Source organism: Eulemur rufifrons, chromosome 2 (assembly GCF_041146395.1).
Source record: "Eulemur rufifrons isolate Redbay chromosome 2, OSU_ERuf_1, whole genome shotgun sequence".
Lineage (NCBI taxonomy): Eukaryota > Metazoa > Chordata > Mammalia > Primates > Lemuridae > Eulemur > Eulemur rufifrons.
The window spans coordinates 14511306-14650402 of NC_090984.1; the positions used below are offsets into that span (position 1 = coordinate 14511306).

At 51.3% G+C, this 139097-nt stretch overlaps 6 protein-coding genes across 23 annotated transcripts; 4 read left to right on the forward strand and 2 right to left on the reverse strand.

Annotated features, from left to right (window-relative positions):
- Positions 1-4031: 4031 nt before the first annotated feature.
- On the reverse strand, positions 4032-57757 carry VAV1 (vav guanine nucleotide exchange factor 1). 3 transcript variants are annotated; one of them, XM_069496680.1, is made up of 27 exons: positions 57472-57757; positions 27979-28095; positions 27426-27484; positions 27242-27310; positions 26977-27085; positions 26772-26867; positions 25504-25572; positions 25238-25341; positions 24602-24701; positions 23829-23924; positions 23512-23580; positions 23276-23362; positions 23087-23172; positions 22207-22339; positions 21184-21293; positions 20372-20473; positions 20060-20157; positions 19948-19970; positions 19738-19783; positions 18808-18944; positions 18403-18468; positions 14786-14817; positions 11336-11452; positions 9488-9575; positions 6621-6735; positions 5740-5891; positions 4032-4327 (listed from the first exon to the last, which is right to left on the reverse strand). In XM_069496680.1, exons 1-27 carry the CDS (start codon positions 57673-57675, stop codon positions 4274-4276), a joined length of 2538 nt encoding a protein of 845 aa, XP_069352781.1. In that variant the 5' UTR covers positions 57676-57757; the 3' UTR covers positions 4032-4273. The 3 variants fall into 3 exon arrangements, with proteins under 3 accessions (XP_069352781.1, XP_069352784.1, XP_069352783.1); XM_069496683.1 differs by lacking the exon at positions 26772-26867; XM_069496682.1 differs by lacking the exon at positions 18403-18468.
- A 5401-nt stretch (positions 57758-63158) lies between these two features.
- Positions 63159-70516, forward strand: SH2D3A (SH2 domain containing 3A). 4 transcript variants are annotated; one of them, XM_069496684.1, is made up of 9 exons: positions 63159-63227; positions 64684-65033; positions 65399-65475; positions 67293-67783; positions 67896-68011; positions 68200-68374; positions 68462-68573; positions 68990-69175; positions 69958-70516. In XM_069496684.1, exons 1-9 carry the CDS (start codon positions 63159-63161, stop codon positions 70116-70118), a joined length of 1737 nt encoding a protein of 578 aa, XP_069352785.1. In that variant the 3' UTR covers positions 70119-70516. The 4 variants fall into 4 exon arrangements, with proteins under 4 accessions (XP_069352785.1, XP_069352786.1, XP_069352788.1 ...); XM_069496685.1 differs by having other exon boundaries at positions 67296-67783; XM_069496687.1 differs by lacking the exon at positions 67293-67783 and having other exon boundaries at positions 68177-68374.
- A 197-nt stretch (positions 70517-70713) lies between these two features.
- On the reverse strand, positions 70714-79676 carry TRIP10 (thyroid hormone receptor interactor 10). Of its 3 annotated transcripts, XM_069496688.1 has the most exons (15): positions 79595-79676; positions 78233-78348; positions 78085-78141; positions 77099-77246; positions 76955-77017; positions 76710-76814; positions 76506-76634; positions 75765-75911; positions 75466-75660; positions 74236-74403; positions 73863-73972; positions 71859-71991; positions 71488-71630; positions 71285-71406; positions 70714-71150 (listed from the first exon to the last, which is right to left on the reverse strand). In XM_069496688.1, the coding sequence occupies exons 1-15, from the start codon at positions 79616-79618 to the stop codon at positions 71002-71004; spliced, it is 1809 nt and encodes a 602-aa protein (XP_069352789.1). In that variant the 5' UTR covers positions 79619-79676; the 3' UTR covers positions 70714-71001. The 3 variants fall into 3 exon arrangements, with proteins under 3 accessions (XP_069352789.1, XP_069352799.1, XP_069352809.1); XM_069496698.1 differs by lacking the exon at positions 74236-74403; XM_069496708.1 differs by lacking the exons at positions 74236-74403; positions 78085-78141; positions 78233-78348; positions 79595-79676 and adding an exon at positions 77389-77488 and having other exon boundaries at positions 70777-71150.
- Positions 79677-81378: 1702 nt separating this feature from the next.
- On the forward strand, positions 81379-88626 carry GPR108 (G protein-coupled receptor 108). 10 transcript variants are annotated; one of them, XM_069479498.1, is made up of 18 exons: positions 81379-81923; positions 82667-82786; positions 83884-83934; positions 84248-84330; positions 85081-85214; positions 85347-85393; positions 85496-85564; positions 85657-85761; positions 85993-86126; positions 86223-86298; positions 86435-86508; positions 86607-86724; positions 86817-86947; positions 87051-87094; positions 87359-87408; positions 87589-87672; positions 87772-87896; positions 88291-88626. In XM_069479498.1, exons 1-18 carry the CDS (start codon positions 81804-81806, stop codon positions 88487-88489), a joined length of 1764 nt encoding a protein of 587 aa, XP_069335599.1. In that variant the 5' UTR covers positions 81379-81803; the 3' UTR covers positions 88490-88626. The 10 variants fall into 10 exon arrangements, with proteins under 10 accessions (XP_069335599.1, XP_069335609.1, XP_069335638.1 ...); XM_069479508.1 differs by having other exon boundaries at positions 81380-81923; positions 88145-88365; XM_069479537.1 differs by having other exon boundaries at positions 81380-81923; positions 87829-87896; positions 88145-88365.
- A 5727-nt stretch (positions 88627-94353) lies between these two features.
- C3 (complement C3) lies at positions 94354-123300 on the forward strand. The gene is made up of 41 exons (XM_069479636.1): positions 94354-94487; positions 95440-95629; positions 96220-96382; positions 96482-96552; positions 98187-98281; positions 98385-98467; positions 98551-98641; positions 98828-98930; positions 99022-99148; positions 99411-99526; positions 99624-99773; positions 100390-100599; positions 100747-100953; positions 101078-101236; positions 101724-101853; positions 102033-102104; positions 102260-102457; positions 104858-104972; positions 105218-105303; positions 107898-108040; positions 108133-108345; positions 111529-111595; positions 111702-111788; positions 112462-112665; positions 112823-112898; positions 113253-113412; positions 114702-114800; positions 116119-116275; positions 116682-116845; positions 117870-118028; positions 118162-118221; positions 118358-118448; positions 118563-118614; positions 120112-120199; positions 120314-120403; positions 121439-121544; positions 121945-122034; positions 122233-122316; positions 122717-122800; positions 122901-123036; positions 123116-123300. Exons 1-41 carry the CDS (start codon positions 94414-94416, stop codon positions 123255-123257), a joined length of 4992 nt encoding a protein of 1663 aa, XP_069335737.1. The 5' UTR covers positions 94354-94413; the 3' UTR covers positions 123258-123300.
- Positions 123301-128908: 5608 nt separating this feature from the next.
- TNFSF14 (TNF superfamily member 14) lies at positions 128909-134806 on the forward strand. Of its 2 annotated transcripts, XM_069479699.1 has the most exons (5): positions 128909-129759; positions 130488-130577; positions 131191-131227; positions 131483-131524; positions 132806-134806. In XM_069479699.1, the coding sequence occupies exons 1-5, from the start codon at positions 129541-129543 to the stop codon at positions 133231-133233; spliced, it is 816 nt and encodes a 271-aa protein (XP_069335800.1). In that variant the 5' UTR covers positions 128909-129540; the 3' UTR covers positions 133234-134806. The 2 variants fall into 2 exon arrangements, with proteins under 2 accessions (XP_069335800.1, XP_069335807.1); XM_069479706.1 differs by lacking the exon at positions 130488-130577.
- The last annotated feature ends 4291 nt before the right edge of the window (positions 134807-139097 follow it).

A 139097-nucleotide genomic window follows, 5' to 3' on the forward strand; every position in this document is an offset into this window, starting at 1 on the left:
GTGTGTGCACGTGTGTATGTGTGCATGCACTCGGTACATGTGTGTGCGTGCATGTGTGCACGTATGTGTGTGTATGCGTGCATGCACTCGGTACATGTGTGTGCATGCGTGTGTGTATGTGTGCATGCACTCGGTACATGTGTGTGCACGTGCATGTGTGTATGCGTGCGTGCACTCAGTACATGTGTGTGCATGCGTGTGTGCACGTGCGTGTGTGTGCATGCACTCGGTACATGTGTGTGCGTGCATGTGTGCACGTGTGTGTGCATGCATGCACTCGGTACATGTGTGTGCATGCGTGTGTGTATGCATGCATGTGCACGCCCCCAGGCGGCCAGAAGTAACAGACAGCCGGCACGAGAGGACTCCGAGTTAGGGCCCTGTGAGGCTGCCCCGTGATCTTTGACCCTCTGTGCCAGCATATTGGGGTACCAGCTGTTCCCTCAACCCCAACTCCCAGCCATCAGCAGGACACTTCAGGGAACACCTGTGGCCCTCGGGGGTGACCAAGAGCCATCATCATCCTCCTCTCCACCACGAGCAAGGAGTAGCCTCCCCCATCGAGATATCTTGAGGAATCAGTTACCCCCCTCTGTCCCTAGTCCCTCCGGGGAACACATAAGTATGAGGGTCTCACATCAGGCATTACCTGGGCTTGATCCAAGTCCCAACAACTTTCCAGATGTCCCCAACCCCACTTCCCTCTCCCTCTGAGCAAAATAAGCCCCTTGAAGTTCCCACAACCTACCACAATCACCCTCATTTGCATCTCCCCATTTTACCTAGGCAACTCCACCCAGCTCATCACAGAGGTGGCACCTGGAGGAGGTCTCCTCCTCCAGGAAGCCCTCCCTGACTATCCTTCCCCAACCCAAGCCTGGGTGAGATATGTATTTGCTTCCACCACGTCCTTGGTTCTCTTATCTTGAAACTCATCACTGTGTCATAACTGCCTAGTTGGTTTTTAGAATCCCCCATTCAATTGGGCACACGTTGCAGACAGATCTGTGCCTGACTCACTCCTACCATCTGGGGCTGAGGTCAGTGACACTCGGGAGCTCCAAGAACAAGTCCATGACCTCAACCTCACCAACACCATGGAACTAGACAACCCAGGTGGCCACCTTAGGTCTTAGGTAAGTTCATGGCGTGACTCACCGGGGGAGTCGTGGGGAGGGACAGAAACCTCCCAGCATTGTCCCTGATCCCTTGTGACTCCATTGTCTCCCCCAACACCCTCTTCTCGGCTTCATGGCTCCTCGAACATGGCAAACGCTTTGCTCGGGGCTCCAGAGACTATATCCTGCACCTGGCCAGGTATTCGCAAGTGCCATCTGGGCATTGGCTTACCTGAGCTTGGGGAGGGAACTAGGACATGCCAAGGTCCCCACCAGCCACTAGAGGGATGGTTAAGAGGGTGGCTTCACACTTTGATACATACTATTGATACCTCTGCGACCTTCGGCAGGTGATTTCATCTTTCTCTGGTTGAGAGAAGTAAAGTCATTCCCAGAATTTTACAGCAGCTAAGTACAGTGGCTCTCGCCTATAATCCCAGCACTCTGGGAGGCCGAGGCGGAAGGCTTGCTTGAGCTCAAGAGTTCGAGACCAGCCTGAGCAAGAGCGAGACCCCGTCTCTACTAAAAATAGAAAGAAATTAGCCAAACAACTAAAAATAGAAAAAAATTAGCTGGGCAAGGTGGCACGTGCTTGTAGTCCCAGCTACCCGGGAGGCTGAGGCAGGAAGATCACTTGAGCTCAGGAGTTCGAGACCAGCCTGAGCAAGAGCGAGACCTCGTCTCTACTAAAAATAGAAAAATTAGCTGGGCTTGGTAGCACACGCCCGTAGTCCCAGCTACTCAGGAGGCTGAGACAGGAGGATCGGTTGAGCCCAGGAGTTTGAGGTTGCAGTGAGCTATGATGACGCCACTGCACTCTACCTGGGGTGACAGAGCAAGACTCTGTCTCAAAAAAAAAAAAAAAAAATTACAGCTAGTTTTACAGTGGCAGAGAGGACCTTAGAATCCTCCTGGAGCCTTAGCTACCATGCTCTTAAAGACCCTATTTCCAAATAAGGTCACATTCTGAGGTCCTAGGGGTTAGGACTGCAACATGTGAATTTGGGGCAGGGGGCGTGCCATTCAACCTGGAGACACACACACACACACACACACACACTGTATACAAAGGCCCTTATAAGATACACACACAACTGGCCAAAACAGGCACACAGATACTCATGGAGAAAACATCCCCAAAGGTACACACAAACACTGACTGCCACCAAGCTAGCTGTGACAGCAAATCAGCTAACGGGTCCGAAGCACCTACTGTCATGGCACCAGGCAGCGCTGAGTGCTTGACATAGTGCGCTGTTTCCATTCTTAGTGCGGTACGGTGGCATTTGAAAGTACTAACTTTTTCCCAAAATTAACCGAAAGCACATGGTCCCTCCTCAGGATTGGCTACTCGTGCCAGCCCATCTCTTTGCTTACTCAGGGTTATTCTGGCCGTGGTGGTGGCCAGGGGCTGGGGGCAGAGGGAAATGGGGAGTTGCCTTTTCATGGGTACAGAGTTTCAGCTTTGCACAACGACACAGTTCTGGGGGTGGGTGGTGCGTGATGGTTGCACAACGTTGCAAATAGACTTAACGCCACTGAACTGCACACTTAAAAATGGTTAGGCTGGTAAATTTTATGTGATGTGTATTTCACCACAATTTTAAAAATAAATAAAGGCTATTGAAGAAAAAAGAAATCTGGCCATAAATAATCTATGTAGAAGAACATTCAGCAGTCTGAATGTGCAGGCTATTGTGTTATAACAAGATAGAACAGGGTTCCTCATTGTAGATAAGAACAGTTAGACAGAAAATAGAGTTGAACTCTGAGGAGGTCCAGATATGGATGGACCCCTTTACCCTATCAGCCTACACAGATAGCTTCAGGGTGATATAAGAAAAGAGGGTTCCCTGGATCCCCCCAGAGTCCAGGCTTTTCGTTTGTTTAGAGACAGGGTCTTGCTCTGTCACCCTGGCTAGAGTGTAGTGGCATCATCATAGTTCACTGCAGCCTCGAACTCCTGGGCTCAAGACATCCTCCTGCCTCAGCCTCCTGAGTAGCTGGGACTACAGGTGTGTGCCACCATGCCTGGCTAATTTTTCTTAGTTTTCATAGAGATGGGGTCTCGCTATGTTGCCCAGGCTGATCTCGAACTCCTGGCCTCAAGTGATCCTCCCACCTCAGCCTCCCAAAATGCTAAGATTACAGGTGTGAGCCACTGCACCCAGCCTTCCTTCCCATCTTTCTTCCCCACTCCTTCCCAGATGCTTTTTGGAATCATCTCCCAGATAAAGTTTGCACACCCACATCTTGTCTTGAGGGTCTGCCTCAGAGCCAGGGGAGGGGCAAACCAACCTAAAACAGTGACCATGTAATATATCATCCAAACTAGGACACCTGGGTGAATGAAAAGTATCATGATTAATGACACCAGGAAAACAGCACCACCCCGGGCAAACCAGGATGTACCGCCTGTCGTCTCACCCAGCATTTAGGGGGAAACAGCCAGGTGTCTTGCGTGTGCCAACAGGGTGGGCTGAAGTTGCCAAGGACCCAAGGGCCAAGCAGAAAAAACAATGACATCTCAGCAGGTGGCAGTGTGATAAGAGACAACCACTGAGCTCCAGCAGTCTCAGCAAAGCCCCTGGAATTTAAACGGGATCTTACGGAGAACTGGCTGGGATGAAGTTCCCACCACTCAGCAAAACTGAGAGGGGAGGTGGACTCAAAATAATATAAGTTCTATTGTAGAAAAAAAACAAACGAGTTGTACCTAACTGTGATCCCGCATCTGCAAGTGTAGAACTCTTTCCTGCTACGGGGGAATCCCACTTCCTCCCTCCGAGTCCTATTGTAAACAAACAGCAATCAAGTTGGGAGACAGGGATTGTAAGTGGGTGTTTCATGATGCTCACTCCTCATTTTCCCTGTCTAGGTCCTCCTCAATGACACCTCCGTTCACTTTCGTTGTTTTATTAAAAGTAACCACTTGAGCCCTGCCTTCTTGAGGGGACCCAAGAGGAAATCAGTGTGTTATAAATTAACCACGGCAGGGCATCGTCCCGGGAGCAATGCCAGCTGGACGCTGGCCTCCTACAGTCCATCCCGAACTCTCCACCCGCCGGGGACCTGTCACAGCCCCTGGCCCCGCTGCCTGCTCGCCCTGGGCTCAGAGCCTGGAGTTTCTCATCTCTCTGCCAGCACTCCAGGGCTCAGCAGTATTCGGAATAGTCTTCCTCCACATAGTTGGAAGGGAACCAGCCCACCTGAAAAGAGATGAGAGATTCATCAGGACAACCTCCTTCCTGCTCCTCAACACACCACCTCAGGGCCTTTGCACCTGCTGTTCCTTTTTCTACTCCAGCAAAGCACATCACCCGCACATACACAAGGCTGACCTCCCTCCCCAATCACCTCCTCCAAGTCTCTGCTTGTGTGGCACCGTATTGGTAAGGCCTTTCTAACTACCCTATTTAAAATTGCAAGCCCCACCCACCCAACACTTCTTATCCACTTTCTTTGCTTGATTTTTCTCCGTAGCATTTATCCGCAACTGATTGATTATATATTTTGCTTATTTATAGGCTTGCTCACTGTACCCCTCCCCTCATTACAATGTGAGGTCTACAAAGCGGGGAGGTGTCTGTCTTATTCAGCGCTGAATCCCAAAGGCCTAGAACAGTTCCTGGCATGCAGCAGACACTTAATAAATATTAGTTAGATGGATGGATGCATGCATGGGTGGGGATTGGAAGGATGGATGCATGGATAAATGGATGGACGGATGGGTAAATTAATGGACAGATTAATGAATTGATGGGTAGGTGGATGGATGGATGGATGGATTCATGTATAGATTAATGGACTAATGAGTAACTGGTTGGATAAATAGATAGATTAATGGATGGATGGATTAATGAATGCATGGGTGGGTGGATGGGGATTGGATGGGTGCATGCATGGATAAATGGATGGATGGATGAATTAATGGACAGATTAATGGATTAATAGGTAGGTGAATCGATGGATGCATGCATAGATGGATGAATGAATGCACAGAGATGAATGAATGGATGGATGGATCCATGTTGGATAGATGAGTGGATTAATGGATGGATTAATGGATTAATGGGTAGGTGGATGGATTGATAGAAAAACAGATGAATGCATGGATGGATGGATGGAAGGATGGATGGGTGGACGGACAGACACATAGGTGGACATGAACAGATGCATGGATGAATGGATGATTTGTGGATGGATGGATGAATCCTTTACATCCCAGACCTTCCTCAACACTCCAAAAGGCTCCCTCAAACCCTAATTGCCCTCCACTGCTCACTAAACTTACCCTCCAATGTCCTTAACAAAACTGTTCATCTAAGCAATCATCTAGATCATTTTTTCACATGTGTTTCCCCCAGTAGAATATAAGCTCTAACCAGTGTCCCCGTCTTCATTCAACAAATATTTTTGAGAAATCATTATGAGCAAGGCTGAATTCTAGAGGCTGGGAATTCGTCAGTGGATAAAAAAAAAAGACGGTTCTCTGCCTTTGTGGAACAAAATTAAGAACTAGGTTTGAAGCCAGTTTGAAGAGTCCTGCAGACCATTCGACTCCCGACTGTCTGAATTCAAACAGGCAAATGCCCTGGTTACCCAGCCCTGTCTGCCTCACCCGGCCATAGATCTCCCCTCGCCACCAGCCTTGTTGTCCCTTCTTGTTGAGGATCTTGATGATGTCACCCTCCTTGAGGGACAGCTCCGACCGGTCCCGGGCACAGAAGTCATAGCGGGCTTTGGCTGTGCCAAAATATTTGGTGCTTCCTGCTGCAGAGAGAGAACGGAGGTTAGAAGAGGGTCCGTGGCAGATACCCACCCACCGTCTGGAGGCAGTGCGGGGGGACACACGCTCTCAGGAGCGCAACTCCGGGATGAAGGCTCCTCAGTGCTCCTTTGTGCAGAGTATTGGGTGCCCAGTACTCTGAGGGGACACCACTGTGCTCCCAGCATCATCCTCTCAGCCCAAGCAACAGCCAAACTTAGGAAATAAGACTGTTTTTGAACTTTTCATGACTCATATATATTTACAGGAAAAGAAATAAGAGGGAAAGCATGAAAAAGTCATCATAGACTGTTAATTTTAATTATTATTATTATTTTTTTTTTTTGAGACAGAGTCTTGCTCTGTCGCCCCCAAGTGATAACAATAATTATCACTTGAGCCTAGGAACTTCAGGCTGCAGTGAGCTATGATTGTGCCACTGCACTCCAGCCTGGGAGACAGAGCAAATCCGGTCTCCAAAAAAAAACGGTGCAGGTGGAGTCCCCTTCTGGTTCCTGGGATCCTCATCTTCCCTGCCCTGGCTTCCACTCAAGCCAATAAATATGCAAACCACTCAAGAGCAAAGGGACAGACAGGAGTAGGAAGGAGTTCCTGCTGTTGCACAGATACGATCCCTGCGTGACCATTGGAAGGGACGTCCATGGCATCCCCAGACCTTCCCTCCACAACGGGAAGGGGCCGGGGCTGCAAGCTCCCAGCCTGAGACCGCCTACCTGGTGGCTTGCTGATGGCTCTCCTCTCAGGCTCCTTGAAGGGGAACTGCAAGGTGGTGTCCAGAGACTTGAAGCAATCCTTTAGGGAGTTCTGCTGGTAAAACTCCACCAGCTCCTAGAAGGGAGACAACAAGACAGATGTTATCCCGGCTACACCAGCCCACAAGAGGGCAGAGCTGGGAAGAGCCATATCCAACTACTCCTATGAAACAGGATTCTGGTCTCCCTGGCAAGTGACTCCTTGAATGCTCCCCCTGATGGGGAGCTCATTACCTTCCTAAGCAGCCAGGACTATTTTATGGGGAAGAGACCATATTGCCTAAAGCCAGCTCTCCTAATAGCCAACTAATTCACTTCATGATAAATTTACCAAATAATCAGCTCATCTGATTCAAAGCCTTCTATGGGGGTACCAAGAGCCTTATTTTTACAATTAACACATTGAGTGCCACACTAGAAAAAAAGATTTTTTCCCCTGGGGCCATGGTGTTTTATTAAAACAAAACAACTCTTTCTAATTTGTTATTTTTTATTGTTTTCTGTGCGTGAGTTATGTGCAACCCAATCCACATTTTTAGAATTAGATTGTAATATTACTTGTAACAATAAGAACATCAACAAGTAAGATTTTTTCACCAACCCACTTCAGGATTTTGCTTCACGAGACCCTGGGCTCAAAACTAGCCTGAGTTAAATACAACTCACAGGGCAGTCCATGTGTTCATCATCATCATCACTGTTATTTAAGCACCTACTATGTGCTGGCCAGTGTGCACACCACACATCATCAAAATCTCCTAACAATCCTGAGAGGTGTATACATTCATGATTCTCCCATTTTGCAAATGGAGAAAGCAAGACATCGAAAAGCCAAGTTCTTTGTCCAGGGTCCCATAGCTGGAAAGAAAAAAACCTGGATTTAACCCCTAGGGGAGGCAGTCGAGTGTGGTAGCTAAGAGCCGGCCTCTGTAATGAGACTGATCTGAATTCAAGTCTCAGACTTGCTGCAGTTATAAATATTTCTTCCACAAATGTTTGGATGGATTCTAATAGTGAAAAAACAATCAGGTGAGTCAAAATTAAAGGAGGTTCTGCAAAACAAAATGCCCCGCGTTTGTAGTTATGGACTCCAAAAACACCAATATCATGAAAGACCCCCCCACACACACAAAAAAAGACTAAGGAGCTATTGCAAACTAGAAGGAGATTAAGGAGGTAAAAACTAAGTGCAACATATGATAACTAATTAGATCCTGGGGGTGGGGGAACAGCTTTTAAAAAGATATGGTAGTAAAATTCAACAGAAATCAAGCAGGTGGGAGAGGGGAGGAGGGGATGGGTAAATTCACACCTAACATGTGCAATGCATGCTACATGGGTGATGGACAAACATAACTTCGACTCAAACTGTACAAAAGCCAATTCACGTAACCGAAACGTTTGTACCCCTGTAATATTCTGAAATAAAAAAAATAGTTACTTTTGTAACATCCAAGTATTGGCAAGTATATATTTAAAGTAGATAATAAGATACAATAATTGAATATAAAAATATTGTATTGGAAAGAGCATAATGAACATTTTGATTTTTTCCTAACCCTTTTTGTGTGTGTCATATTAAACAAGATGACAAGGGTAACAGTATCATTTACAGTTATGTCGTATCTTTGTAAAGTCTTTTCAGTTTACCTCCCAGATATTGAGAAAATGTGGATCGTCATGACTGGGCCACAAATCAGTTTCCAAGTAAGGTGGTTTTTAATTCTTTGCTTTTGCCCATTTGAAGTGCAACTTCACGAAAAATGGCTCACAATAATTTTTGGTAACATATTACTGTGACTTTAGTCTTCCATGGTGTGTTAGTGAGTCTACAGTTAAAAATAATTTTTATGATAAAAAGATATAATTGGGGCCATTGGGGAGTTTGGAATATGGATGGCATATTAAATAATATTGTTGCATCAATGTTCAACTTCCTGAGTATAATGACATTATGGTGAAGTATGAGAATATCTTGGCTCTTAGGGTATTCATGCTAACATATTTATGGTTGAAGGATATTGATGCCTCCAACTTACTCTTAAAGGGCAAAGTAAGTGCATGGGTGTGACAGTAAGAGAGGCAGAATATTAACAATTAGTAGCCTAGGTGAAAGGTTCACAGGTGTTCAGGACACTATCCCAGCAACTTTTCTGAAATTTCTTGGAAATAAAAAATCGGGGGAGGGAAATGTTTCCGAATAAAAAGTTTGGGGGAGAAAAAAGATTTGTGGAATGAATTAATCTTCTGGGGAGTCAAGAATCCCTTAATCTAAGACACCCCCTCCAAAAAAAATTGCAGATACATGCCATATTCTGGATTTTCTTTCAGAGAACTCACAGCTCCTCAAGAACCCACAGACCACAGGTAAGAGCCATGTGCCTTAGACTAATAGGCTTAAAATGTCTAAAAGATGATCAAAAATTACAGGGCACGGAATAGAAGTGAGAACACCTGAAAGGCATTTGAATGCTCAGTGAAATGGTCGTTTGGCAGATTGGGCAGAGCTAAGCTATGGGCTGCTAGTCTGTGACACCAGATGAGAACGAAGCCTCAGTTTACCTATCTGTGAAATGGACATTCAGAGGGTGGGATGAGGAGATTAATCAGAGCCTGTCTGTAACGTGTCTGACCATAAATGCTCTGTAAGTACTCACTGCTCTTATTCACTATTACTCTCATTGTTGGTCATTAAGAGAATACGTTTAAGGCTAATTGCTCCATAGCACCTTGGAGGGAGGAGGGAGGAGGGAGTCCCCACAGAGAGGTGCAGGGAGGGTCCCACCTAGGTCCTGGGAGGCCAGGGTTTGGGGGACACTGGGCCTTACCGTGAGCCCCCGGAAAGCCTTTTTCTCTGTGATTCGGTATAGTCCTTCTGCCGTCATGATTTTAATGTGCTTGACCTCGACATTATACCTGGAAACGAGGGAGAAAGAGGACCAGGTGGTCATTGAACCCTGAGTCTGGGGACCAGGCCCATCCCCTGCCCAGCCCCAACTGTGGGAGAAGCAATCTTGGCTTCTCCAGGGAGGGGTGACCACGGGAACCCAAAGACGGAGGCTGTCCCAGCAGAACCCCTTCCCTGGAGGCTTTGCTCATCTAAGTCTTGCTGTCTTCCTCTCATAGAAGAGGAATCATATCCCCTGACTCACAGGTTGGTTGAGAAGCCAATCAGACCTTGTAAAGAAAGCGATGTTCTAGAATAGACAGGAAGGGATCTCCACTTCCGCCCATATAGATGACCATAGACTATAAAGGATATGGGAGGAGAGACCCGTTTATGGCAATACAAGGAACCTCAGAACAGAAGAAAATATATAGAAGAAGACATCCACTTCTGCCAACATGGTGGGCCAGGACATGGGAGAAAACATCAACTTCTGTCCATATGAAAAGCTAGATAACAACAGCAACAAAAAATCCTCCTACTCCAAAACCCCTTGAAATGCTGAGAAAAAAATGCTGAGCTCTCAAAAAAGTAAGGGAAATCCCCAGTAGCCAAAAATAAAGATGAAACAAGAGGTGAATGTTAAACACACACTGATGCTAGGGCTACGGAGTGGGTCTGCTGATCTTGGTAACCAAGGAGCTCACACCTTGATGATCACGTGGAAACATGAAATGCATTACTGGGCTAGTGTACAGTGGGGAGTTGGCACTGAGACCTGCTCATACCCTGTAATGCTGGACTGTCAAAGAGCCACATCTGGCTGGGCATGGTGGCTCATGCCTGTAACCACAGCACTTTGGGAGGCCAAGCTAGGAGGATCACTTGAGGCCAGGAGTGTGAGACCAGCCTGGGCAACATAGCAAGACCCCTCCTCTATAAAAATAAATAAAAAATTAGCCAGGTGTGGTGGTGCACACCTGTAGTCCCGGCTACTTGGGTGGCTGAGGTAGGAGGATCACTTGAGCCCAGAAGTTTGAGGTTGCAGTGAGCTGTGATGATGTCACTGCACACTAGTCCCAGCAACAGAGTGAGACCCTGTCTCAAAACAAAACAAAAAAAGAGCCACATCCTCAGGAAAAGGGGTGGGCTGGAAAAAACACCCATCAACATAAAAGAGATGATAAGAAAGCTTGCGTGTCTCAGACCCAAAGCACTCTTGAGAATTCATCACCTTCCACCATGTACATTTGGAGTTGGAACTTAAATCACCTGTGTAGGCTGGGAAGCTAAGAAATTAACCTTAAAAACAACTAACCTAAAAAATAAATTAGCCTGTTGTTGATCCCAGCAGAAGCAAATGCAAAATGTCTCTGGAGACCAAGGCAGCGTAAGACTCCCACAGGTAAAGCCCCATTTGAGATTGCAACAGAAAATTATAAAGCTGACAAGGAAACAAGTCACCATGAATGAGAAGCAGCACGCTACACTACACACAGAAAGGCAAGGGAGCCAGAATCTGTGATGCTTTGGTTCCAATTGTGTTTCAGCCTCTTCCTAGAGGATGCTAAAGGCCTTTTTCAGCCTCTGTGGGGATCCTATCTCCTTCTTGTGGGTTTTCAGTCAATTAAAAAAAATAAGACAGGTCAAAGCATTCAGGACCCAACAGGAGCTCAGAAAGGTGGCTGTTACTATGGTACACTCAAAAGTAAAGACTGAGTGCCCTGCTTCCCAGGCACCTGAAGGGCCCAGATCATGAACAGAGATGGGTCAGGGAGGGAGGAGTTACTTAATGCTGATGGCAAATTCTGCAGCGTCCTTCACCCTCTGCCGCACCAAGAACGTCCCGTCCGAGCGGTTGGTAAGGATGCTCTCTGCCCCTGCGCGCTCCATGGGGCCAGCGTACCTGCAGAGATACACCAAGGAGAGAGGTCACACAGTCCCCATACCTGGGCCCCAATATTGCCATATTGATGTTGCTTTCCCCCTACCCAACCTCGTGATTTTTTAAGTTGGTGACAGCCTGGGTCTCACAGCCCTTAAATATCAAGGTAGCCCCGTGCGTGGAGGAGTGGCCAGAGCCCAGAGGTGAGCCCAGACTTCTGTAAGTTACTCCCAAGGTTTGACACACAGATTGTGGGGGACAGCTCAGCCCTCTGGGGCTTGCTGGGTCTCTGGAATTTGGCCGCTGCTTCGATGGGCATTTTACTGAATGCCCACTGTATGCTGCTGGTCTCTGAGGTCACCAGGATGGAAGTCAGGTAAGGAGAGTAAGGCACGAGCCTCAGGTGCAAAATTTAAGTGGGAGACAAAAAAACACAGTCATCAAGATAAATAACAATAAATAGAACAAATAGTATTTTAATGCAATATTTTTAGAAGTCAAAATGAATGAAAAATCAGCCATAAAAACAAATGAAGCTCTGAAGCATGCTGCGACATGGATGGACCTTGAAGACATGCTCACTGAGAGACACCAGACACAAAAGGCCACCTGGTGTGTGATCCTGTTTACGTGAAATGTCCGGAACAGGCGAATTCGCAGAGATGGGGCGTGGATTCGTGGGTGCCAGGGGCAGGGGAAGGAAATGGGGAATGACTACGAGGGGATGAGGTTTCTTTTGGGGATGATGACAATATTTTGGAGCTAAATAGAGGTGATGGTTGCACACCAGTTTGAATGCACTAAATGGCACCGAATATAATGCAAACATGAATTAACGATGTGAACGTAAATATGCAATAGGAATCATAAACACTAACTATATGTAATATATGATTATATATAATATATAACATAAATGCAAGTATGTAATACAAATGGAAATATATATTCTAATATATAATATGATTTAAATGTTAATGTACAATATAAATGATAAATATTAATTATATATGAACTATAACATAAAGTAAATGTAAAAGTAAAAATACAAATATATTGGCCAGGCGCGGTGGCTCATGCCTGTAGTCCCAGCACTCTGGGAGGCCGAGGCAGGCGAATTGCTTGAGGTCAGGAGTTCGAGACCAGCCTGAGCAAGAGTGAGACCCCATCTCTACTAAAAATAGAAAGAAATGATCTGGACAGCTAAAAATATATATAGAAAAAAAATTAGCCAGGCATGGTGGCACATGCCTGTAGTCCCAGCCACTCGGGAGGCTGAGGCAGAAGAATTGATTGAACCCAGGAGTTTGAGGTTGCTGTGAGCTAGGCTGACGCCACGGCACTCTAGCCCGGGCAACAGAGTAAGACTCTGTCTCAAAATAAATAAATAAATAAATATTATTATATGGTATATAACAATATGACTTAAATGTAAATGCACAATATTAATAATAAATATTAATTATATGTGATAAAGACATAATGTAAATGTAAAAATATATATTATAGTATGACACATAATATGTTATCCACATAAATATGTAATATAAAATAAAAACAAAAATGTGTGTAATATATAATTATATATAATATATAATATGTAAATATGTAATATAAATGTAAATATATTATAATTTATAATATATAATAATATGATATAAATAAATATTAATAATATATCATATGTAATATAATGTAAATGCAAATATGAATATTAATGGAAATGTCATTAATATTTACATGATTAATTTATATTAAGTGAATTTCACCTCAATTTTTGAAAAAATAAATGCAAAAAACCTGTGATGAACAAAATGCCAAAATTTTAAACAAAGACAGAATCTGACTGTGCTGGGCTCCCCTCATTCCCCTCCTCCTCCTCCTAGGACCTTTTTGGATCCTGCTTTTATTTATTATTTTGATCTTTGCTCATTTTTTTGCCTGGTTTTATATTTTTTAAAATATTGCATTAAAATATTATGTGTCTTGATCGCTGAGTTTTTTTAGTGCTCCCTTACATCTTGCACCCAAGGTGACAGCCTCCCTCCTCTCACTGGGGTCTGCATCTCAGTGGGAAAGGGCAGAGCAAGCCCAGCCTCGAGAGACCACGGTTCAAATCCCGGCTCTACCCTTCACTCACTCTAAAACCTTAGGACTTGACTTTGCCAGTCAGAGCCCCCATTTCCTCTTGTAAAATGAAGAATTTGAAAATACCCACTGCTGAGGGATATTTTGATAAGAGCAGTAAAGCAGGTGAGGCACTACATGGGGAGATGGGAGCGTCATCACACTCAATCTGTTACTATTACTATTGGAGTGGGACAGTGTTGGGTTCGAATCCCATCCCCGTCACTTCCTCACTGTGTGACTTTGACCAATCATTTCCCCTCCCTGAAACTCCCTTGCAAAAAAAGGATTCCTCCTTGGCAAAAAAAAAAAAAAAAAAGAAAGGAAGGAAGACTAGCATTTATTTCAGAGGGTTTTGTGAAAATTAAAGGAACGCATTAAAGAGCCAACACATGGCCATAAAAACAATACCATATTGCAGCAAGTCCGAGCTGTCAGCCATGGTTAAATGCACCATTCTTTTACATGCCATTATGAAAGAAAAATTACTACCTACAAAATTTGGCAGGAGACTGAGCCTCCGTTGGTTGCAAGAGCCATTCCAATGTCAGAGATGTTAAAATGTACATTTTAGAGTGGATGAAATGTTATAATAACAACATCTGATGCTATATGAAGTCATGACTATGTGTCAGGACCAGGACTAAGCATTTAACAGGGTCATTTAAGCCTCCTAACAACACTATGAAGTAGATACTGTTATTAAGCTATTTTTCCAGAGAGGAAAACTGAGGCACAGAGAGGTTAAGTTATGGGCCCAAAATCACACAGCTAGGTAATATCAGAGTCAGGATTTGAACTAGGTTAGCAGGCTTCAAGAGCCACACTGTAAACTCCACCCCTAGCTGCCCAACATGCAATAGATGCTCAAAAACAAAACAATTGGGATTGCCATTACCATCACCACCACCACCACCACCACCGCCGCCGCCATCATCATTGTCATGTGACCATTATGCTTCCAACAAGACCATAATCTCCCAAGATCGGGACCTTCCTTTTTCTGTCCCCTCCCCAGCACCCGAGGAAAAATAGCCAGTGAGTGAGGAGCTTTTAAAGCACTTTTCTTGTGGGAGGGGCCCTGGGCTGGATTCAGAAGTCAATGCTCAGAGTTCAAAGAATAAGTAACTGATTGGTTCAGAGGCCCCTCCCAAGCCCAGCCTGAGTACCCACCCCAGAAACCTCTAGTTGGGAAAAAAAGGAAGAATGTGGTTCAGTTCTACTCACCAGAGATGAACAGATAGATCCTGTGGAGGGCCCTAGGAACACAGACAGAGACTCCAACTTAGGATAAAGACCCCAGCTTGACAACAGACTGTAGGGCACTTCATTCATTCATTCATTCATTCATCCCACTAGCATTTATTGAGTACCTACTATGTGCGAGGCACTGTGCTAGTCATTGGGGATACAGTCCCAAAATCTCAGGGGAGAGACTATCCCAGTATCATATATAATAAATCAGGCATTGTCCTCCCCCTTGTTTTATCACAGTCCTCAAGCTAAGAATGGTTTGTACATTCCTAAGTGGTTGGCAAAAATCAAAAAAGCATTTCCTGGCATGGGAAGATTATACGAAATTCACATGTCAGTGTCCATGAATTACATGCTATAGGAACACAGGCATGCCCACTCCTTTGCAGATCATCTATGGCTACTTTTTCACAACAGTGGCAGAGTTCATGAGTTGTGAAATTTGTGACTCACAGTGTTGGACATATTTGCTATTTGGCTCTTTACAGAAAACATTTGCCAACCACTGGTCTAAATACATATGAAAGTGCTCACTTCCATGACTTCACACGCTTTAGGATGGTTACTATCAGGAAAACAAAACAAAACAAAAAAAAACCCAGAAAATAACTAGGGGAGGGGATGTGGAAAAGTTGGAACCCTTGTGCACTTTTGGTGGGAATGTAAAATGGTGCAGCCACTGTGGAAAACAGCATGAAATTAAATATTAGAATTCAAAAAATTAAATATTAGAATTCAAAAAAATTAAATATGAGAATTACTGCATGATCCAGCAATCCCCCTTTGGGTACATGCCCAAAGGAATTGAAAGCAGGGTCTGGAAGAGATATTTATTTGTACACCCATACTCATAGCAGCATTTTCCATAAGAGGCAAAGGCTGAAGCAACCCAAGTGTTCATTGATGGAAGAATAGATCTTTTAAAATGTGGTCTATGCATACAATGGAGTACTTTTCAGCCTTAAAAATGAAAAGCAATTTATGTAACCAAAATGTTTGTATCCCCGTAATATTCTGAAATAAAAATAAATAAATAAAATGAAAAAAAAAAGGAAGGAAATTCTGATACAGGCTACAACATGGATGAACCTTGAATACACTACACTCAATGAAATAAGCCAAACACAAAAGGACAAACACTGCATTATTCTACTTATATGGGGACTCTAGGATAGTCAGATTCATAAAGACAGGAGAAAGTAGTATGGTGGATGCCAGGGGCTGGGGAGGGGGAAATGGGGAGTTGTTGTTTAATGGGCACAGAATTTCAGTTTTGCAAGATGGAAAGAATTCTAGAGATGGATGGTGGTGATGTTCATATCAGAAAGAGAATATCTAGTTCCAAAATATTTTTATCTCCCCAAAAGAAAATCCCATACCCATTACCCATTAAGTCGTCAGTACCTTGTCCTACTCCCCACACCTAGCTCTGACAACCATCAATTTGCCTTCTGTCTCTATAGATTTACCTATTCTAGATATTTCATAGAAATGGAATATGCTAAATGCAAATGTACTAAATACTTCTGAGGTTTTTACTTGAAATGGATAGTGTTATGTTTTGCAAATTTCACCTCAATTGTTTTAAAAAGAAAAAAAATGAGATGTTCCACAAATAGTGATATGGCAAGATCCCAAGATATATTAAGTGGAAAAAATAAACAGGCTGCAGAATAGTGAGTATCAAACCTTTTGAATAAACCATGGGAGAACTGAGAATCCATATTTGTATCTATTTATATTTGCATTAACAAATGCCAGATTGCCAAAGTAAAAAATAATAGCAGTTGTTATCTTGTGAGGTGGGTGGTACTGGAAGGATGGGAACTTGAATGAGGTGGAGAACTGTCATTTTTGGTATATTATTGGAGCCTTCGTTATAATGGGAGAGGAGGAGCTACTTTAAGTAGGCAGCTACATTTAGGGGCAGACATTGAAAAGACGCCCAGATCTTGGTTTCTGAACACCATGCCCCACTGAAAGGACCAGAGCTCCTTGGAGAAAAATGGTTGATTCCAAGACTGGGGCAGGGAAAGCACGAGATAAATCTGGCATCGTGTCAGAAAATAAGGAAATACTAAAAGAATGATGGGGACATGCTAAAAGGACAGAGAAACCAGGCTGAAGGAGCTCCTTCTGGCCAAAGCTGGGCCAATTTTAAAATAAGAATCGGTGAGCTGTTCCTGACAGAAGACAGATGGATAAATAGGTAGATAGGGTAGACAGATGATAGATGGATAAATAAATGATAGATAGGTAGAAGAATAAATGGCGGATAGAATAAATAGATGATATATGGACAAATAGATAGCTAGATGATAGGTAAATCAATAGATAATTGATAAATAGATGACACACGATGGATGGATAGATGATGATTGATTTATAGATGGATAGATGATGGATGGATGAATGGATGGTTGGATGGATGGATGGATGGATGGTAGATGGATGTATGGATGGATGGATAGATGGTAGACGGATGGATGGATGGATGGTGGATGGATGGATGGACGGACGGACGGATGGATGATGGATGGATGGATGATGGATGGATGGATGGATGGATAGACAGACAGATAGGGTATAAGGGATAGCTCTTCCTTACAACAGAATACCAGCTAATAAATTTGAAAGGAGTGATGGCATTGGAAACTCATAATTTAAATTGACAGTGGTGAATCCATAGAACCAAAAAAAAATCTCTAAGTGACATTTTTGGGGAAATTGGAAAAATTTAAATGTAGACTATGAATTAAATAATAGTATAACGACAATGTTGAGTTTTATGTTTTTTTTAAATCATGCTATGGTTATATACAAGAAGGTTCTCATTCTTAGGAAGTACTCAGGGGCAAAGGGGAATGATGTCTGCGAACTCACTTTTAACTGTTTCAGGGAAAAATAAATCTGTGTGTGTAAAGAGAGCAAACAATAAAGCAAAGGGAAGGAAATGTTAACAACTGGTGAATCTAGGTCAAGGCTCTATGGGAGTTCATTGCTAGAGTCTGAAAGGACGTAAAGTTGATCTTAAAAGAAACACGGGAGAGAGTTCCTCTCTGTAGGTTCCATTTGGGCTGTGAGGTTGGACAGTGGGATCCATGGGTGTGAATGAGGGAGGAATCAGGCACCTGAGGTTTGGGGAGAGTGGGAAAGATCTGAAGTCATGGGAAAGAGTGAGGGATTAGCGGAGCAGAGAACAGGTGAAGAACAGTTGAGGCCAGGGTAGACAGGTGTGTCCATCGGGAGGTGGACAAGGAGGTAGAGGTGGCATGATGCCTTGACAGGACTCAATTCAGTGTCTCTGAAGGAAGCCAGGGACTGGCCCACTTTCTGGACCCCTGCATCTTCCCCTACCACACCCACGTAGGAAGGAGGACTTTCAGACCAAAAGAATCAAGGGGGAACATTCCCAGCATGGCCCCACTCTGGGCTCAGGTGGTTGGACAGGTAAAGCCGTGAGTTGGGGAATGACCTGCCAGGATGGGCGCCCCTCCCCAGCTCTAGGGTTGTCCTCCTAAGTCTGCCCACCCTCCTGGCATCATCTCTGGACCCCTTGCCCTTGCTCCACCCAGACTTGTGGCACTCACGTGGACGTAGGGCTTCACCCTGTTACAGGGAAACCAGCCAACTTCATTGGTAGCTGTATTCCTGCCCTGAAAACCCAGGAGACAAAAACAGGGACAGAGAGGTTATCCAAGTGTGTATGTGTACGTGTGTGTGTCCACCTCTTTGTTCAGTGGCCACTCTGCTTATCTATTTGCCTCTGGATGGTCTGGAGGACCCACAGAGGTACCAACTAGTGTCAACTTCCCAGGAAGATGGCCAGCTCAGAAGAGCCGCCAAGCCAAACCCCAAAATCCCAGTCTATAGCATCATTCCCCAGACACCACCTCCAGAGCCCAGTGGGACTGTGACCCCACTCCTTGAGGTCACCTGAACCCCTAACCTCACACTGGAGTCCTGGCCAGCAGTACCATGGCCCCAGTGCATACCTCCCACCAGTTCTGCTCAGCCTCTGCCTTGGTGAGCTCCACGATGTCTCCAGGATTGAGCCGCAGAAAAGGCCCAAAGGCACCAGGGGGTGGAGGAAGTCCATAGTATTCCTGAAACACCTCCATCTTGGGTAGACCTGGAGGACAGGGAGGGTGGTGTACAAGGTGGTTAGTAGTCAAGGACATTCAAATCTGAGCCTTGCCACCCCCAGAATGGCTAAACTTTAAGACTGGTGATACCAATCAAGTGTCGGCAAGGATGCAGAGCAACTGGAACTCTAATACATTGCCGGTGGGGGATTCCCTTTGGAAACCTGTTTAGCAGTTATCTACTGAAGCTAAACATATGCCTACCCTGCAACCCAGTAACCTAAGAAAAATGAGAATACGTCCTCCAAAAGTCATGGGCAAAAATGTCCACAACAGCTTTATTCTCAATAACCAAAAACTGGCAGCAAACCAAATGTCCTCAGCAGGTTTAACCATCAATAGCAAATGGTGATCCAATCACATAATGGAATACTATGCGGCAATGAAAAAGGAAGAGCTACTGCTACAGGCAGCTGCACCCATGCATCTCACTAGCCACTGTGAGATGGCTCACTAGCCATCTCACTAGCCACTGTGCCTACACAGCTAAGACTACGGAAGTGGGGGGAGATTGTGAAAATAAAATTGGATGGAAGTCAAGCAGGATGTTAACCAGTATTTCTACACTCCATGCATTCCCTTCACAGTGTTTGAGCAAATGAGTAATGGATTTGAGTTAGTTATGTTTAAACTGCTTTCGGGTTTCTGGTCCCGGGACACATGAATCGCAGCGTTACAAGCGGGACATTATGTGGGCATTAATATGATGATGGAGATCTGTCCCTGGAGGAGATCAGTTTCCCCGCTCCCTGCCCCACACAGTGCCCCCTGCTGACTCACCCAGGTCATTCCTCTTTTTGTCCTGAGCCCTGCGGTGTGGTTTGTCCTGGAAAGAGAGACCAAGAAAGCATCATGGCTACCTACGCTCCATCACTGTCCTCATCCAACAAAGGACCACGCCCACTGCTGGGGCCTCCTGGGGCCTCCCCTCCTGGCCTTCCAGATTCACCATGCACAGAAATGTGCGTGGGGATGAGGTGGAGGTCTTACCTTCTTCATAGTTCCTGAGAAATCTATGGGAGGGAAAAGGGAATAGTTAGGTTGGGAAATTCTCCATGGAGAACCAAGCCCACCTCCCAACCTCCCTCCCTCCCTGTGGTACCTTGTCCATGTCGGCCACACGGAGGGACCCTCCCCAGACACTCCTTGTGTGCAGGTGCCCGGCACCGATGACAGCGGTAGCCCTGGTAGAAGGTGCCTCTGGGATGCAGGGGAGAGAGAAAGAAAAGTCATCTTTATAGACATGGACAGCCATGCTGTTCCCTTGGGTTCTCTTTAGAGCCAGAGAGCAATGGAGAAAATCAAAGTAGGGCTCCCCATCTCCCAATTTAGGGGACCAATTACTGGGGGAGCTTCTCTGGAGAGGAAGAGCTGACCATGCCCAGGACCCAGGCCCATCCTCCCCGCCACCCACCTCAGCAGCATCTGGCAAGCCTTGCAGGACGTGGTCTCCTCGAAGGAGAACATCTGGAAGTCATGCCCGTTGGCGGCGGCGTTCTCAGGGTAGATGTTGGAACTGGCGAGTGGAAATGAAAGAAGAGATGGCCAATACTTCATACCTTTTTATAACTGAATACTATTCCATGGGCTGATAGAGCACATTTTGATGGTCCATTCATCCACTGATCAACATTTGGGTTGCTTCCACCCTGTGTCTATTGTGAATAACGCTGCTCTGAGCATTGGCCAAGAGAGAAAGATTAGCGTTAGTAGTGTCCAGGGGCTGGGACAGGGGGAAATGGAGAGTGACTGTTTAATAGGTGTAGTTTCCTTTGGGGGTGACGAAAAGGTTTTGGAACTAGACAGAGGTGGTGGTTGCACAACAATGTAAATGTAGAAATGCCACAAAACCGTACACTTTGATATGGTTGATTTTTTGTTATGTGAATTTCACCTCAATATAAAAAGATGGAGATGGAGGAGGAGGAGGAAGGAAGGGAAGGAGGAGGGAGGAGAAGAAGGAGGAGGAGGAAGAGGAGGAGGAAGAAGAGAAAATTCCAGGCTGGTGGCTGACGTTTGCACAAAACCTCAGGATTCCACAGTTGCAGACAGCCTTGAGCCTGACCCTCCCATTTCTTCAGATGAGGAAACAGGTTCAGAGTGGTCCCGTGGCATGTCAGGGCAGACAGGCTCCAGGGAGACTAAAGCACTGTCCTATCTCCTAGCCCCTATCCTCACGAGATAGAGCCCTCTGAGGATAGAGAGAGGGAGGGAGGGAGGACTCACATGGCCATCTCAAACTGCTCCATCCACTTCTTCTTCAGTTCTCGTGTCTTGAAGAACAGCTCATAGCCCTGGGCACCTTGGTCCTCGATCAGGAGAAACATGTGGCTCCACTGCAGGGAAGCAGAGCTCAGACCGAGGGCCACGCCCTGTGCAGAGGGTGGGAGAACACACCCACCAACCCCTCCCCCTGCAGGGAGCCCAGGGTCCGGCCTTTAACAGTCTCTCTGCCCCTAGCACCACGCAAGAGTGTCCTTGTAAGTGGCAGCCTAGGATATCCAAATACACATCCACAAACCCCAAAACCATACACACACACACACACACACGCACACACACACCCCTTTGCAGAACGCACAATAGACACAGCATGTCATTCATCCATTTGTCTATTCAACAAGCATTTGCTGAGCGCCTGCTGAGAGACAGATACCTTGCTAGGAGCTGGGGACAGAGCCGTGAACACTGTCCCCAGGGCTGCAGCCTGGTAGCAGAGACACACCCACAAACAGGCAATTATAAGAAAGCAATTAGCACCCCCATGTGGGGGACACAGGGGCTGAGAAACAGGGAAGCAGCAGACCAGGACACAGGGGGGACCTCCAGGAGGAGGACTACAGGGACAGGAAAAGAGTAAGGAGAAAGAGTCGAAGGAAGTGGGGAATGCCAAGAGGGAGAGAGGCCTCAGCTCACAGAGAACATTCCTGGCCAGTGGAGGTAAGATAGCTCCCACCCTCGCACCCTCACTCACCAGGGTCACACCCCCTGTTTTATGTTCTTTGTAGAACGCATCCCATAAGAATGTAAGTACCATACAAGAGGGACCCATGTCTGTTTTGTTTTCCATTTTTCTCCTAGTGCCTAGAAAAGTGCCCAGGATAAAGTAGCTGCTCGATTAAAAAACTGTGAGTGGCTTAATTAACACACACGTCCATGTACTCTCACAAACACACCCATGCGTCCAAGTGGAGAGCCCCAAGCTGCCCCTGCTCGCTCCCACCCCCAGTCCTAGCATCAGACCCCCACCTTCTTGTTGTCCTTCTCTCCGGAGGAGTCATCGCGAACCTGGAAACTGTGCAGGTTCACAAAGTCCTTGAGGTCGTAGGAGTCCCCCCGGCGCTTACAGATGAGCAGAGCTTTGTCGAGCAGGAAGGCGTACCTGGGAGAGGATGGGTAAGGTGCCCCTGTCTGGCTCCTCCCAACTGTCCCCATCATCTCTCTGCCTGGTTCCCTCCACCTTCCTGGCCCCACCTTGCCCTTCTCCTCCTTGGCCAACTTGGCCATGCCCACTTGTCCGTCGTGACCTCACCCACGTGGATCGGTGTTGTCCCCACCACCTACCGGTCTTGGCTCCACCCTACACATCCACACTGGCCCTGCCCAGCCTGTCCAGCAAGGCTCCACCCCCTTGTTTGGATGGGCCCACCCACCTATTTAAAAATCTGGCCCTACTCACACCAAGGGTCCTCCCCAAATCCATGTTGACTCTGCCCATAAGTCTATCTAGGAACCAGGCCCGATTCTACCCATCTTACACCCACGCTGTGTTGGCTCCACCCACCTGCCTATCTAGGACCCTGGCCCTGCCCCTGCCCAGGCTCTAACCCGGGTTTGTCTTGGCTCCACCCACCTGTCCATCTAGGAGCTTGGCCCCACCCCTGACTAGGCTCCGCCCCAGGTTTATGTTGGCCCCACCCACCTGTCCATCTAGGAGCTTGGCCCCGCCCCACCCAGGCTCCAACCTGGATCTGTGTTGGCCTAACCCATCTGTCCATCTAGAAGCTTGGCCCCACCCCTGACTAGGCTCCACCCCAGGTTCATGTTGGCCCCACCCACCCGTCCATCTAGGAGCCTGGCCCCACCCCTGCCCAGGCTCCACCCCCAGACCCATGTTGACTCCACCCACCTGTCCATCTTAGAGCGCCGTTCCACCGAGGTGATCTTGAGCTCCCCGTCGATCTTGGGCCGGCCGTAGTGTGCCAGAGACTGGTCCTAGACAGCATGCAGAGGGTCTGGCAAGGAGTTGCCAAAAGGGGACCAGACACACCCTCCCCGCGTGGCCACACCCCTGGCCCAGCCAGCCGCCCCACCTCACCAGGTTCTCAATGGACAGCTGGAAGTTGGTGATCTGCCGCAACGTCTCGTTGTCTCTCTTGACCTCGTTCACGCACTGTGCCAGGTCCTGGGGGTGGGACAGAGGTGAGCCTGGCCCCATCCCCAACACCTGGCCCAGCCTTCTACCTGGACCCGGGATAGAAGGTCAGCCCCCACCAGGAGGCTTAGAGAAGGTGTCTGCAGCATGTGCGTGACTGTCACCCACACCCCACTCACCCTCATGGCATCCAGGGACAACCGCAGGTTCTCCTTCTCCATCGCGTCCTGCGTGTGTTTCACCAGCTCCTGTGACCCGAAGGAGTCAGATGTCACCTGGGCTTGCCCCCTTCTCCTGGGGAGCCTTCCAAGCAATGCTAGCTTCCCCTAACCCTAACCCTCATCCTGCTGTCTCCGGAAGCTGGGACATGACCCAAATGACCCCTCCTGGAGAGTCCTAGATCCCCAACCCCCAGCAGCCAGCCATACCCACCCCTACTCTAAAAGACACCAGAGAGTGGACAGCCCAAGCCCATGCCTGGGGGCGTGCCCAGCACCTGGAGAAGGAGGTGGTACTTGAGGACCCGCTGCATGGGTACCATTAGCAGATCGCGCAAGGTGAACCTCCCGTTGTTCGCTCGCTGAGAACATTCCTGGGGGTTCAGAGAACACAGGTATCAAGACCAGGTGGAAGCAGGTGCCCGGGATGAGGCGGTAGCGGGGCAGATCTGAATAAATATATGGGCAGCTCTCCACCCGCAGAGCTGTGTGGATTTTTCTAGAGCTCCCAAAAGATAAGGAAAAAAGGATGCCATGAGGTGAGGGACAGTTTAAAAACTACTGGGAGGCTGGCAAATGCTGCCGGGGTAGAGGCCCCACATTCTGCCAGCTGAGTGTGGCTGGAAAGACAGAGAGAGGGACGATCTGGAGACTCCTCATCCTCCTCGGCCAAGCCCTGTCTGTGTTTCCTCTGGACACATGGATCCAAGGTTCAGGATCAGGGTTCAGCCTGGGATGAGAGGTTGGTGGTGGGATCGGGGCTCAGTATGAAGTTGGAGTTCAGTCCAGCTTGGGCCACAGTCAGTGTCAGGGCTCAGCCTGGGGCCGGGGTTCAGTTTGGGGGTCAGAGCTCTGTTTAGGGTCAGACTCGGGGCCAGCCCAGCTCTGTTCTGTCCCATTTCCTCCACTCGGCTGGCCAGTACCTCCCTCCCCAGTCCTTGGGCCGATCCCTGGCAGAAAGTGGAGCCCTCTGCAACCTGGTCACCTCCCTGCTGTCTCTAGGGCCTGGGAAGGAGCGGAAGAGCCCCCCCAGAGTTGGCCGGGTCCCCACCTCCAGCTTCATCTGCACGTCCTCCCGGGCTGCAGCAACGTGGTCCAGGTGTTTGCTGGCCGACTCCACCTGGCTGCAGTAGCGGCCGTAGATGAGGAACCTATAGGAAGAGGACAGGCCACCAGGTAAGGGTGGCCAGCACCAAGGTCAGGTGATCTAGATGTTGGTCCTGACCTCAATCTTCCCATCTAGATGACCCTGAGTCTCACTCTCCGCATCTGTGAAATGGTCATAACAATAGCACTTCCCACAAGAGATTATCGTACCATTAAATGAGATAATGCATAAGTTCTTGCCACAGTGTCTGGCATATCATACCATCTTTCCCACTGCTCATTTATTTAACATACATTTATTGAGCACCTACTGTATGCCAGGCCCTGTGCTAAGCACTATATGCATCAATTGATTCAGCCCTCACCACAACCCTAGGAGATACATTCCTGTACCACACTAAAGCACAGAGAGGTTAAGTGGCTACCTGGTGCCACACAGCAGAGCTGGGAATTGAACCAGAGATGGGCAGCCCCTTTGGCCATGAGCACACAGCCAAAAGTCCTCCCTGTCCAGTGGTCTCTGAGGGTAAGGTCTCCCAAATGACCAGCCCAGGAAAGGCAGTGACCCCCCACGGCTCACCTCTCCTTGTATTTGATGAAGACTTGGTAGAGGGTGGATGCGCCGGGGGTGGCCAGGGCTTCCTTCATCTCCTTTAGGAAGTGCGTATGTACACGAAGCAGGTCCTACTCGCAGGGAAGGGCAAGGGCTGGGGTCAGAGCCTGGGGCTCTGGGAGCTGTGCTGGGGAGGGTCCTCCACCCACCCCATGCTGCTCAACTCCCAATTTCCATACCCCAGGGACAGGAGGGGCCAGCAAATTATCCCCTCTGGACAAAGGCCGGCTCACCTCAATGTTGATAAAGATAATCTCAATGTCTTGGGGTTTGAGGAACCGTTGCAGGGGCTTCAGAAAGTGCTGTGAGACCAGACAGAGGAGGAAGGAACATGAGACCCCCCTCTCTTCATCCTGGTCCCAGAGAGACAGGGACAAGGAGACAGAGACAAAAAGAGACAACCAAAAACAGAGAGAAAGACAGAGACAAGGAAGACAAGGAAACAGAGACAGAGAAAGAGACAGAGAGATGGAAAGAGATGTCCCCATAAAAACTTGTACAGGAGGCTGGGCAGAGTGGCTCATGCCTGTAATCCCAGCACTTTGGGAGGACAAGGCAGGAGGATTGCTTGAGCCCAGGAGTTCAAGACCAGCGTGGGCAACATAGCAAGACCCTGTTTCTACAAAAAAAAAATTAAAAATTAGCCTGGCACAGTGGCATGCACCTGTAGTCCCAGCTACTCAGAAGACTGAGGGGGGTGGAGGCTGCAGGGAGCTATGGGCACACCCCAGCCTGGGTGACAGAGTGAGACCCCATCTCTTTAAAAAAAAAAAAAACTTGTAGAGAATGTTCATAGCATAATTATTTATAATAGCCCAAAAGTGGAAACAACCCAAATGTCCATCAATGGGTGAATGGATAAATCAAATGTGGTTCATCTGTATCATGGAATATTACATGGCCATGGAAAGGAACGAGGCTGTGACACAGGCCACAGCATGGATGGACCTTGAGGACATCGTGCTCAGTGAGAGAAGCTGAACACAGAAGGCCACTGAGTGTGTGACCCCATTTATATGAAATGTCCAGAACAGGCAGATCCACAGAGATGGACAGTGGATTTGTGGGTGCCAGGGGCTGGGGGAGGATGAGACATTGGGGGGTGACAGGTAAGCAGTGTGCGGGTTCTTTGGCGGATGTTGAAAGTGTTGTCAAATCAGAAAGTGGTGACGGTTGCACAACCTCGTGAATATGCCGAAACCACTGAATTGGATACTGTAAATGGGTGGGTTGTATGGCACGTTAATTAAACCTTCATAAGGCTATTTTTAAAAGAAACAGACGAAGGAATGTGATTCAATAGGGAGAACGGAAGAGAGGCAATAGCAGAGGCAGACAGACAGACAGACGGGAGGAAAAGTCAGAGAAACACAAAACAACAGGGACAAGGAAAAGCCTTGGCGCGTCCCAGAGGCGGCCAGACAGGTGGGCGCGCACCTGCCGGCCCAGCGCCCGCGCATGCGCCGTGCAGGGCGGGGGGGCGGGGCGCGGAGGCTCGCACCTGCTGGATGGAGCCCAGCGTGTCCGTGTACTTCTCCTCCGTCTGCTGGATCTCCCGCAGGCAGCAACATCGCTTGTCATACTCTGTCATCTTGGGCTGAGAGCGGAAAGGACGGGCTGGTGTTGGAGGAGGGGTGCCCAGGGCTGGGCCCCCTCAACTCTGCACCCACCCACCTGTCCGGGCCCGGCCCCTCCGCCCCACACACCGGCATGGGCACTGGCTCCGAGCGCATGAGGTCCTCGTAGATCTCGTCGCCTTCGGCCTCCTCATTCTCCACGCAGTCGTACAGGTCCTCATCGTCCTCCACCGTGTCACTGCAGGACGTGGTGTCAGGCAGGGTCACCAGATCGCCCCGACCCCTCCCGGATCAAGGCTGTGTCCCCTCAGACCCCAGGGAAGGGCCATGTGCCCCCCACATGGCCCCCCCAAGACCGTGCTCCAGTGAGTCCTGCAGACCCCCCAACACTCACTCGATCTGGTCGGACAGGCCACTGTAGATGTCCTCGTCACCCACATTGTCCTCCTCAGTGGGGAAGGGCCTAGGGGACGGGTGCCAGGAAGGTGTGAGCCAGGGGCCTCGGAACTGGGTGGAAGGGGGCTTCAAGGAGGCAGAGGATTGGGGCTGAACGTCTCAAAGCCCAGATGGTTACTTACATGATCCCCTTGTTTTGGGCAATCGGTGTCCAGGACAGAGCGGACAGGGTGTAGATGACCTGTGACAAGGGCCACGGCTGCTCAGCAAGCCTCTTACCCACCCCCAAGACAGAATTTAGCCTTGACTCCAAGGGTCTGAGGCTAGGCCTTGAGGCTAGACCTCATGCCTCTTGGGACCCTAACTCAGGATTTGCTGTACCTGCCCGTCCCCCATGCCACATCCCCTTAACCGAGCTCCTGTCCTCTATTTGATCCTCATCCGCCATTCAGAGAGGACGGGATGATAGTATTCCCATGTTACAGATGACGAACCCAGGGCTCAGAGAGGCACAGCCACATATCCAAGGTCACACAGCAACGGATGGAGCAGAGACTCAAACCCAGTCCCATGTGTTCCAAGCCAGTGCCCTTTGCACCCTGTGTGATGGTTTGTTCTGGCCCATCTGCCCATCTTCTGACAGCCCTAGGCTTGCCCAGTGTAGACATTAATGCAAATGAAGACATGCAAATGAAGACATTAATGCAATCTTTGGGCTCTAGGTGCCTGGCTCACCTTCCCAAAATCCTGCACATCAAAGAGATCGAAAGCCTCAAAGAGCTCGCTCCGCTTGAGGCCAAACTTCTCACAGCAGGTGGACAGGAAGGTTCGAATGTTCTTGAGGCACAGGAACTGTGTGGGGGAAGAGGGAAATGAGGGTGAGGGAGGGAAGGAAAAGGCGGAAGATAAACTGAGCCCTAGGCAGCTTGCGTGGAGAGGAAAATGAAAGCACAGACCCCCCACCCACAAAACTACACTCTTCTGATAAAGATCAAGCCGTACCTGAAGCCCACATCTACCCCGTGAATTTTTTTATAAGATCAAATTCATCAAACATAAAATGAATCACTAACAGACAAACAAATGTGCTCCATCCACGCCATGGAATGTTATTCTGCCATAACAAGGAATGAAACACCAACACACGCTATAATGTGGATGACCCTCAAAAACATTCCGCTAAGATTAAAAGAAAAAAAAAAGCTAGACACAAAGGGCCACATAGTGTATAATTTCATGTGTATGAAATATCTCTGAACTTTTGCATTTCAGGAGCCAAAAGCCCATATACTGTATGATTCCATTCATAGGAAAGAAATGTCCGGAAGAGTTTTGGAGACAAGAAGTCCAAGGTCAGGGTGTTGCCAGGGTTTGTTTCTTCTGGGGTCTGTCTCCTTGGTCAGCAGATGGGCCACCTTCTCCCTGAGTCCTAACGTGGTCTTCCTTCTTTCTATGCCTGTCTGTGTCCTCATGTCCTCTTCTTTTAAGGACACCAGTCATGTTGGGTTAAGACCCACCCTAATGACCTCGTTTTAACTTAATTACCTCTGTAACTACCCTATCTCCAAATACAGCCATATTAGGAGGCACTGGAGGTTAGGACTACAGCATTTAAATTTTGGAGGCACACAATGCAACCCCTAACACAGGAGAAAATGTATTCCAAGAAGAGGGAACAGCTTGTGCAAAGGCCCTGGGGCAGGAGCATGTTTGGTGCATTGGAGGAACAGCAAGGGGGCTGGTGTGGCTAGAATAGCGTGAGTGAGGGGGAGAGAAGGAAGAGGGGAGGGAAGGGAGGGGACGGGAGCATTTATTATTAGATGTAGTACTTTGTTATGCCAGCCCAAGCAGGTGAATGCATCCTGTTGTCCACAAGGTTCCCTGTTACCTTCTTTGCCTTTGCTCAAAGTTCACCTCAGTGAGACCCCTCTGACCACCCTATGTAAAATCACAGCCCCTGCTCTGGCATTTTGTACCCCCACTATTGTGCTTCATTTGTTCTGTTTACCATCCTTCTCCCCCAAATAAAATGTCAGTTTGAGGGCAGGGCTATCATCTGGTTCTTTGGTGGATACCTGGCATCTTCAACTGTGCCTGGCATGTGGAAGACCCTCCACATATATTTGTCAAACGAATGGATCACAGTGGCGCCTGGGAATCTGCATTTTAACAACCTCCCCAGGCGATTCTGATATAATTGCTAACTCCTGCTCTGCGCCTTGACCAGGACATTCTTTGCATTTCTTTTTTTTTTTTTTTTTTTTTGTTTGAGACAGAGTCTCACTTTGTTGCCCAGGCTAGAGTGAGTGCCGTGGCGTCTGCCTAGCTCACAGCAACCTCAAACTCCTGAGCTCAAGGGATCCTCCTGTCTCAGCCTCCCGAGTAGTTGGGACTACAGGCATGCACCACCATGCCCGGCTAATTTTTTCTATATATATATTTTTAGCTGTCCATATAATTTCTTTCTATTTTTTTAGTAGAGATGGGGTCTCGCTCTTGCTCAGGCTGGTCTCGAACTCCTGAGCTCAAACGATCCGCCCACCTCGGCCTCCCAGAGTGCTAGGATTACAGGCGTGAGCCACCTCGCCCGGCCTCTTTGCATTTCTTGAATGCCTACTACACGTGGTTGGGCGCCCAGATGAATTCCACGCTCACAACTATACTGTATTTATGTCCATTTTACCTACAAGAAAGCAGGCTCCGATTGGGAGGGAAAGCTGCACAAGGTTATTAATAGCAAGAGTAAGTGAGTAGAGGAGCTACAACTGAGCTCCAAGATGATGTGAATCTAGAGCCCACTCTCTGAACCACAGCTCCTTCCCCTACACGTATCTAACATGAGCACTCGCTTGCCGTGGGCTCAATTCCCAGCACAATACAGTGATAACGTGGAATCTTTGCAACCACCCTGCAAGGTAAGTACTATTATCATCCTCATTTCACAGATAAGGAAACTGTGGCAGGGACACACAGCCAGGATGCAGACTCAGGCAACATGACTTTGAAGCCTGAATTTAATCACTACGTCACAGCTGCCTGTATGAAATGATGCAATACCCAGTTTTTGTTGTATTTGTGTTTCTCTTCCATCTTCACATTGTATCTTCTTCTCAATTACTGCCACATCCACTGTCTTCTAACCCATTGCCTATGGAACGTGAACTTTAAATTAACGTTAACTCACATAAACGTATTTAAGAAGAGAACGTTACTTCCCACGATGAAAAGAAAACTAAGACCATTTGCTACAAACAGAAGCAACTATAAAATAAATAGGATTCAAACAATGTGATTCAATTATAGCTAGATCCTGTTCTCTCTGTCAAAAAGAGAAATTTGCAACAGAGACACATAAATGACAGAGTAGCAAATCAACATTCATTTGTGATTAAAAAAAAAGAAAGAGGAGAAAAAAATAACTCTTGGCTAAGTAAGGACGGAAGGGAAATTCTGTAAGCTGATAAAAAAAATCTTAAAAAAACATAGAGCAAAACATGTTACTTAATAACGACATATTGAAAAGATTTCCTTTGAAATCAGAATGAAGGCAACGATGCTGGCCGTCACAATTTCTGCTCAACATTGTATTGAAGATCTCAGCCGGCAATGCAAGACAAGACAGAGGAAAAAAGGAAAGAAAGAAATACTAGTGGTCATTTTTGCAGAAGAAACAATCATTGACCTAGAAAGCCCCAAAGACTATACAGATAAATTGCTGTAATTCATAAAAATTATCTGGTAGTGTTGCAGAATACAAAACCAATACAAAGTCCACTGTGTGTCGGTACATCAGCAACAATCGCACAGAAAACGTTACCTTTAAAAAAAAAAAAAAAAAAAGGTAACGTTGTGAAATCTGAGAATAAGCAAAACTAACCTAGGGTGATAGAAATCACATCAGTGGTTGCTTCTGGGGCAGAAGGGAAGATAGAGATTGACTCAGAGAGGCCACAAGTGATGGAAATGTTCTGTGTTTTGATAAGGGCGTGGATTGCACAAGCGTACGCAGTTGGTAGAATTGACTGAATGGCAAACTGAAGAATTTAGCATTTCACTGTAGGACGAGCAGACTTCAGTTTTAATACGGTACCATTTATTTACCATAGGCTAAAAGATGTAAAACAAACCAACATATAAAGCTAGTGACATGTAACAAATCTAACAAAAAGATGTGCAAGTCCCTCATGAAGAAAATTATAAAATTTTATCAAAAGACATGAAAGAAGACCTAAATAGAATAGAAAGTATTCCCCCATTATTTTCTCTTCCTTTTCTCTTTCTTTTCTAGGAAGACTCACTATTTTAAAGCTCTCAACTCTTTCCAAAATTGAACTATAGATTCAATGCAATTGTAATTAAAACCCCAAAATGGTTTTTCATTGAACTGAACACATGGATCCTAAAACTTATATCAAAAAGCACAGAGTTTTGAACAGCCAAGACACTCCTACAAAGGAAAAATAAAGTGGGGATATGAGTCCTACCAGATATTAAGATGTATCATAAACCTACAGTAATTAAGACAATTGTAGTAGCCAGCCTCCAAGATGTAGCCCCCAGTGGTTCATAGCTCCCAGTATCTATGCATAGTTCTGATGCTGTTTTGTAATCCCTTCCCACATTGAACCAAGACTGGCCTGTGTGGCTAACAAAATATGGTGGAAGTAACAAGATACAATTTCTCAAGACTAAATAAGAAAAGGCATTGCAGCTTCCACTTTGGCCTCTTGGATCACTCATCAGCCACCATGTTGTGAGGCCACTCAATCAGTCCTGTGGAGAGGCCCATGTGGAAAGGAATGGAAGCTCTATGTGACTGAGGCACGTGAGCAGTGGATCTTCCAGCCAAACCTTCAGATGACTACAGGCCCAGCCGACATCTGATTGCAACTCCATCAGAAATCCCAACTGGGAACAGCCCAGTTGAACCATTTCAGAGTTCCTGACCCAAATAATCCTTGAGCATAATAAATTGTTGTTTTCCTCGACTGATAAGTTTGGGGATAATGTGTTACTCAGCAATAAACAGGTAATATAAGCATAAAGACAAATAAACCAATATAAAGAGTTTTTGCCAACGGTATCATGTTGTTGTAAGGGCTTGACATTTCAATAGATGGCAATTATCATTATCATCATCACCATCCTCACCATCGTCACCACCATCACCACCATCATGATCACTGTCATCAACATCACCACCATTGGTCAGGCGCGGTGGCTCACGCCTGTAATCCTAGCACTCTAGGAGGCCGAGGTGGGCAGATTGTTTGAGCTGAGGAGTTCAAGACCAGCCTGAGAAAGAGCGAGACCTCGTCTCCACTAAAAATAGAAAGAAACTAGCTGGAAAACTAAAAATATATAGAAAAAATTAGCCAGGCATGGTGGCATATGCCTGTAGTCCCAGCTACTTGGGAGGCTGAGGCAGAAGGATCACTTGAGCCCAGGAGTTTGAGGTTTCTCTGAGCTAGGCTAATTCCACGGCATTCTAGCCCAGGCAACTCTATCTCAAAAAAAAAAAAATCACCACCATCATACCATCATCTTCATCACCATCCCCATCATGACCACCATTGTTACCACCATCACCACTATCATCAGCATCACCACCATCATCACATCATCTTCATCACCATCCCCAACACCACCACCATCATCACCATCCCCATCATCATCATCATCATCACAATCATCACCATCATCTTCATTACCATCCCCATCACCACCATCATCATCACTATCCTCATAATCACCATCATCATCTTAGCTCCAGCTAAGAAGCCCAAGAGCATTCACTGACCCATAAATTTCTAAAACTAGAAAAGACCTCAGATATCAACCAGTTTCCAACCTTCATCACCCAGAGAGCAGGAGAAACCCAGAGAGGGAGAAGGGTTTACTCAAGGACACAAAGCAAACTGAGCGTCTTCTGCCTCCCAGGCCTCAGTTCTATTCCTGTTGCCTACCTGCAGCAGAGGCCACTAACCACCCTCCACAATCATGCCTTCTCTTCCATAATATGGAATTGTGGCTGGAAAAATGGCTACCCAGAAAAGGACTACATTTCCCATTCCCCCTTGCATGTGGGTGTGGTCCTGTGATCATGTGACTAGTTTTGGCCAATAGAATGTGAGCATTTTCCATATGCATCACTTTCAGGGTGATATATTTAAGAAGTAGGAACGACTTCTCCACACCCTCTTTCTCCCCATTCTCTGCAGGCTGAGACTCTAAGGCATGGCAAAGGCACAAATGAAAATATCCTGGGTCCCTGAATCACCCTGTGGGGAAAAGTCCCCTCACCTAGGACCAGGAACACACAGATTGGACTATTACGTGGACAGGAAATAATGAATTTGTACTGTGTTAAGTCACTGAAATGGCTTGTTTATTACAGTAGCTAGTGTTCATCTTCATACAGACTACCCTTAGGGCCAGAGCCAGTTGTGATCTCTCTGATTCTCAGAGGTTCTGTGACTCTCCACTCCTGTTGCAAATTCTTCCAGTCATTACATGCATAGAGATGAACAAGGACTGGTGTTTGCGCTGAAAGTTTCTCTCACAGCTCCCTGGTGAAATCCTACACATCCTTCAAGGCCCAACTCCAATATCTCTTCATCCAGGAAGCTGCCCCCAAATTATTCAGCCAGGCAGAGTCCTCACTCTCCCCTGACTGCAGGCTCCCTTAGAATATAGTCACTCCCTACCCAGGGCCTGACCACAAGGTCTGTGACCAGCTCTGTCTCCTCCACAAGATGAAGGCACAGCCTGGGGCTGAGTTATCTCCGGAGCCTGAACACCACATGGTGGCATGTAGTAGTGCCCAATATTTATTGAATAAATAAACAAACAACATGGGAGTAGTTAGAAGACTGTCTGGACCATTTTTCCAGCCCAGGGCCAGGTTTTCAGAACAGCTAAAAGCTACTTTTCTTTGTCATCAATTTGTTTCTTTTTAGAGACGGGACCTTGCTCTATCACCCAGGTTGGAGTGCAGTGGCATCATCACAGCTCACTGCAACCTTGAGCTCCTGGACTCAAGCAAGCCTCCCACCTCAGCCTCCCAAAGTGCTGGGATTACAGGCATGAGCCACCACACCCATCCCATTGTCATCAATTTCTTTGCTCACAGCTGGGGAAACAGGTTCATTCATTCAACAATGGGCACCTCAAACTTTGCAGGTTCAAGACTGACATCATTGATGATTCAAACTCACTCCCTTCCCCAGCCTTCCCATCTCAGCGATGGCTCCATCATCAACCCAAGACTTGTCTTAGGAACCCCAGAATGATTCTCAAAAATCCCCCCTCCTTCACTAACAAGTTACAGTAAGTTTATAGAGCATTTTCCACAAGCCAGGAATGATTGCAAATATTGATTCATTGAATCCTCCACTTCAAGCCAGTCAATCTCCTTTGGATGCTACATCCAAAATGTCTCTCACATCCAAGCCCTTCATGCTGTCCTCATTACCAAATCCTAGAGCGACCATCACCACTGCTCAACTTTGTGACTGCAACGGCCTCCCCGATTCATTTTTTACTCCTTCCAGCCCACCTTCACACAGCAAATATGATCATCTCGACCTCTGCTTGAAACCTTGCCACAGTTCCCCATCATCCCCAAGATGAATCCAACCTCACCATGGCCCCTTCTGACTTCTCCAATGACTGTATCCTTTTCTTCACTCTACCTCTCCTATCTCTGCTCTAGCCAGGTAGAAATGGTTTCCACACCCTAAATACAACATATTTTTACTGTCTCTTTTCTCCAAGCCTTATATATTGGGTTGTCTCTGCCTGAATGCCCTTTGTGGTAGATTACAAATACTTCCCAGCTCCTGCCACCAGAAGGTGGAATCTATTTCCCCATTTTTTGTGCCTGGACTGACCTTTTGACTTGCTTTGGCCGATAGAAAATGCTTAGGCATCAAGAGACCTTGCAACTTCTCCTCTTGCTCTCCTGGAATGTTCCTACCAAATTAAAGAGCTCAGGCTACAGTACTGGAGGATGAGGGGCCACATGGAACAGTCCCGGCTAAAGGTGCCCTATGTTAACCTGCCTGCCAAACACCAGACATGTGAATGAAGCCATCCTGGACCACTTACCCCAGTCAAGCTGTTAGTAGACCACATAGATCAGCCGATCTGCCCAGTCAATTCACCAAATCAATAGAAATTGCAAATATTATTTTCAAGGCATTCAATGTTGGGGTCGTTTGTTATGTAGCAAAAGCTAACTGATACATTCTCTCATCTTAGACATGACTTCCTCTAACAATGGCAAAGCCTTTTTAGAATCCCTGTTTCACATATTTCCTTCCAGACCAGGTTAGGAGTTGCCTCCAGGCTTCCAAAGCTCCGTGAGATTCCTCTTTATTACCTTTGGGGTATAAACTGAAACTGGCCTCAATATACATTCTTCCCTTTTGAATAGCAATAAGGCTCTCAATTTTTAGCTAGGTACATGGCCTCTTGGAATAAAGACAACTTTTCTCAGCCTCTTAACATCTGACTATGTTAGACAGCATTAATGACCACAGTTCTTGACCTCTCCCTGTATCCCTTTGCCTACTCTCCCACTATGGACAGAATGTACTTCCCCACCTCTTGGATTTGGCTTCGCCCATGTGACTTGCATTGGCAAATAGAATAAAGCCAAAAAGAGTTCTTAGCCTAAGCCTCAAGAGGCAGTGGACATTTCAATTTTCCCTCTTGCACCTCTACCATCACACTAGGAAGGACCAACAGGGCTAGTCTGCTGGTAGTAGGAGGAGAATGAAAGGCAAATGGGCCAGAGCCACCCTAGCCAAGCCCAACTGAGGCCAGCCAATCCAGCCAATGCTCACATGCGTGCTAACTTATTGTTTCATAATGCTGAGCTTTCATGGTCATTTGTTACACAGCATTTCTGCAGCAATGGCTAACTGATACATCAGGTGTGGTCACACGACCAAGTTTTCTGGCCAATGGGGTAGGAAAGATGCAATTTCTAGGTTGGGTTCTTAAAGGGGAGGGACATGGTATCATCTTTGCTCTTGCTAGGAAGTGGTATCATGGTGAATTCACTTGGGAACGGAGGACAAAGGAAATATTCCACAAGTGTCACAGCAACAAAATAGAAGACACTGGTCCTTGACACTATGACAGGGCCATGTCAGACTTGAACTGATTAAGCCCAGATTGTTGCATGGGAAATAACCTTCAATTCCATTTAAATCCATTCATACACACACACACACACACACACACCCACACCAGAACCCTGATTTACCTTTGAAAAAATAGCCCATTCCCCTTTCTCTTCAAGCCACATGGAATGAGAGAGGTGCCACACTCAGGTCCAGTCAATTAGCGTAGCCCATTCCCTTTCCCAGGGCTATTGGTTCAGAGATCACCATGTGACCCAATTCAGACCAACGAGAGAGTGTGAATCCCAGAACTTAAGCTCCAGCTTCCAGGACAGTGACTTACTTCCCCCATGGTGGTTGGGGATGAGGTTGTGAGGTCTGGAGCAACCACAGCCACTTTTCTGCCCTGAGTGGGGGAAATCCTGATATTGCCTGAAGCCTGAAAAAGAATCTATCACAGAGTGACATCCAGCCTTTGATGACATTGTTGGAGCTACTGAATCAAGCCATACCTAAAATGCACATAGGATTTCTGTTGCATGAGTCAACAGATTCCTTGAATGGTGTAAGCCCCTTTGATTTAGGACTTTTCCTGTCAAGAGCTAGATAAGAAAAATGTTCAGCTTTGCGGGACATACACTCTCAGTTGCGACTACTCCACTCTGCCATTGTAGTGCAAAAGCAGCCATAGACAACAGCATGTAAATGACCAGCCACGGCTATATAGGCATCAGTAAAACTTAATTTACAAAAGCAGGTGGCAGCCTTGATTTGGCCCACAGGTCATGGTTTGCTGACCCCTGAATTAGGTTTTCTGTCATGTGCAAACTCCTTGGGGGCTTCCCCTACTGCCTTGATGAACCGCCAGACCCTGTTAGGGAGCTGAGGAAGGACCCAATAAGCCCCCTTTGGCTTCCATGACACCCTGGTCAGTGCAGTCTGGGGGCTCGAGTCTACTCTTCCTTCCTTCCTTTCTCCCTCTTTTCTTTTTTTAAATTATATTAATAATAGATTTTATTTTCTTATTTTTTATTTTTAAATTTCAGAATATTATGGGGGTACAAATTTTTAGGTTATATATATTGCCTTTGCACCACCCAAGCCAGAGCTACAAGTGTGTCCATCCCCTAGAGGATGCGCACCACACCCATTAGTTGTGAATTTACCCAATCCCTCCACCCCCCTCCCAGCTGCCCGGCACCCGATGAGTATTACTCCCATGTCTGCACCTAAGTGTTGATCAGTTAGTACCAATTTGATGGTGAGTACAGGTGGTGCTTGTTTTTCCATTCTTGTGATACTTCACTTCAAAGAATGGCCTCTAGCTCCAACCAGGATAATACTAAAGGTGCTAGATCACCGTTGTTTTTTATGGTTGAGTAGAACTCCATGGTATACATGTACCACATTTTATTAATCCACTCATGTATTGATGGTCACTTGGGATGTTTCCACATCTTTGCAATTGTGAATTGCACTGCTATAAACATTCGAGTGCAGATATCTTTATGATAGAATGACCTCTTTTCCTTTGGGTAGATGCCTAGTAGTGGGATTGCTGGATCAAATGGTAGTTCTATTTTTAGTTCTTTGAGGTATTTCCATCTTATTTTCCATAGAGGTTGTACTAATTTGCAGTCCCGCTAGCAAATGTAAGAGTGTAAGAATGTTCCTATCTCTCCGCATCCATGCCAGCATTTGTTATTTTGGGACTTTTTGATAAAAGCCATTCTCTCTGGAGTTAAGTGATATCTCATTGTAGTTTTGATTTGCATTTCCCTAATGATCAGAGATGCATTTTTAGAGCCGTTTTAGGTTCACAGCAAACTTTAGCAGAAGGTACAGAGAGTTCCCATATACCCCCTGCCCCTACACACACACACACACACGCACACACACACACACAGCCTACCCCACTATCAACATCCCCCACGGAGTGGTGCATTTGTTACAACTGATGAACCTACATTGACACGTCATTATCACCTAGAGTTCATAGTTCACGTTAGGGTTCACTCTTGAGATTGTACAATCTCTGGGTTTGGACAAATGTACAACGACATGTCTCCACCATTATAGGATCACACAGAGTAGTCCCACTGCCCTAAAAGTCCTCTGCGCTGCACCTGTTCACCCCTCCCTGCCCACTAACTCCTAACAACCACCGATTTACTGTCCCTATAGTTTTGCCTTTTCAGAAACATCACATAGCTGGATTGATACAACACAGCCTTTTCAGACTGGCTTCCTGCACTCAGTAATATTCATTTAAGTTTCCTCCGTGTCTTTTCATGACTTGAGAGCTCCTTTCTTTTAGCTTTGACTAATATCCCATTGTCCACGTGCACCACGGCGTATTGATGCATTCACCTGCTAAAGGACATCTTGGTGGCTTCCAGGTTTTGACTATGATGAATAAAGCTGCTATCAACATTCACGTGCAAGTTTTGGTGTGGACAGAAATTTTCAACTCCTTTGGGTAAATATGTTTTCTTTTTAATTAAATATTATATTTAGATCTCAAGTTCATGTACAACACTCCCTAACCTCATTCCCTTTTCTCCTCCCCTCTGGCATCCAAACATGCCTACATATTATTCCTCCATTCATGTTTGTATTCTTTTACTGCACATACTTGTATTCATCAAGCAACACATTTATGCATTCTTTTCTGTCTCAGGTCCTGCCCTCTCTCCATTGCTACAGCCTCGTTTTCCCAGAGTTGTCTCGGAAGTGTCCCCCGGTACATCCACACTGCCCATGCCGGCCAGCCCCTGCCCTCTGGTGCCCCCAGCCCTTCTTGCAAAGCACAGTATGTTGAGGACTTAGCCATTTTCCAAACCTTGTACTAAGGTGGGTTACTTTGTTTCATCCTCCCAATAGTGTTGCTACAGGGATCTATGAAGTGGGCTCTAATAATATGGGCTCCTCCAGTTATTCAGCCTCAAAATGTTGGCGTCCCCATGATGTCTCTATTTCTCTCTCACTCCACTTCCATCAGCAAATCCTTTTGGTTTCCCCTTCAAAATGTTCCTAGAATCCAGCAGGGTGCAGTGGCTCATGCCTGTAATCCCAGCACTTTGGGGAATCAAGACAGGAGGATCACTTGAGGCCAGAAATTCAAGACCAGCCTGGGCAACATAGCAAGACCCCATATCTATAATGCAAAGAATTAAAAAAAAAAAAAAATTAGCCGGGTGTGGTGGTGTATGCCTATAGTCGCAGCCACCTGGGTCGCTTCAGCCCAGGAAGTTACAGTGAGTTATGATCACTACGCTGCACTCCAGCCTGGATGACAGAAAAAGACCCTATCTCAAAAAAAAAAAAAAAAAGAAAAGTCCCAGAATCCAAACCCTTCTCTCCATCTCCACTGCCGCCTTCCTGGTCCAAGCCATCATTGCTCAACTGGATGATTGCAAGGCACCTCACTGGGCTCCCTGTTTCTTCCCCAAGGGCACCTATAATCTATTTTCAACACAGCAGCCAGAGTAACAGTCACTACCTTTCAGGGCTGTCATCCCACCCAGATGCAAACCCAAGTCCTCTCCGCAGCCCACAAGACTCTGCACAACCTGCCCTGTCCCCTCCCTGCCCTCCCCTCCTCCCTCTCTCACCCTCGTTCACTCTGCTCCAGCAACATGGGCCTCCTCCTCATTGCTGTTTCTAGGACATATGAGCAATGATGCAACCTCAGGGCCTTTGCACTGGCTATTTTCTTTGTTTAGCATGTCCATCCCCATAGCTCCTTCCCTTGTCTCTTTCGGGCCTTTGCTGAAATGTCACTTCTTAGTGAGATTTTCCCTAATCACTCTATTTAAAATCTGCAACACACACACACGCACACACACACACAGCATTTCCCATCTCCCTTCTAGACTTTACTTTTCTCTCCATAGAACTTATTGTCTGGCACACTACATACTTCATTTACTTATTTTATTATTGTCTGTCTATGCAAATTGCACATGGACACACACACGGACACAAACACACACACACACACACTAGAACATCAGCTCTATGAGGGCATGGTTCTTTGTGCATTTTGTTCACTGCTGTGGCCTCAACACCTAGTACCATGCCTGGTACAGCACGTAGTAGATGCTCAATAAAAGTTGTCGAATGAATGAATAAATCCTCATTTGACGGATGGGACAACAGAGGCTCAGAGAGGGACTATCACCTGCCCAGGGCCACGCAGGTGGGAATGGGGAAACAGATACCAGCATGCTGAGCCCAGAGGCCTTACCCCTAACCACTGCACCATCCTCCCTCTTTTGAACCACACTAAGCTTTTCTGGGTGCCTCAGAGGAGGTGGCATCATAGGGGACTGGGGGGAAAGGGAGTCGGCACGTGACACAAAGCACATGTGCCACTCTCCAGCCCAGCAGCCTTTGCGGTTGTGGGCTGGCCCCATGCAGGGCTGGCAGATCACCAGAGGCAACAGAACCCAAGGGAGGAAGTTCCCTCCTGACCTCAGGGAGATCAGCTGAGCCTTTTGAGACAGTTCCCTGCAGTCATGTGACCCCTCAAAGAGGGGAAAGGGGGGTATGATTCATCACCTCTCCGAGCTCCCTCATAGAGCAGCAGTGACTGTGGTTAGACCACCAGAAGGACTTCCCGGTCTACTGAAAGCGTGAGAGAACACGGCAAAAGACAGAATGCCCTTTAAACAAATGTTGGGGGGGGCATGTGAGGGCAGTTCCTCCCTGTTGGGGGACAACACCCCTCAGCTCCCCTCTTCTTTCCTGCAGGATCTCAGAGAGGGCCACTGGTCGGCTGGCATCTTGCCCATATGCAAATCAGCATCCCCAGGTGCGCTGAGACTCACTCTTCCCTCACTTGCCAGCACAGCCTCCCGTCAGCACAACCCGCCCCAGACAAAGAAAGAGCCGGCAAGGTCGACCAGGCTGCCAGGCTCCTGCAAGGAAGCATTGTGTGTGTGCAGGAACAGAGGCCTCTAGGGGCTCAGAGAAGGGGACTCAGAGTCAGCTCCCCACCCCCACCCAAGCCCCAGGGAGCTGGCCGGAAACCGGAAATGCCTGTCACCAGGGCTTGGTTGGGGAGATAGAAATAGGGTGGGTGGGGTGGCCTCTGCATTCAGCCCCTCGGCCCCTAATCATGCAAGCTCAGGCTCCCTGAGGGACCCACGTGCTGCCCAGAGAGGGCGGGCGTGCCATGCACCCCTTCAAATCTCCGAAGCAAGGGTGCAGTGTGTACCCTTCTCGTCCTGGCCTTCAAAGCCTCCTGGGAGCCAGCCTGTCTCTCCTCTCGCTCCCCTCACCTTCCACCTCCTCACACAAGCAACTTCTCGGCACCAGCAGGCGCGGGGACAGATCTGGTTCAACGCCCAGCCCAGCTCAGCAAGCGGAGGGAGCTTGGATGGGGTCGTTTCAATATTCTGGAGCCTCCGTTTACTCATCTATACATTGGGAATAAAAATACCAACCAAAGCTCTACTCTAGCGCTCAGTGCAAAACCCAGCCATCCCAGGCCTTTGTCATGCGTTGATGCGGCAAGCATGTATGGAGTGCCTACTGTATGCCGCCGTGCACGGGACCCTGTAGTGGGCCAAGGCAGACAGAACCGTGTCCCTACAGAGCTTATGGTCTGGCCAGAAGACAGACACGGAGCAGGTAGTAGCATGAGTAACTGGCGGAGGACAGCAGTGGTGACAGAGAGCATGCCACAAAGCACAGGAAGCTGTGGAATCTGATTAAATAAAGGAGGCATCTCCTGAGGCTTTGGGGTGGTGCAGAAATGAGTCGTACAGTTCAGGCTGCCCGCTCCGGGACAAAGAGTTGGAAAAACAAAGAGGAAAAGCCTTCTAGGCAGCTGGCGGGAACGTCCCATGCTGCCTCCACTTTGAAAAAGTTGGTCAGTTTTCTTAAAACATCCAGCAGGCGTCTACCATATGACCTGGTCCATTCCCAGGCATTTAACTCAAGGGGCACGAAAGTGCGTAGACGCGTCCACAAACGTTCACAGCAACTTGATTCATCATAGCCAAAAGGTCTCTCTACGATCCAAATGTCCATCCACCCATGGATGCATAAACAAAAGATGGCAAGTCCGTTCAGTGGAATACTACTTGGGGCCGGGCGCGGTGGCTCACGCCTGTAATCCTAGCACTCTGGGAGGCCGAGGTGGGCGGATCGTTTGAGCTCAGGAGTTCGAGACCAGCCTGAGCAAGAGCGAGACCCCATCTCTACTAAAAAATAGAAAGAAATTATATGGACAGCTAAAAATATATATAGAAAAAATTAGCCGGGCATGGTGGTGCATGCCTGTAGTCCCAGCTACTCGGGAGGCTGAGACAGGAGGATTGCTTGAGCCCAGGAGTTTGAGGTTGCTGTGAGCTAGGCTGACGCCACGGCACTCACTCTAGCCTGGGCAACAGAGTGAGACTCTGTCTCAAAAAAAAAAAAAAAAAAAAAAAATACTACTCGGTAGTAACAGGGAAGGGACCGCCGAGTCCTGCAACCATATGGATGGACCTTGAAGACATCATGCACAGCGCGAGAAGCCAGGCACGAAAGGCCACCTATGGTCTGATGCCGTTTCCATAAAACTCCAGGAAATGCAAAGGAATCTACAGGGACTGAAACGGCAGATCAGCAGACGTCGATGTTGGGGGATGGAGGAAGCACCTGTTGATGGCGGGGTTGGCTGCACACCTGCATACATATGTCAAAATTTACCAAATCATGTGTTTGAAGTATGTAATTTATTGTATGTCAATATAACTGTTTTTAAAAAAAAGCCAGTGGTATACTTGCTGCCCTACCGTGTCTCTGCCCTAAAAATAGGAGCATGGGATGAACATCGGCTTCAGGGAAACAAGGGTGAAGGAAGGGGTAGAAAAAGAAGGAGATAATGTGAACCACCATTGGTCAATCATGCAAAACATTCTCTTCAGTCAAATTTTTATTCCTAGTCTTGATACAATGTCCTAAAAGAGACACAAATATGTGGTCTTTCTATTCAAATTATTTTAGACGTGAGGAGGGGAAGTGCTCCAAGCAGAGGGAACAGGACGTGAGGGGCGTCCTGATCCTGTGTGTCGCTAATTCCACAAATGCTTACTGAGTACCTACTATGCGCCAAGCACTGGTCTAGGCGCTGGGGATACGGCTGTGAATGGGAGAGATAAACATTTCTGCCCTGGTGAGGCTGACACCCTGGCAGAGGAAGACGACATGTATTATCGAATATGTTGCAGAGCTTGTTAGAAGGTGGTAGGTATTAAGGGAGAAAAATAAGTAGGAAAAAGGAACAGCAGGAGGAGATGCAATTTAAAATAGGGAGGTCTGCAAAGCTTCATTGAGAGAGTGACATTGGAGTAAAGGCTTGAAGGAGGGGAGGGAATGAGTCAGCATTCCAGGCACAGGGAACAGCCAGTGCAAAGGCTCTGAGGCTGGACCCTGCCTGGTGCATTGGAGGAACAGTGAGGGGGCCCGTGTGGCAGGAGCAGAGTGAGCGAGGAAGAAAGAGGGAGGGAGGGAAACAAGGGTGGTATCAGGTGCTGATCTCCCCAAACTGGGGTTATGTAATCAAAATGAAGCAAGTGATTGTCACCCCAAGCACCCCACCATCCTGCCATATCTCCCAGAGTCCCTGAGAAGGAAGCACAAATAAATGATTGACGCCTTTTTTTTAGAGATGGGGTCTTGCTCTGTCACCCAGGCTGGAGTACAGTGGCCCGATCATAGCTCTCTGCATCCTCGAACTCCTGGGCTCAAGTGATCCTCCCACCTCAGCCTCCTGAGTAGCTGGGACTACAGGGTCACACCACCACACCTGGTTAATTTTTGCATTTTTTTGTAGAGACAGGGTCTCGTTATGTTGCCCAGGCTGGTCTTGAACTCCTGGCCTCAAGCAGTCCTCCCACCTTGGTCTCCCAAAGTGCTGGGATTATAGGCATGAGCCACCCCACCTGGCTAACTGATGCCTTTTGAATCATTTCTCCCAAATCCCCACCCCGGTACCACACGCAGTAGCAGGTCAGGCTGAAGGCAATAGCTCCACATCCCTTGGGGTGCTCGGATGCTGCTGTGGTTTGAATGTGTCCCCCAAAATTCACACGGTGGAAACTGCATCCCCAGGGCAGGCAGATCTCTGACGGGCAGGGAGGAAGAAGGCAGATTAGCCGCGTGCTGGTGGCCCATGGCAGGAAGAGTCATGAGAAAGGAGATGTGGGCTTGACCTAAGACTGAACTAAACCCCAAAGCCAGCAGAGCCAGCAGAGCTAAGGAGCGCCCTTTCCTGGGAGATAGCCGTAAACCATTACATGTCATCCATTCTCAGACAAACAGCAATCCTGGCAGCCCCGTTCATTGAGAATCAGGCACTGTGTGAAGCAGGTCGCGGGCATTTTAATGGGCTCCCCTGTCCTCTGAAAAGCCCTGCAATGAGGGCCTCTTTTCTGCAGGCAACACACTGAGCTCAGAGAGGTAGAGTGGGTTGCTCAAGGTCACTCACTGTCTTTGCTTTGGGCTACATGGAAGGGAACTACATTTCCCAGGCTCCTTTGCAACCTGGCTTCCAGGTAGGTTCAGCCAGTGGGAGGTCCTCGCAGGTGCCCAGGGTGGGAGGCAAGAAACCAGGGTCTTTCTTTCTCTCTCTCTCTCTCTCTCTCTCTCACCGCCCCCCCGCCGCCCCCCGTCTGTCTTCCCAGCCCCCTCATCATCCATTAACCAAGTCCCTGAATTAAATTCTCTCTGTTTGAAAGACCTAAGATGATTTCTGTTTTCCTGGCGGAACCCTGACTGGGAAAACCAGAAATATAAATCCAGGACGGTTTTCATAACCAAACACCTTGTACGACTCACATGCCTTCTTCCCCCACCCTCAAGAAGTAATATTCCTATAGTACTTAGGGTCATAGGTTTGGGGGCCTGGCCACTTGGATTCCAATCCAAGCATGAGTTACGTATTCGTGACATCACCTTGGGCCGAGTTACTGAAACTTCCCTTGTTTCCATTTCCTCCTCTGTGAGACGAGGTTGTACTTTCCAAAGATGACCACAAAAATATCACCCTTCTGCAATTCTTCTGCAGTGCGAAATCTTCATTCCCTTCCCCTCAAATCTGGCGGGTCTTAGTGCTTCCGTGTCCCTACAAATGCAGTGAAGTGACACCACCTGATTTCTCAGTAGGTCAGAAGCAGCCTTGCAGCTTCCGCCTTGATGTTTTGAGGAACACTTGCTCTCTTTCCACACTTCTTCTTGAAACTCCGTTGCCATGTTGTGGGGAAGCCCAAGCCCACGTGGGGCGGGCACAGGTAAGTGCTCCAGTCTGCAGTCCCAGCCGAACATGGCCACAAGTCATCCCTGCCCACGCACCCGATGCGTGAGTAAAAAGTCCTCCGAACAGTCAAGATTTATCACCAGGGAGCTGAGAAGCCATCGTCACCCTACCCTGTCTGAATTCCTGACACACAGAATCTGCAAGAATTATAAAATCATTTTGGTCTGACATCACTCAGTGTGGGGTGGTTTGTTACAGAGCAACAGCCAATAACCGAAAGATGTGGTGGTCTAATAACTATACCGTAGGTCTGATGTGAAAACCAAAAGAGTGAACAGGCATAAAGTACTTAGAAAAACACCTGCACCGAGTGTGAGTGCCACCTGCAAAGTGAACGTGACCTGCTGTTTCTGTGGCTGTTCCTGATGCTGAATCCACTCACCTCCACTTCACTAAAACTGGGGGTTTCTTGTTTTGTTTTGTTTTGTTTGTTTGTTTGTTTGTTTGTTTTCAAAGTACCATGACCTCGATGCAGATACACTTTCCTCTTCTGGTCTCTTGACACGACATCTTTCTGGGTTTTCCTCTTAAGTCACTAAATTCTCCTCTTCTGACTACTTCGCTGGGTCCTTCTCGTGTCTCCAAACTTTCCGTTGTACCCTAGGACCCGACCTTCTCTTCCCTCTCCGTCTGCTCTCCCGAACGATTTCACCCACTCCCGTGGATTTATTTCCCAGGTGCCTCTTGAAGTGCTTTACAGCTTTACAATTATTACCTCGTTTTTAATTCTTAGCCCAAGCCCATAAGCTAGAGACTGTCTTTATCCCCATTTGAAAGATGGGGAAATGGAGTCACAGAGAGGTTCGGTCACTTGCCCAAGATCCCAAAGCTGGGATTGGAACCCAGAGCCCCAGGCGACTGGAGTGTGTGCCCCTGACACCGAGGTCCACTGTTGACATTTGGTGCGAGAGGGTACTGTCCCCAGCATTGAAGGACATTCAACAGCATCCTAGGTCTCTGTTCCATGTCAATGCCAACAGCACACCACTCCCTCCAGTAGCGATAACCAAAAATAATGTCTCCAGGGGTCACCAAATGTCCCCTCAGAGGCCAGAGTGGTTCTCCCCTCATCCCCATTCTCAACCCCCCTGCCCCACCGGTTAAGAACCGCGCGCTAACCCCTGTCCGGCCTTCCATCTCACGATCAGAACTCCTCAAGACCCCCCGCTCCCCCCGTCTGCCCATCACAGCAAATGATCCCCTAATTCATGCAGGTCCCTAAGCTACAGACTTAGCCATCAGCCTGCCTCCGTTTGACATCCACCCCCCACCCCTCTCCTTCAACCAAAATGTGAGCCAAATCCGCAGCACCCCACTCCCAGTCCGAGCCACCATCACTTCTTGCCGGGATGGCTTCATCCACCTCCTCCTCCTCCTGTCGCCCTCTGATGACACCTGTACCACCACACGGGACCTCTTTAAGCCTCCAATCTAATTAAACCCTCCAAGGACTTCCCATCCCATTTAAATTCCTCACACACATCCGCACTCCCACTCCAGTGACGTACCTTCCTCCCAAACTTCATTCTCCACCACGCTCCCCTCACTCACCCACGTCCCTCCAGAAGGTTCTTCATTCACATACTTCACGCTGCAGGGCCTTTGCACGGCCTTTGCCCTCTCTGCCCCGTGCTTCCCAGAGCTAGTCCCCTCCTCCTCTGGCTCTGGGCTTCCCTTGCTCACCCTCCAGAAAGCATGTCCCTCCCGTTCTTCTCCACCCTGACACCTGGTTTATTTCATCTGTGACACTTATTACAACACACCAATGTTTTGTTGATTTGCCTGTCTGCTGGTTTACTGTCTGGAATGGGCTGGAAAGTGCCTCTCCCGCCCAACCTGCCCCCCACCCCCACCAAAAAAAAGATGCATCCGTGTCAAATTTCTGGAATCTGTGACTGTCATTTGAAAAAAAATAAAGAAAAAAAGGTATTTTGCAAGATATAAGTTAAGGATCTTAAGATGAGGAGATATCTCAAGGATCTTGAGATAAGGAGATATGTGGGCCTCACCTGGATAATCTAGGATTCATTAGGGTATATCCTCAATCCAATACCACACTCAATGGGCATGTCACCTCCTCCAGGAAGTCTGCCCTGATTGCATCCTGGACTTTCCTTTTCTCCGCTCCCACAATGCCCTGGGCTTCATGCACCCGTCACTGAATGTATTACACTGTGAGAGACACAGACACACACACAGGAGAAAACCGCGTGAAGACAGAACCTCAAGCCAAGGAATGCCTAGAGCCACCAGCCGCTGGAAGAGGCCAGGAAGAATTCTCCCCTGGAGCCTCCAGAGGGAGCGTGGCCCTGCAGACACCTGAGTCCAGCCCTGTGGCCTCCAGAACTGTGAGAGGATAAATGTCCCTTGTTTTAAGCCATCAGTTTGCGGTGCTTTGTTACAGCAACCACAAGAAACAAATACACCGTCCCTCTCCGCCACGAGGCCGTGAACTCAGAAACGCATTGACCGTGTCTGTCATCCTCCTTCCCATAACCCGGGCAATCAGCACAGCGCCTGCCGCTGATGGTAAAATAAACAAATATTCTAACTGGAAGAAACCTTTCCTCCCTATTCCCAGCCAGTAACTGTCAGCTCTCTTTGGATCTTCCCCAAGATGGGAAGCTCACTCCCACCAAAACAGTGATTTTTTTTTTTTTTTTTTCACCCAGGGCGATTCTGCCTCCCGGGGGACATTTGGAAATGTCTGGAGACATTTTGTGACCACAATGGCGGGGCAGAGGTGCTACCGGTAGCAGGTGGGTGGAGGCCAAGGATGCTGCTAAACATCCTGCAATGCACAGCGCAGCCCCCAGGACCGAAAATGATCCGGCCCCAAATGTCAACAGTATCGAGGTTGAGAAACTCAGACCTAAATGTCGTCCTTGATGCCAGTATAAACATCAATTGCTTCCTGACATCTTATTCCCCCTTCTTCTGCTAACAGTCCCTCGGTTTCCCCTATGAAGCCACCCTACCCCCAACTCAAGGAGTGGGATTGTGTTGTGACCCTGGTCTGGCCAATCAGAACAAAGTATTCTCCTGGTCATTGCAATTGGTTCAGGAATGGACATTCCACCCCGCCATCCCCGCAAAAATATCGTGTCCAATGAAAGACAATCCTAGAATTTTGGCTTGAGTGACCAGAAAATCAATCTTCCCATTTTCCACTGAACTCAGAATTGTGGAAATATAAATTTGGAGCAGCTGGGCACCCATATCTGCCTCCATGAAGGGACAGAATGACTCAGAATGGAGGAAGACACCCAAAAGATGGCAGAGTTAAAAGATGGAAAGAGCAGGGGTGAGGAAAGAAGTCCTGAGCTATTGTCTGCACCCCTGGATCCAGCCAGACCTGAAGGTGTTTGCTCCTAAACTTCTTGGGTATGTGAGCTAATAAGTGTTATTTTTGACTAAGCCAGTGTGGGTTGGGTTTTATGCCACAAGATCTAAGACTCTTGATTGAAACTTCTGCAGAATGAGTTTAGAATTTCCTCAAACCTTAAACTTCTCCAACAGAACACTCAATTTATTTCTTCCACAGTCCCCCAAGCGACCTAACTCCCAAGTTCTTCCTCAGAACACCATCCCTGATCTCAAAAAAAGACCCTCTATCTCTACAACGTGGTAAGATCTCTAGAAGCCCAGCTATGCCCTTCCAGCACACTCTCAGGGCCTGCTCACTTCCTGAGGGTTAGCAAAGAAAACACCCCCTCCAATAGGTCCCAACCTCCCACACTCAATTAGTGTGTCACCTCCTCCAGGAAGCCTGCCCTGATTGCATCTGGGAGTTTCCCCCTCTCTTCTCCCAGCAGTCGCTGAATGTGTTACACTGTGTTGCAACACCTATTTCCTTGTCTATTCCCGTGAGTTGTGTGAAAGCCGGTGTCTCATTCATCATGGAATTCTCCATCACCCAGCGCACAGCCTCTTACAAAGAACTGTCTACGAGGTGGATGGCATTGTCATTACTAGTAGTATTACTATGGTCATCCCCATTTTACAGATGAGAAAACGAAAGGTGAGAAAGCTCAGATGCTTGCCCGACATCACATAACTAGGCAGGATTTATTCAGGCAACCCAGACCCAACCACCGCTAACCAGCTACCACCAGCTACCAGTAAGCACTCAAAAATACCTACTCAAAAAGCCAGAGATCCATAAACTCCTTCCATAGAGAGCCAGATAGGAACTATTTTCGGCATCGCAGTTCATAAGGTCTTGAGGACTCGGCTCTGCTGCTGGGGTTTGAAAGCAGCCATCATCGGAATGTCCACAAATGGGCATGACCACATATCAAATAAATCCTGTTTTACAAAACGAGAGGGCTCGGGCCACGAGTTACAGTTTGCAAGCCCCTGGATTAAGGGAATGAATGAAATGAATAGAGCCATTCATTCATTTGATAAATGAATAATTCGATAATTAATTGAGCACCTACTATATGCTGGGTGCTGTCCTGAGGCTCTGGGCATACCATTGTGAACAAAATAGACAAAAATCCTTGCCCTGGTATTCAAGTGGGGGTAGCATTTTACTTATAAGCAAATAAGTAAAAACTATGGTAGGGCAGAGACTAGTAAGTGCTATGGAGAAAAATAAAACAAGGAAGGAAGTGGGAAGTTAGAGGGTGGGGGGACAGCTATGATTTTATACAGGGAAACCAAGAAAAATCTCTCTGATGAGAAATATGAAGGAGATAAGAGAACAATCACGGTGTGTATCTGGAGGAAGAGAGACCCCTGAAGAAACACCAGCAAGTGCAAAGGTCCTGAGGTTGGATTGTGCCTGGTGGGTTCTAGGAACAGTGGCGAGGCCCGTGTGGCTGCGGTGCGGTGAGCGAGGGGGCGAGAGGGAGCAGGGTAGGGCTGAGAGGTGGGCAGATGTTAAATGCTTAAGCCCTTGTGGGCCACAGTGAGGATTTTGTCTTTTTCGCCAAGGGCAATGGGGAACCATGGGAGGGCTGTGAGTAGGGAGAGACAGGGATTTCCAGCATCCTCTGTGAAAGTCCTGCAGGGTGACATTTCCCAGCCCTGGCCCCACAGAGGAGGTTGGTGAACACAACAGAATGGAATGGAAAACAAAGGACAGTGGCAGATGTTGACCCTCCCGGGCTTCCGTCCGTGTTGGCCCTAACAGGATGCTGGGAGGAGATCTTCCAATCAGATCTGCCCCACCCAGAACGCTCATCCCCAACTGAATCCCTCCCCCTGCCGTGGCTCAGGTCCTCCTCGTTCCTCATGCCACTGAGGTTTCCTCTAGACCTCCGTGTCTTTTTTTTTTTTTTTTTAAAGACAGAGTATCACTCAGTCACCCAGGCTGGAGTACAGTGGCGTGATCATATCTCACTGCAACCTTGAACTCCTGGGCTCAAGCGATCCTCCTGCCTCAGCCTCCCGAGTAGCTGGAACTACAGATGCACACCAGCACACCCAGCTAGTTTTTGTTATTTTTTGTAGAGATGGGGTCTTGCTATGTTGCCCAGCTTGAACTCCCAGGCTCAAGTGATCTTCTCACCTTGGCCTCCCACAGTGCTGGGATTATAGGCAGGAGCCACCAAGCCCAGGACTGGCATTTCTGAAGCCAGCTAGGCATTGCCCTGAGGTTCTCGGGCAATGACTTCTCTGTGTCCACCCAATCCACTTCTTCTTCCTCCTCTGCTCCCAGCTTAACCTCATTCCCAGTTTCTCTTGCAAGTGGATGGAGCCTCATGACTGAGTTTTAGGCAATGGAACAAGAATCAAGGCGATGGTGCCACTTCCAGACCTGGCCAGTGACACCCTCCCAGGGCAACCTTTCTCCATTAGGAAAGACACCAAGACTTGGGAGGGTGGTTCCATGAGAAGAAAAGAACCTGGGCCCTGGAGGGACTTTATAAAGTAAGGCCATCCGCTTCCAGCCCTCCAGCCAACCCAGACTGAATGGTGAGGTAAGAGGTAGACTCTTATTACCATTGAAACGACCCAATTTGTTACAGCAGCTGACATTACCTACCCCGACTTCCATATCGTGGCCTACAGGCAACTCAATGAAATCAAATTAATGAAAATAATGACTCCCATGCATTTAGCACTTGCTGTCTGCACCTATCACCATGCAAGGAAAAAGGTCAGTAGTTCTAAAAGAGGACATTAGTGGGCAAATGATAGGAACAGATATTATTTTGCAGAGAGAAAATATAAATAGCTCTTAGACATAGGAAACAAGGCTCAGCCTCACTCACAATAAGAGAAAATGTAACTTGAACCATAATGAGGTTCATTTATCATCCATCAAGCTGGCAAAACTCCCAAAGTTTGACAACAGAGCAGTCTGTCGGCGAGGTGGTATTGAAACAAGAACAACCGGGCATGGCTGGTGGTGGCGTAATCGGAACAATCTAAGTGGAAACAATCCCGTAAGGAGAACATCTTGGCCACATCTACCAAAAACACAAAAGCTCATACACTTTAGCCCATGAATCCCACTTCTGGGCCAGGCGCAGTGGCTCACGCCTGTAATCCCAGCACTTTGGGAGGCCGAGGTGGGGGGATCCCTTGAGGCCAGGAGTTTGAGACCAGCCTGAGCAACAGAGCGAGAACCCCGTCTCCACAAAAGAAAATTTTAAATTAGCCGGGCGTGGTGGGGCATGCACCTGCAGTCCCAGCTACTCAGGAGGCTGAGGCAGGAGGATCGCTTGAGCCTGGGAGTTCAAGTTTGCAGTGAGCTATGATGGTGCCACTGCACTCCAGCCTGGGTGACAGAGCAAGACCTTGTCACTTTAAAAAAAAAAAAAAAATTATCACATGGATATATTGCTCATGTGTAAAATAATAATAAATATGGTGGCAATAATAACATGGTCGTGCACCACATAAGGTTGTTTTGGCCAATGATGGACCACATATATCATGCAGTGGTGGTCCCATAAGATTATAATGTGGCATTTTTACTGTACCTTTTCTATGTTTAGATACACAAGCACTCACGACTGTGCTATAGTTACCTACAGCGTTCAGTAGAGTAGCCTGCTGTACACACTAGCCTTGGAGCGACAGGCTGTACCACATGGCCTAGGTGTGCGTGGCAGGCTCCACCATCTAGGTGTGTGTGAGTGCACTCTGTGATGTTCACACAGTAACAAAATTGCAACCTCAGACTCCTGGGCTCAAGCGATCCTCCTGCCTCAGCCTCCTGAGTAGCTGGGACCACAGGTACGCACCACCAGGCCCAGATAATTTTTTTTCTATTTTTAATAGAAACGGGGTCTTGATCTTGCTCAGGCTGGTCTAAACTCTTGACTTCAAGCGATCCTCCCACTTTGCCCTCCCAGAGTGCTGGGATTACAGGCGTGAGCCACCACACCTGGCCAAGAAATTCTTTTTTTTTTTTTTTAACCCCAGCTTTATTGAGATATAAAGGACAAATAAAAATTGTACATATTCGAGGTGTGCAACATGATGATTTGATATACACATACGCTTACGTTGTGTGATCATGACCACAATCAAATTAATCAACACATCCATGGTCTCACATTTACCTTTTGTGTGTATGTGGGGGTGAGGGGTGGTTAAGGACATTTAAGATCTATGGACAAGGGTATTGATTACAATAAACTTGTCATAACGAATGCCTGGCACAATCCAAGCATCCATCAATATGGTGGATGGTCACATAAATGATGGTCTAAACATACAATGGGTGGAGGTCATTTAGAGTAATTGCTATGAGTAAGGAGCCCAGACGGACTAGATTCAAATCCCAACTCTGCCACTTTCAAGTTGGATGACCTGGGGCAAGTTACGTAACTTCCTTGTACCTCAGTTTCCCCACATAAACAATGGGGATAATGATACTATCTACCTCCTAGGTTGTTACGGGGGTTAAACGGGTTACTGTAGAGAAAGTATTTAGACCAGGGATCAACAAACTCTTTCTACAAAGGTCCATATATTAATAATAAATATCTTCAGCTCCACAGCCCAGTCTGTTGCAACTACTCAACTCTGCCACCATAGCCTGGAAGCGGCAGTACACAACACAAAAATGAGTGGATGTGGCTGTGTGTCAATAAAACTTTATTTACAAAAACACACTGCGATCCAGATGCGGCCCTCAGACTGCAGTTTTGCCAGCCCCTGGTTTAGACTAATGTCTGGCACATACCAAGCAAAATAAGTAAGTGTTTATTAAATAAATGGGGTATCAGGCAGCCGTGTTTTATAAAGAAACAAGACCAGGAGTTAAATTTTCCCCTATACATCTTTCTGTGTGTTTTAATATTCAAGTGATACACATGTATTATTTAACCAAACGGTTAAATGTTTTCAAGATCCTGTTGAATTCTCGGACCCCCCACCCAGGGTTCCTCAACCTTGGCACTATTGACATTTGGGGCAGGGTCATTTTCTGTGGTGGGGGCTGTCCTGGGCGCTGTAGGATGCTGAGCAGTGTCCCTGGGCTCCGCTCACTCTATGCCAGCAGTACACCTGCTCTAGTTGTGCCAGCCAAAAATGTTTCCAACTATTGCCAAAATCAGGGGAGAGGGGGGAATGGGGGGCAGAATCTCCCCAGTCGAGAAGGACTATCCCAGGCCAAACTGCAACCTGGTGTGTTTACACTGCATACGCCCTCACCACCCAACATCCTTCCTAAAAAGACTTTTTAGTGAGAGTTTAGCAGGTACCAGACACTAATAAGGTGCTATTTTTATCCACATTTCACAGATGGGGAAACTGAGGCTCAGACAGGTGAAGCCAGGAAGTGGAGGTGTCGGGATTTGAACTCAGGTCCGGTTCCTCCAAGCTACTGCTCCCCCAGTGTCCCGCAGCCCAGTCCCTATTCTAACTGTCCCCCCTTCTCCCTTCCCTGTCCCCAGTGGCACTACTGTGTACTGGGGCTGGGGACCTTAACTTCATCTGGGCCCCAGAACTTGTCCCCCACCCTGAGTCTAATCAACCTCCACATCCTGGTGGATTTTTGCCACAATCCTTCCCTTCTTCTCCACTCCCATGGCCTTCAAGTTCCAGCTCTGAAGCAGATGCTAGACTTTAGGAGAGCAGTGAAGGAGGGTTGTAGCTGCAGCTGTTCGTGATGGTATCCTGCTTTCTCTGGGCCCCAGATCTCAGAGGGACCCGCTGGCTTGGAGACTCACTCCAATCTGACCTGCCCTCAGCACTCCCACCAGCCAGGCCAGTCACTGCCCTGAATACACAGGCACCGACCGCAGGGCCTTTGCACTGGCAGTACCCACCGCCTGGGACACCATTTCTCCAAATCCACAGGGCTCCTTCCTCCACTGTCCCCAGGTCTCTGATCCAATGTGACCTTATCAGCGAGGCCTCCTGGACCCCCCTATTCAAAGGTGCCCCCATACAGGAGTCTTCCACAGCGGCAGGTACCACCTCCTGACTGTGTGTACGTTCCTGTATTTGTTCACTATCGGCCTCCCCCCTAGAATGCAGCCTCCTCAATAACAGGGGTTTGCATGTGTCTTATTCCTACTGTCCCCAGCCCCCAAAACCGGGCCTAGCATGTGTTGTCATCGTCGGATTGTTGGATGGATGGATGGTGGGTAGATAAATTGATGATCGATGGGTGGGTGGGTCGGTGGGTGGTGGATGGATGGATGATGGGTGGATGAATTGATGATGGATGGGTGGGTGGGTGGATGGTGGATGGATGGATGATGGATGGGTGGGTGGGTCGGTGCTGGATGGATGGATGGGTGGGTGGGTGGGTGCTGGATGGATGGATGGATGACGGGTGGATGAATTGATGATGGAGGGTGGGTGGGTGGGTGCTGGATGGATGGATGGATGGTGGGTGGATGGATGGATGATGGATGGGTGGGCGGGTGGGTGCTGGATGGATGGATGGATGGTGGGTGGATGGATGGATGATGGATGGGTGGGCGGGTGGGTGCTGGATGGATGGATGGATGGTGGGTGGATGGACGGATGATGGATGGGTGGGCAGGTGGGTGCTGGATGGATGGATGGATGGATGGATGGTGGGTGGATGGATGGAGGATGGATGGATGATGGATGGGTGGGTGGGTGGGTGGATGGATGAATATGTTCTTTCCGCCCTCTTCCCTGGAAACAACTGAGCACAAGTGAGGAACTCTGAAAAGAAATGAGAGGAACTTGGAAGAACTCTAATTCCAGCTCCCGCACCTTAACTTATGCCGTTGCCCGTGAGGAGTGCCTTCCCTTTCCTCTCTCTGCCTGTTCTCATAGGCCATTCATGGACCCACCTTAAATCTGTTGACAGACAGGCACCCAGAAACCCATAAAGTTGTTCCTGTGGCACCTTCCTGTGGCATATTGTCAGTACCTTTCAGCTTCCTACACGTATTCCCATGACGGGCCACATACAGGGCTGAGCTTCACAAGGAGACAAAATGGGCAGGGGCAAGAATGAGGCCCCTCACAAGTGGGGAGGGTCAGGTACACCCCTGCCCTGCCTGGGGCCTGACACAACTGAGCACAGGAAGCCAGAACAATGAGAAAACTTCTACTTTCTCTTCAAAACCCTAGCACAAATGTCCCCTCTTGCATAAAGCCCAATTTCACCAGGCAATGTCCTGCCCTCACCCCAGGGCTCCCAGCCCAGACCACACAGGGTCTCCCCCAGTCTGGGAGCATTTGGAGGGCCAGGCCTGGGTTCCCAGCACTGCTTGGTACAGAGAATTAGGGCTATCCTTAGGAGAGTACGTCTGCTCCCCTAGAGATCAGTGCCACCCACCCTCGCCCTGTGTCAGAAAACCGGCTATAGCTCAGACACACACAGGAGTCGACATGCAGCTGTCCCCTCAGACCCTCAGGCAGGGCCGTGTCCCTCACACCCCAGGGCAGGTGGGGCACGGCCAACCCCCCTCTGTTCCCTGTTCCCACCCAGCAGCCATGGGGACCCAGACAAGGTGCTACAGAGACAGGATCCAGTCCCCATAACCACCCCCACCCCAACCGCATTCAAATAGGGATTTGAATATATTTCCTGAGCCAGTGGGGGCGGCGGGGGGAAGGCACAGTCAAATCCACCTCACCCCTCAGCCCTGAGGAACCTGGGCCCCTGCAGAAATCCCTGCAGAGAAAATGTAGCTCTTCTAGACTGCAAGACCCCGGGACCGGCTCTCCGAGCCCAAGACCAGGCCCTTCCGCAACGTCGCCCACCTGGGATGGATGGGGAGAGGAAACCTATAGCGCGGGACTGCAGCCCCCTACCCGCCCGCCCCACGCTGCCCCAGGCCCAGGCAGGAAGCCAAGAGGAAGGAAGATGTGAGGGGAAGGAAGGGGCCCAGGGCCCCGGAGGAGGAGACACATGTGGGGGAAGAAGCCAGTGGAGGCCCCACCCCCACAGCCAGAATCTGGGGGTGTAGGGGGGATAAAGGATTCCAAAACCTCAGGCACCCTGTTGGCCACCCAGGGGGTTCCGAGGCACCCCCAGTACTGACCCCCCAGACGGCACCATACATATGAGGGCTTGAACCCCACCCAGTAAGGTCAGCCTGGGGCTTGGGAGAGTTAACCCCTGGTTTGCCAGTTCTCAGCCGAGATGCAGGACAGCTCAGCCCACTAACCCATTCAGGGGGCTTGTTAACCTTTGCGGGGGCACCCCAGAATCTCCAAGTGTTACCACCCACAGTGAGGCAGCCCTAAATCTGAAAGTATACCCCCTCGCCCCCCCCCCCACCCCTGCTACTTTGCTGGCCTAGAGGTGGAGTGCATTAGCTCCTCCTGTGTCAGCCAGGGGCGTCCCCCACCTCCACCCCTGGGCACATCAGCCAGCGCTGGGCTCACCTGAGACATCTGGGGTCGCAGGTTGACCTCCCGAAGGTTGATGGCGTGGGGCAGCAGGTTGTTGAGCAGCTGGCACAGAAGGACTCCATCTCGAAGGGCCTGCGCCAGCTCGCACACCTGAGCCCCCTCCCAGGTCACACGGTGGCTGGGCGGCAGCACGCGGCACTGGATCAGCCAGTGGGTACACTGGCGCCACAGCTCCATGGCTGCTGCCTGCCCGGCCGGGCCGTGCACCCTCGAGGCCTCCACCGCCCACCCGCCCGCCTGTGGAGCGACAGCTAGTGCTACCACTTCCTCTTCTTTGCCTGTAACTGTCGCCCTGGGAGGGGGTGGAGGAGGAGCCGTGGGGTGGAGGGGAGCACCTGCAGCCCAGCCCCACCCCGCGCCTTCCACACTGGGTCTGGCCTCTCTTTCCCCCACCAGCTGGACGCAGACCTGGACACTGTGGCCGTGGGGAGCTGGGCGAGTCAGGCTAGCTAGACTAGGAGGTCGGCTGCTTCCCTCCACGTCCAACCCATTGGCGCCATGAGCGGTGCCGCCTCTGAAACATACCCAGAATCCACCCACTTGTCACCCCGTTTTCTGCCTCCACCCTGCTCAAGCCGGGGGATCACTGCCTAGACCAGCGCATTCACCTCGGCCTGGTCCCCTGACTCTATTCGGCGCCCTGCCTCCCACAGTCTGTTCTCCCTGCAGCAGCCAGAGGGCGCCTGTGAGCATCTGAATCAGGTCCCCAGCCCTCCTCTGCCTACAGCCCTCCACGGCTCCCACCTTCCTCAGCGTAAAAGCACAAGTCCTCCCTGCAGCTCACCGGGTCCTGGACAATCTGCCCCCATCACTTCTCTGCCCTCCTCTCCTCCCTCTCTCACCTGCACTCTGTCTGCTCCAACCACAGGGGCCTCCTCTATGTGCCCCCAACACAGCAGGTGTGGTCCTGCCTCTGGGCCTTTGCACGGGCTGTGTCCACAGCCCTCCACCTCAAGCAACTTCATTGCTAGCTCCCTCGCCTCCCACAGGTCTTTCCTCCAATGTCACCTTCTCCTGAGGTCTTCCCCAATATCCCTGTTTCAAATCACAGCCTTTCCGCCATGCCATCCCATCCCATCCCATCCTCCCACCTCCCCACACTAAGCTTCTATCATCCTCCAACCAACCAGATATTTATTATACTTATTTCTTTATTGTCTACTTAGGAATTTGTGTCTCTTTTGTTCACTGCTGGCCCCTCCCCCACCCAGCACCTGGCACATACAAATATTTGTTGAATGAATAATAAAAAAAAAAAGATTGAAAGCTCTGTTGGTTCCACCTCTATCATCCCAAATCCATGTCTTTTAACATCCCCACTGTGGCCACCCCACAAATCCAAGCCACTAGTGTCCCTCTCCTTATAGACTGTGATAGTGTCATTCATTCATTTAACAAACACGTACTGTCTTCGTAGCCCTTACCTTATAATTATCAGCTGAAATTGTCTTCACTACGAGGTCTCTTCCCCCACCCACTTTCCACCGGACTAGGCGGTAAGTAGCCCCCTCCCCCTGCATCTGACACGCTCCCCCCTCCTTGGGATTTCTTTGATAATTCTTATAACCACTAAGAGGCGCTAGACCCCTTCACTGGACAGGCCCCTACCCTCCTACTGTGCCCGAACTAGGCACGTGAGGGTTCAGGTTGAAAAACTCTACCCCTCCTGGGCCAGGAGTCTTTTCCATGTTACTGGGAAGTTGGGGGGAGCCCAGCCTGGAAATTCCCTGCTTTGCAATCCTCCAAGCACCAAAACTTCACCCCCAAGCATCTTTGGGTCTCTTCTCGTCACTTTCCTCATCTGTAAAATGGGTGAGTAACTTCCACCGCACGGAAATGTCCTCAGGACCAGAGATAGTGGCGAAAGCGAGGCAGACAGGATAGCGCCCCAGGGCTCTGGGTTCGAATTCCACCTCTACCACTCCGAGCTGGGTTAACTTGGGCAAATAGATGGCTTAGCTGTCCGGTGCCTCAGTTTCCACATCTCGAAAATGGGGATGATGGAAATAGCACCTACCACCCTTGTAGGGTGGCCTAGGTTAAAACTATTAATAAATGCTTTGAGGCAGGCCGAGCAAGTAGAACAGTCCTGGTATACGGTAAGCGCTCAATAAATGCTAGCTGCGGCGGCTGGGGCTTTCAAGACTGTTAGGATGAGCCTTTATTAATCAACGTGGCCCCCTTTTCTCGTCTCCGGGCATCATGATGGAAGCCCCCCACTTCCCTCCCCCCTGGGAAACCACCTGAGTGCTTTGCCCTCAACACCCCCAAAGGTCCGCCCAGCACCAGCAACGTGCTGGCTCTGGAGGAGGCTGTCGTGTCTTCCCGCATCTCCCTCCACAAAACCCGCCACCCCACTGGGGCTCCTTTCCGGGAAACCCACGGGGGCAGTCTGGAGGAAGCGCTTTCCTCTCTGGGACGTCACAGCCGCAGCCGCCACCCCTGTCCAGGCCTGAGAGTCCCAGGGAGCTGCCCCGCCCCCACCCGGAACCCTGGGGAGGGGGGCGGGGAGAGAGACACTCCCCCGCCCGACATGGGTCCCAAAGGGCCAGCCTGGGTGGGACGCAGGGCCCGGGTTCTAAGGGGCGGGACTCGGAGAAGGGGTGGGGTTGAAAGTGAGTGTGGCCAGTAGAGGGCGGGGCTACGCTCAAGGGGGCGGGGCCATCGGAAGGAAGGGATGCGCTGAGTTCCCCGAAGGGGCAGAGCTTGGGGAAAGAGGTACATTCCAGAGGGGGAGTGGTTAGTAGCCAAAAACATTTCTAAGGGGGTGGGACGAGAACAAGGGGCGGGATGAGAGCCTGGGAGGTTACGGTTGGAGGCGGGGTCTGCATGGGGGCGGGGCCTGAAGAGGGTGTGGACAGGTGACAGGGCTCGGTTCCCACTAGGTGCGGCCCGGGGAGACGGTGCGTGGCTGGGGCGGGGACGGGTGGCGCTGTGGGCAGCGGCCCGAAGCCGCAGAGCCTCAGGCTTCCGCCTGGCCCCAGGCTCGTGGGAGCCCCGCGGGTCCCGCCCTGGTAAGTGGAGCCCCCGGACAGAGACCAGGGGATGACCAGGGTGGGGAGTCCTCTCTGTGCAGGTGAGGCCAGCGGCTGTCAGGGAGAATCTGGGGTCTGCCTCCCCGCGTCTGCGGACATGGAAGAGGTCGCAGAGGGACTGAGTGGATGGGTCGCCGTGCGCCACGCATGTCTGTGTAGCCAGGTGTATGTACCTAGGCGTGCGCCTCTGGGTGTGTGTCCTGTGCAACACCGAAAGCCTCTGTTTCCATGTTTGCATGAGTGATCTTTGTAAACCATGAATCAGATCGTGTCCCTCCTTCACTTAAAACTCCTCCAAGACTCCCCATTCCGTCCCACTGAGCTTAAAATTCAGGGTGCACCAGTTCCTGCGTGGCCTCCCCTGCTGGTCTCCCCAACCTCACCTCCTCCTCTCTGCTCCTCGTTCATTGTACTCCAGCCACGCCGGCCTCCCTGATGATGTAAACTATTAAAAAGCAAACTCCCGGTCTCTGCCCTTGCTGTACCCCCCACCTGGACGACTCCTCCAAATCTTTCCCTAACCGCCTCCCTCTGCACTGAGGTCTCAGTTCCCATGTCACCTCCTGGGAGAAGCCTGTCCTGATTTTGCTATTTAAAGTGGCCTGTCCACCCCAGCCCCCTTTTATCAAATCTCTCTGTCTTAGCACCTTCATTGATTACTCCTAGAAATTATCTTTTTCGTTCATTGTGTGCTTGTCTGTTTGTCTGTGTTGCGAAGCAGACTGTGTGTGAGCTCTGGAGGGCAGGGGGGGTGGTGCAGGGCTTTGATCTCTTTAGTGTCATTGTATTTCCAGGGTCCAGGACTGAGCCTGGCCCACGGTAAGTGCTCAACCAATCAATGTTTGCTCAGTGTCAAGTGTGAGTCCTCATGTCCATCTGTGTCCATGTTCTCTATGCTGGTGTACCCCCACCTCACCCCCGCCATGCACATGTGCGTCCCCAAACTAACAAATCATGCCACTGCCCCACACCGCCCTCCCCACTAAAGAGGGCTTGAGACAGAGGAAGTTGGGGTTGGCAGTGTCTAAGACCAAGGCTGGGCCTGGCCCAGCTGACAAACAGGAAGTGCACGGCATTCTGAAGACACACCTGACTTCAGGTATGCAGGGCCTGCAGCCAGCTCCCTGCATGGGTCCCTGCCCAGCTCAGCTCTCCTCCCCTAAAGCTGCTAGGGCTGGTCTGGGAACTTCCTGCCCCTTCCAGGCCCGAAGCCTGCTGACTCAGGAGGCTGGAATCCTGGTGCTATTTCCCTGTAGACCCCTCCAGACCCAGAAGACCTTGGGGGATTAGGGTAAGAAGCAGATTCTCCTCTTCCCTCCCATCCAGAGCAATTTTCCCCACCAGACACTTGAGACACACTGGCCCTGAAACCTACGAGATGACTGGGAAACTACCAAAATGTCTGAGACCTAAATTTGACCATCATAATAATAATAATAACAAATTGCACTGGCTCCAAAGTACAAGAAAAATCTGCAAACGCCAAATTGCTGTTTGCTGACATTACTACAAAATGTGACCTTTTCACCATCTGAATAGTGGTGTTATATCTAAAGCAATGCATGGGTTAGGTTTGCACACATCCTGAAAATCCCTGAATGTGCACATAGATTGATGAGAAGCCTTGGACGTTTGTTAAGTTAAATTCTCCCTGCCTGGAATTTTTTTTTTTTTTTTTTTTCCCAGAGAGTCACTGTGCTCACTCCCTCAAAATCCTACCTGGCCACGCTATCAAAAATTTTTGCCCCACCACTGGAACCTTGATCGTATCCTGTCCCTGGTTTAGGTTCTCTGCCTAGCACACTCCGGTGTAGTCTATCATCTAATTATTTCTTAGCCACCACCCCGCAAGAAGAATCTCAGCTCTCTGACTACAGGGTTTCCTATCCATTTTGTCCACAGCTGGGTCTCTAGTGCCTAGAACAGCTGTTTGGCACAGCTTCGGTGTCTCATAAATAGGGAACAGTGAATTTGCTAATTGAATTTTTACAAAATGTGGTGGCGTGACATCATCTTCATTAATTTGTTCACTTCATAAAAATTGCATCACCTTTGAAAGTGATGCCTATGTTACGTCTTCTTCCTTTGCAAGAATCATGCTGTTTCCATGACATCCCAGCCAGTCCTAAATTAAACAAGTTACTCATAGCCAGATTTTATATCTTTTTATACATAAATATATATTTATCTCTGGATAATATATATATAAAAATATATAAATCATCTCTAGATTACCGGTAATACCTAATATCATACAATGTAAGTACTATGTAAATTGTTATAATACTGTATTTTTTTATTGTATTGTTATTTTTATTGTGTGGTTTTCTTTTGCAAATATTTTTGATTTTAAGTTGGTTGAACCTGCAGGTGCAACAGCTGCCAATATGGAAGGCTGACTCTGTGTGTGTGTGTGTGTGTGTGTGTGTCTGTGTGTGTCACATTGTTGCATTTTAAGGTTTAATAGAATATGGGGTGCTGTCTCCAAACCCAAAGGAGCAGAGAAGGAGCTGGCCCAGCTGCTCTGGAAGCAGGGCTGATTATTCCCATTTTACAGATGTGGAAGACTGAGGCCTGTTGAAAGTGCAGAGCTCAGCCCTGGCACCCTCTGTCCCCAAGAGCTCCATGCAGGTGCCACAGGATGGAGGGGACCTTGCTGGCCAACCCTGGTACCACGGCTCCCTGTCCCGCCAGGTACTGCCTCCTGCAGGGCCTCAGCTCCGTCTAGGGGGAGCCTCTCCCACCCTTGACCTGCCGAGGACTCCTGGGTCCTGGATGAGAGGTGTAGGACCAGGGTCTGTTGGGAGAGGTAGCTGGGGGCTACGGACTGTCCTGAAGTTTGGCTGCTTGGGAACTGTCACTCTTTATATTTAAATTATCATTTTCTTTGGGGTGGTGTTGAGGTTGGTGACAGAGATTGAGGAGGGTCCTAATGGCTTCAAAACTACCCTTGGCCCTGCCCATCTCTCCCTCTGGGCCCAATCTGCCTCCTGACATTTCCCTCTCCATTCAAAATTCCCCACCCCCATCTCCAACATAGGTGTCATCCTCAGGAATCCTAGGACCTGAACATCCAGTGAAATCATGATAGAGAGGCCAGGCACGGTGGCTCATGCCTATAAGCCCAGTGCTTTGGGAGGCCAAAGCAGCAGGATCACTTCAGGCCAGGAGTATGAGACCAGCCTGGGCAACACAGCAAGACCCCATCTCTACAAAAAAATTTTAAAAATTAGCTGGGCATGACTACACACGGAGGTTGGGAGGCTGAGGCAGGAGGATCCCCTGAGCCCAGGAGTTTGAGGTTGCAGTGAGCTATGATCACACCACTGCACTCCAGCCTGGGCAACGGAGCGAGACCCTGTCTCTAAAAAAAATTAAAAAATGAAAATAAAATAGGCCGGGCGCGGTGGCTCACGCCTGTAATCCTAGCACTCTGGGAGGCCGAGGTGGGCGGATTGTTTGAGCTCAGGAGTTCGAGACCAGCCTGAGCAAGAGCGAGACCCCATCTCTACTAAAAATAGAAAGAAATTATATGGACAGCTAAAAATATATAGAAAAAATTAGCCGGGCATGGTGGTGCATGCCTGTAGTCCCAGCTACTTGGGAGGCTGAGACAGGAGGATTGCTTGAGCCCAGGAGTTTGAGGTTGCTGTGAGCTAGGCTGACACCACGGCACTCACTCTAGCCTGGGCAACAGAGTGAGACTCTGTCTCAAAAAAAAAAAAAAAAAAAAAAAAAGTGAAAATAAAATAAATCATGAGAGACAGTATAACTTAGTAAACCAATCAGGGGCCAAGTCCATCTTGTGGTTCTGCCATCCCCCAGGGCTTTGAGGCTATCCAGCTGACAGATAATGGGACGGTTTTATGGGCCAGGTCCAGATATTTGCCACGGCACTTCTATCCCACATCCCATTGGCCAGATCTTATCACATGATGACCCTAGCTGCAAGGGAGCCTGGGAAATGTAGTCCGCACAGGTATCCCACGAGAAAGGGGAAAGCGGTTTGATGCAAAGCTACCTAGTCTCCACCTGCCACAGAGGTTTCAGTGGGGTGGCTTTTCTTGGGAGGGCAGTGGGGAGGGAGTCACCACTAACTGCTGGTCTGGGCTCATTCCTAAGCCTCCTACCCTGTGTCTTCCATCCACAGAAGGCTGAAGCTCTTCTTCAGCAAGATGGTGACTTCTTGGTTCGTGCCTCTGGGTCCCGTGGAGGCCACCCTGTGATCTCCTGCCTCTGGCGGGGCTCAGTCCTCCACTTCGAGGTGTTCCGTGTGGCCCTGCGTCCCCGGCCAGGCCGGCCTGTGGCCCTCTTTCAGCTGGAAGATGAACAATTCCCCAGCATGCCTGCCCTGGTTCACAGTTATGTGACCAGCCAGCGCCCACTGTCCCAGGCCACAGGGGCTGTGGCCTGCAGGCCTGTGACTTGGCAGGGGCCTCTGCGGCGCAGCTTTAGTGAGGACACCCTTGTGGACAGCCCGGCTCGGGTAGAGCCTCTCAGGTACTCACAGTTTCTCCACCTCCTTGAAAACACCCGACATCCCCCCGGGTTTCTCTATGTCAGCACTATTGACATTTAGGGATCCATAATTCTTGGTTGTGGAGGGCTGTCCTGTGCATTGTAGGATGTTGAGCCGCATCCTTGGCCTCCACCCGCTAGATGCCAGCAGCAAGCCACCCTCCCTTCCCTGCTAGTTGTGACAACTAAAGATGTCTCCACACTTTGCAAGCATCCCCTGGAGGTAGCTCACCTTGGTTGAGTAGACCCACTGGTACAGGGTGACTGGATGCAGGGATTTCTGGGTATCGGTGAGGGCTGCCCCGCTAAGGCTGGTTCTACAGGTCTCTCTCACCTCTGTTCCCCAGGGAAAGGAAGTGGAGCAGCAGTCAGCCTGCAGACTTGGCGCATATGGGGCGGTCAATAGAAGACCACCTTGAACCAGGTGAGGGTCTACTAGGACAGCACACGGCTCAGTGATTGGCTCTGCCACTCACCACCTGAGCAGTCTTGGGCAGGTGATGGAACCTCTCAGAGCCTCAACTTCTTGCTTTGGAAAATGGGGCTAATCATGTCCTCAGTGTTGTCACGATTATCTAAAACACACAAGGACTTTGGAGGTGCTTCAAAATGCATGTTTACAATTACTCCAAGAAGCCCTATCTGTTTGGACCACAGCTGACCTTTCTAACAACTTTTGCTGCATACCTTCCTCATTCCAATCACATAGCCCTGCTTGCAGTGGCTGGAATCTTCCAGACTTATTTCTGCCCCAGGGCCTTTGCACTTGCTGTTCCCACTATTGATGGGAACATCCCCATTCCCCTAATCTTTTCCTGAGTGGATCCTCTGCATCCAATGGGAGCTCCTCAGAGCAGTTGACCCCACCTGTCTTACCTAAAAGAGGACTCATCCCCATGTCCCCTCATGCTCCTTTTGCATGCCCCTCCTGCCCCATTCAACATGAGCCCTCACTGCATGGCAGGCCCTGCCCTAAGGGCTAGGACACACCAAAGAACCAGAAAAACAAAGATCCCTGCCGGAGGGAAGCCAACATTCTATTAAAGAACAACAGACCATGAACCACAACAATAAGCAAATTGTGTCTGCTTTGGGATAAAAATTGAAACAAAGTTAGGGAGGTAGGGAGAATAGGGATGGAGGTGGATATTGCAATTTATTTCTTTATTATTTATTTATTGAGCAAGGTGTCACTCTGTTACCTGGGCTATAGTGCAGTGGCATCAGAGCTCACTGCAACCTGAAACTTCTGGGCTCAAGCGATCCTCCTGCCTCAGCCTCCGGAGTAGCTGTGGCTACAGGCCTGCTCCACCAGGCCCAGCTAATTATTTATTTTTTGTAGAGACTATAGGCACATGCCACCATGCTTGGCTAATTTTTTTTTTTTTAATTTTTTTGTGGAGATCAGGGTCTCATTATGTTGCTCAGGCTGGTCTCCAACTCCTGGCCTCAAGCAACCCTCTCACCAAGGCCTCCCAAAGTGCTAGGATTACAGGTGTGGGCCACCATGCTGCCCTGCAATTTTAGTCGTCCCCCGGAATGGCCTCATTGAGAAAACAAATGGAAAGAAATGAAGGAGGGAACAATGTGAATAACTGGGGAAAGAATGGCCCAAACAGAAGGAACAGCCAGTGCAAAGGCCTTGGGGTAGGAACAAAAATTTGAACTGTTGACATCCAACCAAAACTTGGTGAGTGTAGCTGAAGCAGCAGGAGCGAGACCCTGGGGCTCTAGAACATTATCAAATGCTTCATAAATAAATACAGAGTCTCCCAAAAGTCTTGGTACAGTTTTAAATACTAATAACCCCAAAGGTAAACATGCCATAAATTATACAAAAGACATCATTTGAAAGTTTAATATGTTTAGTTTCATTGACACTTCTGTAGTTTTTGTGAATTTTGAATACTACATTTTTTAACATTTTAATTGTGTTCAGTCAATGCTTGCCATCTTCAACTAGAGGGGCAAAAGTAAAGAAATTAGATTTTAAATGTAGTATTCAGAATTCAAAAAACTACAGAAGTCCCAAAGAATGTTTTCAAATCATGGGTAAGTGTGTAGCATTTCTATTGGTGAAGTTGTTCGCATTCCAAGCTGCACCAAGATAGGTTGGGATACCCTGTTATTGGCTGAATAATGGATGAATTGGGAGTGGGGTAGCCCATGAAACCCCCCACCTACACTCCACCCAGCTATCTTCTCTATGTACTCCTATTGTCCCTTCTTGTGTGACCCCAGGAGCCTCCACTATGCCTGTAGCTGCCCTGCCCCGGACAGGCAGCGACCTGGTGTTGCTGAAGGCCCCTGCTCTCCTTGGGACTGTGGCTGACACTCTCAGGGCTTCCGATGGGCAGCTTCATGCCAAGGCACCAACCAAGCCCCCCCGGACACCCTCACTGGTGCTGCCTGATGCCTCTGGACGCCCCTCAACATACTGTGAGCTTGTGCCTAGAGTGGCCAGTGCCCAGGAGACTCCCCCTGGTCAGAGCTGGCCAGAGCCAGAGGCCTTGTGGTGGGAGGCTGAGGAGGACGAGGAGGAGGAAGAAGAGAACAGATGTTTTAGGAGACCACAGGCTGAGGTCTCTTTCTGTCCCCCTGACACTCCATCCTGCCTGCTGAGCCCCCACAATCGGCCCCTGGAACCCGAAGTCCTGCGTAAGCTCCGTGGCCTGTTCCTGGAGCACCATCCAGACAGCACTGCCCTTCACCTGCTGTTGGTGGACTCCCAGGTGGGTCACCTGCCAAGTCGCTTCTCCCCCCAGGCAGAGAGCTGAAGCCCGGCAAGGCCCTACCGCACCTATATATTTACTATTCACCTGACCTCCCCATTCCCTCTCGCAGGCCACAGGCCTCCTGGGCGTGACCAGGTTTCGGCGGGCCAACATGGGGGTGGCCTCTGGCCTGGAGCTGCTCACGCTTCCCCATGGGCATCGCTTGAGATTGGAACTGCTAGAGAGGTGAGCCAGCCGCCTGGAACCTTGGTTGGGGGACCGATTCACCCCTCTCCCCAGGGTTGGCAAATATCTCCCCCACTCGCGGTCCCCCACGGAAGAGGGGGGTTGGGAAACACCACCTCCGGTCTCCCCTCACCCCCGCATTACAAACCTCCCCACTGTCCCCAGACCCTTGCCCTCCGCCTCCGCAGGCACGAGACGCTGGCGCTGGCCGGGGCGCTGGCCGTGCTGGGCTGTTCTGGGCCGCTGGAGGAACGCGCGGCTGCACTCAGGGGCCTGGTAGAGCTGGCATTGGCACTGCGGCCAGGGGCGGCGGGGGACCTGCCCGGGATGGCGGCGGTCATGGGCGCCCTGCTCATGCCCCAGGTGCGTGGGAAGCAGAGGTGGGAGGAAGCAGGAGCGCAGGTGACAGGGAAGAGGGGAGAGGAGGCATGCTCGGGTCTCCTCCCCCAGGTGTCCCGGTTGGAGCACACGTGGCGCCAGCTCCGACGGAACCACACAGAGGCTGCGCTGGCCTTTGAGCAGAAGCTGAAGCCGCTGATGCGGGCTCTGGATGAGGGCGCTGGTGAGTGAGGGTCCGAGAGCATCCTCTGCAGCCGCAGACGAAGTTTAACAGGAATCCAGTTCTAGGCCACGCCCCTTCGCCCTAGGCCACGCCCCTCCCTAAGCCCCGCCCTGGACCCAGTCCTGCCCAGCGCTATGCTCCGCTATCTACGCCTGCCCCTAAACTCCGCCCCTATCCCGCCCTTGCCACGCCCATTCGCTGTAGGTCCCGCCCTCCATACCAGACTCGGATCTGGATCCTTTCCCTAGGCCCCGCCCCAGCTCCGTCCCAAGCCCCGCTTCTGCCCTAGGCCCCGCCCCGGACCCAGTCGGGCTCTGCTCTCCGCGACTGCCCCAAGCCGCGCCCTCGGCCCTATGCCCTCGGCCCTATGCCCCATCCTCTGCCCCAAACCCAGATCAGACCTTCCCGCTTCGCAGGACCCTGCGACCCCGGCGAGGTCGCGCTGCCGCACGTGGCACCCGCGGTGCGCCTGCTGGAGGGCGAGGAACTCGGGGGCCCGCTGGACGAGAGCTGCGAGCGGCTGCTGCGCACCCTGTACGCGGCGCGCCAGGTGGCCCGGGACGCGCCCAGATTCCGCCAGGTGGCGGCCCAGCGCCTGCGGGGTAAGCGCCCCCCTGTGCCAGGCTGCCCGAGGGTTCCGCCTTCAGGAACACCCAGCCTGCTCTAACCGGATGCCACAAACCCAACTGCCCCAGGACGGGAGCCTCCTGCCACACCCCCCAGTCCCACCTAAACTGGGACGCCCCCCCCCCCCCCGCTCCGCCCCCGTGAAGTCCTCACCGCAAGCACCTGCTGCATCAAGCAGTATTGACAGGATCAGGGCTCTCCACCCCAAATGGGGAGTCCCCGCCCCCATAGCCACGCCCCCAGCCCCCCACTCCCACCCCCCCACCTGTGGCGACCCCGCCACCAGAGGATCTCGACCCCCAAGAACGCCCAGCTCCCTCCAAAATAACTCAGTCCTTCAACTTGGTGGGAGACAGCGCCCTCACTGCGCTCAGAGCCACCCTTCTCTCCGGGGCCAGCCCAGCCTCCAAGACACCCCCACCTTCCCTGGTGCCTGAAATCCAGCCCCTGGGGCAGCTTATCTCCAGACACAGCTCCTAAAGTGGGATCCCCAGAATCTTGCACCTGGAATGGGGCACCCCCATGCACCCCAGCACAGCCCACCCCCACCGAGCCTCTCAAGCACCCCACCCCCATTCCTGCAGCGACCTAGGAGTCTCCTCCCCACTAACTCCGCCCAGCCATCCCGCTTAGGAGGGCAGAGTCCCTCTGGGTCCCTGCTGGGTCAAAGTCCCCGAGAGGAAAGGCAGGTGCGGGAGGTGGAGGGTCGAGGCGGGAGTCTGGGGCCCGCCCTCAGCCCACCTGACTGTGTCTCCAGGATTCCGGCCTAACCCGGAGCTGAGGGAGGCCCTGACCACCGGCTTCCTGCGGAGGCTGCTCTGGGGTAGCCGGGGCCTGGGAGCGCCACTAGCCCAACGCCTTGAGAAGTTCCAGCGCGTCCTCAGCGTCCTGTCGCAGCGCCTGGAACCTGACCACTGAGCGCAGACAGGCTGGGACCCCAAGACTTCTAGGGACCCGCCAAGGAGACCAAGGGAACCGCCCTATGTTTCTCACACAGCCACGGGCAGTGGAGACCTGTCCCCACCAACAGAAGGAAGGGGGGCATGTTTACAAGAATCCACCCTGCCCCCCAAAAATGCACATGATCCTGGGGTGTCCTCCCTTATACTGTAAGACCACCCCACATGCCCCCTACGGCTGGGACACTTAAGAAAACAGCAGCAACATTGTGAACATGGTAAGAGAACTTGCAGATCTGACATCAGAGGCCAGAGTTCAAATATGACTCCACCCCTTAAAAGCTCTGTGACTTCTAGCAGATCACTTGACCTCTCTGTGTCTGCCATCAACATGAAAGCGAGACTGTACTTCCTAGAGGGGTTTGCAAGGATTAAAGCTTGATGTTTAAATGAGATCGTGGGTAGGTGGAGAATGCCTGGTACACAGTAGACACTCAGTAAACACTACCTGTTCTCAGTAAGTGCCACTGCATACAGATGTCTCCCTATACTGGAGTCACACACAAACACCCACCAAGGTTAAAGATGCAGCCCCGATATCTAAATCCCCTAACAAGGCACAGACTCCAAGAGTTTTATCTAATTTTTTTTTTATATATAAAACAAAACAGCCCAAGTTGAGTGGCAGGAAGAAAAGATTTTGAAACATGAGTATGTACATCAGTGGTGGAAGGCACAGCGGGTCCACTTGGAGTGACACGTGGGATCAGGGAGGGGGGCAGCAGGTTACACAGGTCTCAGCCAAAGCCACGGGGGCAGAAATAAAGTGCATAGGTCCTAGGGCTCCCCGTGGCCTAGAAGCAGCAGCTGACAGCGCCCCCTCTTCCTGCCTCTGGCAGGGTTCAGTTGAGCGTGACTCGCAGGTAGGAGGTGGGCACATAGCCCTCTCCTCCCTCTTTCCGCCTGACGCGGGTCCAGCCATCGCCTTTGTCCTCTTCCATGAGGCTGAGACCTTCACCCTCGGCCATGGAGATGGTACCCTCGCTGGACCCTGTTGTGGGGTGGAGGTGGGCCCAGGGTTAGCGTTAGGGTTAGGCACATTTAAACAGAAAGCAGCCACACACACCCTCTGCCCAAGCAACTGCCGTGTGCCCCTGCCCACAAGCCCACCCCAGCCATCCTCACCTTCAAAGTGGTAGATGGCCACACAGTGGCCTATGGGGGACGCAGGCTCCTCCTCAAAATCCTCATCGAACTCCGTATAAATGGGGGCATCCTGGCCCTCCTCCGAGGGAGGCTCTTCCGAGCTGGTTGGGGAGAATTGGGCAGATCGAGATGGGCCCTTCCTGGGTCCCTGGGGCTGGACCTGCTCTGGCCTCCCCGCTCACCTCTCCTTGTTGTCCTGCGACGCATTGCTGTTGCTGCTGCTGTCTGGTGGGGCGCTGGCTGGAGGGTCGGGAGGCCGTACGTGCCGGCCCAGGCTGTCCCCCTTGTTGCTTAGGACCCGGCTTTCGGCTTCTGCCAGCCACGTCTGGGAGGAGAGGGTGACAGGATCAGTTCCAGGGCAGGGCTCCAGGGCCAGCCCCCCCTGGACCTGGAGGTTTCCTGAGATCACCATGCACACCCAAGGCTGTGATGAGAAACAGCTGGAACCCCCCCACTCCCACCCGCCCCGGGATCTCCCTGTCCCCTACCCCACCCAGGCGGTGACTCAGCCAGCCCTGCTGGCCCCCACCCCTCCCCAGGGCCCTTCGTTTACCTCATACTTCTGTACTTCCAATTTCAGCCGTTCGATGTTGCCCAGGGTTTCTGTGATCCGGGGCTCCAAGCTGGCAGGATCCCCCATCTGGGGTGTCTTCTCATAGACGTCCTTCATTTTCTTCAGGGCTTCCCTAGGGCGAGGCAGGCAGGCAGAAAAGAAAGAATAGCGCCATGTGATTTAACAAGCAAAAGACCCCAGAGGCTTTTGCTTCAGTGGTTAAGAACTCAAATGCTAGTGCCAGACTGCACGGGTTCGAATCTCAAAGTGTGAGCATTTCCTAGTTTTGTGGGCTTTGCCTATGAAACCCCTGCCTCAGTGTGCCTACCTTGAAAATGGGTACAATGATACATATATCTCATTGTGGATCATTCTAAGGACTAGAACAGTGCCTGGTACCTAGTGTGATACTATTATATAGTAAGTCCTAGTTATTATTCACTATTGAGTGCCTACTGCATACCAGGCACTATTGTAAGCATCAGAAATATGGCACTAAGCAAGTCCAGATCCTAACTCTACTTATAATCGCTCAAGAAAATTTGAGAATTCTAATAAATCCATGTTTAGAATGGTGCCTGGGATATAGTAAGCAATCAATAAATGCACAGGTGTTATCATCATTAGTCTCCCATCTGTCTCCTCTATGTCTTTATATCTAGGCAGTAATGACTGTCTCTAAGAATAGACCTTTGGAATATATCAGACCTGGGCTTAACTTCCTTCTAGTTCTAATATCTGACCAACTTTACAGATGAAGAAATTAAGGAATAAAAAGGTGAAGGGAGCTGCCCAAGATCTCAGAGACAGAGCTATAATAGAAATCAAGAGTCTTTCCTGGCTGGGCGCGGTGGCTCACGCCTGTAATCCTAGCACTCTGGGAGGCTGAGGCAGCGGGATCACTTGAGGTCAGGAGTTCGAGACCAGCCTGAGCAAGAGCGAGACCCCATCTCTACTAATAATAGAAAAATTAGCTGGGCGTCGTGAGGCATGCCTGTAGTCCCAGCTACTCAGGAGGCTGAGGCAGGAGGATTGCTTGAGCCTGGCGACAGAGTGAGACTCTGTCTCAAAAAAAACAAAACAAAACGAAAAAAAAAAATCCTTCTTAACTTCAGAGCACGCACCCTTAACTCCTCCCCACCATAAAAACCCAGGAAATGCAGCGTTCCGAATGGAACTTTACACCAATAAAAACCATTTTGTCCAAGAGGTTACATGCAGACGGCAAAATGTAACTTGGCTGCCTGTTCGCAAGTGGCAAACGTCATTCCTATTATGTAACAGGACTGGGAAGAGGATTTTGTTGCTTGGAAAGAGTAAAAGAATTTTTTTTTTAATCTGGCAGAAATTTTATTGTTCGTATTTTAAGTGTTTGAGTTACTAAACAGACGACCATATAGCTTTTTTTTTCTTTTAGCCAATTAATATGGTAAATTAGATTGATAGATATTTTGATATTGAACTATCTTTGCATTACAGGGATAACACCCAACTGATCGCGGGTTTTTTTTAAGTCTTTTTAAACATTTTTTTATTGTGGTAAGATATAGGATAACATAAAATTTACCACTGTGGCCAATTTTTAAGTGTATAGTTCTGGGGCGTTTAGTATTTTCACATTGTTGTGCAATCAGCAACACCCCATGATGTATTATTTTTGAATATGCCACTGGATTTGCTTGGCTAGGATTTTGCATCTAAGATGACAAATGAGGTAAAATGAGCCTGTAATTTTATTTTCTTGAATTCTGGGCCACTGATTTGGGCATCCAGATTCTGCTAGCTTCCTAAATAAGCTGAGAGCTTTCACTCTTTTCTGCTTGCTGGAATGAATTGTATAAGATAAGAAATAACTGTTTCTTGTAAACATGGCAGGAATCACCTATAAAACCATCAGGGCCTGGGGTTTGTTGGGGAGATCTGTGAGTACCATTTAAATGTAATTCATTTATTATTTTATCGTGTTCTTTTCCTGCCTCCCCTCTCACCCCCAGCCTGCCTTACCTCTGGTCCACCTCCTTCTGAAGTTCACGACTGCGTTCTTCCAACTGCTGTTGAAGTCGCTTTCTCTGCTGCTCCGGGGGCAAGTGGCTAAAATCCTCTGTCGCCACTGTCTGCAAAGTGGGGAGAGGAGTGAATTTGGGATTGTGGTGTCTAAGCTCCCAGGCTCTGCACACTTCTGAGACATACCAAGTCCACCTTCCTCCCCATCCAAGGTTCTTGGGAGCAGGGCCATGCACAGAGCAAAGCAGGTCTAAGTCAGGCAACCCAGGAAGGGGGTGCCCAGCCAGCGGCAGGAAGCGAGCCCAGGGTCCCACCACCCGGCCGCTGGGCAGGCTGAGGCCAACACGTCTTCCTTCCCTGAGGCCTCACTTACCCCACGGCTGCCTCGAAGGCTGCGGAAGGATGCTAGCCTCGGTTTGACCGACTTACTGATCTCGCTCAGTATGGCCAAGGGGTCACGGCCGGAGCGGGGGGATGGGGGTCCGTTAGGCAATGCCGAGGGTAGGGGGCCCCCCAGGGGGGAGAGGGGTGGGGGGCGAGGCTACCGGCGGGGGCCAGGGAGGAGGATGGGTCGGGAGGGTCATGGGAGGTAGGAGGATGTAGAGAACGAGTTCGGATGGACGTATGGATGGATGGACACACACACACATACACACACACACAAAAAAAAAAAAACCGAAAACAAGGAAAAAACAAAATGGAGAAAGAAAAAAATAACGGTAAGAAAACCACAACTCAAGATGTGCACACACAGAAAACACTCGAGAGTAACACAAAAATCTGGGAGGTGGCAAGAATGACACGTCAGACTGTGAGCCGGAAGGCAGAGCCCTCTGTCCCACCCGCATCTCCTACGTCCCTTGAATGGGACGTCCAGGAACTAGCACGGGGGCCCCCGGGAGGCCCACATCTCTGTCCACCTGGCTTTCTGGGCTCACAGTCTAGCAGGTGGGGGCAGACACATGCAGGAAATCGGGGTCTCAGACGGCAATAGGGCCACAGAGGCCAAAAAGAACAGGCTGAGAGAAGAGTGGAAGGCTGGAAATATCTGATGGGTTAGGGGAGTGGAAGGTTTAAGCTGGACAGTGGCAGGTGGAAGTTGAGGAGGATCCCAAACTCTAAGCAACACGAATCAAAAGTACTGTATAAACCGGGGTGGGAGGGGGGAAGTCTACACTGGGGAGAGGTGAGTTGTTGAAGGTATAAACCCAGGGTGTCACGGTATATCCCTGACATCGAAAGCCAAAAAACCTCAAGAAAACAGAGCGTGCAGGGCGGGGACCCAGAGAAACACTCGGGAAGTCCCCGGGGACAGTGTCTCTAGCCTTGGGCCAGCCCTGAATTCCATAAGCAGGTCTTCTCCCAGCATCCTGAGAAGCAGCAGACAGACGCCACAGGCCTCTCCACCCTGCCCCCTCCGCCTCGGGGGACTCCCAGGCCAATCGGCCGCCTGCCTTCCTTCCCTCCAGCCTGGGCCAGCAGCCAAGAGGAAAATTCCTGCCCAGGACTCAGCGTTCAGGCTGCTGGGGCTGACCCAGTAGGGGCCCCGCTTGTCCCCACTAACTGTCCTCCAGCCCCCCCCCCCAAGGGCCCTGGCCCCCACCTTGTTCTTCTTGCCGAAGGGCCAGCGCTTGGCACGGCTGCGGCCCGAGCCCCGCAGCTCGGGTCGTCCATCTGAGGGGGTGCCCAGGCTGCTGTCCGAGGGTGCACGGTTCATGGGCTGGCTGAAGTCTTCGAATTCCACGTCGCCCGGGCGGGCAAAACCTGACTTGTGCAGCTCTATAAGGACCTGGGAATCCTGGGGGGAAGGCACAGTGGGTGGGCAGTCAGGGGCAAAATGAAGTGCCCAATCTTTGGGGAGCCTCCCTCTGCCCACCGGACACCCCCAGACCAGGCACCCACGTTTTTAGGATCCACGGCATCTGCGGCCACCTTCATGCCCTCCAGGCACTTGGCGATGATGGGCACCACCTGCAGCTCCGCCTCTGACAAGAGCCCGTAGCCGGCTCCCAGGTGGGTGGCCCTGCGTTCGTCCATGTCCTGCAGCTTCTGTAGGGACAGGGCCAGGGTGGCTCAGGGATGCTAATGGAGGGACCAGTGGCAGAGTGATTCACTCTGCAAACATGTCAGCACTCCACGATGGCCCCAGCCCCAAGCCCAATCTGGTCGGGGAAACAGACTAGAGAACAGAGACTCCAACCCAGCGTGGCTGGGCAGACACAGAGCACCAGCGGGGATTTCAGAGCGGGTCACTTGCCTAGGGAGCTACAAAGGCTTCTCGAAGGAAGTGACAAGGGGTTTGAAGAAAAAGAAGACCTGGCACAGATACTCCCAGTGCCAGGGCTGGGACAGACAGTAGAGTGCAGGGCTGAAACAGAAGGGGGGAAATCCGAGGATCTTTTGGAGGATTTGTTAGAACTGGGGCTTAGAAGAATGAGTAGAAGTTTTAAAAGGAATGAAAAACATCTCTGGCATAAAGAACAGCGGGAGTGAAAGCACGGCTCAGTGCTGCTATAGGTTTCTGATTCCCTTTCAGTCTAGGGATTGGGACACTGCAGATGGGGTTTTGACGTATGTATAGGAGGTGGTTTAACTTTGGGATGATTTTAGGGGAGGTGGGTCTGGGAACTTGGGAGTACACACATCAAATATCTGGGGCATCTGTGAGAAATAGAAGTGGGCTTGGTCTCGGTTAAAGCGCTGTAGCTGGGCTGCATATTCATTTTTGCTTTCCTCTGCCATATGACTTCGAAGGTGTGCTTGCTGCTTGGCCTGAGGAATATCGAGATGGAGATTACAGTCAGGTTCTGGCCACATCCCAGCGCCTCACCCAGATGCCACACACACCTTCTCCACATCAGCCTTGGTGGCGTTGATATCCTGGTCTAGCCGCTCAGCAGTCTGGGCTGCCTTCTCTGCCTCCCGGCAGTCCCGCTCAAACTTACGCTTACTCTGTATTAGGGGACAAGGGGCACGTTGGGAACCCACAGAAGAGAGGAGGCCGAGGCCAGACAAAGGGGGGCAGCTCTGTGAGCAGCAACCCTCACCCCGCTCCTCTGGCCCAGAGCCACCCGCCACCCCTGCAAACTCACATTCTCCAGCTGTTTGAAGCCATTTTCCAGCTGTTGCTGGGCCCGACGTCCTTCCTGGAAGTGCTGTGGAGAGAAGGGCAGTGAGGCTCGACAGGGTTCTAGCAGGGACCCCCCCAGCAACACCCAGAGAGGGGGTTCCCTCACCATCTTCCTCTCCTGTTTGATCTCCTGGGAGTACTTGGCCAGTTCAAGACACACACGGATGCTGAGGTTCTCGGCCACCAGCTCCCGCTGGCCTGCAAAGTCGTTCACCTCTTGGAGAATCTGCACAAAGGACTGTTGCTGGCTGAACCTGGGGTGGAGTGAGAAGTGGGGAGCATGGAGTCAGGCCTTCCGGGGAACCAGATGTCCCAGGACCCACCTCTAAATGGGAAACAGGAACCCCAAAACATTCATCCCCAAGGCAATGATAAATTCTGATCTGCATTCCTTACCCCCAACCCTTAAGCTGAATGCTTCTACAATGCATGCAATGCTTATACCATCTATGTACGCATCACCCCAGTGGGGTGGGGGGAGAAACCTATAACAGAACACCATAAATCTTTTACAGTGAGAGGCATTAATATTCACACTAAGTGGGATTTAAAAAAAAACAAGACTACAATGAACAATTCAGGTCAGTTCAGATCGCAGGTTGCCTGTTGCCTAACAGCGTACCAAAAAAAAACCTTTGGATTTCTAGAGCTTTTCGGATTTTAGAATCAGGGGACTCAGAATAAAATCAGATGCTCCTTAAAACTGGGCACTGTTTCAACACATGAACTCAGTTCATGTTCATGCAAGCCTTGCGAGGCAGGCAGCGTGGTCACACATGCCCATTTCACAGATGAGGAAAACAAAGGCACAAAACTTAAGTCACTTGCTCAAAGTCGCTGGTTTGGTGAGTGTTGGAACCTCCCATTTAACAGGTGAAGAAAACAGAGGTAGGGAACTTGAGTCACCTGCCCCGCTAAATAGTAGTGGATTTAGGATTTCCAGCCAAGTAATCTGGATCTTGCATCCATGCTTTTACTTCTACAAGGGAATTGAGGCGGGTCATGGGTCTGGAGTGGCCCAGCTGAGGCAGAGGAAGTGAGACCCCAAAATGCCGCGCCCTCCCCCCACCACCAATAAGTCTCCAACCTTACTTGGATTCAGGGTCATCTTTGACGGGTCTCTTGGGCAGATATTTTTTCACCAAGCTTCTAAGGGGAGACAAAGGCGTGAAGGCTGAGCCCCCTCAGCCCTCCAAAGCTCCCCCTGGCCCCCCAGGGCATGTCCACCCTAGGGTCTCACCGCAGCTGCTTCGCATAAGCCTGTTCCACCTCCGTGCGTTCTTTCACGAACTTCACGTATCGGTCCAACAGGTCCAGCCCCCACTGCGTGTGGCGCTCGAGCACCTCGAACTGATCCTGAGGTGGGGGACGGGAACGGGGTGAGTGGGGAGGGCCGGGGTCACGACCCGGGGGGCCCCAGCCACCAGAGCCTGCAGACCAGGCGTCCCGAGAGCTCCCAGGCTGTGAGCTCCCAGGCTGTGCGTGCCGAGGAGGAGGAGTGGCTTCCCGGCGCCGCCCCGGCGTGGCGCGGAGAGAGGCAGGAAACTGGCGGGAACCCCCTCCCCTTCCCGGGAAGGGCCGGAGAACAGGGCCCGGGCCCCAGCGGGACGACAGGGTCTCCAGTCTCGGGACCGCCAAGAGAGTGTGGAATGAGGCAGGGCCACTCCCCTCGGCTCCTACTAATCCCCCCAGATTCCGGAAAATCCGGCCGGCCCAGCGTGAGTCAAGACCAGAGGGGCAGGGTTCCTCGCAGCTCTGGGGGGGCACCCCCCCCAATGGCCAGGGGGCAGGCATCATGTTCCCTGAGTCACCATGCTCCCTGGGGTCCCCCGATGTGTGACTCAGTTTCCCCCACTGACTCCACTACACCTCCAAATGAAACCCCAGGGTTGTAGGTACAGCGGGGTGGTGGGGAAGACCCGCAGCCTAGTTACCCCGCTGTGCTCAGACGCAGGGATTCCACCGCCCCCAGAAAGGGGAGGGGTCAGAGGTCCGGCTAGGATAAGAGGAAACTTCTGGGGCTTCCAGGGCTGAGGTTAGAGCGACCAGGGGGCGGCCCCGCCCTGTGCCTGGGGCGAGCCAGGGGAGGGTGGGGAGGGGGCTGAGGCCGACCCTCGCAGCCCCATCCCCTTTCATGAGCGTCCCAAGTCCCTAGGTGTTGATTAAAGACGACCGAAAGGGCGGTCAGGACTTCTAGATCCCACGTGGGGGTGATGGTGGCCAGAGGGTCCCCTCCCCCTCCCAGCTGGACAGGCGGGCGGCGGGCAGGGACCCAGGGGCGGTAAGATAAGCCGCCCGGCCGGCCAGGGCGCTCAAAATAGGTGACCTCTCCTGGCCGCCCTGGCCTGGTCGCAGGACTACTTCTGTCCGCCTCACTCTCAAGCCCGTGCCTCAGTTTCCCTGCGCCGCTCCTGCAAGGTCGCCCCGAGCCCCTGGTTGTGCACACAGACTCCGGGATAAACTCCGAGAGGTGGGCGGAGGGTGGGGGGCAGGGACCCGGGGTGGGTGGAAGGGAAAGTGCGGAGCCCCCACTAAGGTACGCTGGGGACAAAAGGGGGGACCCCAACAAGGGGGAACTTGGAGCCAGGCCGACTGGACTCACCCACAACTCGGTGCCCCAATCCATGCTGTTCCCGCTGCCTCCGCGCCCGGTCCCCGCCGCCCGCCGCGGGGAGACTCAGCCGAGGGCGGTGCTCCTGGCCCCGCCCCGCCCCGCCCCGCCCGGGCCCGCCTACTCCAGGCTAAGCCACGCCCCTGCGCGCTCTGCCACGCCCCCGCCCGCGTAGAGCACAAGCGCGGCGCTCTAAGGGTGGGGCGCTAAGGAGGCGTGGCCCAACGGACGCTCCGCCCCCTCTTAAAGGACCGGTGTCACCCGAAGCCACTGGACCGACCCCTTAAAGGCTCCCCCACCCACCCATTTAGGCCCTTCTCATCCTCCCACCCTCCTCTCCCGCCCCAGATGGTTCTTCCTTTCCCCCTCTCCCCTCATCCATTCCTTAAAGGGCCAGGACACTGAAAACCCCAAACCCAAGAAGTCCTTCCCCCACCCTGTCGCAGGGAGAAACTGAGGTCACCTGGCTTTTGCGGGCCGGCCCGGCTCCAGGCGTCTACGTTCGTCCCACTAATGGTCTGGTCCCTCCGGCCACAGGGCGGATGGAAGGACTTCGATTTTGCCCAGGACGCGCCACCGCCAAGGCTGGGTCCATTAGCTCAGGCACCACATCCTGCCCTCCCTCCCCCAGAGTCTCCGCTGGGAAACTGAGGACGGGCCGTCCTTGGGGCGCCCGGCCTGGGCCTTTCCCCGACTGCCATCCAGTTCGTGCTTGCACTTGCCGGTTTTCCAGTCTCAGCCATGAAGGTTTAATTATCGGTATTGCCCCTGGGAGTCCGACTCCTCCCCTCTCTCAGACGCCAGGGCCCTGGGGCATGGAAGACTGTTACCTCCTCTATAAAAGTCTGTTCGCACCTTGTAAATCCCTTTGAGGCTCCGGGATGAAAGGAGAGACAGGCACCATCAACTCCTACCCCCATTCTCTCCGGCCTTTGGCGCTTTCTCTGCAGCTACAGAGATGACAGACGTCTTGCTGGGGCTGGGATGGGCCCCCCCACCCCGGGGACAGGTTTCCCTTACACAGAGCTCTGGGGCTCCCTCTACAGAGAAATACTCGGGGAGCCCGGGGGATGGGGGGAGCGGGGAGGAAGGGAGAGCTCGGGGAGCCCACACTGGGACTGATGGCTCTGCTGGGACCTGGCCCCACCTGCTGGTGGCTTCTAGGCTAGAAAACCTCGGGTTGCAAAGTGGGCTGTGCTCCAGTGGCTTCAGTGGCTCAGTCGGTCTGAGTTTGGGGTTCAGCCCAGCAAAGTTCTGAGCTCAGCTCTAGTCAGCGACTCCAACTAGAATTGGGATTCAGCCCAGGTCATTGGGATGGGGGTCTTGGACTGGAGTCGGGGGCTTAGCCAAGTTCCAGCAACCCCGTAAAGGGTCAGGGACTCGAACTTGGGTCCAAGGGTCTGGCCTAGTCTGGATTTAGGTCGGGGCTCGGGGGCTAAGCCAGAGTTTAAGGGTCAGTGTCAGGGAGTGGGGTGGGGGGAGGTGCGGGGGTGGGGTCAGACTTTCAGGCTGAAGTTGAGGCTCAGCTGCAGGTAGGGGGTTCACCTTAGGGTGAGGTTTCAGCCCACGGTCAAGTCTAGCCTGCGATCTGGGTGTGGGTAGGCCTCCAATTGCCTCACTCTGGGATAACAGGAGGCTTAGTCTAAGGCTGGGGACTCAGCCTGGGGTCATAGGTCATGCTAGGGTCAAGATGTATCCTGGGGCTAGGTTTAGGCCTCTCTGTGGACCAGGAAGATAAGGAGAACAGGACAGGCCTCAACAGATGCGTGTGTTTACCAAAAGCCTGAGCTCTGGCCCGGAGCCACATCCCTGTGGTAAGAAAGGGAAGTTCGTCCTTGGGAATACTGGGAAACGTAGTTTATTTAATGTCTTGTTGAGCTTGTCTGAGCCCTCTGCGTTCTGGGTAATGTAGTCCTGGACCGTTAAGAGTAGGTGGAGGAATTCCGCTTCAAGGGACGGCTATGAGGTCCATCATCATTGGTTGGATCAACTGTTTATCAAATTACATCCGGGAAAAGCTTTCTGATGATTGGTGGGCGTGGAGGCGAGGTTAAGTGGTATCGGCACTTCCATTTGGCGCCGGTGCTGTCCATCTGGTATCGTACAGCAGCAGCGGGACACCGCCGCATGGCGATTGGCTCGTCAGTAGGCGGGCTTGGGGGCGTCAGAGGCGGAGTCGGGGAAGGCGGTGGCTCCAGAGATGGCAGAGAGCGAGAGGAGGGGGCTCGGCCGCGGGAGCCCCGTGGAGTGGGGGCAGCGGCTACTTCTGCTGCTGCTGCTGGGCGGCTGTTCTGGGCGCATCCACCGGCTGGTGCTGACGGTGAGACCCACCGCGCGGCGGGCGGGGGCGGGGGCCAGCAACTTTGTCCCGGAGAAGCCCCCGGCTTGGAGTGGTCTCGTCCGACCTCCCCCGCTTCCTGCGCGGGATGGAGCGGTCCGGCGCCCCCCGTTTCCAGGCCCGTAGTGGTCTCGTCCCAGGATCCCCCTCGGTCCTGGGAATAGAGTTGCCTGGCCGGCCAAGCTTCGGTCGTCCCCATTGGGGGGCGGGGCTCCATCTCCTAAGACCCCAGAGTCTTGGCCCTTTAAATTCTTGGGGTCACTATGGGGGCTCCTTCCGCGGGCGCCTTCCGTGGGGTGGGGATGGGGGGTCGTGGGAACTCTGGAGTGGGTTCCCCTGGGCGCTCCTTGGGATCTTTGGGGCTCAGTTGAAATATCTCAGCACGCTGCGGGGGGCTCAGTTGGAACCTGAAAATTTTCCAGGAGGTGAAGGCCAGGCCCACCGTGGGGAATAAGTGCTCTGGGGGTGGCACTAATCCCGTTGTGGGGGGACTTCCAGGTGCCCCAGGATTTCCCTTCCTGGACTCTCAAAACAGCAGTCGGAGGACCTGCGGCCACCCTGTCCCTGCAGTGAGGCAGGCTCTCTTAAGCTCTTTTGTCATCCTGTGGGCTTGTCTTAAATAGAGGGGTACCAAAAGGCCCTTTGGGGGGTCTCGAACCAGAGCCCTGGGGCTGGGCTGGTGGAGACAAGTCTGAGCTGCCTTTTCTTCCTTGCTCTCCCGGCAGGGGGAGAAGCGAGCAGACATCCCGCTGAACAGCTTCGGCTTCTACACGAATGGCTCCCTGGAGGTGGAGCTGAGCCTCCTGCGCCTGGGCCTCCAGGAGAAAGAAGAGAAGTCCCTGCTGGTGAGGGGTGTGAGGAGTTTGCTGGAGGAGGGCAGGGTGCATGGCCTTCACACACACCCCATTCTGGGTTCCCATCCTCCTAGCTCTGCCTCTCACCCATGTGATCTTGGGCAAGTCCCTTGGTTTTTCTGAGCTTCAGTTTCCTCCTCTGTTACCTGGCAATATCTCCTGCAATATGTGCTGAGTGCTTTTCTTTTTCTTATTTTAGAGGTGAGGTCTTGCTATGTTGCCCAGGGATGGAGTTCAGTGGCTATTCACGGGCGTGATTGTAGCTCACTGCAGCCTCGAACTCCTGGCCTCAAGAGATTCTCCCACCTCAGCCTCCCAAGTAGCTGGGACTATAGGCACGCACCACTGCGTGTGGCTAATCTTTTAATTTCTGTAGAGACGGGGTCTCACCCCCAGACTGGTCTCAGACTCCTGGCCTCAAGTGATCCTCCCACCTCAGCTTCCCAAACAGCTAGGATTAGTGCCACCAAGCTCAGCTGCTAGGTGGCTCTTTTCTTAAAGAGCTGGGGGACATAGCAATGAATGAATAAGACAGCCCCAGTTCCTGAAGTCATAGTGCATAACTAGCATTTACTGAATGCACACTAGGTACTGAGTACCATGCAAAGCATTTTCCATGCACCTGTTTCCTCATAGCCACCTCTCAGGGATGCTACAAAAATTCACTGAAGCCAACTTTATGGGTATAGTCACGAGCTCAGGTATGTGGCTTGCTCAGTCACACAACTGGGAAACTTGACGGCCTGGATTCAAACCTGAATGCGCTGGGATTCCAGAGCCCTGGACTGGGGAAACCATTCACATTTTAAATGGGAAAAAACAGGGTGGGCTATTGAAGGTCTCCCTGAGGCAGTGACATGCAGGTTGAGTCAGAGTCACAGGGGATGATGGTTAGGAGTTAAAGGAAAAGGACGGGGGGATGGGGGAGGTGGTTGGCAAGTTCAGAGAGAGAACGTGGGACCTAGCACATGGTAGGTGTTCAGTGAACGCGAGGTTAGTTTTCTATTACTACTGAAGGGGATGGCTTGATTGGGGGGTGGTCCCTGCTGGGGTCCCTCACGTCCTCCCCCTTTCTTTCCATCTACCAGGTGGGGTTCAGCCTGAGCCGGGTCCAGTCTGGCAGCTCACAATCCTACTCAGTGAGTGGAAGTGGGGAGGGAGGGAGGGGGTCTGGCTGGTTGGGTGGTGCGTGTGCGCGCACGTGTGTGTGTGTGTGTGTGTGTGTGTTGTGTGTTAGAGGGGTGTAGGTCTTCTGCATCTCTGTGTGTGTGTGTGCGTGTGTGTGTGTTGTGTGTTAGGGGGATGTAGGTCTTCTGCATCTGTAACCCAGAGGCCCTAGAGACAGGAGCAAGAGGAGACCTAGGTGGATGGGAAGGGAGGCAGGGCAGAGGAGGGAGGCAGGGCAGGGCTGGACCCATGGGAAGGGGTAACCCAAGCTTCCTTCTTCCCCAGACCCGGGATTTTCATGACTGCCCTTTCCAGAAAAACAGTAGCAACTTCCTGGTCCTCTTCCTCATCAACACCAAGGATCTGCAGTGAGTTGGTGGGATGGGGGTGGGGGGAAGGGGGCAGGTGTGGGACCTCATTAAGAGCCATCATTTGTGTTTCCCTGGGCATGATGTACCTGAGCCAACTGGGTAGAATGAGAGGCTGGCTGTGTAGTGAGAAAGCCACTCACTTTTTAGTGTCACCTTCAAGTCTTCTGATTATTGGAAGGGAGGAGAGAGGGAAAGGTACTTGGGAAGTGCTGGGATCTCAGGGGAGAAGACCTGGATGCAGAGGGCTGCTGTGAGAATGAACGAGCGATCGTTCATACTTGCTGAATGCTTCTGGTGTCCAGGCAATGTCCTGAGGGCTTTAACGTGTATTAACTCATCAATCCTGTATATTGTTATTGTCCCCATTCTTCGGATGAGCAAACTGAATCCCGCGGACTGGGATTTGGACCTAGGCAGCCTGGTGCTGGGGTCTGACAATACCGTGTTGCCTCTGTGTAGATACACTGGTTTTTTGTTTGTTTGTTTGTTTGTTTGTTGTTTTTTTGAGTAACACACTTAAGTAGAAAGAGTGGATTGATGTCATGGGAAATGACAAATATTATAATTTCTAGGCAGCGTAGGAATGTGGCAGCCACCTGCCACCTTCATGGGTGGTGGCCAAATGCTGAAACTTGGTGACCACTGATTCAGCTGGACACCAGCCCCCAGGGAGGACAGGCAGTGGGCCCCAGAGGCCTGTCCCCAGGGTTCAGCCTCCCAGCCTCATCTCCCCGCCCCTCACCCCAGGGTCCAGGTGCGACAGTATGGGGAACAGAAGAAGTTACTCATCTCTCCTGGGCTCCTCCCCGAAGTGCCCTCTGAACCAGGGCTCCCGAAGCCAGGGCCCACGGTCACCCCCAAGGTGGATAGTGGTGAGTCGGGCCGGCTGTGCGGGCAGAGAGGGCAGAAGGGCAGGGCTGCCATGTGTGTCTACCCCCCCACCCCTGCCACCCCATTTTCCTGCCATACCTCTGTCCATCCACCTTTTAAAAACATTCACCTGTCTCCTACAGGGACCATCACAGTCAACAAGGCCAAGTCACAGCCTGCAGTGTCTCAGGTTTGGCAGAGCTAGGGCAGCAGGGAGAAAGGCCTACCCCGGGGTGGGGGGTGGGGGTATGGGGACTTGGGCCCAGCTGATGGAGGGGTTCTGTCCTCTCAGGGCCCTGGCGGAAAGGACAAGGAGCTGGTATTGGGTCTGGGCCACCTCAACAACTCCTACAACTTCAGCGTGAGTGTTTGTGGCACCTGCAGCCCCTGCTTCCGCCACCCCCCCCAGAGCAGTGGACCCCCAAGCTGAGCCCCCGTTTCCCCCTCACCCAGTTCCACGTGGTGATCGGCTCTAGGGCTGAGGAAGGCCAGTACAACCTCAACTTCCACAACTGCAACAACTCGGTTCCCGGAAAGGAGCATCCATTTGACATCACGGTGAGTGGAGGGTGGGCAGCCATGCCAGGGAGTGCCCACCATCCCCCAGGAGTTTAGCTCCCGACAGCCCCCCAGTGGCAGTGGGAGGAAGTGGAAGCTGTTAGACTCATTTGAGAGATGGGCCAACTGAGGCTTGGGGAGGGCAAGTCACCCAGCTAGAAAGCAGGAGAACTGGGAGGGGTCTGGCCAGGACTGTGCCACCACCAGTGCCCACCTCTGACCCCACACCAGGTGATGATCCGGGAGAAGAACCCTGAGGGCTTCCTGTCCGCCGCAGAGATTCCCCTTTTCAAGCTCTACATGGTCATGTCCGCCTGCTTCCTAGCTGCCGGCATCTTCTGGGTGTCTGTCCTCTGCAGGAACACGTAATGCCCTTGCCCCTGGGGGTCCCCCACCTCCCCTCGCCAGAGCCCCCATCCCTGCCCCAAGCTGATGCTCCGTGTCCCCTTCTCTCCCGCCAGGTACAATGTCTTCAAGATCCACTGGCTCATGGCAGCCTTGGCCTTTACCAAGAGCATCTCTCTGCTCTTCCACAGCGTGAGAGCCTGGGGCCAGAGCCAGGGGGGTGGGCTGGTCGCTGTATTCCTCCCAGCCCACCCCCCGAAATGTCTACGGACCCTGGGCTTGTGGGAGGTCCATCTGTATGACTGTCCATCCGTCTGTCCACCCCCAGATCAACTACTACTTCATCAACAGCCAGGGCCACCCCATCGAGGGTCTCGCGGTCATGCACTACATCACGCACCTGTGAGTGGCCCCTTTCTGCCGGGCAGGTGGCGGGAGGCGGGCAGGGGAGGCCAGGCCCCACCTGACTTCATCGCCATGCCATCCCTCCGCTCCCCCAGGCTGAAGGGCGCCCTCCTCTTCATCACCATTGCTTTGATTGGCTCAGGCTGGGCCTTCGTTAAGTACGTCTTGTCTGATAAGGAGAAGAAGATTTTTGGGATCGTCATCCCCCTGCAGGTGCATGTGGGGGAGTGCCCCAGGGGAGGGCAGAGGGGACAGGAGGGGCACAGGTCAGGCAGCACCCCGCCCACCCTGCCCCGGCCACACAGGTGCTGGCCAACGTGGCCTACATTGTCATCGAGTCCCGCGAAGAGGGCGCCAGTGACTACGGGCTCTGGAAGGAGATCCTGTTCCTGGTGGACCTCATCTGCTGTGGTGCCATCCTCTTCCCTGTGGTCTGGTGAGGACCCTGGCCGCCCCCAAATCCCGGTTGAGACCCCGCCCTCTGCGCACATGGGTGGAGCCAGTGCTGACCACACCCTGTGTCCCCCCACCTGTCCCAGGTCCATCCGGCATCTCCAGGAGGCATCTGGCACAGACGGGAAGGGTGAGACCCTGCCCCTTGACAACGTCTGCCCATGGCCCCAGCTTTCTGTCCTGAGATGCCCCTCCTGGCCTCTCTGCCCACCCCCCTGGTTTGCCTCCCTGGGCACCCCAATCTGGCCTCTCTGCCCCCCCCCGACGTTCCCTACAGACTTGCTGCCCCTGGGACACTCCCCCAGATGCCTCTCTGTCCCCTCCCCCAGGCCTCTCCCCTTCCCCCCACCCTCGGTCTCCTTGCCCTGACCCCCACTCTGTGCCCACCCCTCAGTGGCAGTGAACCTGGCCAAGCTGAAGCTGTTCCGGCATTACTACGTCATGGTAGGAGCCCGCCGTGCTAGGGGTGGGGGTGGGGGTGAGGAAGGGAGGCTGGCAGCGGCAGGAGACAACCAGCCCCTTGGCACACCCATCCTGAGGCCCCCCCCACCCAGACATCCCCAGCCCCACGGTCCCTCTGTCCCCAGTGTCCCCTCTGTCCCATGCCCACCCGTGCCCCTGCAGGTCATCTGTTACGTCTACTTCACGCGCATCATCGCCATCCTGCTGCGGGTGGCCGTGCCCTTCCAGTGGCAGTGGCTGTACCAGGTGAGCCCGGAGGCCCCAGGCGGGACGAAGGGTGGGCCAGACGGTAGGGGTGGGGCAGGGGTGCACCTGACAGTAGGGCTCTGTCCCTTGCCCCCGCAGCTCTTGGTGGAGGGCTCCACTCTCGCCTTCTTCGTGCTCACCGGCTACAAGTTCCAGCCCGCGGGGGACAACCCGTACTTGCAGCTGCCCCAGGAGGATGAGGAGGATGTCCAGATGGAGCAAGTGTGAGTCCGGACCAGAGTGGGTGGGTCTGGGGGCGGGGTTGTGGGGGGATAGAGGGGGCTAGGAAGGAGCGGCCGGGACTGCTTTGGAGGTGGAGTGGGCGGGGCCTGGGCCGCTCTGGAAGCGGGGTGGGTGGGGCCAGGGAGATCTGGGGGCGTGGTTATGGCCACTATGGAGATCGCGGGGTGGGATGGGCGGGGCCTGCTGCCCTTGAGCTCTGGACAGCCTCTTCTTTGGTGTCTGTCTGCAGAATGACCAACTCTGGGTTCCGGGAAGGCCTGTCCAAAGTCAACAAAACAGCCAGCGCACGGGAACTGTTGTGATCATCTGCACATCTGGGACCAGATGGTCCTCCTTCCCCCACCTACTGCTTCTCACTCCTGCCCCTCTCCTAAGTGGGTGTTGGAAGGTGCAGGGGACCGGCACAGATGAGGCGGCCGGCTCCCTGGGACCCAGGTTCAGAAGACAGGCCCTTCTTCCCTTTCTAAGTATCGGGCAGCTCTGTCCTCACCCAGGACTACACTTCCAGCTGTACAATAATGACCAATCCGTTTTGCTACCGCGGTTTCTTGCCTTTCTGGGGGTTGAGGTCTAACACAGACACCGCATTTACAATTTAGAAAACCTGCATTTGCTGTGGGGGGAGGGGGTGCGGTGCCCATGACTTTACACATTTACTGAATATCAATTGAGCAACCACCGTGCTGGGCCCTATGCCAGGTGCTGAGGACAGAACAGTGGACGAGACCCACCTGGTCCCAGCCCTCAGGGGCTCAGCACAGGGTGTGGGCGGCAGGGAGAGGGATGTGTCACCAGGTGGCACGATCACTGGGCCCTCAGACCCATGATGGGGGCTTCACAAGGCCCTGACCCAGCACAGAGATCAGGGAAGGTGAATATCATAGAAACATGAGGGGAGAGGTCATGCCCAGATGAGGAGATGGCAGGACAAAAGCCGGAGGCAAAGGGGAAAACAATGATTTGAAGACTAAAGAGTAAAAGTGGCCGGGCGCAGTGGCTCACGCCTGTAACCCTAGCACTCTGGGAGGCCGAGGTGGGTGGATCGCTCGAGGTCAGAAGTTCGAGACCAGCCTGAGCAAGAGTGAGACCCCGTCTCTACTAAAAATAGAAAGAAATTATATGGACAACTAAAATATACATATACAAAAAATTAGCCGGGCATGGTGGTGCATGCCTGTAGTCCCAGCTACTCGGGAGGCTGAGGCAGTAGGATCGCTTAAGCCCAGGAGTTTGAGGTTGCTGTGAGCTAGACTGACGCCACGGCACTCACTCTAGCCCGGGCAACAGAGTGAGACTCTGTCTCAAAAAAAAAAAAAGAGTAAAAGTAAGAATAACAGGTGGAGGGTGCGGTGGCTCACACCTGTAATCCCCACACTTTCAAAGGCTGAGGCAGGAGAATTGCTGGAGGCCGGGAGTTCAAGGCCAGCCTGAGTAACATAGTGTAGACCCCATTTCTATAAAAAAATTTAAAAACGAGCCAGGCATGGTGATGCACACCTGTAGTCCCAGGTACTTGGGAGGCCGAGGCAGGAGGATGCCTTGAGTCCAGGAGTTTGAGGTTATAGTGAGCTGTGATCACACCACTGCATTCCAGCCCAGGCCACAGAGCCAGAGCGAGACCCTCTCTCAAAAAACAAACAAAAAGTAATAAAAATAGAAGTTAACATGGAGTGATTGCTGCGTGCCACGCCCTATACTAAGACTTCCATGGACCTTAACTCATTAAAAAGCCTGGAGGCATAGAGAGGCTAAGTAACTGGCTCAGGGTCACACAGCTAATGAGTCAGTGGGAGACTCAGGGCTCAAAAGTTGGACACTACCATGTGTGCGTTGCCACTCTGCAGCTAGACTCCCTGGGATCAAACCTTTCACCCATATTACCATTTTCTGAGTGACGCCAGGTCACTGGCTTAACATCTCTGTTTCCTTGCCTGTAAAATGGGGCCTCATTAGTTCGTTGAGTGTCACATACCTGATCTCTCGAGGACCTGCCCTGAATCTTGCGGAGTGACTGCAGAGTATAAACAGAGACCCGCCTGGGCACACAGTTAAAGGGCTGATTCCCAAGATGTTTCTCCCCTCGCCCACCCACTCACTCTTCCACTAGAGCACCCAGAACCCCTTTGGAAGTGCTGAGAAACATTTCTCGGTGGGGCCCTCAGGCATGGGACAGGGGTAGGGGACAGGGGTGGGGGCTGGGGGGAGTCTTCGTGTAAGTGCAAGCAGGCATAACCAAGGCCTTGGTGACTAAATAGCCCAGCTGGACGAAGAAGGAAGTGGGGAGGCATTGCAGGCTCAGGAAGTTATGTGAAGAAGATGGGGAAGTCTGGGATAAAATAGCTTGCAAGTCTCACCACTCGGCTGGCGGCGGGCAGGAGGAAGGCAGAAGTAGTTAGCAGGAGCCTAAAGACAGGCAGGGCCATTTGGGGGCTTCGTGCTGGGGTCTGCAGGGGCCCTGGAAGACTTTAAAGCAGGGAGCAGAGTGGCCCTATAGAGTCCACGTGTCATTCCATGTGCACACTGTGGTATAGGCAGAGTCGCGGTCCCCACCGAAGATGTGCACATCCCAATCCTCATAGACCCGAGGATATGTTCCCACTCATGGCAAAAGGGACCTTGCTGGGGGGGTGCAATTAAGGATCTTGAAATGGTGGGATTATCTGGGTGGGCCCAATGTAATCACAACCGTCCTTTTAAGAGACAGGCAGGAGGGTCAGAGTCAGAGAAGGAGATGCGCAAATAACAAAAGCAAAACCTGCAGTGATTCTGGGAAGGGGCCGCCAGCCAAGGGATGCAGGCAGCTTCTAGAAGCTAAAAAAGGCAAGGACATAGATTCTCCCCTATCGCCTCCAGAAGGGAACACAGCCCCAAGTGGCACCTTGATTTTAAGACTTTTGACCTCCACAACCGTAAGATCATAAATGTATGTTGTCTTAAGCCACGAAATTTGCTGGGATATGTTACCACAGCAGGAAGAACTCCCACAGTTTTAAGAGCACATGCTCTGGAGCCCAGCACGTACCAGGATCTTGGCCAAGATTACCGCAGGGGCTTGGGTAGGTGGATGAAGTCTCCATTTCTTCATCTGTAAAACAGGGTAGTAACAACACCTACAGCATGCGGGGCAAACCAGGTAAAATGTGTGAAATAGGTAAGATGCCACACTGGGTGTCCCACAGGCATTTGCTGTCATAGCATGTATTGGTGTCTCAGACATCATAATTTTGTCACAGGAATACAAAGATAAGTCTCAAAAAGAGTCCCCAGGCTCATGCCTGCCATCCCAGCACTTTGGGAGGCTGAGGTGGGAGGATCGCTTGAGGTCAGGAGTTTGAGTCCAGTCTGGGCAACACAGCAAGACCTCCTCTCTATTAAAATATCAAAAAAAAAAAAAAACTTAAATAAATATACGGTTCAAACACATTGAGCGCTCAGTATGTGCAGGGCACCAGGCTGAGCATTCTCCTTGTCTGGTGCCACCGGATTCTCACTCCAAGACTAGCAAGGAGGTTCTGTGCCTGTCGCTCTGCAGTTGACAGATTAGGGACTGAGGCTGTTAGAAGGGAAAGGGCCTTGTCCTAGGACTGCCCCGCCACACACACACACACACACACACACACACAGCTGGAATCCACACCTCTGCTCTCTGTCTTCCAAGGGGGGGGGGTCCCCGATGCCCAGGCCTCTGCTGAGTGTATGTGGGGGAGTGGAGGGAAGGAGCCACGGTCTGGTGGCAGATTGATTCAGCCGGGTCAAGGTTACTTGCAAGTTAATCATTAGTGGGTGGGAGAAGGGGGTGGCCTGGCTGTGCGTCCTGGAGGGAAGTTCTGAAAAAGCGGGCACCCCAATCTGGCATTAGGGCATAGGGGTCTGAGGGCTTCCCTGCTGCCCTCACTTCTGTGGAGGAAAGGGTGGGTGTGGAGTAAGCGAACCCAGGCAGGTGTGGAGTGGGAGCGCCTGGGCCCCGCACCCAGAAATCATCCCCACTTCCTTCCCTTTATTTTCTGCCTGCACCCCAGCTAGGGCTGCCAGACAAAATATTAATACAAGATGCCCAGTGAAATCTGAATTTCAGATAAGCAGCAGATACTTTTTCAGTGCATGTGTATTCCAGATCTCCCACTAAAGGGCAGCTCCGGTGTCCCCGCGCATGCTCATGCGCACGCGCCCTCTCCACCCCCACCCCCACCCCACCCCCCATGCCCCGAATACAGGGCTGGGTGGGCCGGAGAACTAGGATTCCCCCCGACACCTCCTCCTTGCCCGCATGTTGCCTTATCTCACGCACCCCTCCCAGACCTCTGCACACGTCCCCCAGGAAAACGTCACCAGGGCTGAAGAATTCCCCCTCTCACCGCCCTCCTCCCCAATAAGCCCCGCTCCACTCCAGTCTCCTACCCTCTCTGGTCACTTCCTAGATGTCCCCTGAGGCTTCCCAGATCCCCAGCACAACAGGCACAGGCACGGATGACAAAAACCGCCGGTTATTGATCCTTCCCTCTGAGCCAGGGGGCTTCTAGGAATGTTGCATCGGTTAATTGTGACATCAGCCACAATGAACATCAGTCCCCTTGCTCAGATGGAGTAACTGAGGCTCAGAGCAAAGAGGAACCGAGCCCTGCCACAAGACACAGCCCAGACAGGAATTTCCTTCTGAAGGTCATGAAACCACAGAGCCCCGAATGCTTAAGGCTAGAATGAAACCAGAAAATGGGTGTCTTGGGAAGAGGGGAGAGGGGGAATTGAAGAAAGTCTTGGGGACAGTTGGGGGCAGTCGGTTTCAAAAGCTTAACCCCAGTTCTGGAGAACAAGCAGGTGTTTGCTTTCTCCCTCCTCCTTCTCTTCCCGAGAGTGTGTTGCAATCACAGCAGACAGAGGCCAGGTTTTTTCTCATTCTCTGGGCCTCCCCCTACCCTGGCAAGGCCAGGAGGCCAGGAAAAGAGGGTGGTTTACAGGAAATCAGAGCAAACGCCCCGTTAACCCCTTCATTGGGGATTTGGAAACCACCCGTCCAGGGATTGGGGGCCTCCACCCACACACCGTTCTCCTGGCCTTAACCATCCACCTCCTGCTATGCCCAGGCAGCAAGGTTGCTGAGCATCAGAGGAACGCAAATTAAAATGACACTGAGGGACCAGGTTTCACCCACGATCCCGGCAAAAATCCAAAAGTTTGCCAACGTGCTCTGGTGGAGAGTAAGTGGGGAAATTGGCAATTAGTTGCATGTAGCAATGGTAAGTGTAAATCAATACAACACCTACGAATGGAAATTTGGCACTGTCTAGCAAGATTGCTAGTGCGTCCAGATGTTCACCCAGAATTATTTCTTTTTGTGGCAATTTTACATGGGGAAACTGAGGCTCGGAGCGGTTATCAGTCACTTGCCCAAAGATCACAGCTGACAGAAAATCATGCAGGTTCACTGCAGGGAGCATGGTTTGAAACCACAGAAGTATAACTGTCCATCAATAGGCTGGTTACTTTCACACAGTGTAATAGGAGGCAGATACCCATAAGAATGAGGAAGTTCTCTGTGTGGTATGAAAAAAATCTAAGGTACATTCTTCATGAAAAAAACAATATGTAACCCAGGAGACCAGGAAGAATAGTATGTAGAATATGCTGTCAACAGATATGAGAGGAAGACCACCTTTCCCTCGATACCTTTTAGATGTTCATCCATACGAATATATTAACTATCCACACACACACAAAATCAATACAACTTAAAATGACAATATCCTAAGGGAATGTTGATGTAAGCTAGCAATGAGAACTTTCCTCGATTGTGACTTTTTTCACCAACATAAGTCACTTGGGCATCCTGACAAGGGTAAGTGAAGGGAGCTTCCCTGGAAAATAAGCTTCCCTGGATAGTTAACTCCTACACATACTTCAAAGCCCATTGGAAATAGCCCTTCCTCCAAGAAGTCTTCCCTGACCCTCCAAGAAGCAGAGCTCTTCTTCTCCACTGGGGAAAACACTCCAAGGGGCTGAGAGTGCCTGTCCCTCCCCCTCCTTCATCATGGAAGGGGACTCTAGCTCCCAGCATAGAGAGAGACTCCTAGGTTTGATTAATAAATGCATGGGCAAAAGTGAACTTAGGAATGAGGCCCAGATATCTGGGGTCAGGGTGAGGGTGGAGCGCTCCAGCCCTTAGTGTTCCTCTACTACAAAGTGGGTGCAACAGGGGAAGGTCTCTGTTCAGCTGGCCCTGACCCTGAGAGAGGCCAGGGCAGGGTGCAGGTATGTCCATGTTGCAGGGGAACGTGCCCTCAGGTTATTCACCCCACCACAGACATGTTGGCCCCAGAGATTGAAAAACCTAGGAAACAGTATTGAGAAATCTGGGCCGCCCCCAGGGAGGAAATAGGCTACTGGGAGGAGGGGCTGAGTGGGGGAGAGGAAAGAGCCAGATAAGAGGCAGCTCCAGCAGCTGCTATTCAGTCCTCCCCATCCATTCCCTCTGTCCCTCCGTCCCTCCACTGTCCCTGCACCATGGGACCTGCCTCAGGTCCCAGCCTGCTGCTGCTGCTGCTAACCTGCCTACCCCTGACCCTGGGGGATCCCATGTGAGTCATCACTACTCTCCCTCCAAACAAGTGGGAGCAGGCATTTGTGGGTACAGGTTCCTGTAGGCTTTAAGGTGTATTTGACTGTTTGCAGATCCAGGGGTTAGCAGGTTGGGATGTTTATAAATTTGGGCTGCCTGTGGGTTCGGGTGTTTCTGGGTTGGGTGTCTGTGGAATCTAGGTATTGTGAGATTGGGGATTTGGAATTGAGAATTGAGGTCATCTGTTGGTTTAGGATGTGTGTGGTGTTGTGTGATTGTGTGCTTGGGTGATTTGGAGGTTTGGGAGTTTGCCCTTTACAAGATTTGGGAGTTTGCCGTTTGAGAACTTACCGATTTCACGGTAGGTTTAGAGATTGGGCACTTTGGGTTCATGTAGGGTTGGAGTGTTTGGATTCGGTTGTGTTTATTTATAGAATTGGAGTGTTAGAGGTTTAGTTTTAGGCGGCTTTAGGATTTGGGATATAGTTTGGGTGCATGTGCGTTTGGGCATGTGGAGTTTGGGGTGTCTGAGGGTTTGACTGTTTATATATTTGGGGGTGTTTAAAGGTATAGAGGTTCAGAGGTTTGGGCGCGTGCGGGTTTAGGCGAATGTGGGTTTGGAAGTCTGAAGACTTGGAGTGTCTGATTCTGGTTTTGAGCTTCAGGGTTTGATGAGGTCCGCAGCCCCTAGTTTTCCAGGCTTTCAAAGGCCAGGCCTAGCTGGCTGAAGTTGGAAGTCATGGTGGTTGGCGTCCTGCCCATGTGGATGAGGCGGTGTCCGGCTCAGAGAGGCACAGGTCCAGATGTTGGCTTTCCACAGGTGCCCCGGGTGGTCACTGGATCCTCTCCAGGGCCAGAGACTGGGACACAGCGCCTGGGAACAGAGGCTCAGCCAGGCGCTGTTGCCAGTTGAGGGCCGGAGTGTCGCATGCCTGGGATGACAGCTCTGCTCCGGGGCCCCCCTCCGACAGGTACTCCATAATCACCCCCAACATACTGCGGCTGGACAGCGAGGAGACCCTGGTGCTGGAGGCCCATGAAGCGCAAGGCGATGTTCCAGTCACTGTCGTTGTCCAAGACTTCACCAGGAAGCAAACCCTGGCCAATGAGAAGACCACACTGACCAGTGCCACCGGCTACCTGGGCACCGTCACCGTCAAGGTGGGCGCAGACTAGAGCGGGGAGGGGAGGCGCTGCAGACAGACACCCACAGCCACGCCCACCGCCCCCTTCTGAGTCTCCCCTTCTGAGCCCCTCTCCTGAGTTTCGGCCCCTTCCAAGCACCACGGGTTTCTGAGTCTTCTCACCAAGTCCCTCCCCCTGAGTCTCCGCCCCTTATAAGCCCCTCCCCCTTGCCCTCCTCCCCTTCTAGGCTCCTCCCTTATGTCTCCGCCCCTTCTGTGTTTCCGCCCCTTCCAGGCCCCACCCCTTTCTGGGTCTCCTCCCCTCTCAAGCCCCTCCCTTCTCTGAATCTTCTCCCATTTCTGGGTTCCCTCCCTTGTCAGCGGGCTCCCCATCTCTGAGCCCCTCCCCCTTCTGAGCCCCTCCCCCTTCTGAGCCCCTCCCCCTTCCTTCCCAGCCCCGCCGCGCTCCCCCTCCCTTCTCAGAGTTCCCTCTCTGCCCAGAACTGGGCAAACCCGGACCCGGGACTGAGGGGCGGGCTCCGTTGCCAGGAGAGCCCCAGAACCCTGACCGCAGGCGCGGGGCCCGGAGCGCACCCCTGACGATGCGCCGGCCCGGCCCGTGCCTAGATCGAGGCCACCAAGGAGTTCAAGTCAGAAAAGGGGCGCAAGTTCGTGATCATCCGGGCGAGCTTCGGGCCCACCGTGGTGGAGAAGCCGGTGCTTGTCAGCCTGCAGAGCGGGTACCTGTTCATCCAGACGGACAAGACCATCTACACGCCCGGGTCCACGGGTGCGGGCCGCGGTGCTCGGGGCAGGGGTACGGGAGGGGCGGGGCAGGTGCCGAAGTGGGGGGCTCACCAGGCCTCCCTGTCTCCCCCACCCCGTCTAGTTCTCTATCGGATCTTCACCGTGGACCACAAGCTGCTGCCCGTGGGCCGGACGGTTATGGTCAGCATTGAGGTACCAGCCAGCCGGGCCCAGCCACAGGGGCAGAGACTCAGAGACACAAGAAGGGGACAGACAGAGAAAGAACTGGAAATGGCACAGCGGCAGAGACCTGGGGCAAGGGCTAGAGAGAGACACAAACGCACAGAGGCCTGGAGGTGACGTGCAGAGCCCGGGAGACCAGGCGGATTCTCGTTTCAGATAAGCCCCTGGTCTTTCACCTCCCTGAGCCTCAGTTTCCTCCCCTGAACACTGGGATAATGGCAGATAATAATTCTATATAGTCTGTTCTGCCTACAGCAGCCAGAGGGCGCCTGTGAGCACCAGAGTCAGGTCCTGTCCCTCCTCTGCCCACAGCCCTCCATGGCTCCTGTCTCCCTTGGGGTAAAAGCCCAAATCCTCTTTGAGGTTCATCAGGCCCTGCACAACCTGCCCCCGTCCCCTACCCCTCTCCCCGCCTCCCTCTCTCCCCATTGCTCACTCTGCTCCAGCCACACGGGCCTCCTCACTATGCCTCCAACACGCCAGGTGCGGTCCTGCCCCAGGGCCTTTGCTTGGGCTGTTCCCTCTTCTTCGAAAAGCCTCTTCTTCCAAATATCCACACAGCTTGATCCCCCACCTCCTTCAAATGTTACAACGTGTCAGTTTTACAGTGAGGTCTCCTTGAGCACCCTGTAAAGTTGCAAATCCACACCCTGACCCCAGACACACATAGACACACACACACACACACACACACACTCCGCTCCTGTCTTCCTGCACATTCTGAAAACGGGAATTATTCATTTGGTAATTGCCTCTCCCCTTGCCCTGCCCTCCAGCGAACCTAAATTCCATGCAGGGAGGGATTTTTATCTGTTTGTTCAGGGTCTTACCACCTGAACCCAGGACAGTGACTGGCACATAGTTAAGCTCAGTAACCATAGGGCCAGGTGAGGGGCTGGGGTGGGGCCATAGGACTGTCCTGAGGATGTATCGAAATCATGTAACAGGGGCCAGGCGAATGACACATCTGGCTTCAGGGATTGATGGAGTCTCTGGGAAACTGAGACCATACACGTCCTCTAACGGCGCAGCAGCTGCTCCCCTCGGATCCAGCGTCTCCCTGGGCTGCACCAGCCACAGAATTTCCCAATTTCCAAGAGAAGCCAGAAAACCAGATGTTGCTGTGCTGTCTCCTGATGTTTAACTGTTAGCAACAAACAGAATAATCTGTGTAGCAGGTCAAATGACACGAAATGGCTCTTCTCGTAGTCGAATGTAGACAGCTACGCGTGGTTTGGTCTCATGCTTAGCACAGGGTCTGGCACCAATGTAGGTGATACATGCTCGTTATCACTGCTATTCAGAGAGACTCTGATAACAACAAACTCTCGCTTATGTGAGCTATGTCCCAAGCCAATGAGGAAGGTGCCATTATTATCTCCTTTTTTCTAGATGAGCACAGAGAGTTTAGGTAACTTGCCTAAAGTCACACAGCTTGTAAGTGGCACAGCAGGGATTTGAACCTAGGCTAACTGTCTACTGTCCCTATAGACATGGCGCAGAGAGAGTGGCCAGACACAGAGAGGTTGGAAAGAGCTGAGAGGCTAAGCCTGGCCTCCAAAGGGCCACTGTATCCCATACCCCTTCCCCCTGTCTCTTCGCAGAACCCCGAAGGCATTCCTATCAAGCAGGAATCTTTCTCTTCTCACAACCAGTTTGGCATCTTACCATTGTCTTGGAACATCCCGGAGCTGGTTAAGTATGTCAGGCTCCTTAGAAGGGGGTTCAGGGGTCCCCTAACCCAGGAGCGGGTTTGGGGGGCTGTAAGTCCTGGCCAGGCCACTCACCCAGCCTCCCCGCAGCATGGGTCAGTGGAAGATCCGAGCCTACTACGAAAATTCACCAAATCAGGTCTTCTCGGCTGAGTTTGAGGTGAAAGAATACGGTAAGAGGGGGAGGGACCACGGTGGGGGGAGCCCGGAGCACGGGGCCCAGCGCTGGCCCTGCCAACGCCAACTCTCTCCCCAGTGCTGCCCAGTTTCGAGGTCATAGTGGAGCCTGCAGAGAAATTCTACTATATCTATGACCAGAATGGCCTTCAGGTCACCATCACAGCCAGGTAAGGACCAAAGGAGAGGCCAGATGAAGGGCTGGGGGTGGGGCCAGGTGAGGGGCTGGGGTGGGGCCAGGTGAGAGCCAGGTGAGCGGCTGGGAGAACACTGGGGTCTTCAGCCACAGGCAGTAGAAGTTGGGAGAAACTCGGTTTTCCGGGAGGGGAGGCTCTGAAGCCCTCCTCGCCTCGCAGGTTCTTATATGGGAAGAATGTGGATGGAGTCGCCTTTGTCATCTTCGGGGTCCAGGATGGGGACCAGAGGATTTCCCTGGCTGAGTCCCTCACCCGTGTCGAGGTACCTGACAGAGGGCCCCTCTGAGCCCTCCCACCCCCTCTGAGCCCTGCCCCCAGTCCCCTGCCTTCTCTGAGCCCTCCGCCCTCCCCAGATCGAGGACGGCACCGGGGAGGCCTTGCTAAAGCGACAGGTGCTGCTGGATGGGGTGCAGCCCTCCGGAGCCGACTCCCTGGTGGGGAAGTCCCTGTACGTGTCGGTCACTGTCATCCTGCACTCAGGTGAGACCCAGGACCCCCCTGCCGGCTGGTCTGGGAGAGGAGGCCCTGGCAGAGGAGAAAGCCAAGTCTGGGGGGAGGCCCAGAGTGAAGGTGGGGTCACGTCTGATGGGGGAGGCAGGCCCAGTAGGAGGGCGGGGCCCAGTCTGATGGGGGAGGCCCACTCAGAGGTGAGGCCCAGTCTGAAGGCAGGGTCCAGTCTGAAGGAGGAGGCCTGGTCCTGAGGGGTGGCCCAGGAGCCCACGCTCATGGCTGGTCCCCTCAGGCAGTGACATGGTGCAGACGGAACGCAGCGGGATCCCAATCGTGACTTCCCCCTACCAGATCCACTTCACCAAGACAGCCAAGTACTTCAAACCAGCCATGCCCTTTGACCTCATGGTGAGACCCAGGGTGGGGCCCCAGTCCCCTCCTCGGGAGCCCCGGCCATGCCTCTGAGTCCGCTTGAACCCGCTCTACCTGCCCCCCATGCCCACAGGTGTACGTGACAAACCCCGACGGCTCTCCCGCACGCCGCGTCCCCGTGGTGGTCCAGGGCCACGAGAACGTGGAGGCTCAGACCCAGGACGACGGCGTGGCCAAGCTGACCATCAACACGAAAGACACCCGGCAGCCCCTGAGCATCACGGTGAGCCTGGGCTCAGCCTCCGACCCCCACTGGGAGGAAGGTGCGGAGGGGGACTGCCACGTGCTCGGTGGCCGTTTGCATGGAGATATTTCCATCTGCATAGAGGGCTTCTCCTCTGCACAGGGGTGTCCTGCTGTCTGCAGAGAGGGGGCCCCATTGAGACAGTGGGGGCTCTTCTGCTCGCACGCCTTGGTGTTCCCCTTGCACACAGTCTTCCTGCTCTCGTGGGCACGGTGGGCTCAGTTCTCCTGGCTTCTGTGGACGTGGCGGCATTGCCCCCCTCTGGGAGGGAAGCAAGGCTCATGGGCACACTGCAGAGGTGCACAGATGTCCCCTGGGTCCCTCTCCATCACCCCCTTGCTAGAAGATCTGCCTTGCTGAGCTTAGCATGTATACGAGTCTCCTGTGGCTGCTGTGACAAATCACCACCATTTAGTGACTTAACACAAATTTATGAATGGTCCCATCCTAAAATCCCTACCTTAATCCCATCTGTAAATTCCCTTTTTTGCCACAAAAGGCCACATATTTCCAGGTCCCAGGGATGAGGAGATGGGCATCTTTGCGGAGGGGGTGGGGGTCGAAAGCACACATTCCTCTTCCCCCACCCACCCAGGTGCGCACGAAGAAGGAGGGTATCTCGAACGCAGAGCAGGCCACCAACACCATGCAGGCTCAGCCCTACAGCACCATGGGCAACTCCAACAACTACCTGCACCTCTCGGTGCCGCGTGTGGAGCTGAAGCCGGGCGAGACTCTCAACATCAACTTCCACCTGCGAGCCGCCCCCAGCCTGGACGCCAAGATCCAGTACTACACCTACCTGGTCCGTGGTCACCTGGAACCCTCAGCCGCTCCTCTTAGCTCCGCCAGCATGCCCAGGGGCCTCCCCCGCCCCATCTGCATTCCCAGATCCCTGCCCCCACACCCTGTCTGTCCCCCACCCGAGCCTGATGCCCTCTTGTCCCCCTAGATCATGAACAAAGGGAAGTTGCTGAAGGTGGGACGCCAGGTGCACGAGCCCGGCCAGGACCTCGTGGTCCTGCCTCTGACCATCACTAAGGACTTCATTCCTTCCTTCCGCGTGGTGGCGTATTACACGATGGTCGGCACAAATGGCCAGAGGGAGGTGGTGGCCGACTCCGTGTGGGTGGACGTCAAGGACTCGTGTGTGGGCACGGTAAGCATGGCCCGCCCTCCCTCTTCCGTCCCACTTTCTGTCTCTCTGTCTCTCTCTCTGTCTCTCTCCTTTCTCTCCTGGCAGCCCTGACTGGTCCCTCCTGCTTCTCCACACATCCCCACAGCTGGTGGTGAAGAGTGGCGGGAAGGATGACCGGAAGCCTGCACCTGGGCAACAGATAACCCTCAAGATAGAGGGTGACCTGGGGGCCCGAGTGGGCCTGGTGGCCGTGGACAAGGGCGTGTTTGTGCTGAACAGCAAGAACAAGCTGACTCAGAGCAAGGTACGCACCTACGTCTCCGAGGCTGAGGGAGAAGATGGCAGAGGGAGACGGACGGGGTCAGGGCGAGGAGGTGGGGACGGGACCAGAGAGGGCAGCGGGGCGGGGCTGGGAGCGGGTTGGACAGGGCGGTGGCTGGAGTTGAAGGCAGAGGGGAGGACGGCCAGTGTCAACTCAGGCACAGCTCCGAGAGAGCAGCAGCGTGTGATGACGCTGGGAAGGGACTGAGGATAGACTTGAGGATGAGGTTGCCCATGACCGTGGCTTGGAAACACGGTTGGGTGGGGAAGGGTTGAGGACGAGGATGGAGTTCCAGTGGGGATGAGGGTGGGTTGGGGAAGAGCTGGGATGGAGATGGCAGTGGGGATGGGAGAGGTGACCGTGCAGGGTGGGGACATGAGGATGGAATGGCACGGTCTGGGAAGAGGCACGCAGGTGGGTGTCTTGGGGAGCTGGAGGGGGCACTGCAGGCCTGGCCTGTCTCCTGCAGATCTGGGACGTGGTGGAGAAGGCAGACATCGGCTGCACCCCGGGCAGTGGGAAGGACTATGCTGGCGTCTTCACCGATGCAGGACTGGCCTTCAAGACCAGCAAGGGCCAGGAGACCGCCCAGAGGGGAGGTACGGACGCGGCCAGCGGCTGGCGCAGGGAGGGGCAGTGCCGCCACCTCCCAGATGCTAAGAGCCCAGCTCTGGGGTCAGGGGACCTGGAATCGAGTCCCCACGGCTATGGTGAGGAGCAGACCCAGGACACATAGCAGGGCCACGTCCACCTTGTTCTCGCTCTGCCTGTCCTTCAGATCCCGAGTGCCCGAAGCCAGCCGCCCGCCGCCGTCGCTCCGTGCAGCTCATGGAGAAGAGGATGGACAAAGGTGGGATCCGGGATGGGCCCGGCCTGACCTTGGAGGAGGCAGAGCGGGAGGAGGGAGGGCCTGGCCAGGGGGGGTTCTGCCTGGGGTCTGTCCTGAGTCCCTCCTGCTTGGAGCCACTCGCTGAGGGTCTGTCGTGGGGGGATGTGCTCCCACAGTGGGTCAGTACTCCAAGGAGCTGCGCAAGTGCTGTGAGGACGGCATGCGGGAGAACCCCATGCGGTTCTCGTGCCAGCGCAGGGCCAAGTTCGTCACCCTGGGTGCGTCATGCGTGAAGGCCTTCCTGGACTGCTGCAACTACATCACCGAGCTCAGGCGGCAGCACGCGAGGCTCAGGCCGCTGGGCCTGGCTAGGAGTAGGTGACACGTCGGGGGAAGGGGTGGGCGGGAGACCTGTCTGAGGGGGAGGATGGACCTGTCTGAGGGGGGAGGATGGTCAGTTCTGAGGGGGGAGGATGGACCTGTCTGAGGGGGGAAGATGGTCAGGTCTGAGGGGGGAGGATGGACCTGTCTGAGGGGGGAGGATGGACCTGTCTGAGGGGGGAGGATGCTCAGGTCTGAGGGGGGAGGATGGACCTGTCTGAGGGGGGAGGATGGTCAGGTCTGAGGGGGGAGGATGGTCATGTCTGAGGGGGGAGGTGGTCCCTGTCTGAGGGGGGAGGATGGTCATGTCTGAGGGGGGAGGATGGACCTGTCTGAGGGGGAAGGAGGTCCCTGTCTGAGGGGGAGGATGGTGATGTCTGAGGAGGAAGGAAGTCCCTATCTGAGGGAGGAGGTGGTCCCTGTCTGAGGGGGACGATGGACCTGTCTGAGGGGGGAGGATGGTCCTGTTTGAGGGGGGATGATGGTCATGTCTGAGGGTGAAGGATGGTCATGTCTGAGGGAGGAGGTGGTCCCTGTCTGAGGGGGGAGGAGGTCCCTGTCTGAGGGGGATGGAAGTACCTCTCTGAGGGAGGAGGTGGTCCCTCTCTGAAGGGGGAGGAGGCCCCTGTCTGAGGGGGGAGGATGGTCCCTTGCCTGAGGGCAAAGGCGTTTCCTGCCTGGGGGAATCATCCCAGCCCCACCCCCGTCAGTCTGAAGTTTGACATTGCCAGAGCTCAGGACACCCATGGTCTGAGGTAAACTTCTAGATGATGGGGCTGGCTCGCCCTAGTTCCCAACGGGAAGGCTAATCTTCATTCTAAGCTTGTTTTCACCAAAAAAACCTAATTTATGTTGCCTTCCAAGGAGAGCTGCCTAACTCAATAAATTCACAAGCAACACTTGTTCATTCATTCATTCATTCATTCAGTTTTAAATAAGACCAAACATGTACACACTTGAAACTTTAGATCTCAGGCCAAATAAATCTTAAGCAAAGCAAAGAGAAATTTATCTTATAATAAGCAAATCCAGAATGGTCTCTTTCACAAGGAGGAGCTAGTCTGAGGGCTCCTTGGGAAATTAGACAAAACCTCTAATCTACTGAAATATCGTTAACATCCACATGGATTTTCCCCCCAGCATTGTGTAATTCCTTTAGCCCATTGGGGATCAGACAAAGAATGGCTTAAATGTTAATATTGGCTGGCGGGCTGGCTCAAGCCTGTAATCCCAGCACTTTGGGAGGTCAAGGTAGGATGATCGCTTGAGGCCAGGAGTTTGACACCAGCCTGGACAATATAGCAAGACCCCATCTCTACATAAATTTTAAAATGAGCCAGGCTTGGTGATGTGCACCTGTAGTCCCAGCTACTCAGTAGGCTGAGGTGGGAGGATCGCTTGAGCTCAGGAGTTCAAGGCTGCCGTGAGCTACAATCACACCAGGGCACTCTAGCCTGGGTGACAGAGTGAGACCCTGTCTCAAAAGAAACAAAACAGGCCGGGCGCGGTGGCTCACGCCTGTAACCCTAGCACTCTGGGAGGCTGAGGCAGGCGGATTGTTTGGGCTCAGGAGTTCAAGACCAGCCTGAGCAAGAGCAAGACCCCGTCTCTACTAAAAATAGAAAGAAATTATATGGACAGCTAAAAAATATATATAGAAAAATTAGCCGGGCATGGTGGCACATGCCTGTAGTCCCAGCTACTCGGGAGGCTGAGGCAGTTGGATTGCTTGAGCCCAGGAGTTTGAGGTTGCTGTGAGCTAGGCTGACCGCCATGGCACTCTAGCCTGGGCAACAGAGTGAGACTCTGTCTCAAAAAGAAAAACAAAAAAAACGTTATTACCCAAGGCACTTTGATGGATTATTCCAGATTATGGGTAGATTTAGGCATCTATGGAATTCCACCTACTTTATTGTTGTAGAGAATCCAGAACCCAGTTAAAATCTGTCCATCATGTTTGAGGGAAACTCAGCCAGGGTTGAACCTTAGTCCAGTCCAACTGTCAGGTTGTTTTCTGGGGAATGTTTTGTTTTGTTTTGTTTTGTTTTTCAGACAGGGTCTCGCTCTGTTGCCCACGCTGAAGGCTGGAGGGCACAGTGTCTCAGGACCATGAACCTTTAAGAGGCACACACGAATGCTTTCATTTCTTTAAAAATCAGAGGAGGAAAAATGAATATAACCCACCCTGTGTTCTACCAATCTTTGTACCAGTACAGTTGTGAAATATAATTTTTAATTTTTTTTATGGAGGAATGTGCTCCAAAGGCCAACGTGCCTGGGTGGGGCTCACGAGAAGTTCATCACACCCTCGGGAATCCCTCCAGGGCACAGATAGGGTCTAAGGATGCTGCCCCAGAGGGCAGGTTCTAAATGCTGATCTAAACCACCTGCAGGCGACCTGGATGAGGACATCATCCCAGAAGAACACATCATTTCCCGAAGCTATTTCCCTGAGAGCTGGCTGTGGATGATTATTGACGGGGGGCTCAAGGACCAACAGAAAGATGGGTGAGGCTGGGGTAACCCCCCCCCCACCGTACTCAACCCACCCCCGTGCACCTGTAACCACCCGTCTTTTCTGGAATGGTTGTGCCCCCTCACAGCCCAATCTAGAAAAGTCAGGAATTGGGGTACCTACGTGTGCCCACCCCCCATCCCCCTTCCAACCTGTCCCTTGGGGCTTTTCCACGCTGGCTCCCCCCCGTCCCCTGCTAGATGTCTTCTTCTAACGCCCGGACTTCTCCCCCACCCAGACTGGCCACGAAGGTCATGAATGTGTTTTTGAAAGACTCCATCACCACTTGGGAGATTCTGGCTGTGAGCCTGTCGGACAAGAAAGGTGAGTGAGGGCCGGGCGTGGTGGCTCATGCCTGTAATCCTAGCACTCTGGGAGGCCGAGGCGGGTGGATCGTTTGAGCTCAGGAGTTCCACACCAGCCTGAGCAATAGTGAGACCCCGTCTCTACTAAAAATAGAAAGAAATTAGCTAGACAACTAAAAATATACAGAAAAAATTAGCTGGGCATGGTGGCACGTGCCTATAGTCCCAGCTACTTGGGAGGCTGAGGCAGGAGGATCGCTTGAGCCCAGGAGTTTGAGGTTGCTGTGAGCTAGGCTGACGCCATGGCACTGTAGGCCAGGCAACAGAGCAAGACTCTGTCTCAAAAAAAAAAAGAAAAAAAAGAAAGGTGAGTGAGGGTGGTGGCTTGGTTCCAGGGAAGCAGGGACCCCCTAGGACCCCTCACTGTTTTCTCATTCTATCTCAACCGAACAGCTCACTCTCTGCCCCTTGTCACAAAGCTAGACTGTGGGGGACGGCATGGTCTCTAAAATTGGTGCTTTAAAAAAACAATACACTTTATTTTTTAGAGCAAGTTTTAGGTTCGCAGCAAAATAGAGGAGAAACTTCGTATGCCTTCCCTGTCCCCCCACACACGGCCTCCCCCCACTGTCAGCGTCCCCCACCAAGCGGCACATTGGTTATATTCGGTGAACCTCCACGGCCACATCGTCCTCACCCCAAGTTCGTAGCTCACGTTAGGGTTGACTCTTGGTGCTGCACGTTCCGTGGGCTTGGACCAGTGGCTGATGACATGCATCCAACATCACAGTTACGACACAGAGTTAGTGACAACAGAAACTCTTCAGCAGTGATGTCCACATGAGGGTGGGCAAAGCAGTGAAGAAAACATACCAGGGGAAGCAGGATGAAATGCGTGATTGAAACATTGGCGGCCAGATTGTGCAACAGGACAGAAAGGGGGCTGGGGGGGGTCCCTTTCCCGTGTACCTGTCCCCGCTGTCAATAACCTGACGTGAGACACTGACTAGCCAGGGTAAAGCAGGGATAGTTGACAGCAGGGCCGGGACTAGGGTAAGGAGAGGGAGGCTCTGTCCTTGGGCACAGACGTCAAGGGCGTGCCCAGTCATCACAAAAACTAATATTCTAATGCAATATTTTTTAAAAATCAAAGCGAATGCAAAAAAAGTCCATGAGGAAGAAAATATCCAAATTTTAGATAAAGACCAGTGTTGTGCTAAGTCATATTGGAGTCTGTGGCAAGAGGAAAAATGTGCACCCCAAATATATGTTTTAAATGTATTTTTAAAGTTAATTTTTCCCAAAACTTTTAATTAGTTGAGAAAAGATTGAAACATTAAAAAGTAGGTGTATTAAAGTTCACAAGATTGTTATACTTTTATTTTGTTATAATTTATAATAATTTATTTTTACATGTATTATATTTATCTTTAACACATTAACATATTATATAATAAATATTTTATTAGATAATATGATATAACATAAATTCTATATTAAAATATAGAATTAATGTTTTTATTTGCATAAATATAAGTATAATAAATATATACTATATTTTGTAATGCAATATAAATTATATTATAAATATACATTATGTATATGTAATATAAATATAGTATAATATATGATAATGATACAAGATAAATATTAAAAATTATAAAATAACATAATATATAACATATACTATAAATATCATTTATTATTAATTACATAGATATAATCACAGCATAATTTATTGTAACACATTTTATTTAAGCAAAATATATCCAAAGTAGTATCATTTCAACATTTTGTAAAAAGTTGCAAAGCCACTATCCCACTAATAATAATGTTGCTACAATAAATCTTTTAATATTTAATAATTTATTAATATACCAAAATTACTAATGATCTATTTTACTAGGTCTTCAAAATCTAGCATATATTTTACACTCAGGGCATCTCACTCACGATGCTAGAGTTTCGTTGGGAATACTTTGATCTGTAGTTTAGGCGTCATGAAATTTACAGTTGGAAAGGCAAATTCTCATCCTCAAGTTGTTGCAAACACACTCAAACATTTCCCAGCCACTGAATCAAGCGTCACCTTTTAAAAGTGGAGATTTCAGTCACACACCGTCAAAGTCACCCTTTGAGAATGTGCAGTTCAGGGGTGCTCTGTGCATTCACAATCAGCGTCCATTTTTAAGTTTTAATCTGAGTTAAATTAAATACATTTAAATAAAAGTGCACTCAGTAAAAGTAAAGCCCAGTTCTCCCTCGAGCTAGCTACATTTCGAGTGCTCAGCAGTCACAAAGCGGGGGCTACCATTTTGGAGATGCGGGTGTATCTTGGAGACCCTACGTCCTCACTACACATCTGTGTCTGCAAAGAGAATGGAAATCATTAAAGAACGGTAACCCCAGCCACGCCACCATCTGAGGTGCATCGCCATTGATAGTGTTTCGTCCAGGGGCCTCTGCAGACAGGCTGAACTAGGGGCAGCTCCCAGGTTGGGGGGTAAGAGCGGAGACCCCGGGAGGGGCGGGAACTTGGACCTGGAACCTGGGTCTGTCTGCGTTTCCTACTCCCCTGCCCTTGACACTGCATGTTCTGTCTCTGCCGGGCAGGGATCTGCGTGGCAGACCCCTACGAGGTCACGGTGATGCAGGACTTCTTCATTGACCTGCGGCTGCCCTACTCTGTTGTGCGCAACGAGCAGGTGGAAATCCGAGCCGTCCTCTACAATTACCGGGAGAAGGAGGAGCTCAAGGTGGGCCCCTGGCGTGGCAGAGGCCTGACGGAGGGTGGAAGGGGACAGCCCGTCACACACCCCGTCACCTTCATCCCGTGTCTCCCTGCCAGGTGAGGGTGGAACTGCTCTACAATCCAGCCTTCTGCAGCCTGGCCACCGCCAAGAAGCGCCACCAGCAGACTGTCACCATCCAGCCCAAGTCCTCGATGGCTATACCTTATGTCATCGTGCCCCTGAAGGTTGGCCTTCACGAGGTAGAAGTCAAGGCTGCCGTCTACAATCGCTTCATCAGCGACGGTGTCAGGAAGACCCTGAAGGTCGTGGTGAGTCCTTGGGGCACCTGCAGCCCCTTGTCCTTCAGGGAAGGCTCCTGGCCTCTGGACGTTGACCCGTGTTGGAGACCCAGGCTCTGGGACACGAACAGTCACTGTGCCCAGCTTAGGAAATTTAGAAGTCCTAGAAGTTCAGGAGCACAACTAGGATTATGCTTAGGTGGGTGAGATAGCAACCCCAGGCACAGAATTTTAGGGGCTGCCAAAAAGCTCAGTAAGCAAGATCAATGCTATTTTTTTAATTTCATTTTTTTAATCGATACATAATAATTATATATATTTATAGGGTACATAGTGATGCTTTAATACACGTAATGTGAAGTGATCAGATCAGGGTAATTAGCATATCCATCATCTCAAACATTTATCATTTCTTTGTGTTGGGAACATTTAATATATTTGAAACTATATAATACATTATTGTTAACTATAGTCGTCCTACAGTGGTGTAGAACATTAGAACTTATTCCTCCCATCTGGGTGTAATTTTGTATCCTTTAACAAATCTCTCTCTATCCTTCCCTCTCCCCTTCCCAGACTCCAGTAGTATCCTCCATTCTACTTTTTACTTCTATGAGATCAACGTTTTTTAGCTTCTACTTATGTGTGAAAACGTGTGGTGTTTAACTTAGTTGCCAGGCTTATTTCACTTAACATAATGTCCTCCAGTTCCATCCATGTTGCTGCAAAGGACAGAATTTCATTCTTTTTTATGGTCAAATAGTATTGCACTGTGTATATATACCACATTTCTTTACAAGACCAATAATATATATATGTGTGTATATATATATATATCTTTTTTTTTGAGACATAGTCTCGCTCTGTTCCCCAGGCTAGAGTGCCGTAGCGTCAACCTAGCTCACAGCAACCTCAAACTCCTGGGCTCAAACAGTCCTCCTGCCTCAGCCTCCCAAGTAGCTGGGACTACAAGAGCGCACCACCACACTTGGCTAACGTTTTTCTATTTTTTTTTTACTTGCCAACTCATTTTTTCTATTTTTAGTAGAGATGGGAGGTCTCAATCTTCCTTAGGTTGGTCTCGAACTCAAGCAACCCTCCTGCCTCGGCCTCCCAGAGTGCTAGGATTACAGGCATGAGCCACTGAGCCCGGCCATGATCAATAATATTTTAATGCAATTTAAAAACTATTATCACTGCTGTGATTATGATGTTAGATGGTATTTCCTCTTATTCCTTTTCATTTCAATTTTTATTGTGGCAAAATACACATGACATAAAAATTAGCATCTTAACCATTTTTGATTGCACAGTTCAGTGGCATTAAGGACATTTGCATTGCTGTACAACCATTACCACCCTCTGTCTCTGGAATTCTTTTGTCTTGCAAAACCTATACTCTACACCCTTTAATGGAATATTTTAAGAAATCAAGAGATTAATAACAAAAAATATCAACGGTGAACAATTATCAATCTTTTAAACAGAGACAGGCTTCTATAGGCTTCAAGCCAAGCCATATAAGAGCCTAAGGCAAAAGGAAAAACAAGTGCCCTTGTGTACTTGTTTGCATGTTAATTGTATGTTAATGTTAATGGTTAATTCTTCCAAAATGTTAACATACTTGAAAAAATATTGAAACACTGAAAAGCAGGTGTATGAAAACTGACCATGTCATTTTACCTTGGGATGTGTTTCTACTCAAAGCAGAATTTATTATAATTTCTATTTTCAATCTTTAATGGAAACATTCATTTTTTTTCAACAAATGCTGTGAAATAAAATGAACCATTAAAAAATACATGAAAACATATACTTAGGGACGCAGGTGTGTTTGCTTTTGCCTCTGGCACAAAAACGTCTCAGTACAGAGCTTGTGGGAGTAAAACCCAAGAGTGTGTTGGAGCCAATTGTGCCCCCAAGTCTTCCCAACCCTGGATTCATTGCTGTTGGTAGCTTGAAATCAATTATGCTGGGGGTGTTTACACCGCAGAAATTGGCAGTGCTACCAATCAGAGCTTTGTCTTCCTGGAGAGCTGGCTGTTACTCTTTTGTCAGCATATTGTTGGAGGAAATTTACTCTCCAAAGGAAAATCTGGGCGTTATTACCAGGTGGAAGGAGAATTCAGTTCTGGCAAGGCAAAAACAGCAGCTGTCCACCATGGGAGTTTTTTTTGTAGACACACATGAGGGCTTGACTTGCACTGTTTTTTTTTTTGTTGTTTTTGTTTTTTTGAGACAGAGTCTCACTCTGTTGCCCAGGCTAGAGTGCAGTGGCATCAGCCTAGCTCACAGCAACCTCAGGATCCTGGGTTCAAGCAATCCTACTGCCTCAGTCTCCCGAGTAGCTGGGACTACAGGCATGTGCCACCATGCCCGGCTAATTTTTTCTATATATATATTTTTTTAGTTGGCCAGATAATTTCTTTCTATTTTTTAGTAGAGACAGGGTCTCACTCTTGCTCAAGCTGGTCTCGAACTCCTGAGCCCAAACGATCCACCCACCTCGGCCTTCCAAGTGCTAGGATTACAGGTGTGAGCCACCGCGCCCGGCCGACTTGCACTTTTAATAATGCTAACATAGCTTCCAATTATTGAGCACTTACTATGTGCCTAGCACTGTGCTGAATCCTTTATGCACATTCTTTTATTTAAGGGACATTTGAGAGAAATCCTGTTAAAAACACAGGCTCTAGAGCTAAACTACCAGGTTCAAACTCAAACCCCAGTTCTGTTCTGCTAGCTGTGTGACCTTGGGCAAGTTACTTCACCTCTCTGGTCTCCTCATCTTTAAAAATGGGATCGGTAATAGTAGTACCCACCCCATTGGGTTGCTGTGAGGATTAAATGAGTTAACCCGAGTTAAGCTTCTAGGCACATGTGAAGATTTCTAAAGGGTTTGTGATTTCGTTATTAATTTATAATTCTGTGATGAATTAATTGGCACAACGCATCACATATGTGGTGTAGGGTAGGTGTGTTTGTATTGCCTCCTTCTTGTAAAGGAGGAAGATAAAGCACAGAGAGGTTAAGTAACTGATCCCTAGTCACACAGCTAGAAGGGGGTGAAGCCGGGTTCAGAGGCGTTGACACCTGTGCTAGGGTAATCCTCAAAACAGTGCCCTCCTGACCCTCTGTGTGTCTGTCTGTCCTTTTATTCACTCGACCCCTCCTGCCACCGCCACCGCCACCACCACCACCACCACTGCATAGCCGGAAGGAATCAGAGTCAACAAAACTGTGGCAGTTCGCACACTGGATCCAGAACACCTGGGCCAAGGTGAGTGAGTTGCAGGAGTTGGCACCACGCCCTGGGCATGGTGGTGGCCGTCAAGGTGGGAGAAGGAGGGGGCCGGTGCCATTGGTGTCTCTCACTCACCCTGCAGGGGGCGTGCAAAGAGAGGACATCCCTCCTGCAGACCTCAGTGACCAAGTCCCAGACACGGAGATTGAGACCAGTATTCTCCTGCAAGGTGAGACGCCCTTGGCCCTGACCACATGGGATCCAGAAAGGCCCAGGATGGCTGGGGGACATGAGCCCTGGGAAGCGGTGAAGGGAGCCGAGTTCCATCTAATTCTGGAGGTGTTTAACCACTGCACCTCCCTCCCCACCTTCCCCTAGAGCAGCCCCTCTGTGATCTGTTTTATAGCCGCCTCCAGGCACTTTCACTGGTAAATACGTTTCAGGAAGAAGCAATATCGTCCAAGAGCAGAAAGTCTGGAGCTCATTGCTTGGGAGGGAAGAAGGGGCCTTGCAGCCTGTGAGCTCCAAGGCAGCTTCGGGGCAAGATCCTTGGTTTCCTCCTCGGTCATCGGGGCCTAATAGTATTTACCTCCAAGGGTTGGTGTGAGGATTAAATGAGATACTACGTGGTGTTCTTAGTTCAGAGCCTGGCAAGTGACATTAAGCATAAGTGTTCATGGATCTTGTCACCAGAATTATTTCACTACTGGTGAAACAAAAGACCCAGGTACCTGAAGGCCCCTGTGAAGCACAAGTCCTCCCTCCCCCCAAATGTCCCCCGGCCCCACTCACGTCCTCCCAGCCCTCACCTGCCCCGACCACTTTGGCCCTGGGCAGCCGGGACCCTCTTCACTTCACAGTGGGTCACTTGGCTTGAGCAATGTTCTCCCGTCTGGCTGCAGGGACCCCGGTGGCCCAGCTGGCAGAGGATGCCATCGATGCTGATCGGCTGAAGCATCTCATCGTGACTCCCTCCGGCTGTGGGGAGCAGAACATGATTGGCATGACACCCACGGTCATCGCCGTGCACTACCTGGACCACACAGAGCAGTGGGATAAATTCGGCTTGGACAAGCGGCAGGAGGCCTTGGAGCTCATCAAAAAGGGTGCGTGCCCCTGCCTCTCTTGGGAACCCCAGGACCCCCTCTCAGAGAGCCCCTCATTTTCTCCGTGTCCCCTCTTCTGTGCCCCCCACCTCCTCTCCCTGGGGTAACCCCTCTGCTCAGCCCCGGCTCCTTTGGGGACACTGTCTGTTCCCTGCAGGGTACACCCAGCAGCTGGCCTTTAAACAACCCAGCTCAGCCTACGCGGCCTTCCAGAACCGGGCCCCCAGCACCTGGTGAGTCTCCACCGTCGGGCCGGCCAGCCTCGGCCTTGCACCCCCCTGAACAGGGCCTGAACCCCGGCCAGGGGTCGGGTCCCCTAGGCCAGCTTCGCCCAAACAGCCCTGTGCATGACACCACCCCGGACCCCTGTGCTTGCAGAATCCACTGGCTGAGTGTCCAGTGGTCACTGAGCAGCATTTAGGTACCGACTGCAGACAGCAGCTGGGTCCCCGGGCCTGGGGCAGAGAAACCGGACAAACCCATCAGGCCAGGCCCTGTTTCTCTCTGCTGATTGGCTGGCTGGGGTGGCAGTCTCTGGATCTTAGAGCCGATTGGCTCACGCTCTGTGCCCACCCCTCCCCCACCAGGCTGACCGCCTACGTGGTCAAAGTCTTCTCCCTGGCTGCCAACCTCATTGCCATCGACTCCCAGGTCCTCTGTGGGGCCGTGAAGTGGCTCATCTTGGAGAAACAGAAGCCCGATGGCGTCTTCCAAGAGGACGGGCCCGTGATACACCAAGAAATGATCGTAGGAGACTGGGGTTCAGGGCACAGTGCGGGTACCTGAGCCTCACAGCATGGGCAGGAGAAAGACTCCCCCGTGTGCCCACTGCCCGGTTCGCTCTGTGGGGTTGGGGATGATTGGGGGACAGGGAGAAAAATAAGCCGTGAGTGTCCCTGCAACATTGCAAAACAGAGACCTGTGAAGCCCAGTGCGAGGTGAAAATGCATGGCTCCTTGTTCAGAAATTGTTAGGAATTTTTAACCCAAATGCAGAGGCTCTGGAATCCCCCGGTCACATCCAGCCTGTCCCCCGCTCCTGACCCCTTCTGCCGCATGGATGTTGCAGGGGTCGTCCCTTCTCCCCATTGTCACTGCTAGCCCCTGGCCCGATCACTCCTCCCCTCCCACTCAGACCTTGCAGAAGCCACTACGTGGTCATTCTCCCACTTTCGTTGGCACTTGCCACATAGCAGCTGCGGTGATTTTTTTTCAAATCCAATTGAGTAAGTCCTTAGAAAGTCTGGTGGCTCTTAAAATAAACACAGAACTCCTTAGAGTGGCAGTTCTCAAAGCGTGTGGTCTGCAATCCAACAGCAGCAGCAGCGGCCATGAACTTGTTCACAGGACCCCAGACCCACTGAATCTGAAATTCTAGGTCCAGGAATCTGAGTTTTAACAAGCCCTCCCCAGCCCTCCTCTCCCAGGAGATGCTGATGTGTGCTCAAAACGCTGCTTCAATCTGACCTTTTGGGCTTCCGGCCTTGCCAACATCCCCCTCTTCCCACACTCCATCCATACTGATAGGACTGGTGCTCTATCCTGCCACAGGGCCTCTGCACATGCTATTCCTGCTGCCTACCATGCTAACCCTTGCCCTCCTTGAGAGCTGACTTCCTCAGGGACACCTTTCCTGACCTCCTTGACCAGGTCACACTCCTACAGCTCATTCTCACTGCTGTGTCCCCTCTTCTGCACAGCAGTCACCAGTTTGTAATTATATATCTCTCGAGGAGTTGAAGGGTTCATGTTCATCTTCCCGACTAGATGAGGAGCTCCATGAAGGCTAGGGCTGGTGTCTGGCTGTTGTCCATCATTGTACCCCTGGTGCCAGCACAGTGGCCTTCCATGAACATTTGCAGGATGAACAAATAATTGAATGAATACTAAAGAGTTTGACTTTCCTGGGTCAGTGGAGTGGGGGCACCAGGAAGAGATCCAGTTCTGACCACACCCCCTGAGATTCTGCAGGGGGTGTTGACTGGCATGTGTGGACACACTGGTGACCTCATCCTTTCTTCCTGCTCCCCATCCCAGGGTGGCTTCCGGGAGAACACGGAGAAAGACATGGCCCTCACCGCCTTTGTCCTCATCGCGCTGCAGGAGGCTAAAGACATCTGCGAGGGGCAAGTCAATGTAAGTGTCCCTTCCCACCCCCACCCCCAGCCCACCCTCCACATCCCCCTTGGGGGCTGAGATCTCGCACTCTGAACATTTCCAGCCCTCCCCAGGGCAACATCCGCCACCGCGGCCATGATAATACCTAATGTGGATGGAGCACTTAGGAAACCCACCCCCCATCTAGGAGTTCCACACGAGTAAGTCCCATAATCCTTGTCACAGCCCGAGAGAGACTAGTCTTATTATTCCCAGTCTGCAGATGAGAAAACTGAAGCACAAAGAGATCAAAGATAAGGTTGTTTCTGTCTACTTTACCATTGTCAAAGAGTTTTTAGCCCATTTTCCAAAAGCTCCTTTAGCCTAAGTGCTTTCTGTGTCACTCCTGCATGGTCACAACCTTTGCATCCTTGCTGTTCCCTTAGAGAAAACTCAGGATTCAGAGAAAGATGATTTCCTTAGTCCAGAGGATCTTGCAGGAGATGTTCAAAGGGGTCCCTGACCCACGCGGGAAGCAGTGAAAACCGTTGGTTCATCACTGTCCATTTTGCCTCTGGGTTTGATTCTGTGGTGGAGAAGTTTAGAGAGATGGTCCCCCGAGAGTCTGTCATGGCTCCGTCTGCTTTAAACTGGGGTATTGAGAGTGCGTTGTTTACTGACTTCAAATCCTCGCTCTCAGGCACTTCCCCCCTGGGCCTCAGTGTGTGCATCTGTAAAACGGGGGTGATCATTTTTGTATTTATAGGATTCTCTGGAGGTTTGGATCCTGACTCAGCCGCTGACTACCTAGGTGGTCTTGGCAAAATTACCGCATCTCTCGAGACATCAGTATTTTCATCTCCTAGGGTTTTATGAGGTTAAATGAGTGGATAGTAAGTGAGTTATGATGAGGAAGATGATGGTTGGATGAGACGTGTTCACAGTGGTGTGCTCAATCTGATACATGTTACAGCGTAAGAGTGGCTGTTAGGAGCATCTCTTCCCAACACTTTGTCCAATGATGCCACACTGATGGCGTGAAATTGGCCCTGGTGAAAGTATTTACATCACAGACATTGGCAATCATTCTACACCAGCGGCCCCCTCTGACCCTCCCACTGGAGAGCCCATTGTTAAACACTTTCAGCACACCACTGGGAGCATGGACTTCTCCAGGTACATAATGGGTATTCACCAACGAGGCAGCTCGTGGTGGTAAAATATCTGGGAAAGCCTCAAAAATAGGCAGATCCAAGACATATATGTCACAAGGACAGAAACCCCTGGTAACCAGGAAATGGTGCTTGTATGAAACCAAGGTGGCAGCAATGACCAGGGTAACTGATCTTTCTCGTAGAGCCTGCCAGGTAGCATCAACAAAGCGGGAGAATTCCTCGCAGCCAATTACCTGAACCTAAAGAGACCATACACCGTGGCCATTGCTGCCTATGCCCTGGCCCAGATGGACAAGTTGGACGGCGCCATCCTCGACAAATTTCTGAACACAGCTACAGGTGAGGGCTGCCTGGCAGGGTGAGGGGAGATGCACGGCTGGGTTTTGGGGTGGGCGATCCTGAGCTGGGATGCTCGGTTTTTAGCTGAGCTGGAATGGATGACTCTAAGCCAGTCTGGGACAGATGGTCCTAAACTGAGCTGGGATGCATGGCTCTAAGGTGTACCAAGTCCTCATTGTAAACCACGCAAGAAGCTTTGATGCATCGCGCATTCAACAAGTGTGTATGGAGCATTCAGTTCAAAGGGAGGCGTGAGGGTTGACGGGAGAAGAGAGCACTGAATGTCAGTGGGGACACCTGACCGCTGAGGAGTCTAGCACGAGTCTTTCTCGGAGCTTTTCCTGAGCCATCCTGAGTCTGGACAGAGCAGTGAGTGTTGCGGTTGGGTGGGGTGTCCTCTCTGCAGAAAAGAACCGCTGGGAAGAGCGTGGGAAGCAACTCTACAACGTGGAGGCAACATCCTACGCCCTCTTGGCCCTGCTGCTGCTGAGAGACTTTGACACGGTGCCACCTGTTGTGCGCTGGCTCAACGAGCAGAGATACTATGGTGGTGGCTATGGCTCCACCCAGGCAAGTGGGCCCCCGGCCTCCAGGCAGGCGCATCCTGCCCCCTGTGGCCCCCCACTGGCCTCCTGGAGGAGACACTGAGACCCAGAGGGGCAGTTCTGTGTTTTGAATCTCCTCCGCCCTCCTGGTGTCTAGACTGGGTTCTCAGCGCCGAGGTTCAGGTGTAAGCCTCTCTCTGCACCTTGTTCTGGGTTCTGGGCCATGTTCTCAGTTCCACCGGGCTCTCAATCTTATCCTCTCTTATTGTTGGGTTCTAGACCATATTCCAAGTTCCACCAGACTTGGAATCTTACCCTGTCTCACCGGTGGGTTCTAGATTATGTTCCCAGCACCACCAGGACTCCTAATGTCACCCGATGTCACCCTCTGTCACCAGTGGGTTCTAGATCATGTTCCCAGCACCACCAGGACTCCCAATGTCACTCTCTGTTACTGGTGGGTTCTAGCTCATGTTCTCAGTTCCATCAGGCTCCCGGTGTCACCCTCTGTCACCAGTGGGTTCTAGGCCATGTTCCCAGTCCCACCAGGACTCCCAGTGTCACCCTCTCTCACCGGTTGGTTCTAAAGTAGGTTCTCAGTGACGCTAGGGCAAAATCCAGCCCCTCTCTCTCCCTAGTGGCTACTAGACCACAGTTTCAGTAATTTTAGGCTCTGGTTTGACCTCCTTTCTTTCTGGGGGGCTCTCAGTCACATTCTCAGTGTTACATTCTCAGTGTCACTTTTGGGTTCTAGAGCATATGCTCAGCATTTCCAGGCTCCAATTGTATTCTTTTTTTCATGAGTGGATTCTAGATACATTCTCAATGTCCCCAAGCCCTGGTCTAAGACTGTCCTCTGGATGGGACAAAATCACATCCTCAGGGTTGCTAGACCTTCAATCTTATGTCCAGATTTCTGATGGATTCTAGACATGTTCTCAGCATCTCTAAGCCCTGGTCTAAGCTTCTGTCCCTTGGAGAGTTCTGGAAAATGTCCTCAGTGTCTGATGACCTCCAATCTTACTCCTGCACTCTCTGGTGGATTCTAGGCCACCTTCATGGTGTTCCAAGCCTTGGCCCAATACCAAAAGGACGTCCCTGACCACAAGGATTTGAACCTGGATGTGTCCATCCACCTGCCCAGCCGTAGCTCCGAAATCAGGCACCGCATCCTCTGGGAATCTTCTAGCCTCCTGCGGTCAGCAGAGGTACAGTCACCTGGCCAAGCTCTCCTCATTGTCACCTTCCACGCCAGTCAGGGTTTGCTGGGAGGCAAGAGGGAGGTCAGATGACCAGGCTTGGTTGCCAACACCATCTTGTCTCTCTCCCCGCTCTCCACAGACCAAGGAAAATGAGGGTTTCACATGTAAAGCTCAAGGAAAAGGCCAAGGCACTTTGTCGGTAAGGAAGAGGAAGCCACGCCCACCTGGCCCACTACATTCTTCCAGCCCCTCTGCCCTGGGGAGACCCTCTCCTTCCTGTACCCAGCAGTCCCTAGTCCCACGGGCTGACATTTTTCTTCCCTCCCATCTTGCAGGTGGTGACAGTGTACCATGCCAAGATCAAAGGCCAAATCACCTGTAAGAAGTTCAACCTCAGAGTCACCATAAGGCCAGCCCCAGAAACAGGTAAAATAAATAAAGGCTCTATCTGTCACCTTCCTTCCACCCCTGTTCTAATGACTGCCCCACTCTTGAGTTAGAACCTAGAACCTCCCATCTTTCTGTCTTCTCTGTTTCTAGAAAAGAAACCTCTGGATGCCAAGAGCTCTATGATCCTCGACATCTGCACCAGGTAAGAAGCTAGGTCTTCTTGGCCTTCAAGCTGGCTTCATCGTGGCCATCCCTCTGTCTCTAGCAAGACTTCTTACAAATAATATCCATGATATGTCCAATATTTTCCAAGTGTACTGTGCACCTAGTACTGTTCTAAGTATCCGCCACGAGGCAGAGAGCACAGACGCTTCTTGCTTTGCACGGCAGCGTGCATGACGTAGCAATGACCAAGGAAGTTGAGACCGTCAAAGCGATCTTCATAGTTCAGCGGGGAAAGTGACACTATCATTCCATGACCTTTAAATGTTTGCATGACAACATAAGGATATAGGGAAAATGAAAAACATGGTAAGATGAGTATTTGAGTATGCTGTAATTTAAAACACTAGAACGTTGAGATAAAGGTGGGTTTTTTCCTTTGTAAAACACTTGTAGGGAGGACTGTAGTTTGGACAACACTTGACTTTTCTTTGTATCATTTATGATATAGAGTAAGCATCTTTACTATGTCATAGTAAATGGTTACGCCCCTTTCTGAGTTGGGATCAGCTTCCAACATTTTATCCTTTGTGCTTTCAATGTTATGAAATTTCTCCAAGAGTTCCTTTAAGGTGAAGTGCCCCCACCAACCCCCAGCATCCCTTCATCCTTTTTGTCTCTAGCACCTTCCTCATTTATGCTAAATTTCCCTTCACTAAGCTCCTCTGAACGCCTGTCTCTTCTTTTGCACAGCAGCAGAGTCCACATTCCCATGGTCTGCTGTTCTTCTACAATTCCACTGATGTTCTATTTGAAGTTCATTTCTGCCATCATCACTTTTCATTTCTTTGGTGCATTTTCATCTTGGTTGGCCGATTCCCTCTTTTAACGATCCACGGCTATATCACATCATGTGAATTTATCACCAAGAGACAAGGAGGCAACACAACTATGTGCTTTGCCATCTGTGCATGACCTGAATGACGGGTGCTCAGTGACCAATCACCAACAGACTCTGAAAGCAGGGACAGTGACTGGTCATTGATCGTGAGGCTCATCTGTTATTTACGTAGGGATCTGTGGACTGAAGAGTGAGCCACTCAATTTATGCTTTATGCAATTACTGATAACTAATACACTGAGGTACTGAATTTGAACCATGCCATTGGTGGACTAGTGTTATTTAACCGGATCATGGTAACTGAATCATGCAAAGTGAGGGCTGCTGTATTCTTGTCTTCATTTTCTAGAAGAACTCAGGCATGGAGGTGTCAAATAACTCATTAAACCTTCTACAGAGCTGGGGTTTGAACCCATGCAGTTGGGTCCAGAGTGTGAACTCTTTAATTACCTAGACTGTTACACTACCTTGCCTTTTTTCCCCCTTGGGGAAGTGTTTTCTAAACTTTAACATCCCTGTATGCTGATATTTGGACACTAGGAGCCTCAGCCCCTGACTAGACTCCCTTGTCCAGGCACGGCCCCCTGGGGCTGACCCCACTCTGGGACCCAATGCCTTTCTTCCTGCTCTGTCCAGGTACCTGGGAGACAATGACGCCACCATGTCTATCCTGGACATATCCATGATGACTGGCTACGTTCCTGACATGGATGACCTCAAGCTGGTATGAAGGGTTCAGCCGATGGGTTAAGTGAGGAGGAGCCTCTGGGGTCTGGAAGAGGCTGTAGGGAGAGAAGGAGTCCAGGAGGAATTTTTCATAAGCTCCACCCTTCCCCAGCTGAGCACTGGTGTGGACAGATACATCGCTAAGTATGAGCTGAACAGAGCCTACTCGGAAAAGAACACCCTCATCATCTACCTGGACAAGGTAAGGCTGCACCGTCCCCTAGAGCTTTAACCTGTATCTGGCTGGCTTTTTCTTTTCCACTCAGCCTTTATCTCCAAGTCAGGCAGGCCCCAGGCTGGGGGAGACAGAGTCTGTGCTGTTGGGTGGTGAGGGAAGAAGCTTGGAAAATAAGGTGGTCAACCCAGGACTTTCTATAAACAGTCACCTTCTGGCCACTGATATTCCAACCTTATTTTGCACTTCCTTCCTCCAACTGCTCATCAGAGTCTTGAACAACCATTGAAGAAGAGCCACCTCAGTCATTTAAAAAAGTGCTTCATAGGAGAGATTTGCCTTGCCCCCTGCCTCTGACCCCACCTTTGTTCCTTTCTCTGCATGTTTCTCTCTTCCGTTACTTTCTCTCCATCAGGAATTCTCCTGCTCTCTCCATCTCTACCATGATTTGGGCCTTCTCCTCTCCCCTCCCTATTTCTTTCCATTCTCCCATCCCCATATCTTCCCTGCTAATTCTCAATACCCTCAAGTCCCCGCCTCAAGGCCACCTTAGCATAAGTAATACCAGCTACTAGAACAGAACCCCTAAGAATATGGGGTCTCAACACAACAGACTTGTATTTCTCACTCACGTAAAGTCCAGTTGATACCTCTGCTCCACGCAGTCACTCAGGGATCCAAGCACCTTCCATCTGGGATCTCAACCGTCCCTTGGATCTTGGAAGTCCTCTGCAGGATCCATTCTTTCTAGAAGAAAAGAAGATCATCATGCATGGGATGTTTGTACGGACATCAATAGCAATCTGTGGGTCAGAGCTCAGTCACCTGGCCACACCTGATGGAAAGGAGGGGGCATCTGGGAACTGTAGTCTAGCTGTGAGTGTAGGAGAACAAGAAAATGGGTTTGCTGAACTGCTCATCCATCTTCTCTGCTTCCTCTTCCCCAACCACCCGTACCCTTCCTGGATCCCTCAGTTTCTCCACCACTGCTCCAACTCCCAGGACGCTATGCTGGACGGCCCTCACCTCACCCCACTGACCAAGCGCCTCCTTCCCACTTAGGTCTCACACTCTGAGGATGAATGCCTGTCCTTCAAAGTTCACCAGTACTTTAATGTAGAACTTATCCAGCCTGGGGCAGTCAAGGTCTACTCCTATTACAACCTGGGTGAGCCGCCAAGCCAGGGCCTGGGGTCTGAGGGTCCCAGGGATCTGAGAGTTGGGGGTCTGATGGTTCCAGGGGTCTGGGAGTCCCTGGTGTATGTGAGTTAGGGGGATCTGCCAGTGAGGGTCTAAGGATCCTAGGGACCTGAGGGTTGGGAGTCTGAGGGTCACAAAGATTTGCAAGTTGGAGATCTGAGGGTCCCAGGGATCTGAGAGTTGGGGGGTGGTCTTAGGGTCCCAAAGATCAGAAACTTGGGGGTCGGAGTGCCCAACGAATCTGAGGGTTGGAGACCAGAATCTCCAGGTCCAAGGGACTGAGAACTGGGGACCTGAGCCTCCCAGGCATGGTCTTTGGGATGGAGACCCTCACCCTCTGACCCCCTCACCGCCCCCTCTCCCCACAGAGGAAAGTTGTACCCAGTTCTACCACCCGGAGAAGGAGGATGGAAAGCTGAGCAAACTCTGCCACAATGAATTGTGCCGCTGTGCTGAGGGTGGGTGCCCCCAGGGGGTGGGAAGGGGTGGGCCTGAGTGAGCCACACCCACCCAGATCCCCCACTCCCATGGGCTGGGTGGCACCCAGAGGACCCCAAAGGCCACAGTGGACACCAAGAAGGGTAGGCTCCTAGGGCTGGCCACACCCTTGGGACAAGATGAGGGGCTAACACCCTGTCCTCATCCCCACCCTGCAGAGAACTGCTTCATGCAAAAGTCGGAGGACAAGGTCACCCTGGAGGAGCGTCTGGAGAAGGCCTGCGAGCCAGGAGTGGACTACGGTGAGTGGGGGATGGGCCAGGGGTTCGTGCACGTGGACAGCGTGCATGGCCGTGGCTGCATGTGTCAGATGGTGTGGTGGCAGGTGCGGGTGTGGGTGACTGTTGGGTGTGAGTGAGAACGTGAGAAAAGGTGACATGCGTGCAGCTGTGAGGTTGTAGTTGTGCATAGCCATGGTTGTGGGAGGCTGTGATTGTGGACGGCTATACGTGAGCAGCTGTCCTTGTGTGTGTGACTGTATTTGTGGGTGGCTGTAATTGTGTGCAGGATGGTGACTGTGACTGGCTGTGACCCTGCATGTCCCTGCTGGACTGGGAGCCACATGCCCAGTGCCCTTGCAGGCCGGGGTGACTCCCCTGCCCGAGTGGTCAGCCTGCCCATGACCCACGCTGTCCCCCACAGTGTACAAGACCAGGCTGATCAAGTCGGCGCTGTCGGAGGACTTTGACGAGTACATGATGGCCATCGAGCAAGTCATCAAGTCAGGTCAGCCCCTGCCGCTGCTGTCTCCCCACTGTGGCCGCCACTGCCACCGCCCACATCCCCCCACCCTGCAAGGCTCAGCTTCCCTGTCCTTCCCCTCCAGGCTCAGACGAGGTGCAGGTGGGGAAGGAACGCAAGTTCATCAGCCACATCAAGTGCAGAGATGCCCTAAAGCTGCAGGATGGGAAACACTACCTGGTGTGGGGCCTGTCCTCCGACCTGTGGGGGGAGAAACCCAAGTGAGTGCCCGCCCTGCGCCCCTGCCCCTGGCCCGCCCCTCCCCCACCCCTTCTGACCTGCCTCCCCTCCCCCACCCAGCACCAGCTACATCATCGGGAAGGACACGTGGGTGGAGCTGTGGCCCGAGGCAGAGGAATGCCAAGACGAGGAGTACCAGAAGCAGTGCCAGGACCTTGGCTCCTTCACCGAGAGCATGGTTGTCTTTGGCTGCCCCAACTGACCCAACCCCCACGCCCCCGACCTCCAATAAAGCTTTGGTTCTATTTCTTCTCCTGAAGGCTGGAATTCTTCCAGAGAAGGCAAGAGGCAATCTCCACCTGCCTCACCTGCAGCCCAGCTGAGCGTACCTGAACCCTCACCTGCCCCTGCTTCATTTTTTTCCTTTTCCTTTACCTGCGAGAATGCTGGCTTCTTCACCCAAAGAGGGCGTGCCTGCCTCACCTGCACCCAGCCTGACCTGCACCTGCATCTCACCTGCACCCAGCCTGACGTACACCTGCATCTCACCTGCACCCAGCCTGACATGCACCTGCATCTCACCTACACCCAGCCTGACGTGCACCTGCATTTCACCCTTGTTCTCACCTGTAGATTTACCTGCATCCTAAACTGTATCCACCCGCATTTTTTTTTTTGCCTTCTCACCTGCCTCCAATCTACATTTTTATCTGTAAACTTAAACATTTATCTTTACCTTAACATTCTTACCTTGTCAGCTGTTTTTCCGTCTGCATTCTCTCGGACAGGTATATTTTCTCTGCCTCGTCACTGGGGCCTCTCCTCTATCTTCATTGCGTCCTTTTCTGGGTCTCTTCCCGGGTTCTTGCCAGAATTTTCCCCTGCAGATTTACCTGCCTTCTTACCTGCACCTTCCCCTGTGTCCTCACCGGCGTCCTGAACCTACAGTCCTGCTCTGCCTGCTCACCTGCCTCCCCACCTGTCCTCATTTCCACCCCTCCTGCAGGCTCAGGCCACCAGCCCCACTTCCTACATGGGCCCCGGCAGACTAGTCGGTGTGTTGGGTGGAGTGTGCCAGCCCCGCTGCACTGGGAAAGGGGGTGGGCAGGGCGATGTTTCCGCTGGTGCCGCAGGGGAGGGGAAGACGTGAGTCAGCAGTCAGGGAGGCAGTGTGGGGGCCGTTGTGGCCACAGCGTCACCAGGACTGCGTGGGGAGCAGCGGCCACGGGTGTTGGGGGCCGCTGCTGCTAAGGGGAACTGGGGGCCCCAGCGCCTCTTCTCACGGCACCGCTGGTCCCTTGGAGACTGGGATGGTGCCTGTGTTAGGGGTGGGATCCAGTCTCCCAGCTCCGCACCAGGTCATCACGGGACACACCCCTGAGCCGGCAAGTCGCTCCGGCATGGCCCCCTTCCCCTCCCTGGGACACCCCGGACCTGGAAACCCCCACTCCCCAACTCCAGGATTATGGGGACATAGGGACACAGCCCACCCTTGTCCCTCCAGCCCTAAATGCCAAGACGCCCCATAGAGGGCAGTCCCACGGTGCCTCTGTGCTCACTGGGAATCCCAGCCAGTGACGTCCGCCAGGCCACCACACTACTCTCCATCCTTCTCACTTCCTTTCTCGTTCCATCTCCCTTTCTCCTGCTGTGGATTCATTTTATTATGCAGTTCTCGAACACCTAGGGATGTTTTTTGGTTTTCTTTATGCTTGTTTTTATTTTGAGCTCAAACCTGTTGGTGGAGGCTGTGACTAGCACAGACAGGATTTTGTTTTGTTTTTAGACACAGGGTCTTGCTGTGTCACCCAGGCTGGAATGCAGTGGTGGGATCACAACTCACTGCAGCCTCCAACTCCTGTGCTCAAGTGATCCTCCTGCCTCAGCCTCTTGAGTAGCTGGGACTACAGGCGTGTGCCACCACACCTGGCTGATTTAAAAAAAAAATTTTTTTTTGTAGAGATGGGGTCTTGCTCTATTGCCCAGGCTGGTCTTGAACTCCTGGCCTCAAGCAATCCTCCCACCTGGGCCTCCCCAAATGTTAGATTGAGTGATGTGAGGGTTAATTTTTTGTGATCACTTAGCTAGGCTGTGGTGGCTGGTTGTTTGGTCAAACACTAGTTTGCATGTTGCTAGGAAGGTGTTTCTTAGATGGGATTAGAAAATGAGCCCTGGTCCTGTGGGTGGGCCATGTCTGATCAGTTGAAGTTCGGAGGAGCAAATGCTGAGGTTTCTTGCAGAAGGAATTCTGCCTCAAGCCTGAAACATAAAAATTCTGCCTCAGTTTCCAGCCTTGAGGCTCAATACTGCAGCACTAGCTCCTCCCTGAGTCTCCAGCCTGCTGGCTTGCCCTGTGGATTTCAGACGTGCAACTCCCAATGATCACGTGAACCCATTCCTTAAAAGAAATCGATTTCTCTCTGTCTCTTTCTCCATCTCTGTTTCCCTATCTCTCTCTTTCATTGCCTCTCTGTCTCCATGTCCTGTGAGGAGGGGGTTCTTGAATTAAAACACAGGTCAGGTGTGGTGGCTCACACCTGTAATCCCAGCACTCTGGGAGGCCGAGACAAAAGGATCGCTTGAGGCCAGGAGTTTGAGACCAGCCTGGGCAACATAGCAAGACCCTGTCTCTACAAAAATTTTTTAACAAATTAGCCGGGCTTGGTGGCACGTGCCTGTAGTCCCAGCTACTTGGGAGGCTGAGACAGGAGGATGGCTTGAGCCCAGGAGTTCGAGGCTGCAGTGAACTATGAGTGCACTACTGTACTCCAGCCTGGGTGACAGAGCAAGACCCTCTCTGTAAATAAAAAAATTTTAAAAAGAGAAAGAGACAGACAGATGACAAGGAAGAGGCAGCTTCAGGAAATCCATGGAAGACTGTTCCCAGCAGCAGGAAGAGGAAGCGCACAGGCCCGAGATGCCTGGGGCAGAGTGGGCATAATTACAAGGGCCCCCAGCCCAGTGGAGGCCCCAGGTGAAGGCCACTGGCATCTATCCTGAGCTCAGGGGCAAGTTTGGCTGCAAGCTCTTTCCACAAAGGGCCAGATAATAAGTGTGTTTGGCCCTGAGGGCCAAAAGGTAAAATCGAGGCTATTGTGAAGGTACTTATAAAACAAGAGAGGAACTTTCTGGCCTGCCATGCCCTGTTCGCTTGGGATGGGCCATCCAGGGTGGCAGGCACGCTTTGCTCCCAGCTGGCAGAGGCGTTCTCTGGACGGAGAGCGCCTTGTCCAAGGGGGTGTAGCCTGGAGGTCCAGGCAAGTTGGGTGAGGGGGTGAGGGGTGACTGCTGCTCTGCCCCAGTGACAACCAGACCCCAGAGCACCTTTCTCTCCAGAGAGCCCGGCTCTCACCTTGAGCAGTGGGCCAGAGACCAGGCAACTTGCTCAGTCGCCAGCTCCCAGAAGGAGATTCCGCCACTTGGCACCTGGCAGCTGCCAAGAAAGGAGACCCCAATATGGCCACCAACACAACCAGCTGAGGCCTTGGACAACCACAAGGTGTTGGCCATTGGTTGGCCAGGGAGGCAAGCTTTGAGAGAGGGATGGGGCACAGGGACAGAGGAGGCCACCACAGCGGGATCTCCAATTCTCACCAAAGTGCCATTGTTCCTTTGACTAAACAGAAACAGGGGTGGATTTGACCCACAGGCTGGAATTTCCCAACCCCTGGAAGCCATTGGTAGATTTTAATAAGCAGGGAATAGCCACAATAGCCAAAAGGTGGAAACAACTTAAATGTCCATCAACATACAATGTGGTCCATCCATGCAGTGGAATATTACTCAGCCATCAAAAGGGATAAAGCTCCAACACATGCCATGACATGGATGAGCCTTGAACCTCATGCTAAGTGAATGAAGCCAGACACGAAAGACCACATATGTTTCTATTTTTACAAAATACCAGAACAGATAAATTCACAAAGCAGAGAAGCAAACTAGTGGTTGCCAGGGGCTTGGGCTGGGGGTGGGAAGGAAGTGGAGGATGAGATGAAATGTTGAAAAATGTTTTGGAACTGGAGTTGGTGGTTGCACAACATCATGAATGCACAAAATGCCACCAAGTTGTTCATTTTTAAATGGTTTTGGCCGGGCATGGCGGTGCACGCCTATAATCCTAGCACTCTGGGAGGCCGAGGCGGGCGGATCGTTTGAGCTCAGGAGTTCGACACCAGCCTGAGCAAGAGTGAGACCCCATCTCTACTAAAAATAGAAGGATATTAGCTGGACAACTAAAAAATATACAGAAAATATAAAAAATATACAGAAAAAATTAGCTGGACAGGAGATGTTCACTCTGTCCTCCACGTGACACGCAGCAAGCCTCTAGAACTGTGAGAAATAAATGCTTGCCATTTATTGAAGCCTTTTGAGACAGAGGATTTCCTCAGCCTCCTGAGTAGCCGGGACTACAGACAGGAGGATCACTTGAGCTCAGGAGTTTGAGGTTGCTGTGAGCTAGGCTGACACCACGGCATTCTAGCCTGGGCAACAGAGTGAGACTCTGTCTCAAAAACAAAAAACAAACAAACAAAAAACACAATGATTTCATGTTATGTGACTTTCGTGCCAATGAAATAAAATATAAATAAATAAATAAATAGGCAAGCTCATACCAGCAAGAAGATAAAGGATGAATTTTAAGGTGGTGAGAGGTGAGGAAGGACGTCCAGTTGGGAAGCTACTGCACCAGTCCGAGTGAGAGATGGGGGTGCCTTAGAGTCTCAACTCACGCTGCTATAACAAAATACTGCAGACTAGGTGGCTTCAATAAATGGCAAGCATTTATTTCTCACAGTTCTAGAGGCTGGAAGTCCAAGTTCAGGGTGTCGGCGTGGTTAGTTTCTGGTGAGGGCTCTCTTCCTGGTTTGCAGACAGCTGCCCTCTTGCTGCGTGTCACGTGGAGGACAGAGTGAACATCTCCTGTCCCTTCTTACGGGGGCGCTAATCCCATCATGGGGTTCCACTGTCACAAGCTAATTACCTTCCAAAGGCCCTACCTCCTTCTACCATGACATAGGGGATTAAGGGTTCGACATATGAACTTAGGGGAACACAAACGTTCATTCCGTAGCACTTAGCTAGGGGAGTAGCAGTGGGCATGGAAGCAGGTGGTGGGATTGGAGATCTGGTTTGGAGGCTGAATCCACAGGGATTGCTAGAGAGGGAAAGGAGTGCAGGACTCCCAGGTCTTGAGTTAACAGGGTGGACAGTGGGTCCACCCCCGACTATATCTTCCAATTAAAAAATTCATGCATGAACACACACATATGTGTACACACACAAGCATGAAGCTATCCTCCACATGTATGCACTCACATACATTCGCATAATGCACACAAATGCACATACATGCACACACACCTGCACACGACAGATAAATGCACACCCATGTGCACACAGGTACGTGTACACACAGCCACACACATGCAGACATGCACATGTGCACATGTACACAGACCAAACACAGAGATGCACCCACACATGTATGCACACACCTGCTCACATACGCATGTGCATGTACATACCTGAACACATGCACACACAGACAGGTACCTGCACACATGTATGCACATGTACACATGCCTGCACACACCCACGTGCAAACAGCACACACATCCCTACAGACTGGTGTGCACACACGCACACCCGTCACTCCACTTGTATTTTTCAGTGCACTTGCCACCGTCTAAACACTACCTACTATTTTCTTTCTTGTTTTTTTTTGAGACAGAGTCTCACTCTGTTGCCCGGGCTAGAGTGCCGTGGCATCAGCCTAGCTCACAGCAACCTCAGACTCCTGGGCTCAAGCGATCCTCCTGCCTCAGCCTCCCAAGTAGCTGGGACTACAGGCACGCGCCACCATGCCCCGCTAATTTTTTTTCTATATATATATTTAGCTGTCCATATAATTTCTGTCTATTTTTAGTAGAGACGGGGTCTTGCTCTTGCTCAGGCTGGTCTCGAACTCCTGAGCCCAAACAATCCGCCTGCCTCAGCCTCCCAGAGTGCTAGGATTACAGGCGTGAGCCACCGCACCCGGCCTATTTTCTTATTTATTCGGTTTCTGGTCTCAACGCATTCCAATAGGCGCTCGCTCCATGCAAGCGGGGGGGCCTTGGTCTCCCTTGTTCACTGCTGCGTCCTTCAGACCTAGAGCGGTGCGTGGCACACACAGGAAGTCCTCAGTCAGTATCTGGTGACCGAGTGAACGCGGCAGCCAAGAAGGGAAAGCTGGGGCCTCCCCTCTGCAATCCACACCTGAGTCACATTTTCAGAAGCCTCTGGAAAGTGTGAGAGACACTGCGTGAGTGAGAGTGAGACGGCCGGGGCCAGGGGTGGGGGGACAGGAAGAAGAGGAGGGTGAGTGGGGAAGGGGGTGGGGCTGAGCCCCGGCTCTAAAGGCGGCCCCGGGGCCCAGGGGCGCCTGTCTGCAGCCTGCACAGCCCAGGAGTGTTGGGCAATTTCGGTTTCCTCTGAGGCTGAAGGGACCCGGGCGTGCCAGCCCTGCCCCCGGGGCGTCTTGGGGCTGCGTCTGTTCGGGCATGGAGGAGAGAGTGGTGCGGCCCTCGGTGTTCTCGGTGGAAGGACAGACGGACATCCCGTTCAGGAGGCTGGAACGAAGCCGCCGGAGACAGCCCTGCAGCGCAGCCCGCGTGGGTCTGGGTCTCCTGCTGTTTGTGATGGGGGCCGGGCTGGCGGTCCAGGGCTGGTTCCTGCTGCAGCTGCACTGGCGCCTGGGGGAGACTGTCGCCCGCCTGCCGGTGAGTGGGCCTGGGGGCTGGCGGTGTGGGGGGCAGGTCTCCTGTGTCATTTGTGTGTGTGTGTGTGTGTGTGTGTGTGTGTGTTGTGTGTGTGTAGGACAGGGCACAGACTAGGAGCATCCACCTTGACCCTGAGTGGCTGCCGCCAGCCCAGGACAAGTTAATTCACCTCTCTGAACCTCGGTCTCCTCATCTACAAAATAGAAGCGCCCACTTCATAGAGAATGAAGTACCATTTGGCAAACGTGGTGACTGGCAGTGGCTGGCCCACGGCACGTGCCCAACCCGGTGGAACCGACACTCTGGTGTTCCCAGGATTATTAGCTATACCCTCATCAGTGTTAAATCGGGATTGTCGCTAATCCTCTTTGACCGTCTCAGCCTGCGGGAATCTCTCTGTTCGGCTGTTTCCGGCTGGCCGTGGAGGTGTCTGTCTGTCTGTCTGTGTGCCACCCCTGTGGGTCTGTGTGTGCTCCACACCGTGCCCATGTGCGCTGGCTCCTTCGGGTCTTGGATCTTTATGTCACTTCTCCTCGTGTCTGCGTCTGGTGGCCGCATGTACCCATGTGGTCATGTGCTGCCATCCTGGGTACATGTGCCCACGTGTCCTTGCGTCCACCTGTCGACAGCCTGGTGCTGTGTGTCCTGTCTCTGGTCTCTGTGTCTGCAGATACACAGGGATCCATAAGCCACATGTCCACGTGTTTCGGTCTATGTGTGTCTTTCAGCATACCATGTATGTGTTGCGGTCTGTGCGCTGTGTCCAGTGTCCGTATTCTCGGGCTGGTGTTCGTATGTCCAGCCATCTGGATGTCCAGGTATTTTTTTTTTTTTTTTTAGAGACAGAGTCTCACTGTGTTGTCCAGGCTGGAGGGCAGTGGCATGATCACAGCTCACTGCAGCCTCAAACTCCTGGCCTCAAGCGATCCTCCCACCTCAGCCTCCCCAGTAGCTGGGACCACAGGCATGTGCCACCACACCTGGCTAGTTTTCTAATTTTTTTGTAGAGATGGGGTCTTGCTAAGTTTCCCAGGCTGGTCTCAAACTCCTGGCCTCAAGTGATCCTCCCCCCTCGACTTCCCAAAGTGCTGGCACTATGGGCATGAGCCGCCACACCTGACCCTATTTTTTTAATATCCGTAATTTACTAACCCCTTCTGTAGTGCATACTGTGTGCCAGGGACCCTAATACACTCTACACATATTAATTCATGAAATCCTAAGCAGGCAGTATTCACAACTCCATTTACAGAAAGGGAAACTGAGGCACTGGGTGGTTATGAGGCTGCTGGCGGGATGTGTGTGTGCGTGCACGTGGCCCTGTGCGCATGTCTGACGGTGATGTCTATGGCCACTGGCCATGTGTGTGAGTAATGCCAGGGTGTGGCCCCCGCCACAGGTTCTCACCATGGGCTCTTTCTGCATTTGCAGGACAGAGATGCAGGCTCCTGGGAGCAGCTGATGCAAGGTGAGTCGGGGTCCCGGTCCCCGGGAGGGAGATGGGATGGTTCCCACGCTGCCCCCACCCCTCAGCATTGCCCAACGTGATTTGCACAACTGGCCCAAGCCCCACAGGTGCCCCTCCCCCAGGCCTGAGAAGCAGAAGTGTGGGTCACTCCGGAAGGGGTGGGGTTCACTCCAAGAGGTGGACGTGATGACCGCTCGGGAGGCCGGCCCTTAGCCCCACGATCTTTGCTTCTAACTTCTGACCCTCTTTCCCCAGAGCGAAGGTCCCACCATGTCAACCCGGCAGCACACCTCACAGGTGAGGGGGACCCTGGGTCCTGGTATGGGGCAGGGGCAGGGTGTCCTGGGAAGATGGGACAAATGCCCCAGCATGTCAGCATAGTCACTCATTCACTCATCAAATATTTATTCACAGAGTTGCCCAGAGCACAGGCTCTGGGGGAGGGGTGGATAGGTCTTTCTAATTTTATTTATTTAACCCTTATATAGTGCTCACGAAGTGTCATACACTGTCACACGCTTTATACATATTAATTCATTAAATTCTTTGAGGCATGGTGGCACACGCCTGTAATCCCAGCCCTCTGGGAGGCCGAGGCAAAGCTCCAGCCCCTCCTCGGAGTTTTCATGGGGCAAAGGAAGGAGTGTTGTGGATCGAATGTGAGTCAGACAGGCTGAGACCTCAGAAGGTCCCACGCAGGCTGGCTATTACCACATGAGGCCAGGAGTTCGAGACCAGCCAGGGCAACATTAGCGAAACCCCGTCTCTACAAAAAAAATAAAATTAAAAATATTTAAAAATAATTCCTTAAAGGCCGGGCGCGGTGGCTCACGCCTATAATCCTAGCACTCTGGGAGGCCGAGGTGGGCGGATCATTTGAGCTCAGGAGTTCGAGACCAGCCTGAGCAAGAGCGAGACTCCGTCTCTACTAAAAATAGACAGAAATTATATGGACAACTAAAAAAATATATAGAAAAAAAAAATTAGCTGGGCATGGTGGCACATGCCTGTAATCCCAGCTACTTGGGAGGCTGAGGCAGGAGGATCGCTTGAGCCCAGGAGTTTGAGGTTGCTGTGAGCTAGGCTGATGCCACGGCACTCTAGCCTGGGCAACAGAGTGAGACTCTGTCTCAAAAAATAAATAAATAAATAAATAATAATTCATTAAATCCTAAGCAGGTACTATTCATATCTCCATTCTATAGAGAGAGAAACTGAGGCACACAGCGGTTACGAGGCTGCTGGAACTGAGGTGTGTTCCACTCTGGTTCCTTGGTTCTGCCAACTTGCAAGTTTTGATGCTTTCTGGCAAGTCACTTCATGGCTCTGTGCCTCAGTTTCCCCACCCGCAAAAGGGGATGCAATGATTTAAGGCATACATACTAATCGAGTTGCTTTGCTTCTCTGTGCCTCAGTTTCCCCAATCTGCAAAGCAGGGATAAAGTGAATTAAGACATACAAGCAGGCTAGCAGAGAGATGGAGGCTCAGAGAGGGTACAGACTGACCTAGGGTCACCCAGCAGGAGCAGCACAGCACACATGTGCTGACCAGCAGCCCTCTTTGTCTCTCTCCCCCAGGGGCCAACTCCAGCTTGACAGGCAGTGGGGGTCCGCTGCTGTGGGAGACGCAGCTGGGCCTGGCCTTCCTGAGGGGCCTCAGCTACCGCGAGGGGGCCTTGGTGACCACGGAGGCTGGCTACTACTACATCTACTCCAAGGTGCAGCTGGGCGGTGTGGGCTGCCCCCAGGGACTGGCCGGTGACTGGCCCGTCACCCACGGCCTCTACAAGCGCACGCCCCGCTACCCCGAGGAGCTGGAGCTGCTGGTCAGCCGGCGGTCACCGTGTGGACGGGCAGCCAGCGCCCGCGTCTGGTGGGACAGCAGCTTCCTGGGTGGTGTGGTGCACCTGGAAGCCGGGGAGGAGGTGGTCGTCCGTGTGCCGGAGGAGCGCCTGGTTCGACTGCGCGACGGCACCCGGTCCTACTTCGGGGCTTTCATGGTGTGAAGGAAGCAGCGCGGTGGATGGAACGTGGGTCCAACAGGCGGGGACCTCAGACGGTGTCTCAGGGAGACACACAAGCAGAGGCCTTGGAGGGCCCCAGGGAATCCAAAACTCAGAAGACGGAGAGCTCAATGGACACCTCCAGGGACCAAGAACTCAGTCACCCCGAGAGGCTGAAGACCCCGTAGGCACCTCTGGAAGACCCACTAGACTGCAGACCCTGCCACAGACAATACTAAAGACAGAGACCCAGGGACTTGGAGTCTGCAGGCCCCCGGCGTGGGGTAAAGCGGATTTGCCTGATATTCAGGAAGAACGGGTGAGGGGTGGGTATTTATGCTTTTGATTCAGAAGAAAGTGGGACTAGGGATTCCAGGGAATTGCCTGGGGACAGGGAACTTCATCAACTTCCCCACTCTCACGAGTACGAGCAGCAGGGCGGGAGATTTATCATCGGGACTGATCCGGCAGAGAGCCCGGTCCCACCCCACCTACAGTCATGGTCATATACTCAAGTCCCACCCACGGACTGGTGGCCACACCTCTGCCTGGTCACAGAACCTTACGCTCAGAGACACAGGGCACAACAAAGTGCTCATAACTGTTTAGCAACCAGCTTTCCTGGGTGCAGGGAGAGGCTCTGTGGTGTTTGCCCATTTCCATGGTGTAAATGCTGCCACTGGGGCTGGTTTCTGGCTACCCATATATCACCAACTGGCTGGCTGTGTCCCGTCGTTGCTAAGCAGACATGACACAAGGACACCACTGCTGCGCCCTCAGCAGCCAACCCAGTGCTTGCAGATTGAAAGAAAGGAAGACAGAATGACCACACAGTCAAACCTATGGCACCACACGGAATCTATCACATGGCTGCGTAACGTCCCTTCCATTTCACAATGACAGACTCACACAGACAGGGCCTCGGATCCCCCACATAATCACATGGAAGTCATAGCATTGCAAACAGTCATGGCACTGCACAGCAACCGTCTACAACACAGCCACACACAACTCACAACCACAGGGTCACCCACAGGGTGTCACCGTCACACTTGGCAATGCTCATCCCATCAGATGCAGACACACCCATCACGGCCGGACCTGGTGACACACACACAACATCACAATGATAAACACACGACCATATCCCCCCCGCCCCCACAGCCTCAGGGTTCCTCCCTAGCCAAGACTGACACATCCTAGGGTTAGGACCAGACCTTGTTCACAGCCCTAGGCCTTTGACTACTGGTCCATGAAATAAACGGGAAATGGTCGCTCCTGGATCCGTCCAGTTCTTAGCGGAAGAAATTTGGGGTGGGATGCCAGGCCCGAAGAGCCCCATGGCAAAAGGAAGAGTCGGGGGGCAACAGTTAGCAACAGGTGTTGGCTCACAGAGGCAGAGCGATGGATGTTATGACCCACAGAGGTCATTTTAGCAGAAGAGGAACCTGAACCCAGTTAGCCCAGCTCCCTGCTGGAAATGTCGGGGAAACCAAAGACCCCTCAAATCCACAATTCCTGAGGAAGGGGAAGCCACCCCCTGCAAGGCACCCTTATTGAATGCATGCAGGAAGGAGTGGCAGACCAGTTGCAAGCCTGAGAGTTAAGTGAGAAGATGGGAAGTTGGGGTAGTGGGGGAGGGGCACATAATGATATCCATGCAGATCAGATGATCTATGCAAATGAGAAGTATCACAATGTGGCTGAAGGGAGGTCTTAATTGCTGGGACTCTAGGATGAAGGCTTAGATCCCAGAGGTGAGTGGATTATTATTATTATTATTGTTATTGTTGATATTGTTCTTGTCATCGTTGCATATTTGCACGAGGGTGAAGTAAACAGGCTTTGCAATCAGATGGACCTGGGTCCCAAGTCCTCTCTGCCACTTACTAGCTGTCTGACCTTGAGCAAGTCCCATTACCTCTCAGTGCCTCGGTTTCCTCATCTGTAAAACGGGGGCAGCGGGGAGGAGTGTAACGAGAGTATAGGTTGAGCATCCCTAATCCAAAAATCCAAAATGCTCCAAAATCTGAAACTTTTTTGAGCGCTGACATGATGCCACAAGTGGAAAATTCCACACCTGACCTGCGGGGACAGGCTGCAGGGTTCACAATACATAGTTTACTCAGTGTCCCCAAGGGAGAGCCCTCTCTGCCTGCGATATATCTTTCCTCACATGCCAGAGACATAGGTCATGTTTTTTACTGTTAAGTACTTATGTGTGAATAAGTTTAAGAAAATGGTTATCAATAGCCGATAAATTCAGAGTCAGGAATGATGGTTATGCCACACAACCACAGATTATTCACGTGGGTGGCTGAGAGAGTGACACCTTTGCTTTCCACGGACACAAACTTTGCTTCGTGCATAAAATTGTTACAAATATGGTATGAGATTGATTACCTTCAGGCCATATGAAATAAAGTGTGTAGGAAGCATTAATACATTTATGTTTAGATTTAGGTCCCATCTCCAAGATATCTCATTTTATATATATATATATATATATATATGGAAATATTTCAAAATCTGAAACACTCCTGGTCCCAAGCAATTCTGGGTAAGGGATGCTCAACCTGTATTTGCCTCCTAGGCTCATTGTGAAGATTAAATCAGTTCAGGTATGTGAAAAATTGTTTGCTATGGTGCCCGGTACACAGTAAGAGCTCAATGAGTGTGCATGTGCCATGAGGGATTGAGAAATATTAAATAAGAACGGCATTCATCGGGCACATTCCTATGCCCGGCATCTTGTGAGTTACATCTTTATATGACATGCCTTGGCCCTGGGCGGAAACTATCATGGTCTTGACTATTTTAGATGCAGAAACCGTGGTCGGAGAGAGGGAGGGATGCCCTCCACCTCTGCCAAGGGAGCACGATGAAGCCCGGACCGTTTCGTGCCTCCCTGCCCTTGCCAGGCTGGTGGGAGGTGGGAGAGCCCCGCATGCCCGACTTCAGCCCCCACTGGAGTTTCCTTCGTTCTCATCATGGTCTTTCAGTTTCCGTGGCTTTGATGGGGAAACCAAGGTGTGGGGACAATGTATTTATAAAAGCCGGCAGCAGCAGCTACCAACTTCCGCCTGGGGATGGAACCTCTTGCTAAGTTTAGCCTCCAAAAATCACTCTGGGAGGGGCCTCGCAGCCTTGAGGAGCAGGAGGGACGAGGAAGAGGAGGTGGGGGAAGAGGGAGGTGGAAAGAGAGGGAGGAGGGGAGGAGAAGACGGGAGGGGAACACGGGAAGGCCCTCCACAGGCAAAAATCCCAACTTGATTTTAAAGAAAGCGTAGGGGCAGGGGGCTCCTAGCTCAGGCCACTGACCTACTTTGTGATTTCTGAGAAACTTATCTGCTTCGCTTCCGCTTTTCACCTCCTGTGGTCCAGGATGCATCCTCCCCCACCCTGCCCCCACCTGCCACCGCCACCAACTCTTCCTCAGGACCTGAAGTCCACCATCCTCCCCATACCCTCCACACCCCGAGCAGGAAACCCCTCCTCCTGCTCCTCAGCTCTCGCCAAGACCCAGAGGCAGCAGAAGTAAAAAAAATAATAATGATGCTAAAACAAATTATTGGCCAGGCACAGTGGGCATTTTGAGAGGCCAATGTGGGAGGATCGCTTGAGGCCAGGAGTTCGAGGCCAGCCTGGGCGACATAGCAAGACCCCATCTTTAGAAAAAAATAGAAAAATTAGCCAGGCATGGTGGTGCACACCTGTTGTCCCAGCTACTCGGAAGGCTGAGGCAGGAGGATCACTTGAGCCCAGAAGTTGGAGGCTGCTGTGAGCCACGATGACACCACTGCACTTCAGCCTAGGCAACAGAGTGAGACTGTCTCAAAAAATAAAAAATAAATAAAAAATAAAAATAAGATCCAGCTTACTTCTGTCAACAGAAAAGAACCCAATCTCTGTAAAATAATTTAAAGAGGTTTATTCTGAGCCAAGTATGAGTGACCATGGCCTGGAGCAAGTGGTCTTACTGTGCTTGGGTTACAGTTTGGTTTTATACATTTCAGGAAGACAGGAATTACCCGTGAAGTCATAAATCAATACATGGAAAGTGTACGTTGGTTTGGCCCGAAAAGGCGGGGAGACATCCCGAAGAGGGGGGTGGGTGGGTTATAGATGGGTTTAAAGATTCTTTGATTTGTAATTGGTCAAAGAAATGAAGCTTTGTCTAAAGGTTTGGAATGTTTGAAGTTAAGATAAGGAAGTCTGTTCATCAGAGACAAGTCACTGGATGTGTACCCAGACTCATGAGATCTGGAGGGTAAACTGAGGACCTGCAGGTGTGGTTTAAGCTTTGTCTCACATGACCTTAGGCCTGTTAATGAGTTACAAAAGATATCTCCAAGAAGGGAAGGCGGCATGATGAGACAGGTATGACCTCCCTTCTCATGGCCAGCAACTCAGCTTTAGGGTATTTCTGGGGTCCCCTTGACCAAGAGGGGGTCCGTGCAGTTGACTGGGGGGCTTAAGACTTTATTGTAGTTCACATTTCACATTTGTGTTAACTACTTGGCCCCTGTAGGCATATGAGTTTGCACCCTTGAATGAAAACAGGGATTGTGATTGGGATGTGGGGACGTGAAGGGGACTGACATTTGATCTTTGAGTTGATAAGATAAGAGTGGGAGGGAAGAGAGCTCCAGTCTAAGGGAGCAGCCTGTGCAAAGGTCCTGAGGCAGAAAGGAGCTTGGAGACATCCAAGAATCAAAGGGAACCAGAGTCTCTGGAGCTCAGGGGTAGTGAGGTGTGAGCAGTGGTCAGAGGGGTGAAGGGGGTGCAAGACGCAGGATTTTGTATAAGCCATTAGGATTTCAAATTTTATCCCAAGTGTGATGGAAACCACTGGAAGATTTTTTTAAGACTGTTAATGCCTAGAGACTTAAAAAAAAAATTATTAGGGCAATTTATGAGTGTGCGCAAAAAGGAGAGGAAAAGGGTCTAAAAATCACCCCCCAGATTCAGTAGTCTCACTATCCTACCATGCTGACTTTATCAACTACCCTCTTTTTAAATTTGATATCAATTCAGAAGTCATCCCATTTCACTTCCTCCCCCGATATTTTGAATGCATCTTTAAGAGACAGGGGCCACACATGCATACTTATGTGTGGATATGTACACATATATGTTATATATATGTATATAAAATCATGCCGCCATGATCACACTCAACAAAGTAACAAAATTCCCTGAATAACACAAATTATTCAGAGTCCAACTCCACCCACAGAGCTTCTTGTGTCTTTCCCTCTCTGCCAAAATCAAACCCAACTCTGATCAAATCTCATGTCTCAACTCCCAGTTTACAGCAGAAGTTGGCCAATCCTGTCCACCCCCAGTTTTTAAAGGGTTGAAGAAAATCAAAAGAAGAGTGGTATTTCATAACATGTGAAAAGTACATGCAACTCCAGTTCCAGTGTCCCTGAAAAGTTTAATCGATACACAGCCACCCCCACGCATGTGCGTGTTGTCTGTGGCAGCTTTTGCACTTCAATGGCAGAGTCGAGTAGTTGTATTATACCAGGGGCTGCACGACTCACAAAGCCAAAAGTATTTAGTATCCGGCCATTTTCAGAAAATGTTTTCCAAGCTGTGGTTTATAGGAAATGTGTACGATGACCTCACGAGGGTCTATCAGCGTAATCCAGGATATTGGGAGATTCTACAAGGCGAACAACCTGCTGTCTTCAATGGTTTGGATAAAAACAGGCACCAGGGGCCAGGGGTTGTGGCTCACACCTGTAATCCCAGCACTCTGGGAGGCTGAGACGGGACGATCACCTGAGGCCAGGAGTTGGAGACCAGCCTGAGCAAGAGCGAGATCCCATCTCTACAAAAAAAAAAAAAAAAGAAAAGAA

Coding starts and splice junctions, on each gene's coding strand:
- VAV1 (XM_069496680.1), bottom strand. CDS start 57,675: ATGGAGCTGTGGCGCCAGTGTACCCACTGGCTGATCCAGTGCCGCGTG. Junction 26,868..26,976: donor CGGAGCCAGTGCCCATGCCG/GTGTGTGGGGCG, acceptor TTCCGCTCTCAG/CCCAAGATGACAGAGTATGA. Junction 25,573..26,771: donor CGCTGGGCTCCATCCAGCAG/GTGCGAGCCTCC, acceptor CTGGTCTCACAG/CACTTTCTGAAGCCCCTGCA.
- SH2D3A (XM_069496684.1), top strand. CDS start 63,159: ATGCAGGTGCCACAGGATGGAGGGGACCTTGCTGGCCAACCCTGGTAC. Junction 67,784..67,895: donor TGCTGTTGGTGGACTCCCAG/GTGGGTCACCTG, acceptor TCCCTCTCGCAG/GCCACAGGCCTCCTGGGCGT. Junction 68,574..68,989: donor GGCTCTGGATGAGGGCGCTG/GTGAGTGAGGGT, acceptor CCCGCTTCGCAG/GACCCTGCGACCCCGGCGAG.
- TRIP10 (XM_069496688.1), bottom strand. CDS start 79,618: ATGGATTGGGGCACCGAGTTGTGG. Junction 76,815..76,954: donor GCTTCAAACAGCTGGAGAAT/GTGAGTTTGCAG, acceptor CCCCTAATACAG/AGTAAGCGTAAGTTTGAGCG. Junction 71,151..71,284: donor GGCCATCTACCACTTTGAAG/GTGAGGATGGCT, acceptor ACCCCACAACAG/GGTCCAGCGAGGGTACCATC.
- GPR108 (XM_069479447.1), top strand. CDS start 81,804: ATGGCAGAGAGCGAGAGGAGGGGGCTCGGCCGCGGGAGCCCCGTGGAG. Junction 82,787..83,883: donor AAGAAGAGAAGTCCCTGCTG/GTGAGGGGTGTG, acceptor TCCATCTACCAG/GTGGGGTTCAGCCTGAGCCG. Junction 87,897..88,144: donor GATGTCCAGATGGAGCAAGT/GTGAGTCCGGAC, acceptor GTCTGTCTGCAG/AATGACCAACTCTGGGTTCC.
- C3 (XM_069479636.1), top strand. CDS start 94,414: ATGGGACCTGCCTCAGGTCCCAGCCTGCTGCTGCTGCTGCTAACCTGC. Junction 108,041..108,132: donor GGGAGAAGGAGGAGCTCAAG/GTGGGCCCCTGG, acceptor TCTCCCTGCCAG/GTGAGGGTGGAACTGCTCTA. Junction 122,317..122,716: donor CGAGCCAGGAGTGGACTACG/GTGAGTGGGGGA, acceptor TGTCCCCCACAG/TGTACAAGACCAGGCTGATC.
- TNFSF14 (XM_069479699.1), top strand. CDS start 129,541: ATGGAGGAGAGAGTGGTGCGGCCCTCGGTGTTCTCGGTGGAAGGACAG. Junction 130,578..131,190: donor CCAGCCATCTGGATGTCCAG/GTATTTTTTTTT, acceptor CTGCATTTGCAG/GACAGAGATGCAGGCTCCTG. Junction 131,525..132,805: donor CCCGGCAGCACACCTCACAG/GTGAGGGGGACC, acceptor TCTCTCCCCCAG/GGGCCAACTCCAGCTTGACA.